At 42.4% G+C, this 144,179-nt stretch overlaps 2 protein-coding genes across 4 annotated transcripts; one reads left to right on the forward strand and one right to left on the reverse strand.

Annotated features, from left to right (window-relative positions):
- Nucleotides 1–42,473: 42,473 nt before the first annotated feature.
- On the forward strand, nt 42,474–64,072 carry FANCL (FA complementation group L). Its single transcript, XM_071582210.1, has 14 exons — nt 42,474–42,592; nt 44,735–44,793; nt 45,741–45,801; nt 46,573–46,629; nt 48,161–48,258; nt 52,049–52,145; nt 54,774–54,842; nt 60,392–60,542; nt 61,431–61,514; nt 61,616–61,661; nt 61,743–61,824; nt 62,581–62,697; nt 62,930–63,001; nt 63,450–64,072. Exons 1-14 carry the CDS (start codon nt 42,500–42,502, stop codon nt 63,483–63,485), a joined length of 1,122 nt encoding a protein of 373 aa, XP_071438311.1. The 5' UTR covers nt 42,474–42,499; the 3' UTR covers nt 63,486–64,072.
- On the reverse strand, nt 63,251–100,035 carry VRK2 (VRK serine/threonine kinase 2). Of its 3 annotated transcripts, XM_071582207.1 has the most exons (17): nt 99,855–100,035; nt 99,601–99,741; nt 89,932–89,987; nt 89,371–89,440; nt 88,947–89,034; nt 88,702–88,810; nt 87,240–87,332; nt 79,929–80,061; nt 75,648–75,733; nt 74,642–74,756; nt 73,070–73,195; nt 71,139–71,259; nt 70,022–70,080; nt 68,761–68,942; nt 65,556–65,711; nt 65,103–65,282; nt 63,251–63,770 (listed from the first exon to the last, which is right to left on the reverse strand). In XM_071582207.1, exons 2-17 carry the CDS (start codon nt 99,734–99,736, stop codon nt 63,531–63,533), a joined length of 1,950 nt encoding a protein of 649 aa, XP_071438308.1. In that variant the 5' UTR covers nt 99,737–99,741; nt 99,855–100,035; the 3' UTR covers nt 63,251–63,530. The 3 variants fall into 3 exon arrangements, with proteins under 3 accessions (XP_071438308.1, XP_071438309.1, XP_071438310.1); XM_071582208.1 differs by lacking the exon at nt 73,070–73,195; XM_071582209.1 differs by lacking the exons at nt 73,070–73,195; nt 74,642–74,756; nt 75,648–75,733.
- Between the last annotated feature and the right edge of the window lie 44,144 nt (nt 100,036–144,179).

The following is a 144,179-nucleotide window of genomic DNA, read 5'->3' on the forward strand; positions in this document are numbered from 1 at the left end:
GCGCCGCTCGCCCCCGCCCCACCCGCCCGGTCCGGCCGCCGCTCGCCCCGCACTTACCCGGGCCGCGGAGAGGTGTCGGCGGGCGGGCTTCGGCGAGCCGCGGCTGCGGGGGCCGGGGCGCCGGTGGGCTTTGGGGGGGGCTCCGTAATCCGACAGGCTTTGGGCTGCCAAATGTAAACACTCCGCCATGATTTCTTTGTTTAGATAATTGAACCTGCCTCCCTCTCCCTCGCCGACTCTCGCTCGCTCTTATTTATTTATTTATTTATTTCCCCCCCTCCCGTCATCATCATCATCATCATCATTATGGCTTGTGTGGGGTGTTTTTCTTTCCTTTTTTTTTATAAGGGTGGTTATTTAGTAGCTGCATTTATCCACTGCTAGTGTTACAAATATTTATGTATATATATATATTTATGTGTAACTATATATACGTATGGCGGGGAGGCGATGGGAGGCTGTATGGAGGGGAGGTTGTTCCCGCAGGCTTGGGGAGTTGCCGTTGTTCCCCCTCCCTGTGCCGGCGGGACCGGGGGCAGCGGCCGCTTCCCGCAGCGCCCGCGCTTCCCGGGAAAAGGCAGCGCTTCCAAACGCATCGCCCGTTCCAGCGGGAAGGGAGAAGCGCGTACTGCGGGAGGAGGATGGAAACTTCCAGACTTGGGTTTCATCACTGCACTTGCTCAAAATTCAAGCTCGACATGAATGCAAGCTTGTTTTATTTCCTGTTATTAGTAGTGTTAGTATTAATAGTATTATGTGGGAATTCCCTATCAGGAAATAGAGTTTTGTTATAGGAAATGTACAGGAAGTGTTAGCATGACTCAAACATCTTCCACCTGCATTCCTGCTTTGGCAGCAAGTTTCTCCATTTGGAAGTACAAACGTATTTCCTGTCAGTACTAGAAAAAGACCTCAATGCACTTCCATCGTTGTCCATAAACCCCTTTTCACAGACCTGGTCCTATCAGATCCCAGCTTCCCGAGAATCTGATGGAAGTGCCCAGGGAGGATGCAGGAGGCTGAGTTGCAGTGCCAAGCATGTCAACCATCCCGGAGGGACCCGGCACCCTACAACTCCCATGGGACATTTCAGGAGTTTTAGGCACAACACCACTCAGGAATTGTGTCAGAGACTGGAAATTGTCCCTAATCTGTATTTCTAGGAGGTGTTCAAACACCACAGAATGGACAGCATTTCCAGAGATACCTTTGCTGCTGCTGTGTAGAAGGAGCACTACTGCAAAGACAATATAAATAAAGGCTCACTGACAGTGTGCCCATCATCAAACAGATTCCCCATCCCCTTTGCCCTCAGACTGTTAGTGCAATAGTGATCACCATTCCCAGATCCCACTGCCTCAGCTCCAAGAATACACTGGTGCACTATTGTACCTTCACTGCTGTGTCTGCCATGGGCAGAGGTCCTTGTTCTGCAGTTTGGACCCCCAAACGTTCCCTAAGTGTCACTAATCCCTTGTAAAACCATTGCTCATTCTTGGGATGGGGAGCTCTCTTTATGGACAGTGAGCACAGAGACAAATCATGAGAAAGGAGTACAAGTATGTATTGCACTGCACTGACTGCTCCAGTCTGTAACAATACAGGGTTGTGCCACAAGTTCCATTTCAGAACTGCACAAGTATTAGTAAACTATTTTTCAATAAAATACTGGGAATTTGATGGGTCAGTCAGAGCAGAACAATTGGCCTTGGGGTTGCTCTCCAGAGTTTGGCAGCTCTCAGGCCATCCCCTACAGTTTGACATCACTTCTGAATTTCAGATACCACCACGAACAGCATCACTTAGTTTTTCACAATGACCCCAGCTCTGCTGTCCTACATTTTTCTAGTTGTTTCAAACAGAAGTTTGAGAATACTTCCCAGTTTCTGCTTTCCTTCTTCCCTCTTTAAGGTTATGCTATTTGCTTATGATGCTATTTTTATTTCCCTGCCAGGATTTCATTGCAATCTCCTCTTCATGGAATTTTTACTTGTGGCCATTTAAATTCATTTCAGGCTAGAACTTGGCATAAAAGTTCGCAGCTTCTCAGCCAGATTTGAATTACTATATTTAATCCATGCTCAGCTCTTAGGCTTTTTTTTAATTCTTTTTTTTTTTTTTGAATGAGAGTGAGGATAGAAATAAATTTGTTGTGGTTCCAAATGGTGGCATCATGCTGTACTGCTTTCAGATCTCGTCTTCATTCCACCAGCTTTTCAAAAGGACATGCCAGAGCATTTGAGACGTGACTTTAGAAACATGTTGCTTTGCAATCCTTTAAAAATGGGCTATTTCAGCATAAAACTTCATGAAAATTAAGCATTGTGGATGCACAAGGGTATTTTTATTGCACTCTTAGATATGGCTCACTGCACAGCAAAGCCAGTTTTCACATGGGCAAAAAGAGGGCAAAAAGTCTTTGTTATGCTTTGAAATACAGTTTTTCAGAATTGTGTTTTTGTTAGTAATTTCTGTGAATATTCAGGCTGTGCTGTGTTGGCCTTTGCAGCTATGAAGAAGAGATAATGACACACAGATTTTTATTAAACTAGATTACATTGGATAGCTTAAATTATTTCCCTTCTCTAGTCACCAATTTAAAAAAACAAATACAGTACTTAATCTAAGATGAATTCTATTGCAGAAGTCCAGCTGAGTAATTGCTTGAGGAATATTCCTACCAAGTCAAACTTTTGTTGGCCTCAGGGTTTTTTATTATTGAGCTTTTTTATTACAGTGCCCAGTATGATAGAACATGGCAGAGCTACTGTAATACCATGAGTAGGATCAAGAGATCTTAAATCAGATCTTAAGGAGGGGGCTAATTACTGGGCCAAGTGAGGACAGAATTAGAGAGATGGGCTGTGACATGAAGGATCATTGGAATAAGCGTGCAAAGATCTGCAATAACATGATTGCACTCGAGTATCTTTATAGTCTGATACTACAATGTATCCCATGCTGGAAATGGGCACTGGAAAAGGCTGATTTTCAAGGAGTGAAAGAATGTTGCAGTTCTCTAAAACTACTGAAAGAAGCTCAGAAAAAGGGAAAATGCACATTTCCCTCCATTCTTCTCGTTTGAGGGTTAAGGATTTACAGTAACTAGTTCCTTTGCAAAGCTCTTTTCTGTATGAGTTTACCTTCCCTGAGACTGCAACTGAAATGTGTGTAGAGAAGCAGTGATGTGTACACTGGGAGTATTTTAATCAGTGCAATATGACAAAGTATCCGCCATCAGAAAATGGTTGCAATGTGGGAGATGTGGAATAAGCTGCTCTGTTGTTCAAGGGAGTAGAAAAAAATCTTAAAGACAGCAATAAAAGTATGTTGCCTAAAAAGATAACATCCAGATCCTAAAATAAGGTGGAGATTAAATCTGTTAGTCTAAGAACATGCATTTACTGGACCAAAAAGAAAAGATCCAAGTGCTAAGTTTCTTTTCCTTTTCCTTTTTTCTTTTTAAAAATTTTTTTTCTGAGCAGATATTTCCACTGTAAATATGGGTAAAAGCAATTATGGAAGAAAATATGAAAAATAAAGTTTCTTTGAGTGCTTAGTGTCGAGTTAACAAATTGCTATTGCACAATAGTAACACTGCATTAATTATGTCACTATTTTTCCTTCGTGATAGATTATTGTTGGTAATTCATCACTGTAACATATTAATAGTTGTATTAGTTTTTAAACAGAACAATCATATTAGTAGCATACTTGTCATATTAGTGAAAATTAACAAAATGATGAAAAATTGCTGCCAAGGATTTGGGGCTCTAACACTGCACAGAAATCACTTTTTTCCCAATCCAGCAGTTTTCCAATGAGCATATATTTCCTTGCAGAGATAAAGAGCCTGTTTTAGAGTGTTCTCTGTCCAACCCCAGGAGCCATTTCAAAATATTTCTGCCATTCTTTTAATGCCAAATGTGTGTATTCTTTCCTGATTCTAATACTGTATGTTCTGCCTTTTAGAAGCCTGAGTGCTGTCACTCCCAACCCCTGGCATGAGGTCTGAGGCCATTAACTCCCTTTTTCCTGGGGATTGGGAGTCTCTGCTGTCTGGTGAACTTCTGGAGCACAGTAAGAGTAACAACCTGAATTAGGCTGAGGGGTTACAGAGTGGATTTCCTGCTCCCTCCCTCAGGAACATCTGGTGCCTCAGAATGGGAAAGAGATAAAATGTTGTCCAAACCCCAAGGATCTAGTTTGGAACTGGAGTCACTGGTTTTACCCACTGCTTTGTGAACCCAGGAGGCAAATCTCCAACCTCCTGTCTATTTACAAGCCAGCAAAACACAACAAATTCCCCATTTCCCCATCTATTTTGGGTTGGCTGCTTTGTCATTTCCAAAGCAGTTTCTTTGGCTTAAATCTGCTAATTTAATGGAAGACATGAATAGCTTTCCTTTGACTAACAACAGAATGCCATACAGGAAAAATAAGTATATATGGATGATCAAGCAATAGGCCACAATAAAATCAAGGGTCAAATTGAACATACCTTGTATTCAATAATCACTTGAGCCCAGTCAGTCAAATGCAAATTAAATGAAAAATGTATTGAGTTTTCAGAATGACCTGAAAGGTGTCTTTATATTCAAGACTTGTCTCTGGGCAAGATTCCTTCCTTTGATCACATGATTCCCCAGAAAGTATTCTGGGGGTTTATAAGCACAGTCAGAAGCACAATTCCCAATATCTGTCTAAGAGTCCTTGGTCTGTTTTTTGCAAACTACCTCTAGACAAAATCCCTCCTGCCATGAGCTGGAGCCACCCTGGGGCAGTCAGACCATCAAACCACTGAACAAGACAGCACCAAGCACAGATGTGACCCATGCACATGTCAGGGTTAATAACAATGACCTTACTGCAAAGATTAATTAATGCTTATGAAAAGCTTCTATTCTCAAAACTGCCCTTGGATTAGCCAGGCCACAGCATCCCTGTGAGCAAAGCGTGTGCAGCTGTGACACCTGGGCTGTGCTTGGCTGCAAAAAGTTCCTCAGGAAACATCCAGGCTGATGTTGGGACCAACTTCAGAGTGACCCCACAGTCCATGTGCACTGCCCCTCTGCCCTGAAAGCCTCCCAGTTCCTCCCTTGGCAGCAAGTGTGTCTAGGGCTGGAGGAGCTTCTGATCTCCCAGCTCTGCCCACCTTTCCCACTCTTGTGTGTGGAACTCACCCCGGCACGGCACAGCTCACGCACAGGGCACAGTGCCAGCCCCAGGGCCCCCTGCCCTGCCGCTCCCTGCTCTGCTAACTCACCTTCTGCTCTGTTTTTCTTAACAGCACACAAGCCATGGGGAGAAGCCAGTGGCTTAGATGACCTTCCCCTGCTATGTGTGTAACAGCAGAGAAGTAAAGTTGGCATTTTACTGTCCCTTTTCTGAATTTAATTTTCCAACTACTAAGCTCTTAGGATGCTGTGCAAAAGGCAGCTGCAAGCAGCTGTAGCACTTCAAAATGAAAATGTTTATAAAGTTGTGCACATTTTATGGCCCCAATTTTAATACAAAACATTAGATTGACACCTGATCTACATGTAACATGCATTTGACTGGCATGGACATTTTTTTATATATTGATGTGACATATGCCAAGCAAAACAACAGCTCTGACTGACAACACAGCAAAAGAGGGCTTGTGTTATCTGTGTTCAATTCAGAATGTTTCCATCCTTCCCTATTTACTGATAATAATTGTGCTACTCATACAAGAAGATATTTTTGGAGTAATACAGCACTGCAAATTGGCCCAAGTGGCACTGAAGTCCACAGCAGAAAGAGCAAGAGGTCTCTTTAGTCTCTAAGCATTTAGAAAAGATAACATAACTAGGGCTCCAGTGAATTGGAGTTGTCAAAATTCACACCTAAGAGAAAGGGGGTGTTGGGCCTGTTGCCAGGAAACAGCATCTGGTATCACATTTCTAACAGGATCCATGCATATGAATGCAAGTGGGAGCTGCAGCGTGATGAATCTATCACAGAGATTGCAGCTCTTCGCTCTGACTTGTGGCTCCCGCCCATACAGACCTCCTTGCCCTCATTCCTGAAGTCCTTCCCTCAGCAGCCACAGACATCCAGGCAGTCACCTCACCTGCAGGACCATCTACAGCTTCATCTCCTGTGTGGCCACGGCCTCAGACCGTGTGCTGGGCCACAGAGCAAGCCTGGCTGCTCTTTGAACATGAACTGCTCACTCAGTGTCTGACCCGCTCCTGACTCACTCCCGAGGCCACGCTGGGATGTGGTTTGAGGGGCGGCAGGTGGACGGAGCCCCTCCCAGAGTGCTGTGTGGGCAGGACTGCACTGAGCTGGCCTCCCACCACTCCTCAGCCCTCTACACTGCCCCACCTCTCCTATTTCCTGTGCCCTGATGCCATTCTCTGTGACATTGGCCACACACTCCCACAGTGCTCCCGTTGGTGTGAGCACAGACACACTCACACACCCATGATGCTGTGAATGACCCTTCCCCCCAAAAACAGGACTTCGAGCCACGTTAGTGTAGGGTAAGATAAAAAGTAAAGGTCCTTTAATAACACAGGGCCTACAGCCCACAGGAATACAGGATGACATGCATGTGTCTCAGTTCTTGTTTCCATGGCTTTTATAATAAGATCCCTCCAATCATTGCTTTACACATTTCTCAGTCCAGCCCCAGTCCCACCCCTGGTCCAACCCCCTCGAATTGGGTCTGGGGGTGTCAAGACCCTCTGTCTTCATCAGCACTTCTTTTTCAGGCACACAAAGGTCTCTTGGAGTTCATCCAATTCGGGCTTTTGGGTCACTCTGACCTATGTTTATGTTTCATTTTGCAGGCCTTCTGATATCCTTCAGCTCTTTACCTTGGAAAGGAGTCTAAACAAGATTAATTAACTAAAGGAATTTGAGCTCCCTGTTCTGGGACAGGGGTAGTGATAGAAAGGCATTAAACTGTTAGAAATATTAACCCTCTAAAAATCTACAACTACAGTGTTCCTAAAATCTACAAAATGTGAAAATCAGAACAAAAACCCTTTCGGCATCACCCACAAGGTAATTCTGTTTTGTGGACATGGGGCCATCACAGAGCTCAGAGAGCCAAGGACAAGAGCCAAGCACTGTGGCCCTGGCCAGCTGACCCACGCTGCCCTGAGGTGCCTGTCCCTTGCTTTATCCAGAGGGGAGAGATACAGCCCTAGAGGGTGGAAGAAAACACGAGAGGAATATTGGAAGTATTACCCATGATCCAGGGCACTGAAATAGCTTGGCAGCAAGATTAAAAATACTCACTCTAATTTTTCCAGGACTGTGGAGGTTCTTTATAGGACAGAATCTCCAGAATGTATGAGGGTAAAGCCAGGCAAAATCTTTACTGGAAAGTGATGGTGTGAGAGACAACCAAGGAATGTGAGAACATCTGGTGTCCTGACAAAGTTCCCAGGATGTTTTATGATGTGATACTGTAGTTGCAAAAATTAACATTGAATGGACCATATATTACTGAGTTTTTGTAAGTTTACAGACACTCAAGTATTTTGCAGTTCACCAAATTATGAAACACACTTATTCAAGAAGTAAAAACTGAATAAATAACAGAATCTTATTCTGTGTCACATCAGCACAGTTTTCGCAGGCCCTACACACATCCAGTGCAGGCCAGAGCTCTTTTTTTAAAACATCATTTCTGTTTGCTCTCAGAATTGGGCCATAATACAGAAAATGAAGACCTGTTCATTACTGTCTTTTTTTTTAATTAATTTCCAACAATATCTGTCTTAGTTATAAATTTTAAATGATTTTCCCAATGAGATGATACATCTTAGGCATGTAAAAATAGAGATGGAAAAGGAGATTTAGGAACTGACAACATAAAGGCCCTTTCCTGAAGAAAGTAAGAATTGCTTTTTTAAAATTCACTGTCCCCCTTCCCTCTCCAGTTAAGAGATTGGCTGTTGAATGGTAAAAGCAGGTCCTGGAAAGTTTTAATTGCCCAGGTAGGTGTTGGTCCAGGGAAAAAGAGAGGAAAGGCTGGCTGAGGGACATATAAGCAAGTTGTGTTACTAATTTTAGTTACATTAACCCTCTATATTTGTGATCTCCTAAACTGTCTTTGCAATAAACCACCTGGGCACTCTTGGGTTGCACAGACATGTTTTCTGAATGGAGAATTCATTGCATATTATGATTATTTACTTCACATCTGAAGTTTATGAGGCTGTTGGGAGTTTTAGGGTCTTACTTGCACTACCATTAACAGGAAGAGTTAAGGACTTCGGAGTGGAGCATCATGCTTTGAGCAGGACAGTATTACATTCCAAGCTGGAATGCAAGGCTTTCCAAGGGTTATCACTACTATTAGATCTCTTTCAAGATATTAATTACTAGAAGTGGAAAACTATACCATAACTTAACAATTTCTTGCATATGGTAAATTGAACTCTGTTCCTGTCACAGAAGAGGTGAGCAAGCAAACAATAATTTGGGGCAAAAAATTCCACCTCGAAAAATGACCTGAATTTCTGCAGAGAGAGGCAAAATTACTTCTGTAAATATTTTTGAGAGGAGAAGCTTTAGCTGAAGGTAAAAGGACAGCAAATACATTTTTATGATAAGACTTCAGTTCATCCTCACAGCAACCCGCTGATTTCTTGGCCAAGAAAATCTAATGTATTCAAAAGGGTTACAGACTAATCAATTTTAGTTTAATTTTATAGTGTTCCCAAGGCAACTTTGCTGTAAAGAATAAATAATACACATTAGGAGCATCATTTTGGATGTGTTTTTGAGCACTTATTCTGTTCCCCCGAAGTCAGTTAAGATATTTTTCAATATTTCTGGGCATAAAAGTTTAAACTGGATCATTCAGAAGACTAAATTTTTTTTAACTTTTAAACTACAGAAGCAAAGTAATTTCTTTGCTTGGTGCTGCTGTTCAGCTGTTTTAGGATTCAGCCCTGTAAGGACTGATTTATTTTCTGTGTTGTTCATTACTTTCTAGGAACAACTGACTTACTGGAAGATTCCTAACACTGATTTGAGAATGCACTTAAAGTAAAAACCTGGGAGGAAATTTTATTGTAGAATTTACCTCCTCAGTGCCATTCATGGAGCTGTTGTCACATGACAATTATCTGTGACTGGGAAATACTTCCTGCTTATTCTGCATATTTATCCACAGGAAACTTCTGCAGATACAAATATCAAAGATCTCTTATCAGCTGAAGGAAATTTTTAGGTTTTCAATTTTCAGAATTCATTGCAAAGTAACAGGTGTATTGCAATTACTAAAAATACCCAATGTTCAGTTTTCATAATGCCTTTAATAAAATATTTGGAAGTAATTAGTAACTGGTATTTTAAATTGTACTGCTTTGTTGGTAATAATCAGCAATGATCTGTATCACTCTGGACAAGCAAGGCAACTAATTTTTAGTGTTTGTGAGAATTGCAAGTTAGAACAGAAGTTATATGTTGTTTTGGTGAGTAAATACATTTCCTTGTAGGCCTGTTAAATGAAACAGTGGTGCAGTGGAGTTTACATATCTTATTCCACTTAGGTGTTTTTGTAGCCTGCTGTGTATTTTTTTAAAAATTGTGCTTACAATAATATTATTTATCAAGAACCTTTTGATTTCCTTTGGAAAACATGCTGAAAAAATCAGTTTTCCAAAGAAACTTCTTAAACTTGTCAACAAGAACTGGCTTCTGGTTAGTATTTTAGGGACTTGAATTGTCACTATAAGTTTGGAATTGAGAACTTAAGTCTCTGGTTTAGTTGCATAAACTTCTTTTTGTTTTAAATTTGTCCAGGGCTCAGTTTAAGTTCAGGTTACTCTCAAAACTCAAATGTGATCTTATTCATGAAGATTAATTAATACTGAAAAAAATGGGCATATAAAGGCAATTTTTTGAATCTCTGTTGCGCAAGATCTCAAGGCCCAGAATCTCCTGCAGGCTGTGACTTCCCTGACCAGAGAGGGGCACATATTAACCAGTTTGTATTAAATACACTCTGGTAATGGACAGCCTGTAACCTTGGCTTTTGCAGCCTGAAATGCAGATTGTTATTTAGAGTCCCACACACAGCTCTCAGCAAACTTCACCCCTTTGCAGTGCTCAGAAGATCCCATGATATGGTTATCCCTGCACTAAACATTGCACATCCTGTGGAAATTCACTGTGGTTGTGATGTGTGTCTGAGTGGGGACTCATCAGGCAATCAGAGTTAATTTAATGTATAACTTCAAGTGGGATTTAGTTTTTCTGTTTGGAAGTCCTAGTTGCTCTAACTTGTATGTTATAGTCAGATAATTAATCAAAAGTACTTTTATATCAGTCACAGACTGCGCAGAGCACACCAGAAACACTGTCCTGTGGTTGGTACTGTCAAATAAATTCAGTCATTTGGAAAAGAGCATTTGGAAGGGTGGTAAACTTTCCAGAAAACAGAAAATAATTTCAGTTAGTCAGCACTACAGACCAGCAGAGATGTTCAGAGAGACCTAATAAGCCTGCACAATGGCAGCCAAATTCAGCATTGACAAATATGAAAATACATATTGGAGGGAACAGATTGAATTGCTCATGCACATTGCTGGGTTCTAAATTAACTGTAACAACTTGGGAAAAGGACCTGAGGGTCACTGCGGGCAGCTCAATTAAACATCTGATCAATGAGCAGTGGAGGTTAAAAAAGCAAACAAAATGTGAGAATGTAGAAAGAATGGGATGGAAAACAAGGATGATATTGTAATTGTGCAATTATACACATTGTTGGCACCCTCTCCCCAAATACTGTATTCATTTCTGGTCATGCCATCTTAAACTACACAGTGGAAATAAAAGAAGCCCACAGTTGGGCAACAGAAGGGAACAGACAAGGAGAAACCTCCATATTAAGAGAGATTTCAAAGATGAGAAGTGTTCAGTTGGAAGAGGAAATTAATAAGTGGGGACACGATAGAGAGATATAAAATAATTAATGGTGTGGAGAAGGTCAAGTGGATGCTCCTATTTACTCTTCCCTATAATGTAAGAACAAAGTGACATCCATTAAATTGAAAAGAAACAAATTTAAAACTGATAAAAAGAAATACTTTTTACACAATGCATAATTAGCCTGTTGAACTCACTGCAACAAGCTATCATTATGCCCAAGAGCTTAGTAGGATTCAAAAAGGATTATACACTTATTTGGATAATGAGAGCGCCCAGGGATACCTTAGATAGGATAAAAATGGTTGGGGGTGGAGATGTGTGAACCCTCATGCTTCAGGGCATAAACCAATCATTAGCTGTCTGGGATTAGGAAGAAACTTCCCCTATGAGCAAATTATTCAATAATTGTTCATTATGGGTTTTCTTGCAAATTCCACTGAAGCATCTGGTCCTGGGCACTGTCTGTAGGGATGGGGCATTGGGCACTGATGGGTACAGTCCCCAAATTGCCATGGCTGGGAAAGCCCCATCTGTGCCAAGAGGGCCAGTGCTCTCTATTCTGTGCCCTCCCTGGTGCCCAGCAGTCCCTGTGCAGTCCTTTGGGTGGTTATGTGGGATCTGTCAGGACAGGAGCCAGTTCCATGTCTCTGGGAGGGCAGGTTTGCCATTTGAAATGCGTCACTCCTGGCTGGGTCTGAGCCAACAAGTGAGAGTGTTTTGTCTTTCAAAGTTCTGAAAGCCTCTTGTGAGATTCCCTGATAGGCAAAAGAGCAGGGGATTCTACTGAAGTGTTATTATCTCTGTTTTGTTTGTTATTTTGTTCCTTTTGATTGTTCACTTGACAGATTTTTTTCTCCTTTTTGCACTTTCTCCATGAGTGGGAGATACATCCTGTAACAATGTCTTAAGACAACAGTGTTCCAGTCTTCTATTGTACTAGTGCTAGGTTAGATTATCCAAGAACCTCAATTTACCTGTCCTGGAAAAATCAGTCAGATACTCAAAGTTACTTTCTGGAGGTGTTTTGCCTATAGCAACGTGAAGTAAAACCTGCCAAACTTTCCTATTGTGTAATATATCAAAAATGAGATGCCATTGAGATACTTTTGCATCTATTTTCATTTTATGGTTTGTTCTCTGCCATTTACCCTGTTTTTAATTCACTCACTGCATCTTATGATCAAGTTTTACTATTACTATCTAATTTTACTATTTTACTATTACCATCTAGAGTTTTTTACTATCATTTTCCCCCCTCTACTGTTACTATGTACTATTTTACTATTACTATATAGTTTTACTATTACTGTTATTTACTATCAAGTTTTACAGGACCATTTTACTACATGAAATTCTGCAACAAAGAGAGTGTCAGATGCAAATAGCATTTCTGCATTAAGCCAACCAGAAGAGTATGTAAAACAAAGCTAGTGCCATCCTTCTGGAATATCCCTTTCCTGCATTTGGGACTTCGCAAATCAACCTCTGGAACTGCTGATAACATCCAGTAGGGTCAAATAATCACCACAACTTCATTGCCAGTTTTCTATGGTACTCTCACTGACAATATTGAAAACAAAAGCATAAAGATGCTTCAAAGACAAACTGTTTGTGGAGAAAGGAGTCAACAGTGCAGAAAATAAAACAAGGCAGATTAATTTGAGGGAGTAAATTCTTAAACTCAACAGAAAAACAACTTTAAGACATGTAATTGTTTCATTATGCTGCATAAAAATCATCCTTCAACCACACAATTATAATACTGCGTTCCACACTAGAACTATGGAAATGTATTTAAATCCAGTTTATAGAAAACAGACACAATGAGTCCTCCTAATGGTGAAATAACTTTTATGTTTTAAATCCAACAGAATGTCTTCAAGTTTTGTAAGCTTGCTTAGAGTTTTGAAAATTTGGAATAAGGTTTTCCTGCAGAAAAAAAATGCTTTTCCCTTATGTAACTCATTAGTGTGTACTATTTGTGTGTGTATTTTAATGATGCATTTTCCTTAAATAATACTAGCACCAATCTGACTTTGAAACTTTAGGAGCCCTTAGGAGATATAGCCAGTGTTTATCAATCTACAAGTAGCAGATGCAATTTGGGATGGAGTGTGATGGAGAAAATGAATGAGGAGGGTAAGTGCAAGGATCAGCACTTCCAGAAAGCCTCACAAATAATGCCAACTAGGTTGGAAGGATAGTTTTAGAAAACTATATCCAGGGAGGCCTGCTGGACTGAGTTAACAAGTACTTTACAAGATTAATATAGAAAGTTCGTAAGTCTGTAGGTTGAATTCAGCCTCATTCAGCAGTGACAACTCTGTCCCTGACAGGGATTAAGTGGGTTTTCCTGGTTTGGTCCAATTCCTGTCACCCCAAAGTGTCCACGCTGCAGGAATTAGCATTTGGAGTGGTCCTTGCTGGGAAGTCTCCCATAGCTATGGATGGACAGGGCATGGAGAATGAAGTGCTGACAGCCCTGTGTGGGCTCCTCTGGGTGGTGCTGGGGGCTCTGCAGAGCCAACAAAGGAGCTGCTCTCTGTGCTCTGTCACTCACAGGTGAATGGGGGTCATCAGTCCCGAGGGATGCCAATCAACACCTTTGTCAGTGTGGATTTCCCATTTACCACTGGGAAAAAAGCCTGGAAAATTTCAGGTATTAATATGAGCAAAATGTTGCACAGAGTTACACAGCCAATAGGGAGTAAGAAAATATTTCTTCTATGTTTCCTTGGAAAAGTCTTTGTAATCCAGTTGATGGGTCTGTGTTGCAATAAGTTTTAGTCAATACATCCTCACAGGGGTTTCTGCTGTGGAAGTCTCAGGTCTGTGCCTGGTACGGGCACAGACGATGCTGGTGTTGGAACTGCTTTTACAGCAAGGATGTGGTGAGTGAATGTCACTTCAATGTAGTTTCAGAACAGTGTTTTTAAAACCTCACCCTTCAGATGAGGCCTCACAGAAGTCCAGGCCCTTCTTTAGTGCACACTTGCACCAGCCCAAGCTACTGATTCTGTTGGCATTGGCAAAGATTTTCCTTGGAGAATCTCCATCACCATCCTGCAGCTCTCCTGTGCCAGCTGAGGATCAGGGCCATTGTTTGGTGGGGGGGGTTTATATTCTTTCCCAACAGCTTTTGTATCAAAAGAAAACACACAATTAAATGTATTAGAATAGATAGAAAGGCACATATAAGGGACTTGAAAATGCACTGCACAAGACTCTATTAAAAAAGTAGTCACATAAAGACTCATTGTTACAGCATATTTTCTTCATTATTTCTGCCTCATTGTATGTGAAACTATATTAGTATAATGAAGTGAAAAATAGTAGGATATTGGATATTATATTTCCTGCCTAGCAGTTTTAGAGAATTTAGCTCAAGGCAAGAGAAAATGCAGCCTTTCTGCCCTGAAGAATAAACAAAAACCTGTTACAGAAATAAAAGTGTCAGGAAGAACTCAGGTGCTCTCTCCACGTGCATCAGTGGATTTCTTACCATGGCTTTGTAGAGACCTGCCTGGAGTTCAGTTTGGTTTAGACACAGTTGCGTTTCTCACACACTTATGTGTAACTTTCCCCTCCATAAAGAGTGGGAACATTTGGGATGTGGAATAATCAAGCTGCCATTATCAAATTTGAATGTTTGAATTTATGTTTTCAGGGAGAGGAGGATCCTAAAGCCACATATACCAACATTTGCATTTAACAGTAGAAAATACAGGTATCCAACCTTAAATTACACCCATTTCATGGTAACAGAACCAGATATCACTTACAGAGGTTTCTGGATGTCCTGATGAGTAAAGCATTCCTATTTTACAGGTTTATTTAAAAGGATTTTCTGATTGTTAAAGGCTTATTCAAGCATTTGGGGATCTACCCCGAGCTGCTGATGTGTGATTTAGTAAACAGACAGAGCTATTTACAGGCAGTTAATGGAACTCTTCAGGCAGTATAACAGAATATACAGAGACCCTTAAACTACATGCACATGGCACCAGATAAAGCACCACAGACCCCAGAGTAGCCATCCACCTGCATCATAACCACGAGAAACCAATCACCAACTGACTCATAATTGCACAACTCTAGAAAATTAAATAGTAAAAAAAATTAAAATTACAAAAATAGCAGAGGATCAGTGCTGCTGGATGATTAGTAGTGGACAGAAGTTCTGCTCCTACCAAAGACATCTTGCATTCTCTTTACAGAAGCTTTTTTTAATGTATAACACTGGTGTGCACTTTGTTCAGCAGACTTATTCACTTAATAGGTTCAGGTCAGAGAGTTACTGTATTTCAGCAGCTGGAGTTCAGAATTTTGTAATGTATGAAGCTTATTAATTTACCAGGTATCTGTTTAAAATGTCACCTTTCCCTTTAGAAGTCCTTAACAACAAAACAAAAATGTCTACTCAAACCAGTGGATCTTTCAGAACTTTGCACATTATTAGGCAAAACCCATAAAATTAGACAAAATTGATTAGACAGAGAAGTTGCTCCTGATCTTGTGCAAAAAGAATTGGAAGGAGCTGATACTGAAACAGCCTTTGAGTGCAGTGTGTCCTAAAGGAGGCAGGAGAGGGAATAGTTCCAATAAGAACTCTGTATCCCTGCCCTGGCCCTGGAGACAGGGCTGCTGCGCTCCTTAGAAAGGTGTGACTCCCATTAGCTCAATGAGCACAGTGGTTTCCATTACAAGGCTCCTGCTTCCCACATTTGCCCCTCAAGGCAAAGCAGCTCCTGCTGTTCCAGCAGATAGGGCTGTACCTCCCAGGAAGGATCTAACACCTCTGCTGTAGCCTTGTAAAGAAGGGTGGTGCTGGACAGAACCTGAATGCTCTTTGTTTTAACCTTCCTTCAGGAAGAATTCAGATTTTCCTACATGTCAGATGCACTTTCTACTGGATCTGGGGTGCAGGCAAGTGAGGGCAGTGCACCTATAAAGGCACACAGGCACAGGTAGCCCTTTCCCTTGAAAGCTGACAGCTATAAATAATAAATATCACTCTCCCCAGGTGAAGGGAACAGAAAATGGTTGCAGCTTAGACAAAACTTCATCCTGGTTTTGTCTCTGGGCCATGATGTCCTCTCAAGCTGCTCTGTGAACCTGAACTTCTTCAAAATTGCCTGCTGATCTCCGAAAGTTCATCCTCTTTCCCTTCCAGCCCTCTTTGCCCTTCAAATAGAGATCCAACAGCTGCTGAAACTGGTTCTCCTCTGCTTCACTTTCCTATTCCTGGGCCCTTGCCCCCTTGTTCCAATTCAGGCTGCTACAGTGAGACAGGAGGGCCAACAAGAGCTGCCATTGCATGGATCTGAGAGCTGCAATCACTGGCATAACTTTGGGCAAACCTCAAATAAATGCTGTTCCTGCAGCTGGAAACACAAAGAATTAGGAGTGTGACATTGCTTTTCCCCTGCCCCTTCCACTGAAGTAATACCAAGATACCCTCACCCAAGGACTTCCCACTTACTGCAGATTGAGGACATGTTTGTGCTATTAGAGAAAAGGAAAATTACCCTAATGAAGGCCAGGTTCTAGCCCTGCACATCTAACTTCATTAATTCACATTGAAACACTACATATCTTACAAACTGTCACTTATTGTCACCCTGTTAGAGTTTCCTCTGCAGTAGTTACTTCACTGCCTGGATCTCTCACTTGGTGACACAACATAGGCTGTACCAAAATAACTTTATCTTATAGTCCAAACTAAATTACTTTTAACCAAGTTTCCCAGTACAGATACTACTCTTTTCTATTTTTCAATGGTGACCAGAGGAGGACATTACTGCAGCAGCTGCCTCCAAAATCCATGCTTTGCATGTATCTCAGGAAGCAAACTTATCCTGGGGGTCAGATGATCAGTTTGCTGAGAAAGAGACTCAGCCTTCAGCTAAGGCTTTCTTTTCTATCAACAGCTCTACTGTGAGCTGAGTTTTCTTTCTGATGACTTTTCAAATTGTTTTATATAACATTTCTTTATGTTCTTCCCAACACAATAATTCTATCTTTGTTTCAGGGATTAAGGGGAGTAATGTATTCTCATGTTTGCCACAGAGCAAGCACAGATTCATCTGAGGTATGACAACCAGCACAGTTTCTTATCTACAGAGAGGGTCATCTGTTGTGCTTAAGAATATGGTGCAAATGATTGTACCAGTATATTGCTAATGTTTAAATCTACATTTCTATGTAAAATTAATTTTCTCTTTTGTCTGTAGTTGCAACTTGGAACACTTTCCTTATATGCACTATAAAATGTTAATAGCAAAATTTAGTGTGACTTTATGACTGTGGTGTCATTTTTCTCAGCTTGATCAGCTCTTTCAAATGGCATCATTATGATCGAAGTTGTTTACAGTAATAAAGCAAGAATAGTTCCAATAAAATAGTAGGTGCCTTTACAGTTAAAGAGTAGCTGGCATTTAAGAACACAGCAGCTACTCATTCTGGGGGTACAGAATCACTCAAGTCCACAATACCACGGAGTTAATGTGTGTAATTACAAGATTGCCTCCCTCAGGATTTGAGGGCATTGAAAGAGGCAACAGGAAATACATTATGGATCTGAAAGGAGGAAAGTAGCAAAATTGTATATATTGACAATAGAAGGAGAAACAACTATGGATTGAAGCTTTGAACTCTCCAAAATTGTGGATTATTCTATTGCAACCTTGTTCTTCACCTGTAATTTGTCACCAGTTATTGGCTTACAAGAATAAAGTGGTGACATTTTAAGGTACATTTATAAGTATTTTACTAATGTTACATGATTAATAGAAATTACTTTAAAACTAAGTTATTGTGGTTATGCTTTAACATGTGGGAACACATATGGATGATGTTTCAAAAGATGTTTAATGAATGATGTTCCAGCTCCCAGCTATAAACATTAATGCTCTGGGACACATGCAATAATGTCTCTATAAAATCTTTAAAGAAAACTTTGTAGCAATAAGAAAATAATCAGTGATGGTGATTTACATGTACTTTACCCCATAGAAAGCATAAAGCTGAGTCAGACCTTCAGCTCTAGGATTCAGTGTCCAGTGTGTAAAATGAGATTTCAGGGCAACTGCTGGGAAAACAGCTCAGCTGGGAGAAAAAGCTGCACGGAGCCTCACAGGGGTTTGAAAGCTGCACCAGGCCAAAAATAGAGTGTTATTTGCTTGGTTAACAGTGATTAGTGGCAAAGTTTGGATCAAGGTTAAACAAGTGAAGCCTCCTGTGGAATGGTCTTACCCCTGGCAATAATTTATCAGCAAAGGTGTTACCCAGAACAGTAACAAGGAAATGCCAGACTGGTCGTTGCTGTCCTACAATGAAATGGGGTAACTGCACTGATTCCTTTGAAGGCTGTACAACAAAACTGCAGTTCCCTGACAGACAACTGAGGGTGTGATTGATTTACATGACAGTGTTTTAACTGAGAGCACCATAAAATAATTCAAAACCCGTTTGACATCTTGGAAGACAACCTTATATTAAGAAATGTCAGGACTGTAGAGCACAGAAGGAGAAGCCCATGATGTATTTTTTCAATGACTACCAGAAGTGGTGGGGATACACACCTATAAAACTCCTGAACAATGTGCTGCAGCACATTGTATCCTTGGAAAGGCCAATCAAGTAGCACATTATGTGGTACTTGTGAAATGTTGCAACTCTTGGAATGAGGAGCAGAAATTTGAAACGGGCATATAAATCTGAGTCACACTGTTAGGGCTGAAGAATTTCCTTTGAGCTGGATTACCCTGCTGCTCTTACTGGATGTGGAAAGGTGTTTATAACGGTTAAACTGGGAATGAAAAATGTAAGCCAAGATAATGTGGTGCCACATTCCCCCAGGAAGAAGGATCATTGAGGAAATCAAAGTTATCTTTGACTCATGGGATGAGAGGAGGAGATCTGTGCCTGGACAGAGGCAGATTTCCATGTTTCTGTTGGTAAACTACATCCTTATTACATAATTGATTTTTGAAAATACACAGGGCTGGATTCTCCTCTTTTAATCTTACAGATGTTTAGTGACTTTCCCTGCCTTTTAAAGCAATTTTAATCACTGGGGATTCATGTCTACAGGGTATGTAACACTGTGGTTATAACACACTATGCCAGACAAACAGCATTATTTTGGCTTCATCCTTCCTGTGCAAAGGGAGAACAAATTCAGTTCTGAGCCTTTAGATGCTCATTATCAGGCAGATTTGTACAAATGATTGTCTGTACACATGGTTGGCAGTTCCTCCAAAATCAAGAGAGTTGCAATGTCAGGAAGTTCAAGCTATGCATAAATCTGTGCAAGATTTGGGTCATAATAATAAACTCATATGTAAGTTTTGCTTTACACAAAAAAAATTGCCTCATTTCATTAGAATAATTTTTTCCACAGAAAAATCCTCCATTTCACCCAGTCTTTGAGAGTGTTTACATGTATTTCCCTTAATTGAGCATTATTTGGAATGGTATTGGGGTAGTATTCTTTCCCCTCGCTGGCTTGCACAAGGGTGGAGCAAAGGGGCATAATCTGATTAATCCTTTTCAGACTGGAGGATTTTGCAATTTTATTCCAGGACCAAATTACTGTGAACAGCTCAACCTAGAAATACTCTTTGATAGGGAGAAAAGTATTTCAAAGTTTGCCTGCAATGCCCGGTGAGGCCAGAGCTGGACTGTTTGAAGGAGCCCTTTGAAGCTTGTGGTTCCTGAGCTCATTGTCATCCAGAGCTGCAGTCCAAGACGACTGGAGCTGCTCCAGGCTTTGCAAACTTATTACAAGCACAGGTGAGTTGCTGTCATCAAATCAGTGTCCATTAAAACTTCAAAGGAGCAGCTTGATCTGAGTTTTCCTTGTCATAATGTGTAATACTTATTACAGAGAGATTTATTAAGCTTTTCTCATTTTAGAGGTTGAGTCTAGTGGAGGGTCATGGAACATATTAAGGTTTTGACCAACAGTAAAGAGCTGAAATTTTCATATTTTGCTATTCATGTCCTTGGGACTCCCTAAAATGTCAGCCACCTTTAAATCAATGGAATTGTGCCTAAGCACATCCGTACTTTCCCCTCTATTGATGTTTCAAGAGACAAAAAACCCATGAAAAGGTGAATGTTGAGTGGATTTAGGAGGCATTTGAAAAGTCAGGCACTATTCTAGGCCAGAAATGAGGGACCCTGCCATGTAAAATAGTCTTACACTCAGCTGGTAATGCTATAAACTGAGGGGGGAAAAATACATAATTTAGTAAATTAAATTTGAGAGCTCTGTCCTGTGCTGAGCTATGTCTGTGTCACTGGTGCACATTAAACATCTCTACTGTGTGCCTGAGAAATCTCTGTTAAAACAGGGAGGGTTTGGACATCCTTTAGTGCTGCTTTTGTGTCTTCTGTGAGTAACATCAGCTGGTGCAGCACCCAGGCTGGGGTGGGGTAGTTAGTTCAGGGTACTCAGAGGAGCCCAGTGACTGTTTCACCTTCAGGAGGATTCTAAAATAGTTCAGTGGCTGTTTTTCTCTGTTAACCTTAAAAGGGAGCTCCTGTCCAGTGTGGATCTCATTGTAGATATTTAATGCAAATATCTGCATAGGAATTACTTTTCAGGAATTTCCAATGCTTGTTTTCACTATTTCTGCTCAACATTTCAGACAAATATTAAAATTCTAGAAAATCTTAAATTGCTAGAAGCCCTGCAATACTGGATCCCAAACAAATAGTTTAGCAGATGGTGTTGTTTACTATGGATTGTATTGTTACAACTAAAAGCAATGTTCATCTATCAAAGTTAACTAAAAAAAAAAAAACTCCAAGCAACACAAAGTGTACCAAGTGGGTTTCCTTCCTTCCTTGGTTCTTTATGGGACCTAACAGAGATCCAGTAACAAGGCTGTTTCTGCTTATATAAACCAAAAATTTGCAAGGGTTGCAAATGCCATCAGGTTTATGGGATAACCCCTCCATTTGTCTTGAGCTGCTCCTTTCAGTGCAGTTCTTACTTATGGCCACAGAAGAGAATTGTTTTTTAAACCAAACTAAATAAGGTCCTAGTAGAGTTACTCTAGATTTACAATGCTGTAACTATGAGCAGAGCGTGAGCACGAGTTTGCATCTCACTCCATTTTTATATGCAGCCTTCACAGTTTGGTTTTTACATTGTTTGCCACACTGGGAGGGCCAATGGTGTGGCTGGGACAGGCAACAGGGAAATAGTCATCCTCCTGATATCTGGCAGCAAACTGAGGATGTTGGCCCAGTGGGAGGGTGGTCTCCCAAAGCTTCCTGTAAAATCCATGCCGGAAGAAAAGCCCCTCCAGAGCGAGCACCTGAATTAGGGTTCTGCTCCGAACTGCTCTGGGGAATGTCTGTCTCTCTCTCCACATACAGGGACATTGCTTTCCCCCCAGTGTGCATCAGGTGCCTGAATGTGTATGGAGGGGAAGGACCTGCCTGGAAAATCTATTTTGTGCACAGATTTTTGTGTACAGGCTACATGACTGGTTGGGAGGAAGCTTTTTTATTTGGGGAAGGGGGGGCGGGGGGTGTTAATTTGGACTGCTGTACAACTGTATTTAAATCTTTTTGCAAAGAACAACCTTTTGCCTACTGTCCTAAAGAATTTATTTGTTTTCATGAGTTTGTCTCAACCTTCAAGTTATTGTAACAGTTTTGTGTATTTAATATACAGTGTGTGTTAATATCACGGACAGTTTTATAACAGCATTATAACTTACACCATTCCCTCCAGCTTTTTATGGACAGCTACGCTCCTGCATTAAACTACTGTAGCTTGTGGAATTTACAGTAGAAATCAAGAATGAAGCCTGATGAAAAGCCTTTTAAATTGTGTTGTAGACACCCACTGCATCCACCTTGCAAAAGGACTCAAATGAAGAGAACTCTGAGGTGGTAATTTCTGGCATCATATCTTAGCAGGAGCACAGGATTACCATCCTGCCAGACACACCATAAAGGAAGAATGATTGGAGTACAGTAGGAAGGCTAACTTCACCTTTTTATTTGAAGTCAAGTTTAATTATTTATGTTTCCTGAGGAAAATAAAAACAGAATGGTAACTGTGCATTCTTAGTTCAATAGAGGTCTCATTTCAGATTCTACAGCATTAAAATACAGCCAGTATGTCCTATCTAGAAAAATAATAGCAGGAGAGACCCAAACAGAGAGATGGAAACACAAACAGACAGAAAAATACACCTCTCCCTACCTCTGCAAAAAATGAATAATGAAGAATTCTATAATTACAAAATGGTCTAATTATTTATTGTACTCAGAAGATAGATTCATTCTTAATTTAAGAATAGCTGTATAATTTTTAATATAATCTATATGCAAGTGATAGAAATTATTATATTATCAGCCCAAAAGACAAGACAAAAAAAGCTGGGCTGTTCTTTTTGTGTTAGAAAGGCTCTGAATTTCTACTGTAAAATATAATAGATGACACAAGTTATACTTCACATTATCAGTAAATACTACCATAACCTCACCATGAGGCAGCACAGGTTGTCATATCTAGTTACTATTTTCTTAGGAAATAAATGACTTCTGGTTATCATGGGCCGATGTGACATGACAGTGTAAAATCATATTCCAGGCTGTGGTGAGCAAGATGATAACATGTGTCACCACTCCACTAAACCTGTGAAAATCCCTTGGAATTCCTATTTATTAAACCTCCTGTTTGCCACTCTGTGCAGTGCAGGGTTTCTTCCCTGGTTACAGTGCAGCACTGCTGACTCTTAACTGCTTCTGCGGATTCCATTTCAATAGCAATCAGCCTTAAACACACTGGTGGGAACTCTGCTTAAAGAAATGCTGAGAGCATTTTGCAGAAGGAAAAGTGCTGCTGAATTACCTCCAGGACAGCTCTTTAGCCACCTGTGTCACCTGCCTGCAGTCCACTAACTCAGCTAAATGCAGCTCACAACTACAGCACAGTGACCCAGGCTAGAAGTCCATTTCCTGCATTTAGGCTCTATTTCCCTAAGAGTTCTTCTCCTGTTATCACTCCATCTCTCAGTTTGGGTCTTCTTTATCTTACTACAGATGTTCCTAATGGGGAATTATCCCAAAGAAACACTTTGAGGAAAATTATGATTAAAGAGCCTCTCTGCAATAGATAGAAACAATTCCTGCACAACTGTCTTTGCAAAGCAAAGCAAAAAGCAGACTGAAAAATCAGATTGCAGAGTTTAGAACCTCTGACTCCATATAAATGCCCAATCCCTTTTTTTTTTTTCACTTTTTCCAAACTAACATCCCACAGCAGCAAGCTCCACAGTGTTTGAGGAGTTTGCATCCTGCTTACAATGTCCCTGGGTGTTCCTGGCAAGCACGACAAGATCCCAACCACCCTTATCAAGGTGTTGTTTCATGGGTTTGTATCGTATCTACTATGTCAAGATACTGTGAATTTGGTGATGCCAATTGCTCCAGTCTTTTCTCCTTATCCTTGGCATTCTTTTGCATGGAGCTGCTTCTACTTTTGCAAGTCTCCTGTTTGCAGTGGGTGCCCAGGATGGCACATGGTGTTTGAAATGCAGAGGACAACCAATTTCATGACATTAAAGAGTTTTTCTTATCATTCTTCCTTCCTGTACCTAAATTTTCTACTATAGCTGCATGCCAAGTGGAGGACTTTATTGCACTCTTGGCAATGCTCTCCAGGTCCTTTTCCTTTGATACAATTAATTTAGAGCTCACCAAGGTGTAAAAATAGCTCTAAAAAACCCCAGCCTTGTAAATTACATTAATTTGTGTATATCAACACAGAACTTAATGTGCCATCAGACTGATCATTCACTTAACTTGTTTATTTTCTTCTGAAGTTTCTTATTACCCTCTCCAGATTTGATTAACCTGAATAATTTTGTGTCACCTGCAAATTTTATCACCTCAGTGCTCATCCCTTTTTCCAGTTCATTAAAATAATATATTAAACTGTGCCAGTCCTGCTGCAGAATAGGATACACTTGATGTCGAATCCTACAGTGGTGGAAACTGAGAATTCATTCCTTCCTCTTTTTTATGGCTCCTGGTTGGACTGATCCATGACAAAAACTAAGTGAAATCTATTTTGACTTACACTGCAGGAAGTTTGTTGGGCATGGAATTTCTGGGTTTGTCTCCAGCTTTGTGACTACTTAATTTCTTTAAATTTTGGGAGGGTTTGACTGGCGAGACTTAAATGATTAAGCAGTTTACCTTTACCCATATTTTTGTGACATATCCAGTGAGTTCCAATAGATAACTTGGTATGGGAATGTCCTGATGTATATGGAAAATCAGAAAGATAATTTTTATTTACCAGGTCAGGTTCATTTAAAAGTAGTGCTTCTATTATCCCAATTTTGGCTGTGTTGTTTTGAGACCTGTGGACATTTCAACATGCATCTTTATTCAGAATATTCTTCTGAAGGGGTTAATTTAATGACATATTTGTCATTTGTGTTTGAGAAAACATTCAGCACACTTGGAGCCCCTTTTATCCCTGCAAGGTTTTGTTTTCAGAAACAAACAACTGAGGGATTTAGTAGAGGGAAGCTAAGGAAGTTTCACAGATGCTTCCCTAACATTGGAAAGTAATTCTCTAAGTTATATTAATATTTAACTACACATCTTGAAGCTCTGTAATTCCTTTAAAAGGAAACTGTGATATTTTCCCAGGAACATGGGTTGCATTGTGTTATACACAGAATTAATATGTCTGTCTGGTGGTTATGTGACATCACATTATGTAACATCTGCAGGTAACCCATTTTACAGAATTTTTTCCATGCAACAGATTTTCAGAGCTCTTTAAATACCAAGAGCTCAGTGTGGAGAATGGAAGTACTTTTTGACAAAGCAGTCCTTTCACAAGAGGGACTCTCTACCTCTTCCCTGGATTATACAAGATCAGTGACAGAAAAATTCTCAGAAAAGGGTCGTACACCCCATTTTGGGGGGGTTCTAAATTCCTTAGAAATGAATATTGTGTTATGCAAATGGTTCCAAGATCAGTACAGTGATTTTTTTGGTGATCTGATGACTTAATGACATCTGTTCATATGAGAGGGTGGAGAAGGCCAGTGGGGAATCTCAGTGTGGGCAAATCTCTGATCAGAGGGAATGAAGAATAAGGAGCCAGACTTTTCTCAGCAGTGCCCACTGACAGGGCAAAAAGAGTAACATTCAATCTGAACACAAGAAAACTTTTGTCCTGTGAGGATGGTCAAACACTGGAACAGGCTGCCCAGAGGGGTTGTGGAGTCCAGTTGTGGAGATGGACTTGACTGGGAACAATCCCAGCCAACCAGCTCTGCTTGAGCCAAGGGCTTGGACTAGATGATCCGAGAGGTCCCTCCCAACCTCACCAGTTCTGTGTGAATGCATGTAGAATATTTAACTATTATTACTGAAAATGAGTTAATGTTAGCTATGACTGCTAATAGACAGTCAAACACAGGAACTAATTAGCAAGTCAAACAGAATCCAAAACCTGCCAAGGAAACACCAGATGGGAGTAGGTGAGTCTTTGGTGAAGCTCTGAATTTCCAAACCATTTAATAACTTGGTTTGAAGACAGACCTTCAAACCTCACAGATGCTTCTACACATTCTCTAAGTTTCTACCTAGTGCCTCTTCTTTGTGCATAGATTTAGTGCAATCATACAGGTCCAGTGAGGAATATGAACTGTCAGAATTTCAAAACCTCATCACATCAACACAATTCTCTCTCCTGAAGAAGTGAGAGAAGTGATAAATCCACTCTTTACTGGTTCAACCAGCAAAAATTCAGTTCCTTGTCTCAGTGTAGTTAAATCCCCAAGACATGATTTTGTGCGTGAGAATGTGAGAAACTCTTTAATAAGAACTAATGTCTCATTCTTTTTCCCAGTAAATTCATAAAGTCCTAATTAAATCATTAAACCCTCGTGCTCTTTTGTACAACCACCTTTTTTTCTAATATAAATGATGAAAATGTTTCAACGATGGGACTTGAAATATTTTTGAAGGCATCTTTCCCCCACTGTTACATGTTGGACAAGCTTTATGAACTATTAGTGTTAGAGTGTGAGGAAGAGACTTCCCACTCCTTCCAAAGAAACATAAGTGACATGTGGAAGCAGGACCCAACAGACAGGAAATGTTTGAGTTGGAGGAGCACGTGCTACCAGCACCAACTTAAGTAAGAGGTATCAGGTATTTCTGGTGATGAAAATCTTTGTGTAAGGTGAAATGGGCTACATTCTGTTCCTTTTGTTCCAAAGATGAGATGGATTTGAAAAACCTACCTGGCTCCTTGATGCAAGGACTCACCACATGAGAGAATCTCCAGCACATTACTACTGGCAAGAAGATCTTTCACCCTTTTTTCTCCATGCATTACAGAAAATATTAAATCAGTTTGGTGTCCATAAAAACTTTTGATCCCAGGAACAGCCTAGGGTATTATCATTATCTTCAGGAGAACCATTTGTAGATCTTCAGTAGGTAGCACTAATTTAATTTCTTTGCTAGACAAAAAGTGGCTGATTTTCTAGATCAATATTTGATTGAATATGTTTGAAATGTCAGCAGATAAAGGCCCCTTTTTCTGGCCCAAAGAGTTTTTGAACCACAGAGGTATACTGTTCTAGCTCCCCTGGGATCTGACTGCAAGGAGGTCTCAAAGATCTGTTAGAAACCTTCCTGCTGTTCCTTGTGTTCTTCCAGCAAGACTTTCTAAAGGTTGAGATGAGAAGAAAGAAGATCAAGAACCAAAATGTCTTTGTATCCATTTTTTAATCTTTCCTGGTGCTTCTCTTAACTAAAAATAATCGTTTATAACATCAGTTTACAAAAAAACTCCTCTAATAGGGTCATGTGAAAGGAAGAAAAAAAGTGAGGGCCAGGCATTCAGATTTGCTTTAAGAAGATGCTCCAACAACTTTTGCAAGCCATTGACATTTGAAAGGCTTTTTCTCTTTCATGACACTAATTAAAGCAGAATATCAATGTATCATTATCTTGAAAGTGATCTATTAAAGAGACATGCTCAAGGCTGGAAAACCAGGGCAATGGACACAGGTTTTAGAACTTCAGAAGAAAAGTTGCCCAGTTATGTTAAATAACCACAGAAAAGCATGAAAGTGAAAAGATATTCTTAAACAATGGTAAGAGATGCTGTTGGAAAAGTGGCATGATGTGAGACCCTGCATCAATGTATTCCATAGGAATTCATGGCAGAGTTGCCCACACAGGCCTCCCCTCCCTCAGCCCCACACAGCAGTGCTCGTGCTCGTGCTGTGCCAGTGGAGAGGGCTCTTTAAATCTCCAGGACCTGCAGGAACGTTTCTCAGAACGAGACAATGAAATATTGTGGATGGAAACTTCTTGTACAATTGAGATAAGAAATGCACCCAAAGAGTAAACCATATTGCCTGTCTTGACTACATGGATAGCTTGATGTTACATGATTAACAGCGTGTGTACCTCTACATAATAAAATCCATTCATCTTAACATTAAAATGTGATTTTTGCTCCATAATATTTTACTTAGAGCTTTGATTTTGTTTTTAAAGTAAGTATGTTTAGCTTGCTAATAATGTGGATGGACTTTTTTAATATACAAATTAGAAAGAAAACTATATCAAAGATACTGAAAGCATGTGGTGCCCCATCAGTCCTGATGATAGAGGTTCTTACTCATCTGCTGCAGAGTCTAATATCAGTTTTCTGCCAGCTCTATAAATATTATATTATTTGCAGGGATCCAAAGTCCCCTGCTTTAAAAATGCCTTTTCAATTACCCAGTATTTGAGCAACATTGAATACTACTTTAATTTATTTCACTGTGCAGTAAAACATATTCCCATAAGTCAAAACTGTGTAAGATACACCAGTAGCTGTTCTGTATGTCATTTCAGTGACCCTGGCAAAGACTTCCAGTCTTTTAATTTTTTTTAGAAGCAGCAAAAACGCACCAACATTTCTGTTATCCTCTGGGGAAATAAAGAAAAAAAATCACTACCACTCTCGTATCTATCCTGTAATTTAGAAAGGTGCTTTAGTAACTCCAGTGCCTTGGATCTAAATAAATTGTTGGTTGCTCATTACTTCATTAAAAAAAAAATTAGCAGCTTTGCCACCCACTATTTCTGCATCAGACCTAAATGAATAGATTATATCAAAAACACCTCATCCAGTTGCTGTACCAGGTTCTGCTAACCGAAACCATAAGCCTCCAGCAGCGAAGTCAGATACTCAATAGTCTCTGCATGGATCAAAGTAAGCCAAACAAAATCTATGTTTTGTACCTGCTCCCAATACGTCTGGGAAGCACTGTTAATGAAAAATGAGGTTGATGTACCTATTGCACACTTTTGGATTATTGTTCACTACCATCAATCTGAAACCTAATGAAACAGAGACCACCTACAGTGGAGGGATATTGTGTCCATCTGACAAACTGCATCCAATTTATGAACTGATGGGATGGCATAAGCTGCCACTGGTCATATGATTTCCAGCTACTGATTGGTCATACATTAAGCATTAGTAATGGGGCAGTGCCATTTCCACTATCATTCTCTGGCAAGAGTAAAAGTATCACACAGTCCCCCATAATTCTGTGATAATGATAGCACGCAATGCGCTGGTTTCTCCCCACTGCGGACACAAAAATTGTAGGAAACTTGGCTTCTCCAGACTGTCTTTATGGAATTAACAAAGAAATATGCTTGCCATGACATATATTGAACCTTTTCAGTGCCTTTCTGGGTAACTTTATGGGCACATGTGTTATGTATGTCACAACCAAACTCTGCAGGAAGAGATAAAATAGTGCACACATCACACAATGGGTATAAGCAATGGGCAACTCAGGCTCCAACCTGCACAGTGCACAGAGGTTTTTCCAAAGAAAAATGCTGACTCTCTAAATGGAAGACGCTTTAGTTCCTGCACCTGTTCTGCTCAGTATCTTGTTAGGCTGCTTCTACTTCTACTATATGTCATACTAATAGGGAGAAGCAAAACAGGGAGAAATTATGATGGATATTAGTTGATCCTCTTGTTATTGCTAGATGTGATTATTGCTTTTTCCTGCTTGGGCTCCCTCAGTGTACTCCTAACAGAGTGCAGCTTATTAAAAAGCTCTGCTGTTTAAGTTTTACTGGCATAATAACCAGCTCTCTCTTTATGGTTGTTCTGAAGTGGTTTCACTGGTCACCTTTCAGTTTGTGAAATAAATGTTAGATTTTCCTAATGACTATTAAGATTTTTCACGGGTTTTTCTCCCATCCTATCTCTCTGAACTTGTCCAGTGCTGTGCTCCTGCTCATGATTTATGCTTAGCAGGTGTTTGTTTGCTATGGGTTTCTAAACGTTGGCTTCCTACTGCAAGAACGGAACGGGAAGGTGGGAATGGGTTTATTATATTCTGTATATTGTTCCACAACTACAAAATGGATTTCCAGCTGACACTCTCTGTACTGCCTCGTATTAAGCCACAAACACCTGTCTGTATCAGCAATATACCAACTAATGCAAGGGAATTCACAGTTAAGACTGAAGCTCCGTTATTAACTCACTATATTGTGCCTGGGTATTGCTGTACAGATTGTTTGGTACATCCCAGGATCACTGCAATAGGTAAACAAAAACAGGTGAGCTCACAATGCAACTCCATCTTCTCCAGGAGATTCTGTACCTGACTGTTTTAACTAGACCTTTTATCTTTTGCAGAATGTTTGAAACCAGAATTTTATCTTTTGCCTTTTCATTTTTTCGGCTTTAAAATGTTTGTCAAGGCTGTGTGATCCAGCACAAAATGTCCTTAGTGATCTCTTGTGCAAATACATAAAATATTTGGCTAACTTGTTTTAAATGACATTATTTGCATAACAGTTTAGGTCCACAATGCTCAAAATCACTGCAATTAGTTAGATTACAGCAAAAATTTAAAAATTACATTACTTATCTGATAAATTGTAAAAATTCTTGCTAGAAACATTACAGTGTTTGTTATAAATACTTTTTGCCCCTAATTCTCACAGACATTATTCACTCCAGAGAGGATAACTACTGCTGTGGTGTTGTGGATTGTTCAGCATTACCACTTGTTTTCAATCCTGTACCTTTGCAAACAGTGGAACACTGTAGAAATCTTACCTTTCCTTAGTCTGCAAAAGCTTCTGAGGCTGATTCTGTCACCTGTGGGATCCTTATGGGAAGCCTCCCAAGTCAGCAGAAACAAATTTTATAGCCTTTGCTGGGTTTTGGATTATTCTGCACTTTAATACACCTTTCCCAGCTGGGGTGATACAGGCACAGCTCCCCTTTTCCCCAGAGACAGGTCCTACTCAGCTGAGGAGTCACCATTTGCTCCTGTCCTCCAGAGGCTCCATTGCATTTTGGTCACCTTTTCCCCCCAAGTTTGGTCTTGGTTTTATTTTTTTGCAGTGCTGCTGACTGAGCATGATTTGTGGGCTCCTTTTATTATTGCATTCTCATGTTACCCCAGCAGTCACTGGCATGACCTGTAGTTGACTCCTACAATTTTATAAAGTTCTGGCTGTTTCCTGGTGACTTGCAGTGCAAACCATTTTATTTACCATGTAACTTACCTTCATATCATTGAGATATACACCAGAGCTTAGATTGGCTGTCATTTACCAGCAAAAGGTTGTTATTTTTGTTGTTAAGTGTCTGCATGCTGTTTTGACAATAACTCTTCTGTTTTCTTGTCTCCTCTGCTTAAACTTCATAGCATTTACTAGATAATTTAGAAGATCTTCTGAGGACTGCTGCTTATCAATATTTGTTAGCTGCATTTTCTAACTCTCATTTGAGGAAGGTGTCATTTGATTTATTTCTTTATTTGGATATTTACTACTCTCTAATAAGAGTACCCAGTCAATGCTCTGGGCTCCACTGACAAGCCTTTAAATATGCACATAAATAAATAGAATTTCCAGTTGTCACAAAATCCATCAGAGTCCAATAACAAAATGGATATAACAAAAATAATTTGTCCCTACAAAGTGACTGATAGTTCCAGTGACCCCATTGGAACAGGAGCTGTGTGTCATTACCATAGAACCACAATGACATCACCAATCCCTTCCACCTGTATTCTGATAGGATAGGGAGAAAGAATGGCAAGAGGGTGACAAAATACAATTTTATAACCTGAGGGAAAGCACCTTGTAACAGTAATAAGAGGGATGGTTCTGTTATCAGTAGGTCAACTTAAGAGAAACAAATCTGGATGCAAGAGACTCTGATTACATCACTTTGATCATTAGTCTTATTGTGGTGCATCAATTTCTGTGGATTTTCCTGTAATTTTATTGGTTAAAAAAAGCACAGCCAAGTTTATAATAGTTGGTGTTATGAGAATAGTTGATATTATAAGAATACTGAAACAAACTACTGCCAGACAGAATCACACAGACATGTGTGGGTTTGTAAAATCTGAGCTCTGGTATTGTAGCCCAGTGGAATCCTCTTTTTGTATTGAGAAGAGGGACTGAACTGAGAGAAGGACTTTTTTATACAGTGTTTGAATCACCTTCCTTTTAAAATGCTGCTAAGTGTGAAATTAGTGTTGTCCCTCAAAGTGCACGAGAATAATTGTCAGTAATTGAACACAGTTTGGGGGCTAATTATATAAAAATTGATATTAAAAGAATACTACAGGATTGATTGAGTTTTGCAGTTCATATTTAGTTTTCAAATTACTAGAGTTGAAAGGCTGTGGTAAGAAACAATAAAAATCCATTCAAAGCTGCTAAAGCAAATTAAGGTTTACTACTCCTTTGAAAGACAAATGATCCAAGTGAGGTAATGTGATAACAGTAAAAATGTTCTTGAAGTTTACCATAGATTTAAATATCAGGTGTTTTAGGATGCTGTATTGTTGAACAGGTTTAATTTCCCCACAAAATTTCTGTTTCAATGGTTGGGATTTTGGTTTTGGGCTGTCTTTGAAATGGGAAGAAATATTTTCTTTAGTTATATCAGCTCCAGAATTTTGTGAGGATCTGTGAGTCAGAATGTGCCAGGATGTGAGAGGAGCCCAGGCAATCATGACCTTGATCTGTGCTTTGGAATGGGAGCAGGAAATCAGTTCTGGGGAGAACTTTTTAAACACCACTTGATCAAATTATAAAGTGTCATTTAAAAAATGGGATTTTGACAAAAATGAACTTACCTCTGTTCCTCACGCTGGAAGGAATTTTGCAACCCCAGGAGCAGTTGAGGCACTTCCCAATTTGTCTGGAAGAAGTCAGAAGCCCAGAGGGTTTCAAGGTCTATTGTGGATTTCGTTGCAAGCAGAAATGGCTGGACAGGAAGGAAAAAAAAAGGTCAAATAAACGTTTATCTACCTCAAAAATTTATTGGGACAGAAACATTTCCTTTTTAAACTAGAAGCCTGGAGAGACTATTATATTCTGAACACACATGTGCCATTGCAGAATGTCTAAGATGTGAGTATCCTACTCATGGAACATTCAAAAGGCTGGACCAAAACAATTTCATTCCGGGGTTTTTTAAGAGCAGCTTGTAAGTATTGTGAAGAAAATACCCTTTACAGATTTGTTTACTTCCTATAAAAATGTCATTTATAAAAAAATCTAGAGAAGGTTTGTAAGAATGAGTGCTGATATTTTTCTCTTAATGAAAAATGGTAACTCCAGGAAAAAAATTACAATAACATTTAAAATAAATGCAGTCTAGATATGTATAATATAAATATTTTCGTAAAATATTTTTAAAATCTGATAAATTTTGTGTTCCGTGTAATTGTTTGGAGGGTGAGTACCTTGCTATAAATTTTACAGGATTATTGCATTAAGTAATTTGGATATTACAAGACTGGTAAATATTTACAATAATAACTGCAATATTTCTAAATGAAATAGTAAGTTCTGGAAAAAATAACTGAAATGGATCTGAGTAAAAAAAAAATTTCTCTCAATAAATACAAAATTCTAGGCTAAACAATTTTAAAAACTTCTGAAGAAAAACAATCCCATCAGGATGAAGAGATATGGGGAAAGACTGCATAATACTTGCAACCTCTAATTAATCATAAGTAAGGAGTCCAGAAATAGTTTGTGATATTGGAAATAAAGGCAACATGCAATAGTTTGCAAGTTGTGTGAAATATGAGTGGTAAATATATGCAGCAAAAATAACAGCCACTCCTTGCTCAGATACAAAAGTACTAAACACTAAGTAAAAGAATACTCAAACTTCTTGCCTAATATCCAAGAAATCAGGATTATTTTAAAATAAAAAATATGCCCCATACAAATGATTGTTCTGATAAATCCCACTGCCCTTGCTGAAACCTTATTTTATATTAACACTTGTGTTTTGTAAAGCTGGTGAGTCACTGGGATAGTTCTATCCCTCAGTGCCACTCTAAAACATGCTTAACCAAGCTCTGAATGTTACACTCCTGGCAGGATCTTCACTGCTGGGAATGTTGCCTTCTCTCCAGCTGCCTGAGGAATATGAATCCAAGGTCAGCCTGAAAACAGATTTTCCTTAATAACAATCCTTCCTTACAGACAGCTCACACAGATCACAGAGTAGTACAACATAACTATAACATTGCACAGTTTCTCCAGAAAAATCTTTCAAGCTTTCAATGGCTTCAAGGCCATGTAGTTTGAAGCAGGAAACTTCAAAGATCAGCCCCAAATCCCAGTCCTTCTATATGACTGCACTCTTAGCAAAGCCCCTCCCTATTTTCTTTGTGGTCTTTCAGGATTTAATTAGAAACATCTTTAAAAAATGCCTCTTTTTTACTGTAGTAGTATAACATCTGCATTTTCAGCAGTATGCTGTTTAATCACATTGGGTTATAAAGTGAAATTCTTAGTACTCAGTGTAATATCTTATAGAACCCAAGTGTCTGGTCTTTTACTGTCCCTGACTCATCATCTTCTATTCTTTCATCAACAGTTTAATAGCCATTCTTAACAGTAATTTGATGGATAATTCTCTAAACCTGTTTCAGTTTTGTTGTTTCTTTCAAGAGTTATGTTTCTGCACATGTTTTCTTTCGGTGATTGCCACACCTGAAAATAATTTCAAGCATAGACTTCAAACCCAGGGCCAGGATGAACACAGAAGGTGGCAGAGCTATGTCAGGTTGTGTTCTGAGTAAGAAAATTTTGTCAGTGCCACAAATTTCCCTTTTAGCTCTAGTTGAAACATGTTTATTTATTATGTAGCTCTATTATTACATATTTAATGCATTGTATGTAGTGTCATTTCAATGTAAACAACTGAAACCTGGTTTAACCCTGTGTTCAGTCCATTGGGCTTTGCTCTTGCTGTCAACAGTTTCTGTCTCTGTTCCTGTCTAGACTCTGAAAATCAACTACCTGCAACTATTTTGCAGCAGATGAACTTGGCAGAGCATTTACTCACTTACTTAAAAACTTTTTTCTAGTTATTTTGATTAAAATAAAAATCCTTGCAGTAGGGTGAGACACCTACGAGTTCTGTATCAGGGGTTCTCTGAGGGTAGCACCTGCTTAAAAGCAGACTTGATCTGATCAGCTCTGAAACAGATATTAATGGTACATATTTACTTAAATGTTTTTCTTGAATTTGAAGGGGTGAATAGTCATGTTAACTGGATTATTTCACATAAGTTACTGATGGCAATATGTAATCTCTAAAGCACTTTGGTCCTTGAAGCACTGTTGGATGGAATATGTGCTTTTGACCCACAAGTGCTAATTATGAAGCCTTGGTTCAAAGGTGGAAGGACCCTGTATTGCAACTTACATTACTAGTTAATTCTTCAAGATAGAAATAATCAGAGCCATTGTCTGAACTCAGTTTCATTACACTTGAGCAAATCTGGAATAAAGCTACTACAGTCAGGTTAAAGTCAATGAACTAGATCAGATCTATATTGACTCAGCTGAGATCATAAATTGGTTCTGTAACTGGGCCTTTAGTTTCAAATAAAGCATTTGCAATTGGCTGTTCTGCCCAGGGAACAGACAAGGGTATCTTGACAGAGTTCTCAACCTATTACAGTGTGTTGGGAGAGTGACAAGATGATGAACCTGGAATTCCATAAAAGAGAGAGAGAAGTAAAACTGGAAATAGAAAAGTGCTGAATTTGAAACAGATCATCCTTAAACTTGCATCTGCATTAGAGGTGTTTATAGACCAGAAACACTGTGAATTTAAAGTAAAATGTGTGTTGAAGGGGGTGTGATGTCCATGTCACATTTTTGTTCTTTTCATTTAAAACAAGCTGTAGTTGGGCTCAATTGACTGAGTGGCCAGTTGCAGCTGGAGTGCATTAGATGCATTTCAGCCTTTTCCACTTCAGTCTAATCCAAAAGGAATTTGGTTCATGTGCTTCAATACAACATCATGATGTGAATCAAAGCCCAGAACATCAGGACAATCAGATTCACTTCAAAAGCACAGTGCTGATCTCAACTAAAATGACACTAAAATGAGAAGAACTCTCAGGTACAGAGAGGTGTTTGGGGGCTTTGTTGAACATTGTTTATCTCTCAGTGGAAACTCTTAGAAAAAGGCCTTGAGTAAATCCTCTGTGTTCTTTAGAAGAAGGCATGGCAAGGTGGCCTCTGAATGTATTGCTTTAAATAAAGAAATAAAATTATCTTGTCAAAATCAAACCATGCTCGCTGGGTTTTGTCCAGCCAATATAAGAATGGTATAGAAAAGATCTCTTAGGACTGAATTTCTCCTAAAGCAGAGCTTGGGGGTTTTTGGTATTTTGTTGTTTTGTTGATTTTTTGTTTTCTTTTTTTTTTTTTTTTTGGAAGGGAACAAGGTCTTACTGAGACACTAACTCTCCTGCTGACCTTGAAGAGAAAACATTAGTTGCAGTGCAGATACTTTTAGCCCAAACCAGCTAACCTGGTTAGGTTAAGGGCTCAAATACAGACTTTTGCTCCCTTTTACAAAACATCTTTCATATGCAGTGCAGATAAAAGCTCTAATGTGTTGCTGATCCTGTTACACCCTTTCCACAGCTCACCTAGGTGGGCCAACAAGTCACCTTGCAGAGGAGTCCCAAGTTGGTTGGTAACAGATCACCTTCAGGGCAAGGCAGGCACTGAGGAACCCTTCAAACAGACAAGGCTTGATAGGATGCTCACACCAGTGACCAGACTGCCTGGCTTGTGCTCCTGCTGCAGGCACCTCAGCTCTGGATTTCTGCTTCCAGAGCTTTTCTGGAAAAGGCAATGTAATCTCTTTTAATTGCTTTCATCGAGTATTTAAGCCAGCCTGGGTGGCTTTGCTGGAAGCAGGAAGATCTAACATGTTCTGAAGAAGGATTTTGGCACAGAAGGAACAGTCGGGCCAAGAGTGTCCTCAGCACTTCCAGCCAGTGCAGCCCTTCCTGAAAGGGGAGTCTGTTTGTCCATGGTCTGACTGGGGGTACAAATCTGGGAGTTAACTGTGCACTGCAGAGACAGCCTAGATGGAATTAGCTCTTTTGTTTAAGAATAAGCTGACTCTAACTGCTGCTTGGGCGTGTGGTTCCTTCAAGACAAAAAGGCAAATAACTCAGTTACATTTAGAAAAATGGCTTTAATGAACAGGAAAATGGCATTTAATCTTTGGGTGCATCCTGCATTTTATGAGTAAATTTCATGGGAAACTGTGTAAATGGAACATAATTATTTTTAAAATAGAATCCTTTGTTATTAGCTACATAACTGTCGTGTGTACATAAAGCACCCTGCTGTACAGACAAAAGACTGGAAAAGTTTCCTGGAGAGTTTCTGCTATTGAAAGAATAAAAATTGAAGCAGTGGGATGAACTTTTGGTTCACAGACTCAAATACTGAATGTTAAACCTGGCTGAGAGAAAATCACTTTATTCTGATAACCGGATTAGTTAGAACAAAAATAGAGAAAATTAAGAACTGAAGAGCAGAAAATTAAGGTGGAATGCAATTTAAAGAGTAAGTAGATGATGTAGGCTTTCATTTTCATCCCCCCTAGTGTCCAGCTAATTAAAATTACAATCAAAATGAAAGTCTAAACTTGTAAATATCTTTAGCTAATGATTTTGTCTTTTTAATCATCTTCACATTCAAAGACTTTATTTTATTCATTTAGAGCTTTACAATAAAATGAAATTGTTTTCCTCTAGTAAAATCCTTTTAATTTTCGTTATCTGTTTCTTTTTTTACATCATACATTATGTATTTTTCTCTCTTTCTAATTTCTGCACAGTATTCTCTGCTCTTATAGTCTGTGCTCCTCTTAGGCATTTACTTAAAACAGTTAAAGCACTTTATTACATTTAACTTTATAATGAAAACTCTTTGCTTAGTGTAAAATCACTGGAGTTGCATCTTCTGGCTTGAAAACTAATCAAGACAAACAGTAACTTCGGGAGGTGCAGATACAGTGAATATTTAAGCCACTCATCACATAATACTTATTGTTCTGTCTAAATTTAAAGTTTCATCTTTGTTTCAAAGATAAATAATGGATTTGCCCCAATTTATCAGTGGCTGTTATTTCTGTGAGTTTTGAGACAACTCTTTAAAGTGGCCCAAGAATTAAAAGTAGTTAAAGATATTCTTAATGGGCTGGGTAGCAAGGATTCACTTTTCTGATCTTGGTGTTCTAAAAATCCTGACCTTAGTGTTCTAAAAAATAGTGTTTGCTGTGAGTATGCTTTACACTTCCCAAAAATTTGGGAATAGGGAGTAATTTTATCATTTAAAGATGCAAAGTGAGGCCCTTTTTGTTTTGCATGCTTATTTCACTGTGAAATTTATAAAAGAACACATTTTGTTTCACTTCAAAATTTGGTTTTGTCATGTAAGTTTTGTAAATTATGGTGAAGAAACCTTGAAAATGGTGCTCAGTTTTTCACCTACCTGAGAAGATTTATACTGTTTATCATAACTGGTATCTGAATTATCTCCAGGTAAAACCTACGAGCAGTACAAAACTCCTCAAAGCTTTTATCAAGTGTCTGGCAAATGTTTTAGGGGTTACCAAATTTCTAGCTGGAAGAAGACATTTCATTCGTTGATCTTTGCTTTGAGTTTCTTGGTAATTAACAGGAAGGCATATTAGCATTATATACTTTTTTGCAAGATAATGATTATTTTTATATTGGTGCACTTCTACACATCTCTCCTGAAACAGTCCCACTTTACACTGGTAAAAGCAAGGCCAGATTTTGGCCCAGCATGTTTTGGAATCTCTAACAACAGACATTCCCTGGTTCTGAAAGGCAACTTTCATCTGGCTGCTTGGAAGATCTCCAAGAGTTTGTGCTCTGCAAGGTTTGAAAGGGATTAACTGCAGACTCTTGTGCCTTTAGAATCAATATAACATATGGATTGGCCTCATCTTCTTGAGTTGCCACTGACTGCAAAGGGAGTATTTGTACAATGGGGAAGATGTAATTGGGCTTAAAGGCTGTGTATTTTATGTGCAGAGTTAATTTATGTGAATGCATTAATGCTCATACATCAGTCATTTCGCTGGGTCATCTGCCAAAAACAGTGCCAAGATTTTGCCTATAGATACAAAGATGAACATGAGCTCTGAGAGCCCTCTGGCCCCAAGACATTTTAAAATAGCCAATGCTTACTTAATCATCTCATGCTGTTAATAGATCAGTCGGTGTTCTTGGGCTGGGCATCCTCATGTTTTCTAATATTAAACTTGTTAAATACAGGAGAAAAATAGAATTGAAAATTATTAGAACAGAGGCATTTGCTGCTTCAGACACTTTTCTGAAGAGCTGCACTGCACAAAGGAAGTGATACCCATGAAACCTGTGCCAGTAAAGGGTGTGGCCTGGGAGGGTGGTGGTTCTCACCTGTGTGCTCCTCCAGCCTCTGATCTGACACCTCCTTGTTTCCAAAAGGGGTGGGTTGGCTGTGGCTGTGCCCTCCTGATGCTTTCTTCATGTCAGCCCTGGTGCTTGTGTGTCAGCTTCAGCAGGACAGGCCAGCCTAAAATGAATTCATAAAAAAAATCCAGTGAGTTTTTAGTCAGGGAACAAACTGTCCTGTTGTACAAGGGTATTGATTGGGAACTGGAGCTGGAATAAGAGAGAAGAGGCTGCAGGGCTGGGAACAGGGTGAAGGGAAGAGCACGACTGTCCTTGCCAGCAGTGAGCCTTTCAGGGGGACCTGAAGTACAATAAAACCTTTTTTAGAAAATAACTACTGGTTTAGTCACAGAAGTTAGTTCCAATGGCTCTTAGTTTGAATGAGCTGGACTTTAAAACAGCAGAAAACTGGGGGCTCATCAGGGAGACACTCCTTAATTATCTGAGGACAAGATATAAGTTCTTGTTTGGTTTTTTGTTTTGGTTTTGGGTGTTTTTCCCCTAAGAACTCAGTTAAATTTCGGTGGTTTTCTGTATGCTCAACATTGGTGTTGCTTTTAGGCACATGAAAGCAAATTTACCTTTAGTAAAACAGGTACAATTGCAAATATACAAAGTAGTATTTTGATATAATTAGTTGTGAATTCTTATGTATGTTTTTAAGAATTACTGAGGGCTGGAGTTCTTAAACTGTGGTCTGTGATGGGTTTTGTAGAGCCCTGTGAAGGAGTTTTGTGTTTTTAGGTTTGTAGAAAAATACTGAGTGTATTTTTGCTTACAAACAACTACTGGTTTTAACCCCAGATTTTGTGATCACTAGGGAGATGAGGAATCACCTCAGAAGAGAGGAGCTGCTCTCTGAAATAGAGATGTCTTGTATTAAAAAATAATCTAAAGTAGGAAAGTTTAAAAACACTTGATCGATGGCTTTCTGCTCTTAGTAACATTGACCTTCAGTAGCTTGAAATACTATTGTAATTTTTCAATTTGCTATTATAAAATCCAGATTTCATAAACATATTATTATCTTTCCATTATGATTACTTATTCCCTCCAAGGTCTACAGTGCTTTTCTCTAACATCTAAATGGAAATGGGATTAGGATGAGATTCTGTCACTCAGGGGAATTGTGGAAAAAGGTGGGGATATGCACACAAAAGGTCATTTCTTAGGGGTGAGATGAATAAAATGACACTGAGTTATGAAAAAGGACAGCAATAACAGTATTAGCCATTTTGCATGGCTTTAAATTGATTGGTTTATGTTGGAGACACTAAATGCTGGAGAACAATGCACTGTTATTTTCTTGCCTTTCATAATATCCTTTAAATAAAGAAAGAAACCCAGCTCTTAAAAAAAATACACATTATTTCAATGTGGTTCCATGTGAATTGTGTCTTCAGTGAATGTACTTGCTGTCTGGTTGTTTGTGGGATAACTTTGCCAACAAAATCTAGCCTAGAAATTGATGTTTTCCACTGTTTGCTCTGCACACTGTTTGTTTTGCCACTCCAGTCATGATTTTATTGATGACTTAACTGGCTGAATGTGATATTTGAATGGACAAATAATTAATAACATACTCCATTACAATTCTTCTGGCAAACAGTAATTGTAATTAAATTGGCAAATGTGGCCTGGGGCTGAAAGATCAGATGAGTGCTGCTTTCCCTTGAGAAGCAGACCCATCCAATCTCTGGCTTTTGTTTTGTTACTTTCCTGCCTTTAAAGTGCTGAAGTCGGTGTGCCTGATCAAAGTAACATCATGTTTCAAGTAATTGCATTTTTACACTAAGTTTAAAAGTGAGCAGTACCTACAGTGTAAGATAATGATTGTTTTCTGGGCCCCAGTACTGAAGCATTTTATGGGTTTGATATTACATTATTTTTATTTAGATTCATTACTCCACAACTGCACTTGGCTAAAGTGACTTGACTTTTTTTAATGTCAGAGACCAAGTTAAACCTGCCCAAAAGAAGAAAAAAACCTCATGTATTAAGCATTGCATTAGATGCAATTAAGAAATAATCAGTGTACCTGGTGAAATACAGAGATACACTAAAAGTTACCTTATTTAATTGTGAAGTAATGCATGCTGAGAGAAAAATGCTTAAGAGAACAAATGTTTTGGTCAAAATTAAATTAATAGCTGACAAGAAGCATTGGAATAACTGCTCATGGTGAGCCATGCGGGGTAGTGAAAGGCACATGAAGAGCTTCAGGGGAGCAAACCATGGGCATAGGAGTTGAACACAGTGGTATTTAAAATCTCTTTGGGCATATATTTAAAAATGTTTCTTGACTTGGTAACAGTCTTGCATTGTTCAAGGTTTTCTGGAGCAACATTGTTGCAAAGAACTGGCCTGCTAAAACGGGTCTTTCTGGAAGTCTGGAAATCACCAGGGACTCTTCCAAGGTGCTAAAAAATAAAGAACAAAAAACAAAGTTATCCAGTGCTGAGGATATAAATCTACTAACATGTATTCCTGAAAATCTTACTATGATGAATTTAAATGGATTAAATTTGGGACCCTTTCACCTATCTTTTGAATCTTCTAAGTGCATTGTGTGCCTGATGCTCGGGCAAATCATCCCTCCCAAGCTAAAGGAACCAGATTTAGCAGCAGATGAAAACTTTTCTGTTGTTTTCTTTTCTAAGTCACCTATCCTTTTGTAAAACAGGTGTTTTCCCTCTCAAAGTTGTCTTAATTAGGCAGAAAGCTGTTTTCTTTCTCTGTTTAGGCAAAAATTGACTCTTAGCAGGTCTTGAGTGTTGCTTAGCCTCAGTGACATGCCAAGGCCTAACGCTTACTGAAAAACATACAACAAAGTGCAAAGTTTAAGTTTTGCTCCTCAGGCTTCTCCAAAGGCAGTGGGTATGAGGTGCTGGCAGCACCCACCCCGAGAAGAGAGGCAGGATTTTATCTCAACGCAGTGTGAGAGGGCACAAGAGTTTTTATGACCCTCAGCGTTCTGTGGTGGGAAACAGTGTATGATTCCTTAAAAAGAACACAAATAGAGGCAGAAGTCACCCCTTGCCTTGGGTGGCACAGCCAGCTGACTGCCACGGGCATTGCCTAATAGTTATCCTTACTTAACGATTACTCCTCACTTAATCCTGGGCGCATGTGCCCCCAGCATGTGCTAAGCTCCGGCCCTGCTCCAGGGAAGCCGCACTCCTCAGCGCTCTGGAAAAGCTGCTTTTTAAAGCAGCAGGAGCATTTTCTCCTGTGGGAGAAGCCGGAGCCACCACCAGGGGTTCTGTGGGGCTACTCCCCCGGGGTTCTGTGGGGAGCTGCTCCCCAGGGATCTGTGGGGCTGACCCTCGGGGTTCTGTGGGGAGCTGCCCCTCGGGGGTTCAGTGGGGCTGGCCCTCAGGGTTCTGTGGGGCTGGCCCTCAACAGCTCTGGAAGACGCTGGGGTGGGTGTGTGTGGGCGGGGATGTCTCTCCCTCACGATCTCCGGCCCGCGCTTCGTCCGCCCTCCCCTCAGGTGCGCTTTTCTCCCCTCAGGTGGTCTTCTCCCTTCTCAGGTGCGCTTCTCTCCCCTCACGGTCTGGCCCCTCGCGCGCTCCTCCCCTCAGGCGCTTCCCGCCTCAGGCGCGCCCCGCCCCTCCCGCCCCGTGCCCTTCCTGCGCATGCGCGGCCACAGCGTAGGCGGGGCCTGGCGTTCGAACGGCGGTGGCGGGCGGGAGAACATGGCGGGGTCTCAGGCTCTGCTGCGGCAATTCCCGCTGCTGCTGCCTCAGAACCGCCGCGGAACCGCCTACGAGGGCTTCGTCACCGCCCAGGTACCGCGGCCCCGGGGCAGGGGTGGGCCGGGGGGCGCTTCCCGCCGGGCCGGGCCTGGTGGCCGCCCGGCCAAACCAGGGGGAGTGTGGGTCTGGGAATGCTTTGAGCCTGTCGTGAGGGAGACCCCGGGCATGGCTCCCCTCAGGTTCCTCCCAGGCTGTTTGTTGTGCTGCCGAAGGTGGGGAATGTGGGTCTGGGAATGCTTTGAGCCTGTCGTGAGGGAGAGACCCCGGGCATGGCTCCCCTCAGGTGCCTCCCAGGCTGTTTGTTGTGCTGCCGAAGGTGGGGAATGTGGGTCTGGGAATGCTTTGAGCCTGTCGTGAGGGAGGGCCCCGGGCATGGCTCCCCTCAGGTGCCTCCCAGGCTGTTTGTTGTGCTGCCGAAGGTGTTTTGGGGGCAGGTTTAACAGTGCCCGCGGCAAAAGGTGACATAAATGACTGGCTGTGGGTGTTTTGCTGTCACTTGTGAGGCTCCAGCTGAAGCCCTTCGAGGTGTGGGAAAGCATCGGGGGAGAGGGAGCTCTGAGCCCGGCTCTGCTGTCACTGAAATATCACACAGACACAGCTCCGAACAGGTGTATTTTAACAGCTGTGAGACTTTCTTCCTCTGAAAATAAGTAGGAGGCAAACGACATGGGGTGTGTCACACTTGCGTTGTAGTTTTGTGGTCAAAATCCGAGAGGGTTTTGGGTGCCTCTCGTATTCGAGTTTGGCCAGAGGTGTGTCAGGGTGTGTTTGTGTTTGCGTTTCCCCAAGAGCTGCAGCTGGGGGAGGGCTCTGTGTGTTACAGTTCATCCTGGAGTCAGTGGGAAGGGTCAGAACAGGTGTGAGGGTCTGTTCTCAGAGGTGATTTTGTGATGAGTGCTAAGGCTGTAATGTCTGAGGGCTTATATTCCTAATTTAGGCTTACAATGAACATCAACTGTGGAAGCAACTGGTGTTGCTGTGAGTGGGCTCTGTTTGGCTCTGAAACAGGGACTTTGTTATTTCTCAGGACCATAACAGAAAAACTGAGGTTGAAAGGAACCTCTGGAGTTCCCTGGAGCTCAAGACCATTTGCAATCAGGTCGTGAATATCTCCAGGCTTGGAGGCTGTGCAACCACTTGGATGGCCTGGTCTAGTCCTTGATCCCCCTCACTCAGGTTTTTCATTGCATTTAGGTGAAATTTACTGTGTTTCAGCTGGTACCCATCACCTTTTATCCTGCCTATGTGTGTCATTCAGATCTGGCTGTACTTTTTTCAATCCTCCATCAGGTATTTACACACTGGCAAGATTCTTTCCTGATCCTTGTTTCTCCAGGCTAACCAGTCCCAGCTCCCTCAGGCTCCCCTGCTATGGGAGGTGCTTTGAGCTCTAAATCACATTTGTAGCTCCTCACAGGATTCCCTCCAGCATGTCCAAACCTTTTCTGGGCAGGGGACCCAGCTTTCCATACCTCAAAGTGTGCTGAGCTGGAACAGGATCTGGAATTAAAGTTTGGAGGTGATTTATCTGCCCTCTTTGCTTCAGGGAGGAGCTAAAGCTGCTGACAAACCTCCTTTATTTCAGTTTTATTTTGGTCATCCCTTAAGAAAGTAGAAGGAGGATCTCAAAAGGGACTGGAAACACAAGTAGGTGGCCTTTAGGAGCTGCCCTGTATGGAAAAAGAATTGCATTTATGTACTTGAGACTGTTTATGTTTAGTTTCTAAAACCTTGCTGAAATGTGCTGTGGATCAGTGCCCAAGGTTCTTTGATGACATGAGTTTATTTTGTCTTTTGATTGAGTTGAAGACACTTTCATGTACTGCAGCATGACTTGGATTAAATTACGTTTTTGTGAGTTTGTCCCATTTGGATAATGTTTATCTTTCTTCTGAAAGGTGTTATTTTTGTTTTATGTGTGAGGTACTGAAGAGTTTTTACTGAAAATCGTGAGTTAACCATCAAGAGAATTTCAACTTCAGAATTAAAGTCAGCATTATTTGTACCTGTCATTCATGCTGCTTTTTATCCCTAAATAAAGAAATTCTGAATAAAATTCCTGAAAACCAGATAAGACAAAATTTCTTTTTTAGAAGCTGATCTGTTGGGGAACACTTCCCACAAACATCTGATATTTTTCTTTGCTGACCTTCCTATTAACTGTTTCTTTTCAAGGGTAGAGACTTCCACCTCAGGGTACTGTTACCAGAGGATTTGCAAATGAAAAATGCAAGGTGAGAAAGTTTTAGGAGAGCAGTTTTTAAGTGTGATGTAACAAAGTTTATTTTGATAGAAGCAACGATGGACATGAATACAAATCAGTCTTTCCTCCAATGTCAGTGTTATTAATTAATTCCTACTGGTTTCAACTTAACTTTGCCACAAAATTGAATGGCATCAGTGTTACTAAATGCTGACAATAAGCATTGCCCGTATCAAAATATTTTGTTGTTAATTAACTTTGAAACCTGTTGTAATTAATTGGTTGTGTTTACATATAAAGCAATCTACTTGGGAAAAATGTTCAAATAAATTATTTATGTCACAATTTGGGAAACAGAAAATTCAGTGCAAAACTGTATTTTTAAGGGATTATTTACTTGGTGGAGTTTTCTCTGTCCTGTTTGTGTGTGTTAATTTACATCACCCACCTTTTCTTTAAAAGCTCTGTTCTTATTACCGTGTTTATCCCAGCAACGTGCAGGAAGTGTGGTGGGAGGGGATAATCCACATGGATGGTTTAGCCTTTGGCTTTGTATTCCAGACCTGTGCCTGGGGCAGCTCCCTCTGCCCTGGGAGCACATGTGGATTCCACAGCTTTATTACAGTCTAGGCTGGGTAATTAAAACTGCATTCCAGGTAACTCTGACATTTTCAGGTTATCACTGTTAAATATTAGTATGTTTTATGAAGGCACAGGAGCTTGCAAGAATTATGTTGTTGTCTTCAGCAAAGAACAGGCTTTTGCAGGAAAATGCTTAATTTTTAATGGGCTTTGGGACAGTGACATTTGGAAGTTTTAAGTGACTTTGAACAAGAAACTCAGAGCAGTTTTGAAGTATTGTTTACTTCTTTTGTTTTTTTTTGAAGAGAACTGTTGTGCTGGCGTGTGTAGAAGGCTTTCTCTCTTTTAAAGTCATGTACTGTGATTTAAAGTGTATCCACACTGCTGTTTGTGTAGGGTAGAGTGCAGCTGGAGGCTGAGGAAGACCCTGGGTGGATATCGGCACATTTTAAAGCAGGTACACGAGTTTGAAACCATTTCTTTCCAATATATATTCTTAAAAACATATTTATAATAATTCTGAAGAGGCTCATACACCTATTCTAAAAGTGTTAAAGAATCCTCCTTTCATTGTGTATCCAAGACTTATTTTCAAGTGCCTGAGGATTTACAGTTAGATCTAAAGGGACATGGATAGAATTTAGTAAATATTTATTTTTATTCAAGCTTTATTCTTTTTTGAAGGTTGAGCTAGATCAATTTTTAATAAATGAATACTGACACTTTACTGGACTTTTCCTTTAATCTCTCAATTAGAAACAGCTTTTGTCTTTTTTATATTTTTTACAAGTTGTTCATTATGCAAAGAAGATAATTCACATTAATTACTGATAGGCCTGAATCATTCTGTGTTGTGGACAGTCAAGGGATCTAAATCAAACCTCTCTATCCAAAAGAAGCTTTGGAGTGAGGACACAAGAGCGCTTCAGTCAGGGGGAATGTTTTGTTTCTAAGAAGGCACCTTTGCCACCTGTGGTGGTTGAGACTGCATCTCATCACATGGTCCTCACAAACTATAAATGTGTTGTCACAGAATGTGACAAAGGGGCTGGTTCATTTTCACTAAAGTTTCCTGTGCTCTGAGACTTCTCTTCTGTAATTGGAACATTTAAACATGGTGTATGGTTGGTCTTTGTTATGTTTGGTTTGACAATCCTACAAAACAGTGGGACTGACCCACTAGAAATTTGGAGCTGAAGAAAATGAACCCATGCTGTGTTTCCTGCAGAGGCTGCACAGCTGCCCAGACCTCGTCAGCTTTATGGTGGAGCTGAAAACTGTCCTGGTGAGTGACAATCCACAGGTGGGAGATGGGATGTTCTAAGAGCTTGGGGATTCACTTTGGTTTTACAGGTTACTGTTCAAGAGATTTATGGCTGGGGTTTTAAGGAAAGATGATTTTGTATATGCTGTTCATGTAATATTTGTATAAATATAATTTAGGATTTAGGTGACACTACTATTGGGAATTTGGAGTTTTCTAGAAAAGTTGAAACCTCAGCAAGGAATCTCAGTATTGAGCCAATCCCTGGTATTGTCCAGCTGGTAGAGCAGGCCTGTAATCACACAAAGGGTTGTACACTCAGTGGTTTGCTGAAAGTGCTTTCACCTCTGGGACAACCAATAAATGCAGAGAGGCTTTTGTTTATTGTTCAGAGGCTGCTGTTGGTTCTATTTTTTAAAAATTTCCCAAGTCTGGGATTGAAGAGTAGCCAAATCCTTAGTTAACAACATGAAACAGACAATTCCTGTCTGTTGGTAAAACATGAACATTCTTGGTCAAGAATTCTTCATCCAACCTGCTTAACTTTGGGCTTAAAACACAGGAAGTATTTTTCAAAATAATCACAGAAGTACCTCTTGGTGCTCTGCTGTACTATGCTTGGAATAGGAATGGGGAGGAATGTTTGTTTTGGAACATTTCACAGTAGTTCTTCCAATCTATTTGCCTGGATACACAAGGACTTAGAAAATGAGAATGCAGTGAAACAATAATTCATGGAAAACCAAAACAGTGAATCCTCAGTGCAGAGTGAAAACACAGTGTGGGAGAACTGGGCAGAAATTATTGTTAAACTTGTTTTATTATAAATTACCTTTTTATTTAAATTTATTTTATTTTATATTATTAATAATTTTATTCTCCATTTCACAAATTTATTTCTCCTGGAAGCAGAATTTTAATTTAAGAACACTTTTAAAGGACAAATAGCACAACACAAGCATGAAACATGATTTGGTTTTATTTTCCTCAGTAACATGGGATTACCTTGGTGATGAAAACTTCTTTTTGAGACATTGCAACTTACTTGATGAGTGTCTGTGCCAAAACTTATTCTTTGGGATCCTGTGATGTTAAAACTGAGAAACTGATTTTGTTTTCTGATTGCTCCATTAAGTTTATATGTGTAATATGTGGGATTTCATAGATGTATCTTCTTTTGTGGCTGTGGAGCCCAGGAGGCAGCTGTGGGCTCAATAGAACCTTCTTTTCAAATGTTCTTTCAGTTGAGATGCTTGACTTCAAATTTATTAGCTGAAAAAGAGGCACATTTGATATTTGCATCTGAAGACTATGCTGTCAACATCTGTGGGGTTTTTTTAATTGCAGATATTTTCCTTACCAGTATCTGAAGTAATTTCCCCAACATTCTCTTTGTCTGCTTTAGCTGGAGGCTGTAACAAAACAAACACAGTGTACAGTTAATTTTACATAAGCTTAATATTTTTGGTTGAATTGCAAAAATCACGTGGCTAAATAGATGCAAAAATATTGAAACCACTCTTAATGGTGTTTTTAATGTTCTTTTTAACAGGAAATTGCTTTGAAGAACAAACCAGACCTGCACATAGCACGTCCACCTGAGTACTACTCCTGTCTTGTCAGAGATCTGGAAATCCTGGGCTGGAACAAGTATGTTTGTGTCATTTCCTAACAAACAGTATCTTCAGAGTATCCTTTCCTCTCCTGTGTTTGTGTGTTGAACTTATCAAATGCACTTGTTCTGTTAATTTACCCTGTTCAGGAATTGATTTTGCTTTAAAAACTCTGCTGCTTTGCTTTTAAATTCAAGTGCCCCACAAACCTGCATCAGCTGAGGGTGTATTTTCTGTCTCAAATAACTGAGCTGAAAGGTGAGATGCTACTGCTAAGAAATCAATTCTTCTTGACCTACAAACTACTGATATAATAAATATATTTACTGTTAGTATTTACAGTTCTTTTTTTTCCTTTTTTTTCCTGCTTTGTAGAGCTTTTTTTTGACTATTCCTACAGGCTGTGGTTGATCATTGTGTACCTTTATTCTTTTGTAAAAACAATTCATGCATTGTTTAAAACTAGAATAATTAAGAAATAGTTCTATCTTGCTCTCCATAACACAAGGATCTCCTTAGACAAAAAAATAACAGAGAAAGGTAAATTAACCAAAAAAACATGAGTGGAGGGGAAAACTTGGAATGCTGAAAATCCAAATCTTCATAGGAATATTCACAGTAACATTTACTCTCAGGTGAGCTCACAGAACAAATACAATTTTAGCCCTCTGCAGAGGTAATAAGGTTTTGTTCTCCTCAGACCTTCTCTAGAATTGTGAAAGAACACACAGTTGTGATCAAGTCCACAAGGTCCTTGTGGAGATTTTTTCAGAACTCTGCAAAGAAATCGTTTTATGGACTTGAAAGGCTTTAACTGCCATCACGTGTGTCACCACTGGCGAGTCCCCTGATCCTGAGTCTTTTACTCCTCCAGCAGAGAGTCTGGAATGGACTCTCTTCTATCCTTCTGGCATCTCCAGGAGACCTCCCATGGGGCTGAAGAAGGGAGTTGTTTCTGTGTAGGGAGGAATTAAGAAAACGTATTTGAAAACATCTTTTAGTAATATGCAATTAATCTCCTTCAAGGATTAAGAAGGAAGATTTTCTAAGGTGTTGAAGAGTTCTGAGTGAGAAGCCACTTTTTTCAGTAAAACAATAGTTAAAACAAAGCCTGTATTTGTGCTTTTCCATGAGACAAATCTGCTTTCACCTTAGTCTTGTGTGGTAATTTAACTTTAACAAGTGTATATTTTGCTAAATGAAGTAAAGAAGCCTTAGGTGTAAGACTAGTTTTGAGTTTTCCCACCTGATTTCTATATAGATAACTAACCTGTGACTAACATGCAGCAGGAATTTTCTTTGTCACTCAAAGACTTAAAACATCCTTGTTAAATCAGCTGCAGTTTTTTCATTGTTGTGTGTAGTTGTGCCAGACTCTACTCAAATTTCACAGACTCAGGCCTGAGAATATTAGTTAAGATTTCTTAAACAAATCTTAACTGGAATGGGAAATAAATTTTCAATTGTGCTTGCTTTCCCAAAATGGAAGAAAACTCCTCTTATAACCCTCATGGGGATCCAAAAAGGTTACCAGAATCTCCTGAGTCCATGATGTGGGCCACAGTCTCTCAATTCTCAAACTTTTCTGCTTCATGTTTTTCCTTTTTTTTTTCTTCATAGAAAATATCTTCTCTTTCTTTCTCTGTTTCCAAGAGAATTCTGTGTGGTCACATGCTCTCACTCATTTGTGTGACCTGCTAAAATACAGAACTTCAGAGATTTTCCTCAGGTTTTCCATTTTTTATGCTCATTCCATTTTTTTGGGTGTGATAAAGTGATGGAACCTACAGAGTCATAGAAGGTTGTGTAACTGAAATATCACATAACTCCTTATGTGTTGATACAATCCTGTGAGGAAGTTTATGGGACACTTCCAGCATTGTCCAGCTTTCTGCAGTACTGTGACACTGGAGTTCTGAAACTATAAATATGTTAAAAATTGGAAAATGGACATAAATAATTGATCAGCAACAATTACTAGTGCTCTTAGCACCTTTCCCAAATGCTTTTTTGAGTTTGTCTACTGTCAATAAAACTGAATTTGAAGGTTATTTACAAATATGATTAAACATTGTCACTATATTTCAATATGTTTTAGATATATATATGTGCATACAGGTCTAGATCTATTTACTCTAGAGGCTGTCAGGTTGCTAATCTAATTAGGAAAGTACTGAACCCTTAAGAATTTCAGAAACACATTTTAGGATATGTCTGTCCCTTGCTAGCTAAGAAATAAAACATATTTTTAATCTGGCTTCCTCCCACCTGATACAGAGTAAAGAACTGCAAAGATGTTTGATTTTAAACTAAAATAATCCATACTTCTCCTATAAGTAAAGAATAGAGTGGGCCAAACAAGATGAGTGTCAGGAGAGATGATTTAAAATCCCAAACCCCTTGAGAGCATCCCTTTAATTTTCCTGTTCTTTGGGGTGGAGCCCCCAGGGCCGGAGGCACCAGCTGGGCCCTGTCTGGGCCCTGCTCTGTGTGTGAGTTCCCTGCAGTGACCATGCCCTGCCCCTCTGCTGGGGTAAAAATTCTTATCTTTCTCCAGCTCTGATTCAGTCTTGAGGTAAAGTTGGAGCAAAGTGGCAGTAATGATTTTTTTTTCCCAATTAGAGGAACAATGTTCCAATTCTTTTTAAATACATCAAGTTTAATTGACTTCAGTTGAATTACACTTCTATCAAGACTTGTCTTTCTTTCAACTCAAACACAGAAATCTGCAGGACTCTTTAATACTGCATTAATCAGCATTAAACATGAAATAATTTCTGTCTTTCCCTTCTTATTACCACTATTGCTTTTTCCATCTGGATTTCTCAGTCCCCTCATTTTGAGGCTGTTTCATTTCTGTACGTGCCTTCTCTTCAGTTCCTTCTAGGGATGTGCTCACCCTTTGCTGTACATCTGCTCTTTCTGTACAGGCTCCTACAGCTCCTTTCCAGTTTCACTTGTGAGAACTGTGTGACATTTATAATATGTAATGGCTTAAAAAAATAAGTGTTACTTAGGCCAGCAAGGGCTGCTCTCTCTGAACTCTCACAGGCCTTTCCATCAGCCTGGGTGATAAGTTGTGCAATTACCTTGGGCTGCTTTTTATCTTTACATGAGAATGACACAGTGAAAATGCCAGAATAGCCACATGCCCAGTTAATGGTAAATATATGGAGAAGTCTGAACTTTTGGGGCAGTTGTTGAGCTACTGAGCAGAATCCATTTCTGGAGAACAATGTATTTTACATTGTCCATCTCCATTGTGGGGGGAGGCACAATCAGTGACATCCTAAGCCAAGTGTCAGGGATTATTTACATTTAGTACCTGCCTGCTGCTTGCTGGGGTGCATGAGCACAATGTAAAGCTGCCATGAAATGAAGGCAAATCATCACAAATCACTCATTTCGTACCTGTTTGGGCACCACTTCCTGAAGAAAATCCCTTTCAGAATATGAACCAGTGCCCACTGAATTCCCCACAATAACAGTACTGATAATAAAGGAGAACTCCATTAAGGAGAAAAGCAAATCAAGAGCATCAAAGTCTCCTAGAGAAGGAATTGCAGAAGTGGATCCAAGATGTGGCAGGAGGTTTAAGGAGGTGACAGGAGCACAGTGTGTGTGGCAGAGGTGCCAGCCCTGCCCCACCCTGTGAGTGACCAGAGGGGTGACTGCATTAAACCCCAGCAGTAACCTGGGCCAGCACCACTGGCTGGGGCTGGCAGGGAGGGCTTCCCCAGGGCAGTATTTGTGACAGACTCACCAGGGCATTGCACACCCTCAAACTGCACGTTCTGCAGGGCCCTGAGGTGTCTTCTCCCTTGCAGAGTTGCATATGTGGACACTGGGCTTACCACAGTCAAGTTACGAGCTGAAGACTCTTGTGGGCGACAGCATCTCATCACTCTCAAGTTCAATGCAAAGGTAAATTTGTGTGGGAGAAACACCTTCAGGCTTCCCTGAAATCAATGGATTTTCTTAATTCTTAAGGATTTTGGAGAGTCGGTTTATTTGTTATGTGTATGTTCTCCAAAGTAAGGGCTGAGAATTTTTTTTGTAGAGAGTTTTCAGACTTTAACTATATTTAAAATTAATGTTGCAGTGGGGTTATCTGTCAGATGCAATTGTGCATCCCATGGAAAACACTTTCTGGTATTGCAATCATTTTGTGGATTACAGACAAAGCCATCTGGGAGGGCTTTCCTTCAGTATCATCCATGCAGAGACTGTGCACAGAACAGGAATTAGAGGATGGTGGGTTGTTTATTGGCAAGTCTTGCTGTTAAAGCTATAGATATAATGATTTATGAAAAACTGACTACAGAATTCAGTCAGGAAAATGATTTCTCTCTAGTCTGAATAATTGTCTAATTTTGACAATTGCAAAGCAAGTCCATGGTGCATGCAGAAACAAAGATTTTAATTCTTCCTGGTACTTAGCACTGCACTGAAATTGCAACATTTCTTCACAGAATGTCTCTTTTCAAGGCATAAATCTCTCATCAGAGACTGTGAAAATCCAGGCTGTGTGGTGACAACTGCATGGCAATAGCTGTTGTCTGTCCTCAGAAAATCAGTCCAGGGGAAAAGGGGAATCCAAAAGTGTCTGAACATTGTTGTCTGTACTATCCCTGGTACATCATCTTGGAGGCACTGTGTCCACTAACACAGTATTGTAAGAGTAATTCACTCTCCCAGGCATCCTGTGTTCCTTTCCAGAGCAGGAGTTTTTAGTCTTACATAAGGTGAGCTAATTTTGCCTTAGAGGGGGGAAAAGGAGCCTATGGAAAAGGTGCTGTTTGGGAATTCAGGGTTGTTCAAGTGGATTTTTAAAAAGGGCAAAATTATCCTGCATGCTCAGAATAATGAATGCATAACTAATTGGCTAGTCAGTCCATTATTAAATACACTGAAGGAAGAAAATCATGGGGAAGTACAATTATGGTTTGTTTAATGTGCAAGGAGAGTAACCAGACTGTGCTGTTTTGTTTGTGGGGGAGCTGCTCTCCCACCCTTGGTGTGGCACTGGGAATGAGGTGCAGCTGCTGCTGCCCCCAAGGTTTGCTTGCTCTTATGACAACAGACGTGAAGTATTTTAACGATTTGGAAGTATAAAAGTGCAGAAAAACGACCGTGCAATGCTCCTGTTTACCACACAGCTGCCATGGCCCAACAGTGGCACCTGTGCTGGTCCTGCTCAGCCTTCCCTTGTCCCTGTCCTCAGGGGGAATGGAGAGTCCCATGTCCTGTCCTTGTAAAAACCTGTGTTTTCTTTAATGTAATGAAATACCTGGATTCTCCTCATAGCAGAAGAAAGCACCATGGAACAACTAAGGATATCTGTAATAGAAAGGCCAGGTTATCTGACTTGTCTGTTTCCACAAGTAATCATCCATCTCTTTTCTCTTGTTTTATTTTTGTTTTGTTTTCAGCTGTTAGGAGGGAGAATCGATTGCTTGTCCTTTTTAAACCACCTCTGGCATTTAAACTTGCCAGAAGAAATTTGTGTGTGAAACGTGGTTTTGGTGGCACAGGGCTTTGATTTTCCTTCATGCACATGTTAACACATTGGAAAAGGCTTTGCTGAAATATTTTTGGAGGGTATTTCTCTTGATCCCCTGCTTTAAGGAAGGTGTGGTTATTTTTGTTGTGCTGTCTCTGATTAAGGTCAGTGTGGGAGCATTTCGGATCCCAAGGGCATCCAAACAGGCCACTGCAAGGATTTGCATGTCATGTAGTAATTAAGACACCCTGGTAATTATCTGACTGATTTGGCAAAGGTTCTGAAAATGCCTTTTCTAGATAAAGTTAGCTGAGTGCTCAAAAACCCAGTATAAGTATTTTGTTTAATAATTGCTTAAATTGTTGTAAAGAACAGTAGGGTGATTTCTGACATGTACATTTAATTGTAACTAATAACCTGATATGTCATTGATATGCTCTGATTGGAGTTATCAAATCTTTTATAACTTCAGGGTTTAAATACAGCTTTTTCCTTTTTTTTCCTCAGATACAATTTAATTTAGACTGAGAGGTTGTTTTAATTTTATGTGTGTGTTCACTGATCTCTTTCTACATAGTTTTGTACTTAGATTATTTCCAGTTTCCATCAAAAACCCCAAACATGTTGTCCATCAGAGGAAATAGTTTAGTTTAAATGGAAATTAGTTGTTGACTCGTGCAAGGGTTGTTTGGGCTTTTTAAATTTTCCTATCCCAGTACAGGTAATTGAGGGCAAATTTTTAAAAAGTATTTGATGTTTTTTGAGTATGTGATTTTGACCACTGAGCACAGAAAACTGGGATTCTCCTGCCTTTGCTGAAAGCTGATATATAAAAACATTTACATGTAGATTCCTTCTTTAAGTGGTAATTAACATTCATAACTATTTCTGAAAATGCTTTACATACTGTTTCTTCTCAGAGCCAAGTCCTCAAGATGCTTGAAGTGCTTGTATTTTGTTATCAAATCTGGCAGCTGAGGATCGGTCTGACTTTAAATCACTGAGAAAAAAAAGGCAAGAAAAACCTGTGTTTTCTTTCCCTCCCTCAGTATCCCACCGAACCACCAGATTGCCTTGTGGATTTTCCTGTGCAGTTTGCCATTTCCTGGATGCCACAGGTAACTGCAGCTCTGGGCAGCCTTTGCCAGAACATGGGTTTGGTTTTATCTCCAGCTTTTCTCCCTGTGTGTGTTTGATTTCCATACATGCTCATGCAAATGGCACAATTCTGAACTCTGTGCTCCTTATTGCAGTCTCTTCAGTCTCTTCCTCTCCCTGCCTTCCTTTGCATGTTGTGTGCTGTGCACTCACACTGGCTGGGCTTTTTTTAGCTCTTCATATGGCTGAGATTTCTTTGGAAATTATATTGGGAAAATGAAATGCATGAAAAGTTATTGTCTGCTGGGAAAGAAGCAGCCTCTAAAGTTGACAGACATTAAAAGTCCCCCAGTTGGTTATCCTGGAGAGTTTTCATAACACAGTAAAACTTTTATAATCAGAACAGGAAAGTATTAAATGGAATTTTGATTTCTTAGTTTAACTGACACTGTTACTGTAAAGAACCATGAGCCATTCTCTTTTTTCAGTCTCACATTATTTCATGTACCTTTTTTCCTGAATAGTTCATGTGTACTTTATTAAATGAATTTAAATGTGACCACTTAGATGTAAGTTAGTTTGAATTATCTCTAGAAAATAGTTGATGTTTAATTTCACTTAATTCAGGAAAACAGCTTTTCCATAACTGGTTGCATCTGCTAATTCCAACTCTCCCAAGGATTTCTCCCCAGCAACAGAGCTTATCTTTGGTGCCAAATTTCCTGGCTGGAGGTTGCAGCAGGATGAGTTTAAGCTGGGCATATAATTTTGCCTGCAAAGCTCAAGGTTCTGTTTGTCCCCCTCTAATACTGAGAGCTTGGACAAATAACTGCCACAATCAACCATTGCACATTAAAGATGTGTTTTGTGTCACAGGTAAATTCAGGGTTTGATTCTCTGGTATGGTTGGGAACAGTTTAAATAGACGTTGGTTTTCCCTTAAATTATACTGGAGTCCATAAACTGTGGGCAGGATTTCAAGTGCTGTGTCTGACCTCAAACTTTATACATACTTTTGGCAATCTTATTAATTGTACAGCCTTGCAATTTATGTTGTCTCAAATTAACAACGTTTCAAATATCCCTGACAGCCACTGCTTCTCCCTGTTTACTGTTAGTAATTTTAAAGCTACTGGCAGGACTTGTAATTTAATAAGATGTTCTTGAAGAACATGACATGGAGCAGCCTTTGACAAGTTAAAAACAGGGGTGGATATATTAATATTGGTGCTACAACCAAGGAAAATCCCACGTTAGAAACACGACATTCCTCTGCTTAAAATCTTTTCATGGTTAGAATTACCTGGGGGCTGTTTGAAAACACCAACAGTGGATGTTTGTGTGTAACTGATGTTTTGAAATGCCGAGATACCAATTGCAGCTGCAGAGCCTGCTCTGATCCTGCATCAAATCCTGTGCTGTGCTGGCAGAAGGGCTGGGGCTGTACAGCACGTTGGGAAAACTGACCTTGTCTGTGTGGGTGACACAAACCCAACAAATGGCTCTGCTAATTGTGTAAATGGTGTTTCTTTTCCAAATGTGAGGCAGTCCTTGCAGTGAGCAGCCCTCACACCTGACACAGCACTGGTTAAACTCCCCTGACAGCAGAATTCAGCAGCTTCTCCAGTGGCTGAACATTTTGGTTCCTAAAAAGGGAAAAGAACTTTCTATACCCGTTCTCTAATAAAGTAACATGATGTTTTGATACCCATAAGTCTTAAATTTACTATTTGCTGGTCATCTTTAATGTATAAACTGACAAGGCTTAACTAAAAGGGTATGATTGCACCACTAGAATATAAACTCCTATGAGAGAAAATAGAAACAGATTTCAGGTAATTGATTTTTCCTCCCCCACCCCCTGCATGTGCTGCTGCCTATTTCAGGCTCATGGACTTCAAACTTGAGGGGTTGTTGGGTGGTTGTTTTTTTTCTTCTTTCCCTTTTTTCCCCCCCCTTCCCTATAATAATAGACATGGCTTTATGGCATCCATATTAAAACTGGGTAATTTTCCTTATGGTCCCTGTCTTCCTGCTGGGTTGATAATGTTTTGATGTATTTTTCTTTTGCGCTGATGAGAGGTCTGCTGCTGCTGCTGCTCTGACATATTCATTTGGATGAATAATTATAACTTGCACAATGTCAAGCTGAAGATGGTGGGGTTTTGTGCGTCATGACAAGCCCAGTAGCCAGTGCAGGTGTCTCACAGCATGAGCAGCAACAGCCAGAGCATTCTGGCTCAGAGGAGACGTTTTAGAGTGGTAAGAAATCAGCACCAAGGGCAATGCTGCTGCTGCTGCTCTAAGTGCCAAATAAATGCAGAGTGCTTCTCAATGACAAGTGCAAGAACATCTACTTATTTCCGTTCTCTGCCTTTTCTGAAGAGCCCCAGCAATGTGCTGTCTGCAGTTTTAGCACGAGCTGCAGGCTCAGGGCCCGTGTCCCGCTGCCCTCCCAGCAGGGATGTGCCTCTGCTGACCACTGCCCACCTGGCTGGCTACATGAAGGGCAGCAGAGTGGGGATTAATGACTAATGAGGTCGTGCAGCAGCCAGCAAGGAAACAGCAATCCAAGGTTCACGAGGTACAGGGGGATGAATGAGATTATTCCTCGGTTATTTTCCTGAAAACACGATAAAACGCATCGTAATTGTGCTTTTTCTTGGCAGAGGAGCTTCCCAGGCACCAGCTGTAAATAGGAGGTGGTTGACAAGACACTTTATAAAGATTGTGGTGTATTGCTTTGATTTGTGTTAAGGAGGGAGGAAATTATTGAACTGCTGTTCATGGGAAACAGTTTCCTAACTGATCTAAAGAATCACAAATTATTTAGGGGATACAGGCGATCCCTTTTCCAGCCAACAACTGTTGGCTTTGTTGGACTGCATTTTATTTATGAGTTCATGAAGGGCAAGCAGGTGACTGCACCTGAGTTTAGGCTACCTCACCTTTTCCATTAGGGGGCTTTGCAGTTGTTTTAATTTTGGATAAGCAGAAAAAAATTTAGCCAAAAAAATCTTAGACTAGAGATCATGTTTATATCTTTTTAAAAAAATATTTTATAATCAATTGTGCTGAATTTACCTTAATTAGAACTTTTTTTACTATTGTTTGGTTTTATACTAAATTCATCCAGGATTTGGAGCAAGGACTGGAAGTTTGGGAGAACAGCACCTGTTCAAAGTTGCTGAAAGGCTGCCTGGGTTTTATGGCTGGAGCAGACTCCAGACTTCTCTTTATTATTCCCAGCCTCTGTGGCTCTAGAAATAACATCCAAGGGTAGACAGACCTTTTTCCCATTCCCTCTTATTCCTTTGACTGGGGGAAATGGTGTGTGGGCAGTAGGGTGGAACTTGAGGAACTCTTTGAACAGGAACAAGGTAGAAGAAGGAAGGGATTGGCACAAGATTTCCTGGTAGAAGAGACGGAGTGTCCAGAGGATCCGATTTTCCCTGGACAAGGTCAGTGCTTCCCCTCCTGCCTGAACTGGGGCAGGGACACCCAGTGACAACACAGAAGTGGCTGTGGGGTCACTGCTGGGTGAGGAGCCACCAAAGCTGATGTTTCTGGAGGAACCAGCTTGGCTTTGTAAGAGCTTTGTGGGTGAGGGTGAGCAGCGCTGATAGTCTGAATGATCAGTGTCTTATTTTCCAAAGAATTTTGACGTATTTCACACAAATTCATACTCATTTGTACAAAGGGGACCATGAAACAAAGAGTTTGTGCTGCCTGACATTATTCACAACATCTTGGTGTAGTTTAGGCCAGAGAAAAGCACAGTCAGGCTGTTCTGGCACTGCTGGGCAACAACCAAAAATTAGTTGGTTAATCAAATAAAAAGGAATGTTGGGGTTTTCATGGCTTGCATGCCAAGCAGGTGATGTATTTAAATAGCTATGGATGCATTTATGTATATAGCAGGAGACAGCTGGCAACATCAATGAAGCATGCAAATAAGATCAAATGAACAGTGTGTAAAAAAAAGATTTAACTACCTTTTTAAGGGACATCATTGAAAAATTACAATTAGTATTAAAATTAATTGGATTTTAAAACTTATCTGTGGGTTATAATCCCTTGATGTTTCTTTTTTCTAGTGAAACCCTTTGAATTCCCAGAAGATAAAGATAAAAATGATTATTAGAGGATTTATCTGTATGTGATATAGAAAAATGTAAAAAATCAAAATGGAAAGCAACTGTTGCAAGTACCAGAAAATTATGCTATTAATTTAAGTGTCATCAGAGCACAAAAGATCACATTTCAGGACTGTGTGAAAATTATTAAAATACTGGAAATAATAGTACTTAAGATGAAGATACCATACTCTAAGATGTGGTTAAGTGACTGACACTATTATATCACTTCAGGTATTATAAAAGTAACAAAATGCTTTTAAAGATAATAAGCGTTACAATTGGAGACTGGCAGTGTTCACACTTTTCTGCTTAGCTGCTTCCCTACTTTAATATAATTTAATAACAGCAGGAAAAATGTAGCATTTTATTTCTAAGCTGTGCTGTTTCTCTCTAAAATATCTGTGCACCAAATATGAAAAGTTATTACAGGGAAAAATCCTATTTCTTCCTCTCAGAACACTCAGAGAATTTGCTTCTCTTTGTCCGGGTGAGAAGGAAGAACACAATCACTGCAGATTAAAGGAAACCATTCTCTCTCTATTTTGTTTTATTTGTAGAAAAATACCTCTCTGAGAGCAGAACATTTAATTTGCTTTTTCTTTTGGACCCCAAGATACCAGAAATCTGTCCCTCTGGGCACCAGCAAAGGGTTTCACTTGGCCACCAAGGGGTTTCTGCACTGGCAGGAGCCTTTCCTTGCAAAACAGTTACTTCTTTTTGGATGATTTAAAGGTTTCTTTTGTGTTGCTATCCCATACATTGTCCTGTCTAACAAAAGGTTTTTCTGATTCCCTGTAATCCACTCTCAAATATTGAAATCCCCCAAGTGTAATCCTCTGATTATTAGGTGGTTTCTTGCCTTATTTACTTGGTTCAAAATCTGATGTTAAGCACCTGTTTTTAAACTGCTTGATTTGGAGGTAATTATGATGGCAGGTGATATTTCTTTAAACACTAAACCAGCTCCTTTAGTTCTGTGGGTATTGCTGTGTATTTTTATTGGGTAACACTGTTGTGGTGCTCAGCTCAAGCAGACAAAATATCAGAATGTCAAAGTTAATAATACAATGATGATATTAAGGATAATGATGATTTTACTTTCATTTGTCAGTAGTTTTTTAAAAGTTACAATGTAAATTACTGGCTGTTCCCAGCTTTTTACAAAGGAGTATAAATCACTACCAAAGCCAGGTACGATGTCTGTACAGCACATGTTTGAGCCACCAGGACAAAGTGCTTGTTTGTGCTCAGGGTGCAGCTTTGCTGGTGCTGTTTCAGGCACAAACCCCGTGAAGTTCCATGATTTCTGCTGCCACGATACTCTGGGACACACACACGGATTTTTACCCTCCTTCAATGACCTGCACTCTGGGTTTAAATGTTCTCTCTGGCCGTAGGTGGAAACTATGAAATGTGGTTTCTTTCCTTAGAACTCCCTGGCAGACATTTACAGCCAGTTCCTGGCAGCGCTGGAGTCTCTGAAGCCGTTCTGGGATGCGCTGGATGAGCTGGATGGGCAGACGTGGGTGCTGGAGCCGGAGCATCCCAGCCGGAGTGCCACGGCCCGGAGGATCGCCATAGGTGGGGAACATGCAGGGAGGCAAAGCTCAGGGTGCTGTTGGTTTTATCTCAGCAGTGCTGCTTGTGGGAGTTTGTTCAAGCAAAGACAGCACTTAAAACCAAACACACAACTTATTTTGTGTGTTAAATCTCTCTGCCCTTTGCTGTTTCCAAGCACACTGTTGTTGGCTTGGGCCAGGGGTGCTGTGCAGGGGCCTGACCTTCACCTTTAGATTTCTCTTTTTGACTATAAAAGATAATGATGCATTAATAACTTAGATCTCTACTACCTTTAAACTTTTGCCAAGATTTCCAATGGGTTTTGTCATCTCCCAGGCACTCAGCAATAGGACAAGGGGGCGTGGGCTCAAGCTCTGCCAGGGGAAATTGAAGTTGGAGATCAGAAAAAACTTCTTTCCAGAGAGAGTGCTCAGGCATTGGAATGGGCTGCCCAGAGAGGGGGTGGATTCCCCATCCCTGGAGGTTTTTAAACTGAGATTGGCCGTGGCACTGAGTGCCATGATCTGGTAAAGGGACTGGAGTTGGACCAAGGGTTGGACTTTATGATCTCGGAGGGCTTTTCCAACCCAATCCATTCTGATTCTGTGATCTAGCTTGAGTCTGATGATCCAGAAAGAAGCCCAAGTGTTAGGACTAGTCTAAAAGAAATGCAAGCCTGGCAGGTTTTTTTAATCAGTTGCTATTTTGAACTACAGTCCATTGAAATGTAAATATTTCATATATACTGATATTTTGTACAATTCATTTGGATACCTCCCAACTTTTTATTATTATCATAATGAAACTCAGCCTCATTTAACCAATTTAAAACTGCTTTTAAAAATTTTTCCATTTCCAAATCCTTGGCTGCAAAGCTTCCCCAGGGCCTCACCTGCTTTTTCGTTGCAGGGAACAATGTCTCTGTGAGTGTGGAGGTAGATCCTCGCCACCCAAACATGCTTCCAGAGTGTTATTTCCTCGGAGCAGATCATGGTAAGGCAGCAAACTCCACTTGTTTCCCCTGCAGTCCAAGCTCTGCCTGAAATCTGGGATGTTCACTGGGATGTTGTAATTGTTCTGCCCCTGCTTTGCAGCCGTGGCCCCTCTGAGAACGAAGCTCAACAACAACATGCACTTGTGGTGAGTACCCTCAGGAAACCAGCCTTGAAACTGAAATGGGATTTGCCATTCCTCACGTGGACTTTTCTCTCCCTCCCACAGGGATCCAGAAATCAGTTTATTACAAAACTTGAAAGACATCTTAGAAATTGATTTTCCATCTCGTGCCATGTTGGAAAAAAGTGTAAGTTGCTTCTCTTTAATGATCAGTCGTTATTTTGGAATAAGGGACATTTAAATGGTCACTTTGTAACAGCCAGGGAAAATAAGGGACTTAGAAGAGGGGTAATTGGATTAATATATTGTCACAAGACTTCTGAACGTGAAGCAACAGTTGTCAGAGCTTGTTAACCTCTGATTAGAGGTGCACACTTCCCTGTGGCCTCCACGGCACAGAGGCCATTAATAACAGGCTCCACTATTAGGAGGGAAAGGGGAAGTTCCAGAGTAGCTAATGAGATGTGGAAAATCCCAACATTCTGTTATGGTTGTTGATGACTTCAGTTCTAATTAGGTAGAGCTGCTTGGAGAGGACAAGAGGCCATCCAAATACTGGTGCATTTCAAACAAACTGGGAATTATTTTTTGACAATGCTTGGACACTGGATTCTGAACTTGGCTTTCACTTGTGAAATTTCTCCATTAGGACCTGAGTGAGGGCTTGTGTCTAATGGTGAAATGTAATGACAAATCATAGTGGTTGGTTAACAAAAATGGACCCAAAAGTATGAAAATGGTTGTTGAACTAGATGTGAAATATAACCCAGTAAAATCATGTGCATCTGGGAACCAATGTGGTCCTGTGTTATTATGGCACAGTTTATATCTTAGAGGCCAGAACAGCGATTGTAGCTAAGCAGAAGTGCAGAGAAGCCCGTGTGGTGTGAGAGCAGCTCCCTGTCAGCTCCCTGCAGGGTCCTTACTGCCTGCTGTGTTGCAGGACTTTGCCCAGGACTGTGGGATCTGCTATGCCTACCGCCTGGAGGGCTGCGCTCCCGACCAGGTGTGCGCCGAGCCGCGCTGCGGGCAGCCCTTCCACCGTGCCTGTCTGCAGGAGGTAATGGCTCTGGGAGGCTCTGGGAAACCACCACTGCCTGCTCCAGTCCCACAGGAAGCACAATCCCATCGGGAATAGTGCCACAGTCACTGTGCTTCCGCTTCTCCTCTCGGCCCCGTAAGCTCTTCCCGCTCGTTCAGTGCACTGTGTCAGATGTTCTCCACTGAGCTCTGGTATAAAAAGATGCTCCTTAAATTTGATGTGCATTTTAACCCCCTTCTTTGTGTTGCAGTGGCTACAAACCCTTCCTACCAGCAGGCAGAGTTTTAATGTCATCTTTGGTGAATGTCCCTACTGTAATAAGGTAAGGAAATCCAAGGAATAGGAGTGAACTAAAGTGTGTGTGGGAGCTCAGGAAAAGGCAAGGCTTTGCTTAAAATAGCAAACACAAATTCTATCTTCTCTCCACACACCGGAGTAAAGTGTAAATTTCTGTATATTTAATGCATCAGTGTTTAACTGAAGGCTTTCTGACACAGTGTAAAGACACTCCCCTCCCCACCACTCACAACACCCCAGTCCCAGAGGAACTAAAGATCACACTCTGTTGTATTTTATGATCCTTTTTAATGTTGCTGGAACAAAGGTCCAGTTTAAAAAAAACACACCAAAAGAATCCCAATATATGTAATAGAAAACAGCACAAATAGTTCAGTGCATCCATAACTACTAGTGCAGATCTGGAAGGTTTAAGAGAATGTGCCTGTACAGGGTGTGTACTGACAGGACTATTTAAAAACTTCTTTTTCAAGCCCCTGACACTGAAATATTCAACAAAGAAACTCTGAGGAAAAGCTGTGTGGTGCACCTACACTGAAGACATCTGAACACCATCACAGGAGGTACAAGGACAGCACAATCAGCAGCAGGAGCACCAGGACAGCTGCAGTGTAGGGGTATGTTTGGTCAGTAAATGCCAACCTAAAAACCACAGCCATGGAAGCACGAGTGGTGTCAGGACCAGCCTGGGGTGGCACTGGATGAACTGCAGTGAGGAGGTGATCGTGTTTCATTCTGGGTGCTGAGAATATCCTGTAGGGGTCAAAGGGTGGCACATCTCTTGAAGTGTCTTTCTGCAGAGGGAAAAAGGTACTAATAATAAAGTTAATATTAAAGTGAGAAGTGATTCAGTAAAAACTTCGATATATTTAAATTATCCTGGAGAAAGCAATACAGTTCTTACAGAGTCTTACCTCTGGCACTTGTGGTGTATGGATGTTGTACAGTAAGTGTGTAACATATGGTTAAGATACATAGTCTGTATTTACTGTTTGAAGTCCACAGCTGAAACTTCCCTCTATGTTTGTTTCCAAAAAGTTTTAATATATTCAGTCATTCCTGTGTTGTGGCTAATAAAGGTTTACCCGAGACATGACTCTGGAGTTGGATTTGCTGCTTTGATTTGTGTAAGTTTTCCATGTCACAGTGAAGCTGAACTCCTGCCCTACCCCAGCCAGCACCAATGTGCCAGCAGGGCTTGTTCCCCCTGGACAGCGTGGTGGCTGTTGGGTTTCAGGTCTCCAGCAGCAATGCCATCCTCGGGCACTCTCCACCCTTCCATTTCTCAGTTACCAAGACCTGACTGTCTATTCCACTGTCCCTTACAACAAGGGACAACCTTCAGCTTTGGTTTCCTGGACAGCTTTCCTTTACCAAGCTCCTGAATTATGTGAGAGGAATTCTGCTAAAGGAAACTAATAGAATCCTGCCTTTTTTTTTTTTATTTCTCCAAGTTTCTCATTTGAATCTGACTTTTCAGACTCTGTCTCCCCTGCTGGCAGCCAGAAAGTCTCCAGAAATGGTTCTGCTCACCACTGTGCTGCCTGGTGCTCTCAGGTACAGCTGTGCTTTTTCTGCTTCCCTCTCCCAGCTTGTACCGGAGTCTCCAGGCAGTGATGGTCAGACTGCTTGAAGCAAAGAATTGGGGATTAATAACAGCTACCTTTCAAGTTTCCCTTTTGTACCTGTTAGAAACTGTCCTCATTTTTATATGGGAGTAAAACAGGGTGGAATCCCTTCCCTATAACACACTGAAGCTCCACAGAAAAGGAGCACAGTGTGTTCACTGAGATATACTTTATTTTGCATTGTTTCTACTAAAACTTTGATTAATTTTTTCATCTCTTTTTTTTTTCCTGTAGAGCTGAAGAGTAAGACTGAAAACATTGTCAGCCCTTTTATGCACTAAATTACCAATATTATTTAAGGTGAGTTAGTTAAGTGCTAAAATCCTCAGATTTAAGAACCTCATTAAGTGCTATGACCTTTGGTGTTTGTTGCAAACACTGAGTTCGCACACACAGTTTAGGCTTTTAGTTTTTTTAACCCCTTATTTTTAGAAGAGCTGCTCTTTCCTTCTCTGGCCCCTGTGGCTGTTTTCAGGTGACAGCAAACCCCTCTCTCACCTTTGGAGGGTGCTCAGGCTCCTGAGCTGCCGTGCAGGACCTCAGTGGCCTCTCCTCCCCGTGGCAGTGCCGGCGCGTGGCCTGTGCGTGGGGCCTGCCCTGCCACCCGGGGCTGTCCTCCTGCCCCCTGCTGTCCCTCGGCTCCACTGCTCTGGGGGCAGGCCTGGCTGAGGGAGCCTGCTGGGGACAGACAGAGCTGCTGTGAGCCTGAAGGAATTCAGAGTTATCCCAGTCCCATTCCAGCAGGTGTGGGGCAGGGGAGGTGCTGCCCCACTTCTCCCTTGGGCTACCACAGGCTGAGGCTCATGTTTGGAATCCTGGAAGCCAGCAAGGATCTGCCAACTCCTGGGGTTTGTGACAGAGCACTTGGCCTTTTTCAAGCCCTTTTCCTCCTTCCCACACCAAAAGCTGGACATGGAGCTAACTGTGAGAGCCCTGCACCCACATCCTCACCTGCTGAGGCCTCCTGTTCAATTTGCTTGGCTTTTCTTCTGGGAGTTGTGCCCCTGCTGCTCCAGCACAGGCTTTGTTCTGACAGGTGTTTTCTCCACCTTCCATCTTCTTTCCCTTGTGCTGAGCTGGTTTTGGTGGAGGCTTTGGTGGGCAGACCTGGCATAGCGAAAAAAGCCTGTATTTCACACCACAGTGTTCTGTGTCCAGTATGAGAACACTGAATCAGACTGAGCTTTTATCCTTCTCAAAAGAGTATTTTCCAGCATTTTAAACATCAAGAAATGTCTTCTTCAAACAGTACCACGTTAGAACTGTGCTGTATTTGGGAAGGGTGCTAGAAAATAAACTCGGGTAAACATTTCCAAACTTACAATCATCTCACCACATACACACACCTTAAATGACTGCATCACTTTCCACACAGGACCTAAAGTGAAACTTTCAGGTTTTCCATTAGAGTTCCAACAGGACTAAAAGTGAAAATATGTAATTTACACCTAAATATGATCATATTTCACACTAATGCAATTACAGGTTGGTATTGATGCCATTGGTTTTGAACCTGGTTTCTACAAGCACAAGTAAGCAGGGAGCTGGTCTCACCACAATTCCTTTGGTCACAACACCAGCACTTTCATCACAGGGGAAAAGCTGAAAATACTTATCCAGGGCCAGAAGATGTGGTAAGCAAGTTGGAGAACTAATGCAATTAATATTTTTTCACCTGTGTTTGGTGTGCAATCAGGATAAAGAACCAGGATGTAGCCACTGCCGTGCTCTTAATGTCACTTCAGGATTAGGTTCAGATACTATACAGGGAGCTGTATCCTAAAATCCACACTCTGGGACAATCCTCTTCAAGGAGCTGCTGCTGCAGGAGTCCCTGACTGGTACTTACAGGTGTTGACTGGTCTTCAGAAGGGAGTTAGCCCCCTGTCACCTTGTTTCCTGTACCAGACTGGTACAGGTGCAATCACAGGTCAGCTGGAGGCAGATCCTGCTCACAAAGCAACGAGGGAGGCCAGAGTGGCTTGTTTGTAGTGGCCTCTTCAGTGGCAGAAGTGTTTGGTGAACAGGAGAGGTGCAAAGGGAATGCTGAGCCGAAGAGCCAGACCTGGGCTGGCTACAGACACGGCCAGGAGGAGATGCAGGGGAAGAGCCTGCCTGTCACCCAACACCTCCCAGGGCTGCAGCACCAACTGCACCAGGCCCCTTAAGCGCCACATTTTCTGAAAACAGCAATACATTTGGAAAGAGTTCACTTTTCTGCCCTCTCCAGTGTTATTTAAGTACTCCTTAAGTCTTTGAACAACCCTAAAACTGCCTTTGTGCAGCTGTTCTGTTAGAGGAACTTGCTCGTGTCAGCAGCAGAACTGGCTGCAGGAACACACTCCAGCAAAACACAGTGATCCTGGCATTGCTGCATTCCAAGGAGACACAGCACTACACATTTCTCTGGAAAAGTGGTGACAGGTACCAACACACAGACATTCTCTCTGCTCTTGCTCCTGGCCCTTAGAACCGATTCCACCTGGCCCTGTGGCATGGGAGGGATGATAAGTGACACTTCATGCAGGGAGCAAATGGCCAACTCTAGCAGCTCCTGCAGGTGGAAGGTCATCCTGCAGACTGTCATTCTTAGGCCAGGCAAGAGGAAGGAAACAAGATTTACTGTTCAGGATCTGACTAAGGAATCAAAGACTCCTGTGAAACAGAGATCCAACAGGATCAGCTGGAGATCAGTTAACAGCTACCTGATGCTTCGGTTCAGTTCAGAGAACAGTACGAACTTTAAAAAAGCTTCTTAAGTGAGAGAGGACAAAGTGCTCACCCCATCGTAGCCAGAGAGGTCCTGCCACCAAAATACCCTTTTGGCTTTGTTAAAATGAAAAAGAAAAGTGATAAACCCAGAAAAGTCAATAAAATCACTAAAATAAGTATCTGTAATTACCAAGATCAAAACCCAGTGCCTTTTCATTAAACATGAACTTTTGTTCTGCCTTCCACAATACGTAAATAGTGCTGACAATTGGTTTGTGAGGCACTTGCTACAATAAAATGTAATTGTATCAAGAGAGAAAGGTGACAATCAGGAGATCATGAAAAAATTACATATTCTCACTGGTGGTTAATTAGCCATGCAAAACCCCCTCAAACAGATATTCTCTTCTATTAGGAATGATTACTATGCAGGCCTACAGATGTCAATACCACAGTCATTCAAATACTTCTTTCCCTACTAATTGAAGGTTGTAAAGCTCCGGTGCCAAGGTTTTGCTTCCAAAGAGCTAATTTATGACTAGAAGGATATTTTATGTCTTCAGTTGCAGCAGCTACAAAACTCAGCAAATCAGAACCATCTGTGCACTGATACTTGACTCACCATTCATCTCACAGCCTATCAGTCACATTAGTTTGCATCCTGCATTCTTGGCTCACGTGCACTTGTGATGGTCCAGAGTTCACCAGGAATATTAAACATGGATGGTGCCCTGCCCCTGCCTTACTGCACACAGGGGCCGCTGCATCCGGGGATTCCGCGCCGCAGGAGCGACGGCGCTGACACTGCCCAGCAGGACTGTCTGATTGCCTCCCCCTCCCTCTGAGTGAGGCTGGGCTTTATTGACTTAACTTACAGCTCAGCCTTCACAGTGCCAAGGGAAAGAGCACAGGGCAGCTGCCACTTCTGAAATCCTGTGGCACTGCATCCCTTGGCCCCACACAGCAGTACCACTTGTGTCCCACAGCAATTCCTGACCATGCTGGGGCTGCAGGAATAGAGGCAAATGGCAAAGAACAGCTTGAAAGTGAGAAAATGAATTAAATGCTTTCACTAATAAAGGTAACTTTGCTTTTCATCTGGGGCGAAGGGAAAACCTGGCATTCAGGCTTGTCCTCAAGATGTTAGTGAACAAAGTCCTTGACTTCCCCATTATCCTGAAAGTAAATCATTCTGCACAGAGCTCCTGCTTTGAAGTGAGAGCCCGTGGGTCAAAAGGACTCATGGCAGTTCTTCCTCCTTGAGGGTTGACATTCCACTTTTTAGCAAAGCCAGGGGAAACAGGAATTAACAAACACGGTGTATTTAAGGCAAAAGAACTGCTGTGTCAGTCTCATTTGGGGATCTTAACCTATTTCCTCCTCTGCAAGAGGAAAGGCAGCGAGCAGGAGATGTCAGAGATAATCCCAGGGTTGTCTCACTTACTTTGGCTCCTTTGGGAGAGCAGTGATTCCCTGTGCACGCGGCCGTGGAGAATTCCAGAGGGCCGTCGTACCGCATCCCTCTGCCCTTCAGCCCATCCAGCAGGATTCTCTTCAGCTCCTGGTACCTGGGCTTCTCATCGTAAGCCAAGCCAGAAACACAGGCCAAAAACTTGGCTATTTCACCTGTAGAGAGGATTGGACTGTTACGTTCCACCTAGAACTTCCAAGGGCTTAATTCCAACACAGATGCCAATCCCGCAGTGCCAAACAAGGCAACACAATTCCAGCTGAAGACACACTCCCAACACAGAACTGACAGTGTCTTGTCTTTCTGAAATGAGGAAAGGAAAAGACAGGCTTGGATAAACCAGCCAGCCCTGAAGTGCTCTATCTCTAACTCCTACAGCACCAAAAGGTATCCAAGGATAAAAATTCAAATAGTGTCAAATATTGACAGTTCTGTGTAAAAGAGAAGTCTTTTGCATTTGATAGATCCTGACACTCCTTTAAATATTAATTACTCTCAACAATATTGTTTTAATCTGCTCAGATATTATACTGGGAATGCTTTGGAAAAATGCACCTATCTTTTAGCAGTTGTTTTTGTGATAGCATCCTAAAACACCACCAGCAGCAATCCTGTACCATCAAGTGCTTCAAAACACAGGGAAACCACTGGCTGGGCAGAAAAATGCAAGCAGGAGAAACATATGGGGGGATCAAACTTTCCTTTCAATGTATCCCAGAATGGAGTGCCACACCAGATATTAGATCTGGTCAAATCCCAGCAGGAAAGATTTATAAGTGTGTATACACACCACCAATATATTCGATACACAACACATTCCAATAATTCCAATACAAAAGTACTAGGAAAATAGTGGAGTAAATCAGAAATAAATATTGGCCTTTGTTTTCCCTGCATGACTTTTAGACTTCAGTGAAGGAATAAACAACAAGACACAAATTGTCCATTCATTTGCTTTTTCAAACTGAACACTGAGCAGCAAACCTTTGGTAGGCAGTTCCTTACTGTTTCCATACTAACAGCTACTCCTGTTTCCAGGATAGTCACTGCTTCCCAACACCTTGGACTGCAGATGGCCAAGATCCCTTATGTCATTCCATGGGATAATCACTGAGCAAGATCACTTGTTTTTGAAGACTTTGTTAAATTTATGTTATTCCCCCCAGAGTGAGACATTTAAGTGTGTTCAGTAACAGGCTGAGGAGCACACAGGGCAAAGGGAGAGTGCACTTACTGCAGCTGCTTCCAGAGGAATCCCACTTCATCACCGAGCCTGGGAGCTCGTCCATGAGTCTGAAACAACACCACAGGGCAACGATTTAATGTGGGTTTGGAGCAGGTGGTTCTTCATTTGGGATTTAGGAAGACAGCAAGTCTCAATTCCAAAGGGAGTGGATCTCCGGGATAGCCCTGCTTTGGAACCCAGACCTGCCCTCCCCGACTGTTTCACCTCCTGGCACTGCTGATTTCACCAAGTTACCTAATTCCAGGCTGACACCTTAAACTGCACTTGAAGGCTTTATTTGCAGATGTTTTAAGGTTTCTAGAAGGAAACAGAGAAGCCAATTGGCTTGTTCCCATTTCAGACTGATGATTCCTGTCTGTATTTTGGAATTTAGGCAGCAGTTCTGCTCTGCCTTCTGGTCATGGAGCATCAGGTTCTTTCTGCCCTGTGCAATGAACTCTCCCAAAGCCCAAGTGAAAGCAGAGGGAGGAAACACCAGCACACTCTGCTGCCTCGGTGAGCTCTGAGTCAGTCATGCTGGGGAAAGAAGGAAAGATTTGCATCAGGTTCCTCAGTGTTTTGGTATTTAATTGTTTGCAATGGCAGTAGGCTTATAGAACATTAAAAACCTACAGAAAAACATCTAAAAATAGTCTCATAGAGAAAGTTAAACAAATTGAATGCACATGTGGAAAAACCTCCAAGAGATGTTTGTGCTACAGAATCTACAAAGCACCCATGAAGCTTAATGGGAACACACAACAACCAACCTTCTGTATGTGCACCAAGGCCTGTGCTAATTTACAAATGTTTTCTTTGGTGGGGGGAGAAAAAAAAAGTATTGAAAAAATACACAGCAGACAAAATGCCTGTGTACTGTGTGTGCACTGGAATCCATCCTCTCTCTGCAGCACTACAGACATAAACATGCAAAGGAGGGAAGACATGCACGTAAAGTTCACATTTTAACTGCTCCCAACTTCTCTCTGAACTAAGGAAAACGGTTTTAGCTTTCTCCTAAGGTGCTCTCCAGCCTAGAGAGCTGTCTTTTCCAGACCTGTGAGGTGCTGGGGATGCTGCAGGGTCACAGGGTGGGGTGTGGTACATGTCGGGGGGCTGGTTTTACTTGGTTTTCGCAGACTGGACGGCCACAGGGTCCTTCAGGTTCTGCTCCCAGGGCAGCTTCCCACAGAGCCACTGCAGCATGCAGTAGCCAAGGATTTCAAGGTCACCTCGTCTGGATGGGGCTAAAATGTGGGAAAGGAGGGGGGGAAGAGAAAAAAAAACACAATTAAGAATAAGAACCTCTTCTTAGGAAATAGAAAAGACTTTGATTGAGCTGGTGTTGATGAAATATGAAAAAGCCAACTGGGCAAAGTGTTGTGTTTATTCAGCTGTAGGAGAACCAAAGTGCCCCAGCTCTTGGCCACAGGCCACAGACAGGCAGGGACTCGTTGCTGCTGCAGGGAGGGTCAGCTGCCTCACCTCCTCCAGCTCCATCCTTCCTCCGTCTGGCCTGTCACAGGGACTTGATCCCCATGGCCTCTGACATGATCCAGACAGCCCATAACCGAGTACCAACACTTTCTCAAAAGAGCCAAGCAGTAAAACAAAGAAATAAATGTCTGCTGCTAAATTGCTAACACATGTTCCAGGAAGTCCATGGGGTCCACATTGGTCATGCAGGGACTCCGTGAGAGCAGACTAAACACTGATGGCCTTTCCTGTTCTCCCGCGGAGCCGTTTGAACTCGGATGCTGGGACAAAAGTGCCATCTAGTGAGCACTGGCTCGCCGAGCTCGCTGCTCCGGCACCGGCGGGGTGGCTGTCTGGGAGCACACCCAAAACACTGACTGCTCAACACGGCGCTGTGGGCACTGCCCACCGCTGCTGCCAGAAGGAAGTTATTTCAGGAACAACCCACTCCCACTCTGCACGCCCCCAGCAGCACACAAATCCAACCAAAATTCACCCCAACAGCATCTAGAGAAAAACAGGTAACTGAAGTTAATCTATGGATTGACTTGTGCAAGAGAAAGGGGTGGAAATAGTGCAAGCCCAATAGAACTGCTGTTGCTTTGCTGCAACTTGAAGGAAAGCAAATGTGACCAAACCAAACATGTAGGATCAGTGCAGGATTTCTTTGCTCAGTTTGCATGTCAAAGCCAGAAACTGTTGGTGTGATTAAAGACAGACACACACAGAAGTTCAGTTCATGCTTTTCCAAAACGACCCTGTGCTTTCCAGGAAGGAAGGAAGAGCTCAGACTGCTTGGTGCTTGCTATGCAGCGTAAAGCCCAGTAGCTGAGCACTGTTCTGTTAATCCAGCTGTAAACAGATATCATATTTTATGGGCCTTCATGAAATAAATTCCAGAAAGTCACTCAGCAAACTTATCTCTGTTTAAGAGTTGTCCGCTCAAAGCTGCGATGCCAACACATCCTACCTGCTCCTTGTTATGCCCTCCTGTTCCTGCAGGAGCACAGGAGTGGCTGTTGCTCACTGCCCATCCAGCTGCTCCCAGGAAGGTTCTGGATCCCACAGAGCCCTCCCTGCCCCTCAGGCGCCCTTTGCTTCCTGCCCTGGGCTCAGCGCCGCCCTCGGGACAGACTTGGCTCCCACAGTGAAACACAAACAGGCTCCAGCACTCGCTGCTCTGCAGTGGTTTCTCCAGCCATAAATCTCCAGTAACTGTGGAACAATTCCATTCATACACATGTGTTCACAGCTCCTTTTTCCATTATGGCAATTCCAGATTATACCCATATAAGCCACAGCGTTTTTGACTGCAGAGCCCCTGAGTTTCACACAAGGCTTTTCTGGCACCTGTCGGGGTAAGAGGGGCTGCAGAAAGTGGCCTTTGGAGGGAAATTGTGAGGATTACAGTGGATGGCTTTTTTCCACAGGGGCATTAATTGCTCTGCATGTCTAAATAACCCCAAGCCAGTCAGATTTCAGAAGGTAACCCAAAATAACTCATTTTCTCACCAAACAGACCCCAGAGACTAAAGCTGATTTCACAGCGAACAGTTTGGCCACGATGAACAACCTCCTCACCTGCAGCTCTTCCTGACCAGCCCCAGGAAAAGCCATCCCACACCAGGAGCTGGGAGGAGGGAAGCCTTGGATAACACCTGCCAAAGCCACAGGATGACAAGGTACGTGGAGCTAAAGCAAACCTCCCTAGAAATAAGAGAGGAATGTTTTACAGAGGCAGAAACTCCCAGATCCCTTGATCTCCCAGGTCACCACCAGAGCTGCTCAATGAAGACATTTACATGTGTTTTTCACAGAACCACATGGAAATGTCAGTGGGTGATCCTTTGGCTGTACCTATTTCTCTCTGCTCCCTCATCAGCTCACTATAAACTGAATTTCTCAACTTTTTAAATAATTTACATTCTTGTTAAAAAGTATTTGACTAATCTTTAATGAATTAATATTGTCTATGAACAATGGAATTATTGGATTTTCACTCCAAATAGATAAATTTCAATGATATGTTTACTTGGAAAAATAAACCTGTTCACACAATGGAAGATTACAGGGATTCTTGATAAACATCAATGGAGAGAAATCAATCTGCCTTCATTTTAAACATGACATCCAGGCAAAAATAAAACAATTCTGCTTGATAACTTGTCACTGTTATGAGTGTACACTCAAAACAGGGCTTATTTAAATCAAATTCTCTTCTCTGTAGACTAAAAAATTGCTGGTTTTTTTTTCTTTTCTTTTTTTAATAGATGTTTGATTTCTGCCTTTCTACTCACAGGAACTTTTGACTATTATTTTAGTCTCATGAAACAGTATTTAATGGGAACATATTGGTGATATTTTATCTCACAATAATTTTATAGTTTAATTTTTTAATTTGAGGAGTTAAGGCCTGATTCTGTCCTCAGTCCTGCCAAGATAAATCAGGACCAACTGCACTGAAGTTAATGAACTCACAACCACCTCAATGAAACCAGTTTTATGTACACCACAAACACACTCAACACGCAGGCACAGGGTTCAAAAATAACTCACAGTAACAAAACTGGAGCACTTCACCTGGAGAAGAAAATACAACTGCATTTGGCAGCATTCTGAGCCCTAATTTATATTCAGATTATTATTTCAAAAGTTTCACCAGCCACAATATGCTCCCAAAACTAAACTGCTCCCAAGAACTCGTCTGAATCCCACATGTAAAAGGAGTTTTCCTCCCTGGCCCCTATTTAGCTGATTTTCTCAAGCCTTTTGTAAAGATCTGGGAGGCCAACAAGTGACAGATGAAATGCTCTGCTCTCATTTTTAATTAGCACTGTAACATTACAATTCCACTATTAGTGATTCTTCCCATTAGAAGCTTCTCATAAAAAGGATCTTTTTGGTTGCTCATGTTTCATCCTGTGCAGAGGCACCTCCAGTTCTCACTGGCATCACAGCGCACGAATTCCTGGTAATTCACAAACAATTGTAACTCACACCATAACCATTAACCCACAAAGGAAAGGAGGGTTAACAGGACCATGGTGAAATATAAATCTGATAAAAATGTATCACCACAAAGTGATATAACCTAACTCAAGGGTGAGGTGATACAAACCCGAGATAAACACAAGGCTTAGCAAAGAGCAGTACCTCTGTTAGGGGCAGGAGGAAGGAAAAGACCAAAAAAGGTGGTAGTGAAGTATCTCTTCCCAAGGGACTGGTCAGCCTGAGGAGCTCCTGGCAGGAAGAGGGACCAGCTGAGGAGCTGGTGGGGGTAAAATGGGAGAAACAGTTACATTTGTGATAAAGTTCAGTGCTGGGAGGCCATTCTGTGGAGGTGTCCAGGCTGAGACAGCTGCCAGCCCCTCCTCTGGTCACCCTCAGCCCTGCACTGCTGCTCAGGAGCCCACTGACAGCACCCACCACCACGGAATGCTGGAGGCAAACTCTGCTCAGGAGCTCAGTGACAGCACCCACCACCACGGAATGCTGGAGGCAAACTCTGCTCAGGAGCTCAGTGACAGCACCCACCACCACGGAATGCTGGAGGCAAACTCTGCTCAGGAGCTCAGTGACAGCACCCACCACCACGGAATGCTGGAGGCAAACTCTGCTCAGGAGCTCAGTGACAGCACCCACCACCACGGAATGCTGGAGGCAAACTCCAAACTCCAGTGCCAGTTGGAGCACCACAGCTGGAGCACAGCTCTGCCAGAGAGCTCTGTGGGACACAGCAAGGAGGGGCTTCTCCCATGGCAGCCTCTCCTAAGCTGGGATCCTGCAGCCCCACACTGGATGGATCCAAGTGCTCATGGCCATGGAACACAGAGCAGAGCTGTCAGGAGGGGATGATCAGGACTGAGGGAATGGGATAGGCTGGAGGGAAGGGGCCTGGTGCAGTGGGGAGGGTGGAAGGTGCAAGGGAATGGGATGGGCTGGAGGGAAGGGCCTGGTGCAGTGGGGAGGGTGGAAGGTGCAAGGGAATGGGATGGGCTGGAGGGAAGGGCCTGGTGCAGTGGGGAGGGTGGAAGGTGCAAGGGAATGGGATGGGCTGGAGGGAAGGGCCTGGTGCAGTGGGGAGGGTGGAAAGTGCAAGGCAGGCTGAGCAGGAGCTGTGGGTGGGAGGTGAAACGGTGGCAGCAGGAGGTGCAGGTACCTGGTCGGAAGCAAAGGGTTCCAAGCTGGCAGTAAGGAGAACGTGTGGCAGGAGAGGGGACAGGGAGCTTTGCTCTTCTTGCACATCTGTGTGGCAGAAAAAGAGTCACAAAGGTCAGGGCCTGGCAAGGAGGGCTGAGGGAGCAGCTGTGAGATTCACCACCTCCCTGAATTCCTGGCGTGGAGAACAGCCAGAATTACACAGCCCATTCCCAGACACACTCCTCAGCCCTGACAGAAAGCTGTAATGCTCATCATCTTATTTCTGCTGCTCCTGGATGTTCCTGGCAGGACAGAATATGCTTAGAGAGCTGGTTGTAGGAACCTATCCAATCTTCTCCTCACTAAAACTTGACTCTTCTTTCCCTCACAACCAACTTCTGCTCCTGCTGGGCACACATTTCTAATCCAACTCTTAGGAACTAAACTGTCTTTTTATTTATTTCACACTGTAAAGTTCCACCCCTTTTTCACCAGACCAGTTATATTTTCCTTTTATTATTTAGAATTTACAGTTTGTCCTGCACACAGTCTTTGGGAAACACATATCAAACAGCAGGAAATCAATAATTCATTTGACCAACAACAAAAAAAATCCTGCAGGCTCCCTCTGCATCGTAACTGTGCATGGACAGGTGCCAAACAAACCTCTTGATCCAGAGCCATTTAGAGCTCTGTTCCCTGGAATCAGGCTCAGAGGGAACGTATTTCCATAGGTCTTTATACTCCTGCACATCCTTCCTCACAAATGAACCCTGAGTATATTCCAGTCAACCCCTGTGTGTAATGGAACAGGACAAATGGCCAAGCACTGAGCTGTGTTTTAACACCAAGAGCAGCAGCTCTGTCAGAGCAGTGGGGGAAGAAGAACTGCAGAGCTGTCCCTGCAATCCCCCAGTGCCAGCCCTGCCCAGGACAAACAGTGTCCAAGTGTTCTGATGGACCCTGAGGAGCACAGGTTGGAATAACCCATGTGAGGGGCAAAGAGGCAGCTTTTACTACTCCAGATGGAGACACAAGTCCTGCACAGGTTTTGGTGGAGATGGCAACACTGCTCAGTCACTGTGCAACACTGAGGAGGAGGAGGAGGAGGAGAATCATCTCCAAATCGATGGCAAACACAAATATCTGCTGGAGGGAATTCAGCACAGACAGTTCATACTCTTATGTTCATCAATGACAGCAAATTAAAACTGGTCTTAGGCACTCAATGCCCAGGCCTGGAGTATTTAAAAGCCCTCAATATGTTAAGCATGGTGCATCTCCAGAGAAATTAGGTATTGACTGCACGCCTCGGTGAGCAGGGAGCCTGCAAAAATCCATAGCAGCCATTGATCCAAATATTACTTTTTAGCACTAACTATGTAACAATTTTTTAAACGTACACTGGCTACAGATATAATTCTCTTTAATTATCAATCAACAAGCTAAAATGGAACACTGTTTATACAGCGTGGTCTTTAAAAATGAATACAGTGAATACACTCAAGTGTGATGGTAAAACTACCAACACAGCTGGGCTACAGCAAATTGGCATCAAAATTAAAATTTAACACACCCACACTGTGGTTGTGAAGGGATCCTGCCACCAGGTACTGGCCTTATGCAAGGAGGTTGTATCAGCTTCAAGCATTGCCAAGAGGCACTTTTGAAAGCAACAAATTCATAATTTTGTTAAAGTTTGAGCATGTACCTGAGATTTCTGTATATATTCAAGAAGCTGCTTCATGAGCAAGTCAAAATGTTCTCATTTGTCTGGCTCAGTGCTGTTCAGGGGAGTTGAGATATTTATGTTGCCACGTACATTTGGGAAATGCCCTCTGGAAAGGATCTCATTGATATAAAATAACATTTAAAAATTAGAGCTACAATCCTGGAGCATCGAAATAAGAAGCCACTCCGCTCTGAAAAGCTGGGTACCACCACGAGGAGGGCTCTCTGTGCAGCTCTCATTTGCCAACAGTCTTTAAACACTTTGCAGAACAACACCTGAATGTCCTGAAACATCTCCACAACTCCAAACCTCAGCAGGGATGAAGGAACCCAGTGGCTGTGTTGTGCCCTCAGACCTGTGTGACCTCCAGAAGTGGCTGCAGGGCCCTTGTTCCCTGGGATGCTGAGAGGAGCTGCACGTGGGCAACTCTGGTCATCTGCCCTTCATGGGTTCAGATTGTTTGCCTGGCTCAGCCCCAGGCAGAGGAGGAGCACCACAGAGCCAGGAGGATCAGGGAAAAAAGGTAAAGCTGAGGGATTGAGAGAGGTACAGCTTAATGCTTGAAATAAAATTTGAAACATAATAATGAAAAGGGAGACAACAAAGAGGGGAATAAAACCCAGGAAAGACAAGAGCTGCATGATACAGTTGCTCCCCCCCTACCTGAGCAGCAATCAGCCCCTCCCAGCCAATCCCCCCCAGTTTATCCACTGCCCATGTTGTCCTGTGTCTGGAACATCCCCTTGGCCCCTCAGCTGTCCTGGCCTCGCTGCCTCCCAGCTCCCTGTGCAGCTCCTCACCTGCAGAGTGTGGGAAACTCAACAGTCCTTGAGCCAGGGTAGGCACTGCCCAGTGACAACCAAAATATCCCGGTGGTATCCAGGTTATTCTCATCCTAAACCCAAACCACAGCACTGCACCAGCTAGTGGGGTGAAAATTAACTCCATTTTGGTTGCTGGAGTTCACTTTTCACCAATTCCATCCTGGCTTTAGCCACTTGAGAGGGTTATCCAAGCCACAGACTGCAAAACGTACCTTACACTTCCACCTGCACACCTTTGGCCTCCCAAGTCGGTAAAATTCCCCTGCACTTCCAAACAAAAGGAATCATCTGTCCTATAATGACATACCATGAACAGACACCACCAAACTAGATGTTAGAACTATCCAACTGCCAAATCCAAATCCTCCAGCTTTCACCTACCCTTCAAACAGCATCCACACCAAACACCAGTGCACAGCCAGTGCCCACACCAGCAGGCAAAGCAGCCAGTGCTCCAGGAAACACCCAGAACAGATGCCCTCCTCACCACAAAACACTTTGTAGCAGGTGAAATGGTGCAATTGTCTTAGCAGGAAGTACTTGACAGTCTCATTTCATTTTTCCTAATGACCAGAGTTAAACGACTGCAGGTTTTAACAGCTCTGGCAAATTATCAGGCCCCTCTACATTACATGGTCAATGGTCCTTTTAATAGAAAAGGCAATAATATACAGTTGTTTGTGCCAACTAAAACTCGTTAGAAAGTATTAGTTTAAGGTAACAGTTCAGCAGCTATTAACAAGCACCAGTTCCTGTAGGTCTCCCTCATGCCAAGCTGGCAGCAGCAAACCAGTCCTTTCTGGAAGATCTTGGGGATGGAGGGGGGACAGGGAAAGAAAAGTTACCAAAAACACACTTCCATAGCAGGAGTCAAAGTTTTTCAATAATCACCATTTTTTTCACTAGCATAACATTAGAATTGACTTTTTGTCTTGCTGACATAGCAACTAAGAAAGTTGTGTTGCATTGACCATATTGATTGTGAACAATGCAGCCATCAGTGGGACTTTACACCATATATTTTCAATATTGACCTCCCAGTCCCTTTTCCGTGGCTCCATGGGTCTGCTATTGGATTTGGACTGCAGTGTAATAAACAGCTAAGGTTTAATTAATGGTAAATGAATACAAGACATAGGTTATGACTTTAACTAATTAGGGAATTGTTGAATTAAGTCTGCCTTGGAATGCAAGGCAGTACAATCAATATCCAATAAAAGGACTATGTATGTAATTTACCTGCAAATGTGTTTCCAATACCATCAAAGTGAGTTTAAATAAGTAAGATATATGAAAGGCTACTGGAAAAAGATTTCCAAAAGTTAACGCTTTATGGCTTCAAAAAAGGTTTTTCTCCTTGCACAAGGAATGTCATCTTGAAATACCCTCCCACAACACAGATGGTGACACTCAGGCACAGCTCTCCCTAAAGGACAGTGCAGCCTCCAAATGTTTCCCTTCCCAAGGCCACAGTACAAACAGTGCAGCAAACACCACCCGTGCTCCCAGCAGGAACCAATGAGCTTTCACGGCGAGCTCTTCTCAGGGTGTCCTGGTCTGCAGGGCCCTTCAGGTGCCACAGAGCCCCCTTCCCTCCCAGCCCTGGAGAGACATTCTCAGAACAAGGGGAGGTCAGCACTCGAGGGGAGAGCAATCCCAGCCTGCTCCTCCTGTGTGCATCAGCTCCCACGGCCTGATCACTCATTCTGTAACCACTCAGCTGAAATAAAAGAAAGGAACCTACCTACTCCCTTGTGGGCATCTATGCTGGTAAACTCTATTGTCCCATTATGGCCCTTCCTAGGATTTTCCTGATACTGTTTGTGGTTCCCATTGGGACAATATCTGTAGGCAAGTCCATAATCTGCAAGATAAACCTGGAAGACATGAACAGACAAATGAATAATGCTTTTGTCCTTTGAAAGTATAACCTTTATAATTAAGTCTTAAGAAACTGATAGGTTAAGGACAGCCTTAGATCTAAATTTTATTAAACCAAATGGTGCCTCAGGATAAAATATGTACAACTGGGGGCTATAACAGCTGCCCTCCCCATTTAAATCCTTCCACTACTACTCTCTTCTCGTATTCCAGAATGGAGCAGAATTTCAGTCATTTTATTTTGTTCCTAAGCTCTCTACTCTCCAGGTGGGCAATATGCCTTTTATGCAGCCTCACGTTGCTTGTGGGCCCCCTTGCTGTCCTTACCCAGCAGGCACAGACTCACAGCCCTGCTCAGCCTCTCCAGCCCTGAGACTGCACAAACCCAACTCTGCTCTGGCTCTGGGCAGCTCCAAAGCCAGAGGGAGAGGCAGCAGCTTCCCCAGCTGGACTGGGCATGGGGCTCCAGCCTGACAAGGACCATGGCACATCCTGGGCATGGGGCTCCAGCCTCAGGGACCATGGCACATCCTGGGCGTGGGGCTCCAGCCTGACAAGGACCATGGCACATCCTGGGCATGGGGCTCCAGCCTGACAAGGACCATGGCACATCCTGGGCATGGGGCTCCAGCCTCAGGGACCATGGCACATCCTGGGCGTGGGGCTCCAGCCTGACAAGGACCATGGCACATCCTGGGCATGGGGCTCCAGTCTCAGGGACCATGGCACATCCTGGGCATGGGGCTCCAGCCTCACTGGGACCATTGCACATCCTAGGCATGGGGCTCCAGCCTGACAGGGACCATGGCACATCCTGGGCATGGGGCTCCAGTCTCAGGGACCATGGCACATCCTGGGCATGGGGCTCCAGCCTCACTGGGACCATGGCACATCCTTGGGACTCAACTCTGGAAGCAGTAACTGACTTTACACTTCCTCTTGCTCATTTTCAGGGCATTTGAAGTTGAAACCAGAACAGCTCAGGAGAGCTGAACTTTACTTTGTGTTCTGCTGCTGCCTGTGAAGGCAAACCAGAATGTGCCTCTATTTGCCTGTGAGCACAGGGCACTGCACCCATTCTTCCACTCACAGAACTTACAGGAAGGGCATAAACCCACCCTGTGAAGTTCCCATTAACATGTTCCACCCCCAACAGGGCTGCACTCGATACATGCACATGGTCAATCACTGCAGCACAGCTGACAAGCAGGAACTTGTTGGAAGCAGCAGGAATTTAATCACAGTCTGTTCCCCCCCACAATATTCCACAGGTTATTTTCTCACTGTCATTTCCACACTCCCACCTGGCCTTTGCCCCTTACATTGACCAGTTCTCACAATAGGTAATTGCTTTTTTTAATAAATACCCAAGGATGGTATTTTCCCTTAAAAAATATGCTACAAACTCCTATATTGCCAATGGTACTGATTTTGGGGGGCAAAAGCTGAATCATCCAAAGGCACATTGAGATCACTTCTACTAAATCTTAATAGATGATAAAGAAAAACTTTTTCTTATTTGAACCTTAGTTTTATCTTTACCTAAAAAACAGTTTATCCTATAAAAGTCTAAAATAAAACTCTTCTGTCACTCACTTATAATTTAATGATGACACTCCTGGTAGAGGCAAAACAAACCAACAAACATCCTCAAGAAAACTCAACACGTTCTTTTGTAGCACATTCTGGTGAGCTGCTGATTCCCGTTGGTGCTGCAGCCCCTCCCAGTGCTGGGATTGCTGCTCCCTTGGCCTGCCTGTTCCTGCTGCAGGAGCTGAGCTGCTGTGGAGCGTAAGCCTGGAGGGAGGCAGCTCCACCTCCTGCAGGGGCAGGGCTTTTAACACTACCAGGGTGTGTTTCACCGGAGAGGCTGCACAACACAAGACTAAAGACCAGAGGCACCTTTAGAACATCTGGGGCAAGGCAGAAGCTTTGCTGGGTTGCCTGATTTGATTGTCTCCTGCATCTGTTCCCAGTGTGTTCCTGATGCTCTGGTACCTGTCCTAGTGCTGACAACGGCCCCTTCAGCAGAGAACTCACTGAAACTGCCGTAACATCAAGGTTTGTGAGTCTTCTGCATCTTCCGTGGGTTGGGAAGGAGAGAGGAGCCCAGAAGGGATATTCTACTCAGGCTAAGTGGTACATTTTGCATTTCACTTGACTATAGATTTCTGATGTGTACAATTAGATAAAATACCTTTAAAAATGAAGGCTATGCCTTATATTAAAACAAGAGCTAAAACTACACCCAAAACACCTCTGGCAGCTCCCTGGTTTGGGTTTATGTGACAGACACTCCCAGGTGACAGCTCAGCCCTGGTGGTCTTTCAAACTACCTCAACAACAGGTCACCTAGAAAGTAGCCACAAATATTGCTAGTCAGGCTTGAAGCATGTAAAAATAAAACAACCTTATAGAATCATATAGATAAATCACAGTAACTATGTACTCTCTTTTTTAAGCACCTCCACTACTGCACTCCATTTTTAAGCAATGGACTTGCTTAAAATACCTTCAGTGGTAGTATCTGCAGAGCAGTTTGCAATTTATCCTGAAAATGGAAGTGAGAAGAGGTTTTTGCACAAACATGTGACCCATGGCAGCTTCTCCAGGCAGAGCCTCCTGGCCACCAACAGAAATCAATGCCCCTCAGCTTGTACAAAACCAGCACTGCACCATTACAATCTGCCACCACCATTATCAGCATGACTATGTTATTTTAAATTACCATTAATTCCATTTCATCAATTCTCATTATAACCCCTTCATCATTAAAGAGATATATAGTTCCTTATAGCTGGTTGTCACTTTTTGATAATGTAACACTGTGCCCTTCCCAATTTGCTCAGAACACCGTAGAGGTAGCTCAGGAATTTACAGTTGCAGATTTTTTTAGGGTATAGGGATGGGGGAAAGCAGATAAATAATGAAGAATATGGAGAGAAATTAAGCCAGTGTTAGTTTGTGTTTCAATACCATAAATATTTTTCATCTGCATGCTTTTTATAAGAACAACAAACCAAGAACAAAAAGAGAACAAAGCAGAGCAGAGCCAGGTGAACAAGACCCTGGAATCAGGAATGGGACTGTGGATGAGGCAGGTGCAGCAGGACAGGACAGCTGGCTCTGGCTGTTACACTGGACACTCCTTCCCACTCACTCCTTATTTTAAGTCCTCTTTTTGATCAAGTGTCTCTCCTTCCACATCTCAGTCTGCACCAGATTCTGGCCTGTTATTAACAGATTTTGTTGCAGACCAGGAGCCAGATTTCTGAAGTCTTTGCTCTTAATTTCAAGCCAACATGAACATGCCTGTCTTATCCAAAAGAACAACCACACAGGAACAGGTCATTCCTTATGGGCACAGGTAACTATTTATGGGCACAGGCAATTCTTTATGGGCACAGGCAGCAGCCACAGCTGCCCCCTTGCTTTGCTGTCCGTGGCTCCCTCACAGGAGGCACATCTGAAGTGCCAAACATCTGCTAACCATGTAAAATTCTCACAACTTGTCTACATTATGAGACACAACTGCACTGAGCTGGGCAGTGATCAGCCTAGCCCTTTGGATTCTCGTGCTGTTCTCTTCTTCTTGAAGTCCCCAGAGCACATTTATTGCTGAAAGGATGACAGTACAGTGATTTTCTTTGTACACTTTCTTTCAAGTGGTTCCATTACCAGGCTTGTGTCATGTCTGTAAATAATTAAGTAGACACCTACTAATAAGAGGCAGATTGGTTGCTAATGGCCACAGTGCTGCCAAGGGCAGCTGGACATCAGACTGCAAAAAGGGGAAAGGCAGACAGAGGTCCATTTGGGGACAGGAAGTGTGAGCTTTTGTGTCTGGGACAGAAATGGCATCTCTCACAAAGCAGAAGCCAAGGAGGGAGGAAAGCAGGTTAACCGAGGAGGAAGAAGAAGAGGTACACCTTATCTCTGCACACTTCCTAAAAACACCTGAAGGAGAGCAGAAAATACTTTCATTTTTCTCATTTCAGCTGCTCTTGTCATAGTGGGATAAAGAGCAGGAATCACAGTGATACTTCTCACAATGAAAAACAGCTCAAAGTTGCAATTGTTTTCCTGCAGGTTTTTCACACATGATCAATGTGTGACCTCTGTATCTGCTGTGCTGGAGCACTGAAAGCTGGTCTTAAAAGTTATATTTTGAAATATTTTTGTATTCTATCTGTGATAATCAAGCCTAAGAGTTCTATTCTGTAACTACTTTGTCTATGAAAAAAAATCAGAACTGAGGTGCAAATACAATTAAAACTTACAGCTTAAAAACCCAAATAGGCAACTTCAGGAACAGACAGGAGTCTGCAACACTGCAGGATGTCTGCCCATATATTCCATGGAGCAAAAATACACCAGGTGCTGGTTTGGAAGAGATGTTCTCCCAAATTTTATTGCATTTATTCAAAACTCTCATTTTAAGCTCTTGTCTAATGTCCACTTGTCCCTTGTAATAGCATGACCATTTAAATGAGCTTAATGGGTTTGAATTACTTAGAGAGTCCGTATCAATAATACTTATTTCTGCTTCTTCACACCCACAGTCCCTGCTCCAGCCCAGCCCTCCTTTACCTGAGCCCAGCCCTGCGCTGGTGCTTGCCCTGTGCTGTGATTTATGGGTGTGCTCCCTGCAGGTTTCCTTCCAGGCCTCGCTGAGATTCACGGCTGTGCTGCTGCCTCAGTCCATCACGAGCTCTGCCCCTGCCTGTGCTCACACACACACTGACTGCAGAGCTGCTCCTCTGACCTGTAACTCACGGAGCGGCCCCGCTCCCTCCTGCTCAGGGACCTGCACGAGCTGCTCTTTGAGGCCACTCCATTCTGATCTTCCAACCATTTCTAGCCATCATTTGGAGGTCACAGAGTGACAGGACCTTTGCTTTATTTGTTTCTGTGCCTTGCCACAGGAGGCAGGGATGGCAGTATAGATTTCTGAAAGGGGCTGTGTTATTTATTGGCTGTGGTGTAAATTCACCAGGTTAATTTACAGAGCAGAGAGAGACCAGCAGCACAAGGGCTGAAATAGAAAAATTATCTTTTTTGGAACTGCAGGAAGCCAGTGACAAATTCACACATAAGAATACACATCAACAGCCACTAAATGACAGAAAAATGCAAAGTTGAGTATAAAGGTACATGTGCTTTTCTACACAGAGATTTATGTCTCTTCACCAGAACATGGAAATACATTTTGGATATATTATTTTTAAGAGATAATTTATGGGTTTCTTTTAAAAACAAATTCCTAGAATTAAAGAACACTTACAATTTATTTTCTCTTAAAACCCTAGTCCCTAAAAGAGCAAGAACCAACTAGCACAAAATTCTTTCAACAAACCTCACCACAGAAATTATTAGGTAGAACTTTTATGATGCCATCCCACTGGAGCTACAGCCTTGTATTCCTGACCTGGACCTGCCCACTGCCTGATGCTCCCACTCCCTATTTATGACGTTGACCAAGGCAATCTGGTTATCCACTCTTTGATTCATACCATAGAAATACAACAAAATATTAGAAATCGTCTCCTGTCAGCTCTTCTGAATTAGAATATGAGCTTTCTGAAATGTTTTATAGAATAGTTTCAGTGGAAAATACTTTTGCTGAAACAAAACTCTACCCCAAACCTCCCAGCAGTAACGCACACTTTGTACACGTCGAGATAGAAGCTACTCAGACTGGAATGCCTTCTGATTTCTTTAACAAAACCTAAAAAATAAACCCTAAAACCTCTGTCCAGTAACTCCCAAGTACCTCATTTTTAAGCTGCCAATGACTTTACTACTCATTAAAACAAATTACTAGCACAGCACAATCTTCATACAGATAAGACGAGAAACAAATCAGACAATCACCCACACTGTGGCCCATTCAAAGGCAGCTACAAGTCTTAAAATTTCATGATTATGGTAAAGGGACACTTCCAGAGTGATTTCAGTGTGAAAAACAGCAGCATATCTTGCTGTCATAAAAAGACCCAATAGCCAAGACAAAACAAGAGTAACTGGAGTGCTGTTAATGGGTAGCAGATCGTTTTGCCTCTAAAGAGCCTCCTCCTTTGGATTCAGCAGGCTGGAAAACACCATAAACTGAGAATATGGACTGGCTGCTGCCACTGTGTGAAACCAGGGCTGCCTGAAACCACCCTGCCAGCCTTCAAGAGATGTGCTTTTGTAAAACCAGGGCTGTCTGAAACTGCCCTGCCAGCCTTCAAGAGATGTGCTTTTGTAAAACCAGGGCTGTCTGAAACTGCCCTGCCAGCCTCCAAGAGATGTGCTTTTGTAAAACCAGGGCTGTCTGAAACTGCCCTGCCAGCCTCCAAGAGATGTGCTTTTGTAAAACCAGGGCTGTCTGAAATCATCCTGCAAACCTCCAAGGGATGTGCTTTTCAAGGCTGGGAGTGACTCTGGACTCAGCCATTCAACTTGACACTGTTAAAGAGCAGATACCCTTGAAGGGCTCAGCCCCCAGTAGCAGTGACTGTTGGCAAGATCTGTTTCTTTGGCACTGCAGCAGAGAAACAAAAACTGGAGTACTGCTCACAGCTAATTGTGTTTAAGTGAAGAGAGAGATGTCCTTTTTCCTAATTTTTTTTCCCAATAAAAAAGCATACTTAAGTTTCATTAATGGAAGAAAAAAAAAAGACATCATAAGAGTATGTGGGGTATGACAGGACCAAAATGTTTTTTTCAAGTTTCACCAAAACACTTGAATTTCAAGGCAATTTTTAGGCTTTAGAGTGTCAGAGAACAGCAACTTTCATCCTACTTACCTGTTATATCCACTACAATGAGCAGGACAGAAGAGTTAGATCATGGAAACCCAATTCATGGGAATATTAGAAAGCTAGAACTTCCCAGGAATGAAAATACAATGGGCCACACCCTGAAGCTCTTCTGATACCCTCAGACTGGCGTAACTGGAGCAGCAGGCAGGCCCTACAACTCACCCATCTGCACCAGCATCCCAGGCAGCAGAACACAAAGCTTCTTGCTCAGGCCTGAAGCTCCACAGATGTGTCAGATTTGTCATGGGATGTGAACGTTCATGCATAAACTCCTTTTAATACATGAATTGTCAATGCAGAACACACATAACTTAAAACTTTTAAATGGTTATAGAAACACTAAAGTGTAGATGAGTAAACATGCTTACCTCATGTGGATTGGTGTAGCCCAAAAGCAGATTTGCTGCTTTAATGTCACCATGGACATACTCATTTTCATGTATGTATTCCAAAGTATCCAGCTAGGAAAGAATTTGGAACAGAGAAGAAAACATCATCATCTTTTCCACTTGTCCCCAACCCTACCACCAAATATTGCTCCCTTATGCAGTGAAATCAAGGGCCACACGGACTGAGCTGACCAATTTGGTTGGAGCTGCAGCACATCCCGTCTGTCCCAGGATCTGTTCCCACCAGGAACAATCACAAACAAGGCATGAGACATCCCTGTGTAACTGCCTACAAGTAGCAGCTTCTAAGATCACAAAGCAAGAATGAAACCAGTACTTTATAAACACCTGCAAATGCTGAGAACACCAAGCTCTTAAAAAGAACATACTCCGTCAGTTCTGAAGGTTTGGAATCAATTTGATCCTGCCAGTTATTGTATGACTTGCATTTCGTGTCACAACCTCCTGCATCATCATCAGCTACTTGCTGAGGTACAACAGCTCTAATTAATATAAAAGCCACATTTGCACTTTGCAGCTCATACAAAGGACAATCTAATCCTGACTTTTGGAAGTACTGAGTGTTACAAGTCAATTGTAACTAAGAGTTACAAGTTTGTTAATTATGTGACTATGAAAACTGTCCACTTCTTAAAAAATATTTATTGTAAGTTAATGTAAAGGAAGTTTTGGATGTGTCCAGCCCAAACCCCATGCTTCAAGCAGGAGTAATGTACATTAGATCAGGTTGTACAAGAGCCTGGATAGCCAAATGGATGAATGGATGTTTCACAGCCTCTGGGAAGCACATGCCACTGCTAAGACACTGCAAAACTTCTCCTTTATACACAGAGTTGCTCTCCCTGGAACTCATGGCCACTGCCTGTGCTCCATCTCCTGTGCAGCTGTGCTCAGGAAGAGCAATGTTTCACACAAACACAACACAACCATGTTCAAAGGAGCACATCTATAACCTTCCCTTAGAACGTGCCAGTCCTCACACACTGGCAAACCAACCTGGTGTTTGCAGTCCAGCCCAACCCTGGCCTGGCCCATCAGCCTGTGCAGCACACACAGTGACTGTGGCACCCAGGCATGCAGGGGGGGCTCTGACAAGTGTGGGTGTCAAACAATGCCCTTCAGACACTGGGATCAATAATACATGAGAACAGGCCTTCACATCTCACTCTGGTGCTTTGAAGTGTATGAGCTATGTTTGAACCTATTAGAAAAGAAATTTGGGTTCAGCCCATCCAATTCCTGTCTGTAGGAGGTCTTGATTTTCTACTTAATACTCATTTTATTTTAAAAAATATGAAAAATAAGAACACACATAGTGTTTGCACATATTTAGTTCTAAACTCAAGAGCTACCTATAGGAACTCCATTAGAAAGCTAATTTTTCTAGTTGAATCCAGAAATTCCCTCTCCCTGTACATACCATTCGTGCCCCAAGCTGCAGAACAGTCTCCTTCTTAAATCTGCTCCCACAATTCTGAAAGATTCTCTGAAGGTCTTCCCCCAGTCTCTCCATGACCATGAATCTGTAGCTACAGGAAATACATCAAAGGGAGGAATCCTTTAGGACAAGACTGCAATTTTGTGCCAGATTAAAGGGACTTAATCTCCATTTTTGAAAATGGATCTTCAGTAAATTTGAGGCTTAATTACAATTTGTCTTATTACCTTTTTCCTTTGTACTCAGCCAAGCCTGATCCCCAAAACACTGGAATTCCTAAACATCTTATTTTTTTGAGATTCATCCATTTTCTTACTGTAATAATAAGATAACATGGGGTTAAAGGTAGCTAGGGAGCTTCAGGTTTGGTGTGTTTTGTCTTGTTCCAAGGCTGGGCTGTCTCTGGAGTCCATTCATTGTTGTGCACAAAATAAACTTGGCTCCTGTTCTCCCTTCAGATCAGAAAGAACAAGAATAACACCCAAGTAACAAAAGTAGAGCAATCCAGAATTACTGCAGCACCAGCAGGATTAGTTCAGGGTGTATGGAAGGAGTTGGCTGTGAAGCTCTAAAGCAGCAGTTCCTTTTAGAAGTAGTTAAACCCAAACTTGTTCTTGAATCCACCCAAATCAGAACTGATACACTACTTACTGTGCTCTTGTTTAGCAGCCCTCTGGTAAAATTTCAGTTCAGAAAATAAGGGGCCGTTTTCAAGATACTCCTGTTGAGAAATAAATAAACTTGGTATCACAAAAGGCATTAGAGAGACAACAATTTCTGAGGAGAAGCATATAAGAAATTCCAAGAGGATGAAAACCTTTTTTTACCCACATCCATGACATCTGAAATGTAATTTTAATAGGTAGCTAAAAAGAAAAGTTGTTTGGCAACATATTTTCATAAACAACACAGATTCTTTCAGGCATTATTTAATACAGTGTTTTCAGAACTATTGTAGATCAGGTATGTTTAAGATCATAGTCTAATTTTCCTTATTAAACTGTTGAGGGCCATGATCAAGGAAAGGAAAGAATCAAGTCCAGAAAATACTGTGTGTCATGGAAGGGCCAAATATATCCCCAGGCCGGGATAGTGTATTAAAAAAAAGGCCACAAGTATGGAATACAGACCCATTGGTGAAAATAAGGATAGATAATTAAGAGAAAGAACTGCATGCAAGTTAATAATTCAGAAATGAGAGCTAAACATTACCACTTTAATCACATGCACTGCATCATCTTGTACGGGAACATGAGTCTGAGAGGATGCTGCAAAGGAAGAAAGAGACGGAGATCAAACTGTGTGCAACAAAATATCACTGCAAACAGACTGTGCTAACACTAAGGCAACCAGAAAGATACACAACATTTTGTCTGAATTCCTGCTTTTAAAGGTCAGAGCTTTGCCAAGCTGAAAGAAAACTAAAACTAAAGTAACACGCAGAGAGAAGTTTAAACCAACAAGTAGAGGAGCGATTTGAAGGCACTTCCAGAAGCCTCTCCCTGGCTGTTAATTAAGGAGTAGGCAGATGCCCTTCCTCACTGCACCACAATGAGCTGTTCCATTATAACAGGCTCTGTCTGAGTGCTCCAGTCAATAGGAAAACCTCTGTATTTGGTTGCTGTCAATCCACTGTCGTGACAAAGACACCACTTAGAAGCTCTGACCTACATTCTGCCTCCAGCCAGGATTGTCTGCTTCCCCCTTACAGACTCCTCTGGCCCTCGAGCCCTGATTTCAGTGCTGACATCACTCAGACACTGGCCAAGGCTGGGGACAGCACAGCCACCCCCTGCCTGAGGGGAGCTGAGGGATTGGCTCTCAGTGCAAGTGGCGATTGCAAAACAATAATTGACCACAAGTGCCAATTACAGCCCAGGAGACACAACCTCTGTGCACACACAATGCAATCCTATTTTCTTCTGACCCTGAGAACTATCAGCTCTCTCTGATACTATTGAAGCTACATGGGGCTACACTGGGATTAAAATTTAATGAGACTAAATCATCTTTTAGAATCATCACTGAAGGAAAACTAAAAAGAATACAGTTCCTAGGAAATAAGTGTCCCTTTCAAACTCCTTGTAATGATCAAATACCAGCAACAGGCCAGGTGTGAAACACTTCAGCTGTGAGCACACACAAAAATAGACCACTTTTATCCACATAATAAAAATGAAGTCAACTTGGATCTAACCAAACCACCAAGCTTACTTTTTTTTGATGGTCAGGGCATAAAAATATTTTTACAAAGATCAGATTCCTTCAGCTGTCATCTCCCTTCCATTCTATTCAGCATCTGGGTTGAATTTGGCAGTGTACACACCCCACACACACCCAGAGTCCCCACTCCCTTCTGCTTCACACCTGGCCACCTGAACGTTTCTGTGCTAATAACTCTTCTAAATAAGATGAAAACATCCCAAAACTGTAGCTCTGGAAGGTGTGAACTATCTATAGACTCAGACAAGGAGCAGGCACATTCAGAACACAAATTAAAACTACACCCAGGAAAGAAGTTTTGGTAAACTTTGCTCTTACCATGTTGTTGTACCGAACTGGGAATAAGGAACAGGCACTTGTGTCTTTATCTTTCCCTCCACATTAGACTGTGTGCTAAGAGCTGAAGACATTAATTTCAAGGAGCACATCCCATGTGTTTTCACTGCATACAGCAGTGTCACATTACCCAACCAGAGCCAGACGTGCTCCCTTACTGACACAGACCAGAGAAGAACCTGTGCATAACTGTGGTTTAGTACCAAGTTACTTAGCAGGGCTCTGATACGTACAGAGAAGTATCAAATCTAAATGTATTTGAAAAAGAGTCTGATCTAACTTCCCAGTAGACTTCCTGACATTTTATATAGAGAGGCCTCATTGCTGTAATCTGGAACAGGCAGTAGCAGCTGTCAGGGTAATGAAGAAGAGCAATTAACGGGAGGTAGCCCAGCAAAGGGGCCTGACCCCCATGGTGGATGCTTTTTGGAGTCACACTGAAAGAACACCCTGAGGAAACCAGAAAACCAAAAGTATCTGGCAATTGTTAAAATGTGAAAAGAGGGAAAGTCAGACAAAGCTCAACAGGACACCAGAACAGGTGCCCCACAAAAGGAGTTACACAACATTCAGACCTGCAAGAGGAGAAATGATATTTCACTGCACATATGTGAAACAAAGCACAAGATTCCCCAAGAACAACACTCTAAACTTCTCACACAGATACTGCTCAGCCAACCCATCACAAACACACAGAAGCAGAAGTGCTGTGCACACCTTTGTTACATCATTAGAATTAACCATTCAGATATCAGGCAGCAAACAGCTCAGGAAACAGACAATTTTTTGTCTGTAAATAAACACAAATGGGTTTTTTAAAAAATGTCTCATTACTATGTATAGTTACTTAACAGACTGGAAAGGCTCCCAAGGTTTAACACACAGTCTGATTACATACCTCACAGCCCAGCACCACAGACTCTCCTGCGAGCTTAGCTCGTTGTTAATTACTGCACACCCGTAATTAGCCATGTGCTCGCCTCGTTCTGTGTGGGAGCACATGGCTATTTATAATACACAATCAGTTCAGTGCTGGGCTGCAGGACAGTGGGAAGGGGCTCTGCAGGAGGGCTGTGCCCACAGGCAGGAGGGCCCTCATGGCATACCGTGCTCACAGAGCACCAGCAGCACTACATGGGATGATCATGTCTGCAAAACCCCTAAAACAGCATAACCAGTGTGAGAGCACCCAGGGAATGTTGCTGTTGTCAACACAATCCCACACATTTGGGCAGAGGGATGTTGGTGTGGGCACCCAATCAAACCCTCTGTCTGCAGAACTGTTAACTGGGAGCACTGGGACAGGATGAAGCTGTGCAGGAGGCTGTGGCTGTTTCCACCTCATGCCAAGGGGAGTCTCACAAAACATTTGCAAAGGGCACAGCTCTCCTATGCCTTCCTCCCCTCCATCCCCAAATCACAGCCAGCTACACAAATTTAAAGTGCCCCCTGAAATAAAGCAGTAAAGTTTCACATCCTTGGCCATAATTTCCAGCTGCTGAGCCCATACCACACAGCAAATAACTTACCCCGAGTTATCCCATGGCCAGAACCCCCTGCTCTCACCCAGGCACAGCAGTTGTGGTTTATCATGCACTTTAATTGTGATTTTCATCCATTTTGTTGCTGAGTGCCACCATCTTAATTAATGTGGCTTTCTAGATGTTAATAAGACATGGTACCAAAAGGGCTGAACTGCATTTCTACAGCCACACAGCACAACTGCAGCCTGAGAGAAGAACGTGCCAGCTCTGTTTGCCAGTTCAAACGTGCTTGTTGCAGCTTTAGCAGTTCATTTGTGGCAGTCACAGTTGGAATATGGGGAAATATTTTCAATGGCTCTCACTGAACCAGTTTTATTGACAAAGTTTACACAGTGGAAAAGAGAACAGCATTGATTTGGCAGTTTGGAAGAACATCCCTGCTCCTGTCCACAGCTGGTGTCTGTGCCACTGCTGGATATTTTGAGGATATATCTGTTTGGGAAACATGAACAAAACTATTTTCATGAGGTTTTGGGTTGCTAGTATTTTATTTTTGCTTTGTTTCTTTCATCAGCTAATGCTGAAGAGTGATACATCAGCTTAGTTTTTGTAGAAATAGAAACTAATCTCAAAAATACCACACTTTGGAGTTACAGGAGACCTATAAAAAAGCTGGGAAAATTCTGGCCCCATTCAAGTCAAGCCAAGAACTGTTAAATCCAATGGCTATCAAACAGGGTGGGAATGTTGCTAACAATAAAATAGATAAAATAGAGTGTTATCTGACAATACAAAAGGATCCAAGTTGCAGCAATAGAATTCCTAAGAACAGAAGGCACACAAGTAAATAAAAAGTAGCATTTGCTATTTAACACATCACTATTTCCTACATGAGGAGGGTACTAAGATTAAATATTTAAAGACAAGCAAAGCACATTGTTTCCCCCTCTCTGACACTGCAATATCCAATATTTCCCAAGAACTGAAACATTCAGTCCTTGAAGGGTGTTTAAACTCCACTTTTAATGTAGCCTAAGAAGGGCTGCTCCTCTGCTACTTTATAGCTGCATCATCGTTTCCTGGACAGGCTCTTTTCTGAGCAGTGTTTCTGACCAGCTTTTGTTCTGAATTCTTCTCCCAGGTAGCTCTATGAATGTAGAGTTTTACTGTACAAATTGCATATACAGAGCCCTCCATACCCTCTCACAAGCCCTAACCAAACTCATCTGGGGAGAAAATAGAGTTCAGCTGCTAAAGTGGCTTGCAGATTACTCCAAATGCCTCCAAGTTAAGAGCATTCAGTGCTGGTAGGAAACTTCACTGCATTTCTGACTTATGTTTCTGTGAAACCTCAGTCTTGACTCAGCAAAGCCAAAGTTTTGTATTCCCCAGCAATGGAAGGCACTGTTTGACTTTCAAAGTTAATTACTCTAAGCTGGAATAGGTGTGACATATCCTTTTCTTCCAAGCAGAAAAGCTCTGCATGGTCTGCTCTTACAGCACTCTCAGATGGGAGTTCAGGCCTCTAATATTTAAACCTTGATGCACAAACTGTTTCCTGGCAGGATTTTGCTGCAGCCCATCTGCCTGTCTGACATGGTGCCCGCTCAGAAGGTGCTGTGCCAGTTACAGCAGGGTCCAGGTGCAGCCAAAGGAGTGCCCTCCACAAGGCAACAGGTTCCCCATCTCTCCTCCTGAGCTCTTCCTGCTCAGAAATACACCCCCCCCCCGGAATAAATGAGTAAATAAATTAAGTAAGTCAAACCTGCCCTCTTGACTTTCTAGTAATACTCAGCATGGCAGAGTTCGAATCCCTCCCACAGCTCTCCAAGGTGGACTAAGAAGAGCACAACAGCTCCCGAATCACAGGGCCATTCATATGGAAAACCCCACACTGAAGTGTAGCAGCGATGATCTCTGCAGAGTGTAACAGCCTTCAGAGTACTGTGCAAAAAGGAGTCACACTTTCAAAGTTAAGGCTTGCAGCTTACAGAGGACCCTCACTGAAGAAAGGCCAAAGATTCAAGAAGAAACTGTCACCACCAGTTGTAGTAAAGAGTGTTTTGTCTTTAACAGATGGTGCAGGCTGGTCCTTACCATGCGTTCAGCCCTAAGTAACCTCTGAGTAGCAAAATCAGGTTAAATTTATAATTAGCTGACCTACAGACAGTGTGAAAAATTAGGTAATCTGCTTGCAATATCTATATTTGTAGTTTCCTGTTAGTGACTAGGCAAAACCACTCTTTCCTGAAGTGGCATTTCTCTGCTAATGAAGTTATTTTCACACTCAGGTTCACAGTGAGAGCTTTGCTGAAATGCATTTTAACATCTGAAGGTTAAGAAAAATCCATCTCTAACCTGAGTTACCTGACAGTGCTTTTAATTACAGGGCTTTGCTATTAATAGTCTTCTTTCCATTGAGCTAATAAAAACCATGCTGAATTTATATCTTTTGGTATCATTTTAACAGCATTAATTCATTTGCTGCACTCTAATAAATATTTTCAGTGAAGTTAACTCAAGCAACTGCTGAAGGACTTTGTTTCTCTACAAGCAATTGCTAAGCCAACTTCCCAAGCACAGCAAGGAATGACCAGTGTGACAGGGACAGAGCGTGCTCCCATCAGTGTTCCTCTTCCTCTACACAGGCACTCCCTTGCTCAAAACTGTACAAACTATCCAGGGAAATGAGTGTTTCTGAAATGGAAACAAACTGTCCCTCAGTGTCTCAGGCAGCATGTACTGTAATCCAAGATTAAAAGCAGAAGAGGCCACAACCAGACCTTCTCCCAAGGTCCACCAGCAGCAGAGCTCACTGTGCTGCTTGTATGAAAAGACAATATTCACACATTTTATCACTGCTTCCTGCTCAAGCAGATACTCTTTGTCTCTTCTTAGGAAATGTGGGGGAAAAAACCTGAAAAGGAAAGGACAGTGTGCTGGCTATACTGGGGACAGATCTCAGAGCAGGGCAGAATTCAATAACTTCATCCACATGTACTTTCCTGAGCTTCATACAATTAAAACACATTTACAGTGTAGTAATTTCTATCATAAGAGACACCATCTAACAAACATGTGTGGATATAAATATAAAAACTACAATTTCTGTAGAAGCATCAGTTTCCATGAGAAGCAAGCCTGCAAGCAGATAGTGCTGGATACAGCACGTTTCACTGGGGCAGAGGAATCTTAACAAAACATTGTGTGACCTTTCTGCATTTAAATTTTCAGTCCAAATTGTGCATTAATAGAGTGCTTGCAGCAGGACTAGAGAATGATTTATATAAAGACTGATGTTAATTACTGACTGTGACCAGAAAGACAAATGAGAGAACACAAGGCTCCTCAACTCTTGGTTCATTTTCCACCGTGCTGTCACTGCTCTCCACAGGGCTACACACCAGGTGTGAGGCCACCAGCCCGGCACAATCCTCCTCTGCTTCTCCTCACTCTGCTCCCCCTGATCCATGGGATAACAGTTCTGAGGTGCCTGAGAGCAAATCAGCACCAGTAACAAAGATAAAATAAAACTTATAATGTAAAACAGCATAGTTACTGCCTGTTAATCACCCATGTTGTTCTTGCTATGGCAAAAGCAAGGCTTGAGAGAACACCTCTGACAGGACTTCTGTTGCTTCTGGCAGCAAAGGGGAGGAACCAGGACCTGTACTCCTTCTGCTGCTGGATTTGCTCCGGCTGAGATGAAAATGCAAAGGGAAACCAAGGGAAGGAACAAGTCAACAAAGAAACAGACAACTTTGCAAAGGCTGGAAAGAGCAAGAATGATCAGAAACCATTTGTGAGGCAGGACAACTCGTAGACAGTGGTACCTTTCATGCACATGGAACTATGTGCATCCTCGGGGTCAGCAGAGGGCTTTGAGCAGCTTTGATTCAGTGCACAGAACCTTCCTCCATGGAATGCACCCCTTGTAAATATATTTTGCAGAGATATTGTAAAATTTCTCAGGAACATTGTTATGGATTAATGGAGTATGGAATAGCCTTAATGGGAAATTAAGCTATAACAACTCACATCAAAATCTTTACACTGCTCCTGTAAAAATACTTATTAAAAGATATAGCTGGCAAAGTTAACCTTTACTTTCATGAAAGGGCTGTGCTCTTCATTTCTGGCAGGCAATCGAACCTGTCTGCACTCTCCTGTCTGCCTGACCCTCCACAGCTCTTTCTGGGTTAGCTTACCCCTGGAAGTTGGTGCTGCTCACAACCTGCACTGAAAATTAGTCTAAACAGCACAGAGAAAGGTGTCTCTCAGCACCAAGCAACAATCTTACTCTGAGTTTTGTCATCTGCTTCACATCCCTTGGCTTTCACGGGCAGCTAAAGTATTTTGTAGCATCAAGCCCCCAAAAAGGGTATAATTCACACACTATAAACGCGTATCAGAGACCAAGAGGTGGGCAAAGAAAGAAAACTTCAGTCAGTGTCAATACTTAGGGATAAATGTTGGCCATTTCCTCTTTAATTGTAGGATGAGCTACAAGGGAAATTGAGCCTTCAGTGGAGTTCTACAGGTGACATTCACTATCCCTTCTGAACAATTAACTGAACACCAATACCATTAGAGAAGTGGCAGCTGCATTTCCTCAGCCATTCTGTCACTTATGGAAATACAGAATACCAAAGGTCCCAGATTGTATCCTTATTCTAAACTAATCCACTGACTGCTTTCCACCTCAGTTCAGTGGGAGCCAAACTGCAACAAACACCGCAATATATGAAATCACCTCAGTGGTCTGTGTGATCAGGCAGAAGACTATTCACACCTGCATGGACCTGACTAAATCCCATGTGCTAAACCACCCTCGAGGTCCAGTGAGCTCTGAGTGCAGTAGAAAATGTCAGAGCTGTATTCTGAGTGATTCAGGAACGCAGCATTTTCTGTTTTATTGCTCTTGGAGAGCTACACCCACTACAACCTTGCTTTCTGCACAGCACCCCCAGTTCCCTCAGGCCCTTCTGTCCGTGGGAGACTTCTGCAAGTTGCCAACTTCCTTTGTTTTATCCTTTAGTGGGAATGTCCAGAGACACTTTTTAACTTCACTCCTTATCTCATGCTAAGGTGTAACTTCTTATGGTAACATCTCATAACGGCTCTATGCACAGCATCTCTCAAATGTGACCAACTTATGTTTTAAAGAAGGTCATAAGATAACAGATACACCAAAAGGAAAATGAATGTAAATATTCTGATAGCGCCTTATCTTTTGACTGCTCTGTATCTGCAATCAGTTGAAATCCCCATCAATTCCACTGATTCCATCTGCAGAGCAGTGAGGTGTGTGTGAGATACAGGAATTCCAGAGGAAACCTCACCAGAAATTTCACTACAGGAACTCTCAGAGCTACTCTAACTACTAACAGCAACATCAGGGCTCAAACCAATTCCTTCAGCCTCAAACCATGCCCTTGGGGAGGAAAATCAGTGCAGCAACCAGACCAAACCTAGTTCAAAGTAAAACAAACCCTGGATTTCAGTAAAGGGGAGATGTAGGGCCTTCCCACTGATTGTTGCTATTTTCTAGTTCTTCTCTGTTACCCCAAACTACTCACAAACACATTCGCAGCCTTTTCAATGCCTGTGTTTACTTTGCAGAAAAGAAGCAGTGGAATTTGGGTCATTACTGAAACTGCTTTGCTCTGTTTACACCAGCATGGATGGAACAAACTCCTTTTTGAGCCCCTTCTCTGGAACCTGAAGTCCAGATGCACCTTCAGTCCAGATGCACAGGTAAAATGGTTCACTCTCCTGTAGTTTCCAGCCACATGGGAACAGCTGGAAGGACAGTACAACTGGGCAACCACCTTAGAGAAGCAGCATCTGGGAAACAATCAAAACTGTATTTTCCATGGCAGAAACACAAAAAGGAGAAGCTTAAATAAAGAGGGTATAGCTGATTGATGCATAAAAGTAAGTTGGTTTGTGTATAGAAGCAACTTTCTTATGAAGTATTAAGTATTAATATTCCCAGTAGCATTAATATTACTCTAACTTGAAAAGATCATGTTTGGCCCCAGGGACAATGTTCTGAACTGCTTCTAGGTAATTCTTTACTGCTGTCTGAATACAAGCTCAATTTATTTCAAGTTCAATTTGACAAGTTCAAGGCCTGAACAGTCACTGTGGCCTAGTTTGTATATGCAATGAAACAAGAAAAACCAAATTACCGAACTCATGGCATTGCCTTGAACACACGAGCTGCTCTTTCACAGAGCCCAGCAACAGTAACATGCATTACACACCCTCCAGTGACTCAGAGTGCTTTACTAACTGCCTTTCAGAACTATTCGCTCCTCATAAAGCACAAACTCACTGAAATGCAGCGGCTTCTTCTGAAGAAAACACAGAAACGCACCTAGGCCGGAGCAAATAAGGGACAGCATTTCCACCTCTGCTGAAAAGGTTTGAATGCTGAGGCAGCACCCAGCTAACTACTGTTCCTGTTATGAATCTTACATGAAAACTGATTTAGTTTTGGCCAGAAAAAAAACATTTCCAATAACCACAAAGAGTGCTACAGTGCATTAGACTGGATTAAGTCCAAAGCTGTGCCCAACAAAAGCAACCTGTACTTTGGGAAGCATCTCCTGGCAGTGCTGTTTGGCAGCAGCACCTTGATTGTCCCACCCAAGATGGGCAGCAAAGGGCACCAGAGCCAGGCGGGTTCGCTGGGCAGCCCGTAGAGAGAGAACACCAGGAGGGACACCTCGGACAGCTGCACCTCAGCAACTCTGAAACCCCGTCCTGCTTTATCCAGCCCAGAGAGACACACACACAGAAGTCACCCTTTTAATTAGCACCGCTTTTTTACCTAAATAGATCAAGCCGAATCCTCCCTGGCCGATCTGGCTGCCCAGCCTCCAGGCCTTGCCCTCGGTGTCTTTGAGGATCATGTCCCTGGGCAGCGGCACGGGCAGCTTCCCTCTGCCCGCTCCCTTGGGCGGCATCACGCCTTCACAGGGGGAGAAACGAAAGAGAAACTTTGTTGGGAGAAGTTGGCACCAGAAAGGAGAAGATACATCACCCGCGGCGGGCCGTGCCCGCAGCCCGCGCTCCCTCACGCACCTCCGCAGCGCGCCCTCGGCCTCCCGCCGCCCGCACAGCGCCCGCCCTGCCGGAGCTTCCGCGGTGGCAGCAGGAGGAGCAGCGGGCGGCGGGATGCCGTGATCCGGCAGGGAATCCCCGGGCGGGCAGCGGGGCAGGGCCGGCACAGCCCCGGCCAGAACGGGATTGGGACGGGACGGCCCCCTCGCCTCAGGCCCTCAGGGGCGGGGCGCCATTTCCCGCCTCCCTTCGGCCCGCCCCTCAGGAGCCGCCGCCACCGCCTCCCCTCAGCGGCGCGGAGCGGGACAGGGAGCCGGGACATCGCGACAGGGAGAGGGGACACACGGCGACAGGGGCATGGAGAGGGGAGACACAGCACAGGAGGATGGAAAGGGGAGATACGACGACAGGGGGGCGCAGGACGGGGCAGGGAGATGAGATGGCGGCCTCGAAGCCCCCTCAGCACCAGGCACTCGGGCCGCTCCCCTCAGGGAGGTGATGGAGGAGGGACATGGGAACCAGAGCAACAGTGGGATGGAGAGGGGAGCTGGGAGACACAGCGACAGGGGGTCGTGGGACGGGGCAAGGAGATGGCGACCTCGAAGTTCCCTCAGCGCCAGGCGCTCGGGCCGCTCCCCTCAGGGAGGTGATGGAGGAGGGACATGGCACCCGCCTCAGCGCCAGGCGTTCCGGCCCCTCACCTCAGGGCTGGGGAAGAGGGGGGTGGAGGAGCAGGGAGATGGAGGTTGGAGATGAAGGAGCAGGGCCTGAGGTGCTCCAGCTCTCCCGCTTTTTAGGCCACAGTTTGAAAGTTAACTTTTTTTTCTTTTTTCTTTTAAGTTGTTAGGTGCATAGAGAAGGAGGTGATCAAGCTGTTTCCCGCCTCAGGTAAAAAATTTTAAAACCCGCAAAACTTCGGCTGGCAGAGGGTTTGGGTACAGCAAATCCCCTCAGCAGGGCAGTGCAGGGGCTGTCGCGGGGCTGCCCCTCAGGATCTTCCCGGCAAAGGACAAGGAGCACTATTAATACACAGAAACAGAGGTACTCAGCCCAAAACAGCCCCTTGGAATTCAACAGTAAAGCACACAGTGAGGTGGGTTTCATTCCCCAGGGTCACAGGGAACAAGCCACCACTTTGTGCCGCTTTGCTTCGGTTCCCCAAGGTACAACAGACCTGGGCACAGCTCACTGGGGACCTCCACAGCATGACTACAAGACCTTTTTTAAAAAAGCTTTAAAATTTAAACTTTTAAATCTTTTAAAAAAGAAAAAAAGTCTTAACAAAAGTTCCAAGAATAATCAAAATCCAGAACATCTTCAGCAACCACATAATTTGCAAGTGAGCTTAAAAGTAGTGACACAGATTATGACTGTGAAGTCTATATTGCCATCAGTAAATTAAGCCTTAATGTAACAACCCTTTCTGCTTCATCAGTCTTGCAGGCTTTGTGGTTTTATCATTACTGGAAGGACCAGCTGAAGAGTTGCCAGCAGAAAACTCACCCATAAAGGGAACAAATTCAAGATTATCATAAAGGAAGCAAGTTCGAGAGTGCCACAATGCATTGCATAGGGTTTCCTCCCTTTGCAGCAGCTGTCAAAACTGGCTGTAAGAGGGTGGTGTTGGGGTTGTTTTGTTTAAATAAACACACAATCACAGATGCCCAGTACAGCATCAAGGAAACCATCACCACTTACTGGAAAGAAATGGCACCTTTATTCAGTTTGGACAATGCTCAGTGTTAGGTATTACCTTGGGTGAAACCACTACTGTAGCACAGGTGAAAAACCTTTTCAGAAGTAAATTGTCTCTAATACTTACCTGGAATCAGAGGACAAGCCCCTGTTTAAAGAAAAAGCCTTTTTTGTCAGCTGTTGCAAAGAGATATCCACATGATTACATTGAAACCAAATGTACTAGAGACCTTCCTGCTTCCAAGCTCTTACCCTGCCCACAAAATTTCATTGGAATAAGAAAGTGAAACAAATTTAGATGTAGTTTATTCTGTCATCTAGACAGTTAGGTATCAGTGATTACATTTTTATATAGTTCAAGGTGAAGTTTTTTTAGATCCAGGAAAAACATCACAAATTAAAAGCCTCAAATTTTGTGTGTCAAAGAACCCTCAAAACAAACCAGATTAAATATGAACAAATAGTAAGACATGTGATCCTAAAGAAACAAAACTGATCAGAGGTTCCTATTTTTGTTTTATTTTTAAGTATGTAGGAACTGCCTTCCTTTTGTCCCCATAAAACCACTGAGAATGCTTTAACATCAGGAAGTTGGTGGGATACATTAATTTAATGAAAGGTTGGGGTTTGATATGAAACTTCTCAGCTTATAAATATGAGTTTGGAGCTCATTTAGCCCCTTCTATTCCTGAGCAAGATCACAAAAAAGAAAACAAGTTCACACAGTTCTGAGGTTAATGAAGTAATCAAAAAAAAAGACCATTTCAAGAATATCCAGTAAAAGCTAATAGCCAAATTAAACATAAAAATAGGTGCACAAAGGTCTCTTTAATTGCTAATGAAGACAGTAACATAATGCAATCTGTTACTGGCTTTGAAAACTGAAGTCAGGCCACCCGAAGCCCCCTGACTCCTACAACACACACCTGCAGAGGGAGTTAAGGTTTTTAAATAAAAGTTTCCTTGTACTACTAAAAGAAAACAAACTGCAAGTTTATGCCTTCAACTTTATCCAAATACAAGAGTATCTGAAGTGTTTAGGGTGTGTATCCTACAAGTCCTGGAAAATACTGTGAGGTTGGTTGGTTGTTTTGTTGCTTGGTTTTGGGGTTTATTTTTTTGAAAGGGAATAGGTAGGAAGTTATATATTTTCCAGCTTTTATCATTCATTACAAGAGTTTAAAACCCTCAAAGACAACTGTTTAGGAATGTAATAGGGACTAATTACATGACTCATAAAAAAAACAAACGAAAAAACCCCAAAACAAACCCAAAAAGAAAACTTTCCTGCACATACCAGGTCAGTCCTGAACAATGAGTTTGTTATTTAAATCCAGATTTTGTTAATAAATAACAATAGCTAGTAGGCCTACCAAAAAAGTATACAATGTTAGTAGCAAATTTTTTACAGTTCTGCTTCATGCACTGCAAAATATAAACTCCCACATACAGATTTCTTAAAAAAATCAACAAAGACCAAAGACTTTACCTGAAAAACTTCTAACCAGACTAGAAGTTGATACCAGGCCCTCTGGCCCTATAAATGGCACATCCCTGTGTTTGTGGGTGGGACTAAAGGATCTTTTCCTGTTGGGCTCAGCTGGAGACAAGGCTTTTTTCTTTTGCCCTGCTTATCAGCAGCTAATTAGCAATGCTCCCAGAGAAGGTGAGCTTTGTTGGGGACTGGTACAGCCTCCTTGCCCCTTCAGAGTTCCTAAAAATTGGCAGTTTGGGGAAGTGCTGTGAGAGGGGCCAAAATAATTATAGATATGAGGATGGTTTGGTTTTTTTCAGGAAAGCCTAAGGATGACAGAAGCAACTTCCCTTCAAGGTGATAGAGCCACTACTACTGCCAAATTTGAGAATCCTTATAGGAAGAAGGTGTGCATGCTAATAAGAGTCAAAATGTAGAAATCCTACCACTATCAACCAAAAATGCTGTCAAATTGCTGTCATTTTCCTTCCAATTGCAACATTGCTGCAAACGGGTGAAGGCCACAGGCCCTGCTTATGAAGGATTTATCCTGTGTGCAGTTTGTTTGTTTCTGTCTTTGTTTTAAAGCACTGTGTATTAAACATTCAGTCCACCTTTTATTTTATCCTCTTTTTCTTCTCACTGCTGAAACCCACGCTGGAATACAGAATATTGCAGTCAATTACATGAAATCTTGCAGTATCACACACACAAAGCCCCTTAAATTTGCTGCAGAAGGTGAGCACTTGTAGCTTCTCTCACTTTTGCATTGTGATGCTTTTGTGGTATTTAACACTGACATTTTAGCCCTTCCACATTTAATTTCCAGACCTCACTGTTGCTTAAAATACCACAGCTAAATTTACTCCAGAGATGTAACATCTCTGTATTAAGACCACTGACAGCAAGGCATCAAGTTTCCCAGTTTCTGCTGAGAACTGTTTGTGTTGGTGCATCTGCCCAGGGCTCTGAGCTCTTGCTGTGCTGGTTCTGCTGTCACTGCACTCGCTGCCACTTCCTCAGAACTTCCAGAGTAATTACTTTCTGCAGTATCAAGGGATCTCCAGCATCCGGGGGGCACGTTGCTCAACTCAGTCACTGTCTGGGTGCACTGACACCCATTTCAGAGCCTCCTGACTCCATTTTGTGAGACTGGCCCCCTGACTGAGATCAGGTAATTACAATAATTAGGCAGCTCACCTCAGGATATTACCAGAGCAACCCACCCAAACCTAAGTCCATATGGTTTGAAGTAGCTAATGAGTCAGTTAATGTGCTATGTCCAGGAGTAATGGACACTCAATATGGATGGCATGGAGACATCATTTACCAACTTCCTGACTGATTAAGGTTTTTCATGTAGACAGTTTTTGTATTTTGCATCTCATGGTAGGTTGAAAGTATTAAAGGCTTTTGCATGTTAAACAGCAGAGGAAAACAGCTGAGACTTCTAAAAGGCAGGCAAGAAAATACTCTTCTCTTTAAAGAAAATATGAAATATTTGAGATCTTGTGAATTTCATCTGAAATATAATACTGCAAATTACTTGAAAAGTGCTGGTAAATACAGGAGATGACAGTGGCAATAGGTGACATCTGCTACAGTGTAAAGTAGCCTGAATGAATGACCCTCACACTTCTAGAGAGGCCACTTTAGCCCCTGGAATTTGTCTCCCCAGTCTCCTCTAACACGCACTGTGCTACCACTGCCACGGAATTGTGCAGCCAGTTGTACACCGTGAACTAACCTAACAGGGGATCAGTACAACAAGGGCAAATCTTCTGGCAGCAAAAGCCCTGAAAGAGGTGAGAAGGGATGTCTGGCTTTTGAATGAGCTACAGAATGTGCCTGTCCAGGCAGGGTCGGGGTTGCTCTCCCTGAGCCTGTTCCTGCTCTCTCTGAATGGCTGTTGGGATGAGATATTTGTTCCTCTCTGTTCTGCTCAGCACTGGGGCTGAAAAGAGTCAGGCCTGGGGTGTGTTCCTTACCAGCTGCATGTCAGAGGTGCTCTTGCTCATGCCTTTAGAAAACAATTATTTCTGAGCACTGAAGGAAAAATATTTTCTTGTCCATGTTTACTTTCTTTCAGAAATGTGCAAAGAGGTAATCTGAGTTTATTGCTGTTGTGGGAATGGCTTGTATTTGCAGGGAGAGCGGGATGTCTGGTGGCTGGAGCAGAGAAGGGATCAGGAATGATTTCCCTTATGGGAGTAATTCCTGGAATCCTAATCCTGGCTCTGCTACTGACTGACCTTATAGGAATAATTTCATTTTTGTTTCATTTTATCCATTTGAAGCAGTCAGGGTGGCTTGTTTTGAGGCACTGAGGCTCTTAGGAAGGGAGTAAAGAAATCACAGGAATATTAGCAGAAGCACACCAGTGTTCTTGGTCAGCAGGGACTTCTTTGGCAGTGCATGTGGAAAGGTTTGGAGAAAACAAGAGGAATTTGGCAAAGCACTCAGGGATAAGGTGCATATAATCACTTCAGTCTTTCCATTTCTGAGATTGCCCACATAAAGTTGTTCGAGAAGAGAAACTCATCTGTCATAGCATTCATTATTCACATATCAATGCTACTTTTTATGTATAAACTTAATTATGATGAGAGGATATATTAAATATGGCTCGTTTTACTGCAAGATTGATTTTTTCCCTCTGACCTCAGAATAAATATTGATCTTCGTGATCTTTAAATGTAGTGCAAAGGTTATTATATTAATGGCATATTAATAGAAAGTAGCCCTGACCATGCAATATTAATATATTTGCATTGTTATTTCTCAGATGCCATCCAGAAGGAAAGAGGCAGGGTGCCAGTGCCTTTTTCCCAGGAGAGATCAGGAAGCTGTTGATTGGAATGACTGTTAAGACTCCCTTCAATTTGTTGTTGAGTTTTGGTTTTTTGGTTTTGGGATGTGTTTGGGAGGTTTTTTTAATTAAAACAGCGATGAAGTGACAAATACAGTGTATAATATGTCCAATAAAATAGTGGTGTGCCGTGTTTGCAGCATTCCCAGGAAAGCAGGGCACTGTCCCACCCTGATGGTGCTCCACTACTCACTGCCATGCAGACAATTCCATGAGCAGAATCACAGCTGAGAGAGGACATGGGGTAATTTGGAGGTTTGGGACTCCGTGTCTGGGGCTCCGATTTCTTCAATAACTGGGCTAGTAATTTTCTTAACTGCTTCTAAAAATCAGCTGTTATCTCAGTCAAGTGAGATTTTCCTTCAATTTATTTATTTTTCTCTTTTGCATTTATAGTGACTCTTCAAAATCCAGGCTTGGAATTTTTGCTCTATGGCTGACTGAACCAAGGCAGGTATGTTGGTTTTAAATCCTCCTCAAAGAGAAATTGTAGGTGATTTTTTAAAAATAAAATCTACTCTATAAAGAGCAGGGATAAGAGATCACACATTGAAATAACCTTTAAATAATACTGTATAGTTCCTATGGGTTCTGAGAAAGCAGTGTCCACTTAGCCAAAAGAGGAATACTTGTGTGCCTTTTATAAACCCTGTTTTATCAGCAGTCTTTCTGTTTAACACATATTTTGAGTCATTTGTGCCAGGTGATATAAGGCAAGAGGGGAAATGACAACTTCTGTTCCACAGTTGATAGACACCAAAGGAAATAAATATGTCCAGTAAGACACACATTGCCATGCAGGAAATACTTACAGTTAAAAAGGACAGTGATTTTAGCCATCAAAAAATCTGGTAGCCTGATTTCAGCAGTTTCAGGTTTAGAACTCATTTTGGAAAGAAAAGAGTAGTAACAGTCCATTGTGGTAACTGGAAATGGAATAAAAGGCACTATTTCTTTGCATTGTGCCAAACTAACTTATCTTTGCTCAGAAAACTGATTTGCCAGACATGAGAAGTGTGACAGAAACAATTCATTTGGACTTCAAGGCATGTAATGCAGAATCAAATGGGAAATAATTAAATACGCTGAGGAATGTGTGAGTGAGTGCAAAAGGTATGAAGCAGTGGGCAAGGAGTGCTAAACTGAAAGGGGAAATTCCAGCTGGCAAAGAGATTGCCAGTTCCCAAGGCATCTACCCCAGGACCTGCTTCAGTAAGTATCACTGATTTCATGAGCAGTAAAACCAGAGAATAGAAGTGTGTGTGCTTAAGCAATTTGGTGAAGAACATGAAGTTGTGAGGCACTGGAGTACTGCTGTGAGAGAAACAACACAGAATTTCATCATGCAAAGTTTGAAGTTGTGCTTCCTGAAACTGCTGGTTCAGAGAAAAAGGAGGAGAATCCCAGCATGACCATGGGCTGGTAGAAGGACTTCAGAAGTGAAGAAATTCAGGTCTGATTCTAAGTTGTAACAAATCAGGTAATTTTATTATGAAATTCAGAATATGTGCTTGGTAGTCTTTCATTGAGAATTCACCTTTACTGTCCTGTATATTGTTTAAGTGTTAAATCATGGAATTTATCTCAATGCAGAGGGCAATGATCACATCCAGTTTTTCTATGAAAAGCAGGGCTAGATTGTGACTGACTTGAGTGGAAGAGAAACTCTTCTGCTGGAAAGCAGTTCTTGTAAGAAGCAAGTTTGAAAAGAAGTTGTGGAGAAATTTCTTGCCCACTGCAGAGTAAGCAAAATTCTGTGGATTTTCAGGTGTTAGGGGTGTTGTGGGTAAAAACACACAGAAAGTTCTTTGCATAAACAGCAAGTGGTAGGGAATTAATTAACTTGATAGTTGAATGAAGAGCAGGGCAGAGGAGAGAAACAGAATATTTGTTTTGTACCTTCAGAAATAACATCAGAAACGCCATGAAAGGTAGTAATGAGGTTGAAGGTATTATAATGTGAATTATTTTAGGCTATGCAGGGCTAGATTTTGCAATCAACCTATTTTAGTCTGCTTCATTATGTGAAGACCTATTACTTGCAAATACTTTCATCCCTTGCACTGGGAAAAAAGGCAAGAACTGATGAGTTTTGAGATAATTTTGTTTTTTCCCCATAGAATTTTCAAGGAAAAGGAGTGATTTCAGCTCATTTAAGCACTGATATTAGTTTGGTGCTTCCAAAGTGTAGAGATACAATAATGGCTATTCCAGTAAATTAAGACAGTGACATTTAAATAGTGCTTCAGTAACAGCCTGGGCTCACTTTGTCCCAGAAGTTTTCAAGGGAAAATTGGACTTGCTTACTTGTTGGCTTAATACTTTGATGAAAATACAACTTTTTTTCACTTTTTCTGTGACTTCAAAATTGAGTGGCTACATTTATGTATTAGGGACATCAACAGAAACAGTTACTGTGTGTTCCTGCACGTGGTGCTCTGAATTGGCTTGTTTGTGTGTCTGCCTGCTCCTTGTCTGCTTCTGTGTGTGAGATTTTATGGGAGTTCATGATTTGAAGGAGCTGACTGCCTGCTGTGGTATTTATCCTATATAAATTCTACATTAAATGACAAATTTTAGACCCATCAGAGACAGAAGACTAAGTCCATCCACTGAAATCCTATTTGTATTATTACTTTCTAATGAATTCGTTCCTACAGCAGGTGTCAAATCATATCTGTTGTTTTGCAATCGAGTATGAATAGAAGATGTATTGCTATTGCAAATGAATCTAATATGGATCTAATGAGCAGTAATGAGCAACTGTTTTGTCATTATTGAGGCAACCACTGTGATGCTAATAAACTCTCATTTCTGCTCTTTAGAAAAAAGCACTGACCAGGATTTATAACGTGGCCTTAATGTCCCAAAAGCCTGAGGCAAAAGAGAAGAGTGGAACCCCTAAACTGAGCATAATTTAGTCATTTTCTGTGTGGCAGGCTTCTTATTTTCTCTTATTAAAGGAAACCTGTTTTAAGTCTTTCAAGCTTTCTTACATTTGAAAGGAAAAAGATGAAGAATGAGTGTCTATCAAAGGAGCATAAAGTGAAGGAGATGGGCATTCTGCCTTAATTTTCTTTAATATAAGTGCACTAATTCCATACTTCTACACTTGGCTGTGCTTTTGTAATGACAAAGGCAACTGTGTGCAACTGTTTTAAAAGCAGTCACTTTACAAGTAACAGGCCATTAAATCAATATAGAACTATATTTGGGGGAAATATCACAACCCTCTTATAATTGAAACTTCATTTCTAAATTTTTTAAAAATTTATTTTCACTCTTTGTGGATCATATAAAAGTGTTGAACAAACAAAAATATCTCTGCCACAGTAGCATCAATAGCTTCACTCCATAGCTGGAATGTAAACGAGTTCTGACTCCTGTGTGGCTCTGCCTTTCCCAAGTATAAATAATACATAGACTGATACATAAAGCCGTGTGGAAGGGACAGCTGGGTACATGGTGCTTACAAGTGGAGCACAGGAACACCAGTCAGCACTGCTCCCCTCAAAGCTAAGTACTGTACTTCCATCAAAAAATAATGCTTCTGTGTATATGGTCTTCCTGCAATAAAGCTGGATGCACTGTGGAGATTCACTCCAGTATTTCATCTGGAGCTCCCAACTGTGTAGGGTGCAGCTGTTTGCTTTACTGCAGCACACTCGTGCCTGCTCTAACTGCTCAGTGGGGACCGCAGCGCCGATATTTGGGGTATTGTACAGGCACAGCGGTGGGACTGTGAATTCCTGAGCGAGCCGGGGGTGGGCGTGAGGGCAAATGACAGCAGCCATCTCTCCGAGGTGCGAACAGGGCGGCAGAGGCGTGGGAAAGCCACAACTGTTCCCTCCGTGCTGGGGCGTTCAGAGGAGTTTTGGGGCTCTGAGCAGGAGCTGCAACAGTTCTCGTTTGCTGCCGTTTGGGTTCCACCTGAGTGCCTGAGGAGGGAGCAGAGCAGAGTGCGGCTGTCCCTCAGCTGCCCTGCCCAAGCTGTGCTGTTACCGTCGCGTTCAGCCTCTCCTCCCGGCACCAGCAGCAGATGGATCAGGGTTACCCACCCTTTAGGGACATCACAGCTCTGGCTTTTAGTAGCGCTTGCTGTGCAGAGTTGGAAAAGGCAACTCAGCCTAACAGCGTCTGTGTTCTAGAACTCACCTTTCTGGATACATCCATGCTCACTCCAAAATCCACGTGGCTCCTTTCACTCCAAAAGCAGTAAGTTCTCATACCCCCCAGCTGTTTTGTACCACTAACCAGGGCATGGTAAGAGACAATCAGAAGCTTTGCTTTGAAAGTATAAAACTATCTGAACTAAAACTGTGGTGGAGATGCATCCATAGTTCGGAAAAAAAAAGTAAAGCAAGAGCAGGTCGAAGTCCAAGCATTACTGTTAAACAACAACCTTTAGTCAGGAGAGTCTGTGAGTTGCACATGATGATAAAAGGACTGTGGTTATAAAGTTTTTGTATCAAATATCTGATTTCTTTGTGCATTATGGTGTACTGTACTGTACTGTAGTAATTCCTTTATGGGGGATTTGAATCCTTAGATGATACATAAATTTTTGTGACACAGAACGTCAAATGAGGGTTCTTACGTTGCTCATGGAATGAATTGTACCATACATACAGTTTGAAGGTGCAAATTAATATTGCATACAAGTTCAAGGCTATTTATATTTCACTTTGGTATCTACAATTTCACAAAATCATATAATTTAAGCCAAAAAAGACCTCGTGGTGTCATCTGGTCCAATGCCAGAACACAAGGCAGGACCAGGTTATGCATTAAGCATAAATCACAGGAGGCATCGTCATGAGGATGCAGATTACAAGAGTCTCTCTTTGGCAGGGCATGAGAGCAGATGTTGAAGGCTTTGTGTTCTCCTCACTCACAGCCACTGTCCTGGAGTGGCCTGTGGGCAGAGTGGGTTGGGTATGAAGGGAATTGCTGCTGGCTTTGGGAACAGGCAGGTTTGGGAGGCAGATGTTGTTTAGAACACCTTTGAATTCTTTAGTTACACAGAGAACTTCCCAGCAGCTCTACCAGTGGTACACACAAGTCGTGCTGGCTGGAGTTTGCAAACTGTGTCAAGCCCCACTTGGAAAAATTGCACCTAGGGGATAAAAGCAACTCCAAAATAAAGCACTCTAGCTGAAATAACTAGAAATTCAGCTGAGATTGCTACAACTTTTCTGCTTGTATGAGATGAAACTGCCTTGTGTGAGAGTCTGTCCCTGACACTGTCATTACATCCCTCCAATGACCTGCTGTAATTGAGTGGTTCATCAGATCGAGCCTTTATGGAAAGCAGATTGGCATGGGAAGGCATTTGAGGAAATCCCTTAAGGATATAAGTATCACTTGCAGGAATCCAGAAGCATGTCTTTAGGAAAAGAAAAAAGATTTCCTTCCAAGAATCCCAGCCTTCATATGCTACTACTTTTTACATAAATAATGAAACAGCTGTTTAGCATAACCACTGAAAGCATTGAAAACACCAAACCCCAGACAGTCTCCAGAGACGTCCTTCCCTTTGCTTATGGTTCTCTTCTCTGTTCTGCTGCCTCCTGTGAGTAAATGTCAGCAACAAATTAATCTAGGGGTCATTAAGCTCTAATAACCTATCCCAGTCCATCCTCTTGTTCACACAGAATAGAATCACAGAATCATTTAAGTTGGACAAGACCCTTAAGATCAAGTCCAACTGTTAACCCAGCACTGCTGGGGCCACATTGAACCATGTCCCTGACCTCCACATTTACAGGGTCTTTTAAGTCCCTCCAGGGATGGTGAATCCACCACTTCCCTGGGCAGCCTGTTCCAGTGCTTGACCATCCTTTTGGTGAAGAAACTTTTCCTAATATCCAATCTAAACATCCTGAGGTGCAATTTGAGGCTATTTCCTCTCATCCTATCGCTTGTTACCTGGGTAAAAAAGGACCTCCCCACACTCTCTTCCTGTCTTTGTCGGGCTGGAGCAGGGAGAAAACACCCCTTCCAGTGTCCCCTGGTACACCACTGCCTGTGTGCATGCACAGGAAATCCATGGAGCTTCTCTGTTGTATCCTTTGTGTTAATGTGGCTCAATTCAGCACCTGATGGAGTTAATTCCTGGGGAAAGGGAGCTAGAAACCAGCTCACATCCTGTGAGTTTTGGGGAGAGGTTTTGGTAGGCCTGTGGCTAAATTTCTGACAGAGCTGGGCAAGAAACATTGTAAGGATAAAGAAGCAGATTTAGCTATACAAGAGTTGTGTGCTACTTGGCTTTATAAAGTTGTATGGAATTGTATTTGCATTGCTGTGAAAGCATTATAAGCTCTACAAGGGCCATTTGTAATCCAGCAAGGATGACCACCTGGATCACATCCTGTTTGGATTGGGAAGTACAGTCTTGCACTTTTCCTCTGTGAAAGAGCTGACCCTGCTCTTTAGGAGTGAAGGGCACCTGAATCCAAATGAGAAACAATATGCATAAAGAAAATGGAGTTACATCCCCTATCCTAATAGGTGGCAGAAAATCTATAAGGAAGCTCTGTGTAAATTTGCTCCCAGGGCAGGTAAAGAACAATAATGCAGCCAAGGCAAATGTTCCCCACACAGCAGAGCAGCACTGACAGTGGGGAAGGGCCATGTGTAAGAACTTTTGCATGGGGAGCTCCACAACCAAGGGCGGGCCATTCCAGGTGAATTTCAAGGCACAGGACTGGGAGACAGAAGCAAATCTATACCTCAGCTTTCCAAAACTGGGGTGACTTTAAAATGGCTGCAAACCATTTTGGTTTGCTTTGTGTAGTGACTGCAAACTGTGAGTTACAGAAAAGGAGAAAGATTTGCAGGGGTCTTGTGAAATGAATTTCTTGCTTACAGGCTATAAAGGTCATCTTTGTTTCAAGCAAATTTCAATCAGCTCTTCTACCAAGTTATGACAGGCCATAAATTTGGCCCCATTAGCTAAGTTGGGTGTGGAAATTACTGGGTGAAGTTTCATAGCTTGTGAGTATTAGAATAGGTGATCACAGAGGCTGTCACAGCCTTCACTCTCTGGGCTTTCTAGGCCTTTCAACTGTACACTGTATTGTTAATCAGATACAGGCATTATTTTTAGTTTCATAGCAGTTGTGCTCAGTAGTTTAACATAATTTTGTAATCCAAAAAAGAACCCAGTTCAGTCTGTATCTGCAGAAGGTACTTGTTCCCTACAATTACATGAATTAGAATTGCTTAATTTTCACAACATTTTCTTTCTCTTTCTGAGTTCTCAAAGTTTCCCTCAAGCTATCAATGATCTTGTCATTCTCTAGCACTCATGTGCTTTGTTCCTTGACTCTATAGTGGAGTTTCACTGTGGCTTTTAAATCTCTTTTTTTAATAGATAAATGCACAAGGGAGTGAGGTTCATTTCTAGTTCTTGCAAGTTAGTTATTGTCCCCAACTCTTCTGTAAGTTGGTTGCTGTCCCCAGCTCTTCTGTAAGTTGGTTGCTGTCCCCAGCTCTTCTGTAAGTTAATTGTCCCCAGCTCTTCTCTAAGTTAGTTACTGTCCCCAGCTCTCCCGTACTGATACAGGCTTATTTTTGGGCAGAAGGAGGAGTGAGGTGACTCCAAGCACACTCTCTGTATTTGACTCCTCAATACTGTGATGCTTCTGTATCTGCCTAATGCAAGGCTTTAATTTCATCAGTGTTCTTACTTATTGTTATTACTGCCATAGTAACAGCTTTAATAAACAAAGAACATTTAAGGGGAGAGAGAGTTTTATGGATTACACAAAGAGGTCATTTCTAAACAGAGAAAGCAAAAAAGCCACCTTCCTATTGAACACTCTAGCTGGGGACAGAAAGCCTAATGGGATTCCTGCAAGAATAATCCCTGGGATAAAGACACAGGCTGAGCCCCTGCAGAAGGTTCTGGTGACAGCCACCAGCTCCTGATTCCTGCAGTGAGATCCAGGGAGCAGGAGCGAAAGGACACCCGGTGTAGTTAAGTGGAAAAAGGGTAACAGACATTTTGCATCCCATGTTTATAGAGATTGTGGAAAGAGAAGTAAAAGAGAATCAGGAAAGAACATATTTTCTTTTTCATTTGGGCAGGAATGTTGGAGGCTTCTGTAACTTCAGGGAACTTTGCTTTCAATGCCTGGGATGATTTTTCATTTGTTTTCCTGAGGGCTCCCCAAGATGTGCTTTTAATGTGCAATGGATAAACAAAATCTTATTTGCAGTTTCTCTTTCCAGCTTTACAGTGAAAACATTGTAATAAATGCAGAATCCATGCAAAACATCTGCCAGAACCTGACATTATTTCCTCTTTATAGCTCAGAGTGGGCTTTCATTAATTGGTTGTAAAATGAAAATATCAAAAAGCTCCTTCAAAATGCACAGTAAACCCCACAAATGCTTAGAGGACCATGTTTCTAAGTGTGATTTTCATGCTGGCATTTGCATGAGTCAAGAAACACAAGCAGATGAGACAGAACAGTAGACAAAGTATTGCAAAGTCCAAGAGTTCATGCATTGTTGTTCTGCTGTTCTTCACAGTTTTATTCTGCTGTTAAAACATGCAAGTTTTTGCATATTTGGAGTTTTTTTAAAGCAGCTCCTATGTTATAATGTGCTGTGAGCTGGCACGGGCTGGACTGTCCCCAGTGACACTCAGTGCTCATATGTGAGGTCATTGGAGGATTGGGCAGTTTTGCAGAAACCCCAAAGACTTTGCAGATTGTGCATCCAGCTGCTCCCAAGTCTTGTCTCCACCAGGCTGAGGACTATGGATTATCATAACAAGGAGGGGAAAAACCTGTTGAAGAACTTGTGCTGCTTTGAAAGGGGAAGCAGATGAAAGCAGAGCACAAGCACGTGCTTTCACTGGAGTGGTCACAGTGCTGGAGTCACTCCCAGGATTTCAGTGGAATCCAAGCAAACCTCAGGTCTCTGCCTCACTGAGGTGCCAGAGACAATTGCTCTGGTGACACAGTTCATGAATATTTGGCAGGGGGAGGTACCAAAGAGAGCCAAACACACTCACCTTTAGCAGTATTTTGATTTTCATGAAACTTGCATTTGCTTTGCAGGTGCCTGTCCAAGGTGTGCAACAACCAGGCATAGGAATTTGGATTTTTTTCACAGGGCATCTTCATCTATGTGGAGTTTTGTTTGTTGTGGTTGTGATTTTGTTGGTTTTTTGGTTTTTTTTAATTAAAACATTGATTTCCAAGTAAAGCTCAGGAACATGGTGACATACCAGATGATTTCTAGATGCCAAGGAATGTGTTCAAAATGTATTTAAATATTATATTGTAACATTTTATTCCATAGAATTGTACCTTGTGTGAGAGGTGTGTAATATTTCAACCCAGTACCAAAATAGCTTTTCACTGATACACTTCCATTTAATTTAATTTCAGTTTAATTTCAATTTAATTTAATTTCAATTTAATTTTTTTATCAAGTGAATATTCTTACAACTATTTTGCTTTCTCCCCTGGTTTTAACCCCTTGTTAAAACTGTGGTTTAAGTATTATAATTTGAATTTAGTCAAGGTTTGTATAACATTCAAAAGTCTTTTTCCATATGGTGTTGTGAAAATCTAGTTTGTTAAAGGGAAGGTTTCCTGCACAGCTTATTCTTGCGGGTTTTCAAAGATCTTTCCAAGCAGTTCTATCAACAATACCTTTGTCATTACATTTAAACACCACAAAATATGGGCTATATCTCTTGTTAGAGTGTTTGGCTCTTCAGTTCAGAGGGAACCTCATCTGAGATTTGGACACAGTTTTTCCAGCAGAATTATCCTCCCTGGGACAGGTGTATTTTCAGTCTGATTCAGTTTTTCTTTGACGCTCTGCAAGATGCCAGAATTTTCATTCTTGGAATCTGCTGTGGTGATGGACCTGTTGTGTGTAATGGCATCTAAAAACTGCACCCAAATTCTCTCTATTTCAGCTGGCTGTAGCCAGATTACTGGGAACTTTGCTTAGAGCATCCTCTTTACCTTTATTTCAAAAGTTGTGTTTGTGGGCAGTTTTGTTTGGGGTTTGGTGGTGGTTTATTTCTTTGTTTGGGCTTTCTTTGCTTTAAAGAAAAGTTATTTTTTGAGAGCCATGTATCCTTTAGTAGTTGTTAGCGTTTCACATGACAGACAGTGACCCACAGCTGCAGGTTTGAAGGTCAGAACTTCCAAATTCTAATCCTGACAGAAGTGTGGGCTGAAGAAAACCACAGCCTCTTGCCATGTTCAGGTATCTCATTGTATTTGTGAGTCTAAAGATCTTCTATAAGGAGCATGTGTAAAATTTATTACCTATGTTATGGACTTAGGGAATTTGAGCCAAAAAAGGGCTTTTTGTTGAGTCCTGCCATCCTCAGGGGCTTTGTGTGCTCTTTGCAGGTGAACAGGATGGGCTGGAGGGGTTACACAGCTCCAGGGTCAGGAAAGTGGGGCTCAGGCTTAGCAGGTGTGGCACTGCAGCCTGGAGGCTGGAGATGTGCAGACAGCAAGAGCATGACTGAGTTTGGGGCTTTTGTGAAATTAGAAAGCAAAACACAAATATAAACTCAGCTGAACCAAAGCTGAGCATATAGAAGTGTCTTAGTTCCAGGTTCTGTAAAAAGAAGCTGCTTTGGAGTAAATGTGACCTGGCAGTGACCTTTGGAACAGACTGATCTTCCCAAAGGAGCCTCCTAATTTGTACCTGTAATGAACACATCACCCATACAGCCCATCCCTGCGTTTGAACTGCGCCATGTTTGTTCCATTATGTGATGAAATACAGATGGATTTCCAGACACACCAGGAAGCTATTTCTAAATCATCCTTTGCCCCACTGCTGACTAAATAAAGTGATTCCAGGCTTTCAAGATTTAAACCAGGTTCCTCTCTAAGCAGTTGCTGAGGGTTGCTTTATAGTCCCTGTGACCGCAGAGAGAGTCCTGCTATTTCCCAGGATCCTTGCCCAGCACATGGAGAAAATTACAGAGTTAATAGCTTACACTAACCATTTTCTCCCACAGTTTTCAGAAGCTTTATTCTGCACTGTACTGCGCACAGTCCTCATGCTGACAAAAAAGCCAAAGCCTGTCCCTTTCCAACCATATGGTCCTTGTGTTCTTTCTAGCAAGGCAAAAAACCCTCTTCCGTATGCTTGTTTCCCAGGGCTGGCCTTTAAAAATTTCAGAGAGTGGAGCCACAACACCTCTGAAGGGAAAACTGGGACTAACTTCACCTGGAGCAACACCTTTCTGTGTTAGCAGAGGCTTCTGGCCTTGTGAGCTGTTCTGTCTGTGCAGAAATGGGGTGGTGACCTCCCTGGCCATCACAGCAGGGCCTGACTGTTGATCAGCCAGTTACCATTATTTTCACTTCCTTCATTCTGCAGACAGACACTGCCTGAGCCACCCAGTTGCAATGAAGTAATGCCTGATGAGAATTGCTTTTTGTTAAAATTAGAGATAAAATAGTTTTTGGTATTTTTAGTATTTAACTAATATTTAGGTGTCACACCAGTGCTGACAGAAGTGCATGGAGTCCCACCCATGTGGCTGCACAGCAGCCTCTCCTCCTTTCCCATCATTTAGATCCTGCTTTTATCAGCACTGTTGCAAGATTACCTAGACAGATCTTCTGTTTACAACTCTGACTCTGTGCATTTGAATGGGGCTTGTTTCTGAAGTCCTTGCCTCCATCCCCCTTCAGTGACAACATTTCTTATGGAAAAATCTCCTTGCTGCCTGTGAGGTGACCAACCCTTCCTGTTCTCAAGAGTGTGGCTGGGCACTGGTGTGTGTTGGCCAAACTTGGAACAAACGAGTTCTCCTGGGATTTTCAGGCCAATGCTCCTGAACTGCTGCAAGGGCAGTTGCTCCTTTCAGCAGCAGCAACACTCCCCTCTCTGTGTCTCTGGAAGCAATAGGAGCAGCAGGGGAATTTTCCAGACCCGGACCTGTGTCTGTCCTGTGCCCTTCCTCTGTGCCTCCACATTCTGGGATCAGCAATAGCTCAGTTGTCATGGCCCTGGTGATCTTCCTGATGCCTTTTGGCCTCCCAAAACCAGTTGGCCTTATGTGGATTATAATGATGAAAGGTTAGAAGAGTTAAGTCACTGAACTTAAAAAAAGATAAAATTTAAAAGGAATTAATTTACGGCTTGATAATCTTTTATGTTGCATGATTTTTATGTGATCCATCAGGGAAATACATGAATGAAATATTAAAAAATCTAATTAGAACAAATCCAAAAGGTTATATTATGATTTTCAAAGCCTGTTCTCTAAAACAGTGACAGAAAAAGTCACACTTACAATAAGTGATACCCCTATCAAGAGCTCTTAGACTAAATATTATTGTACAAGCACACCCTCAACTGACCCATTTTTGGTGCTAGCAAAGTTTCCTCTTGGAAAATTCCTAGTGGGGTACTTTCTCTTCAAGTACTCTTTTCACCTGAACTTCTGAGTTCATCCAGCCTGACTACCCTGACGGGTTGGGGATCTTTAAACCACATTTATGATTGAGACAATTACTATTCAGAACGTTTTACTGATTAAAGCACATACATAGATGTCCTATTTCACACATATAAGAGTGTACAAACTGTTTTTGAGGTTTTCCTTTTTTGTGGTAACATTGTCCCCCAAAAATTACAGGCATGGAAAAGTGGGAAAGGAGGAGCCCTTGGACTGTTTATGACTCTGGTGCTGGACTGTTTATGGCTCTCTCAAACTCCCAGTTCCAAAGCTCCCAGTAAATACAAACAGATCACGTTGCATGGAGCACAAATGAAGTCTTCCTTTTAGACAGTCAGGGACAGACAGGAGTTTAAGACTTTTTGAGCTTAACCAGCATTAGAGCTCCAGTTTCCTTTCTGCTGCTGAGCTGTCCCCACACGCCCCAAGCTGAGACAGCCCCCCAGCAAATGGTTGCAGGCAAATAACTCAGCGTCTGGTCATCAGCTCCCACCAGATTTTCCTCCCAACACCATCAGCAAGCAGATGCTTTGTGTAATCAGGAATTCCTGCTTACTAACAGAGAAATCACAAATATGACACATTGCCCAACATTTGGGCTTTTTTTTAATTGTGGGATGGCTACAGGAATTTTAAATACTCAATATAAAACTAGTGAGAGAGTCTGTCTTCTGTAATTTTCTTAAAAACATGGAGTCTCCCCAATCACCATTTCCAGGCCCTTTCTCATGTCTCATTAAGCCAATATCTCTTTCGAAATAAGGTATTAAATTCCTTTTTTATGGTATCCTGATGACTTCTTAGCCCAGTGCTGTGGCCTTGTTCCCTGTGCCTCTCTGCACATCCTCTGGGAGGTCTGGCCACCCCACCCTAGACAGAAAATGCAACCATCTGATTTTGGATGTCCTGGTTTTCACAGATTTTAGTTCTATTCCTTGCATGTGGATAGGAGACACTTTTGGACACTCATCCTTTCTTTCCAGAGGAACAGGGTTTGCCCAGGGCCTGAACCAACTGTGGAGGAGCCTCTGAAACACCAGTAAGAGGGGAGGAAAGGAGCGTGAGAGTCACTCATCCCCTTCCTCCTTTGTCTCCTCGAGTTCTTTGCAGTCTTGTGACCTTCCCTCATTAGTTTCCCTGTCCTTCAAAGCAAGAATTCACGTGTATAACTTGCTTTTTAAAAACATTTCAAATGTATTTACCCCACATGATAAAATATGTCTTTGTCCAAGGTTTTTGCATTACTAATAATACCAACCCACTTGGTTTTCAGAGTTCCTTTGGGGGATCAGATGAAAACTGCCACCAGGCATGGAGTGGGTTCATTTTATACATCCCCTTGTTCCATCCAGCTCATTTTAAAGTTGGTCACTAAGGTGGAAACCATTCCTGATTTCAGAATCTTGTTATGTTCTATTATGTCTCAGAACTGGGAATTTAGACACTGACCTACTGAGGCTGCCAAATGTCGAATGTTAAGAACATTTAAACATTGTATAAAGCTGTGGTTTGATCCACTAAGGATATGCAAGAATAGAAAAAAGTTTATCAGAATTTTATCCCTTAGGAAAAGCTGTTTTTTTTCAGGCATATCTTGAAAAGCCCTGGCAAACCTGACCCTAAGCTTGTGACTCCCACCTTGCCTTGCATCCCATAAGGCACACCAAATTTCAAGGCAATTTGAACAAGTGTGTGGATTTCAGAGCACTTAAAGTGTCGACCTTTAAACAGAAATAGGTACTCAACCTTGGAGAGCCTGCACTCCCCCATAATTAACAAGAGGATTTAGTTCTTAAATTGTATTGTGGGAATGTAAAAGCTCTCTGTTGATACTATTAAAATGGAATTTTTGAGGTATGTTAGATTTAGATTTTGCTCTTACAGATTCTAATAATAACCCCGCTTGGAATATGTCAGAGCAGAGCTCTCCTTGAGGATCTTTACCTCCTGTATCAGCACAAAAGGATATTGAGGCATTAACTACAAATTCTGTGGTTGTTCTCACACCCCCAGCTGTCAGATGCTGCTGGGTTGTGGCACCAAGTGGTTCCAGTAGAGATCAGGTCCTTACAGGGGTAAATATTGCACGATAACCTCACCTTCAAAACAGTAAAAACTAAAGTAGAAGTGCAGATAAAGATAAAAAGACACAGTGACAGGACAAACAGAAACAGAGGTAGAAAGAGAATGCAGCTCTTTTCATACCTGAGCACATCAGCACCTTTCCATGGACATACACGTGCACTCAGGAGTCAAAAATGTTCAGCTATTTCCTATTTCAACAGTAATCATAAATCTTTTTTTCACATATTTCAGTCCATTTTCAAGCTTTCCTAAGAGCTGGGACAACACGTTTAGCAATGCTTCTTTTATCCTTCTTGCTCTCACAAATCTTAGATAACCAGCTGGATTCTGTGGTCTTTTCAAACGTGTTCTGGTTGGAGTCCAAAGTGGAAGGAAAGACTTCTAAAAGAGTAGGATGTTTTCTCGAGTTCTGGAGACAGACTTACAGTTGGTGTAAGTGGCCATGAAACTTCCTTGCTGTCACCTACTCATGTCTAGGTTTGTTGCCAATTCATCTGCAAATCCCTCTTCTCATGGAGAGTGCAGAGTGCTGTATTTACCGTGGGTTTGCTCATGTGAAACTGCCCTTTCCATGGGCAAATCTGAGTTCTCCATCCACAATGTATCTTCTGGATTTGCACACTTATGGTTTTTGTGTGCCTTTTTTGTGAGGGTGTTAATACAAGAATAATGAACATAGTCTGGCCTGCTTCTCCTTTTTCGGAATCCTCATTGCTTATTGTTCAGCATTTTCATAATAAATTCCTATGGTTTTACTGGTTATTGAAGATGAAAATGTGGATTCAAAGCTGCCCAGTTAATGTCACAAGTCTTCAAATGTGTGTGATGAACCATGTGCAGACACAAGAAAAAAATCACATTCTAGTTTGATTTTATCTCCTTAATGTTACTCAATTTGTCACCAGAAACAGTAACACACCAGTGGAAAAGAGGTGGTGCCCACTTGGCTTCCTCCAGGGAGAGTTCCCTGTGCCCAAACAGAAGGGTTAGGTTTGCATTCATTAAAGGAAGTAAATATAAACTGAACAAAATACATTTGCAGGATTTCATTGAACTTGTACACATTAGAAACACAACTAATGGGAGTGTAGTTAATATTTTAAAATAGTTAGTAGTATACATAATTTAGCTGAATTCACAGGCAGATTTCTATGTGAAAATTGCCAAGCCTCAGTGACTCGGATATTTTTTCTTTCTTAGTTGTTCTATGCATGTCTTAGAAGGTTTCCTTAGCTTGAAAAGAGCTGTGGAAGGAAAAACCCTTCAGCCTATTGGCTTGACATTGGAGACACAAATTTGAATATCACATCAGACAAGTTCACTTCTTACTGGTCTGTCACCCCTGGCAAGTTCTTTGTCTTCTAAAATGCAGGTGTTTTGGGATGTGGAAAATTACCTTGTCTGTACTTTTCATGGCCACGTGGTATTAAAAGACAGTAAAAGTAGACAACTAACAAGGGAGCATCTTTACAAGAGGGCAAAGAAGCATTTAGACCTCTGGGAGATGACTCTCTCCCCCTCTCTTTTTTTCTTATACACACACAGACACACGGCCCAGGATGTGAGTGATCAGTGCTCCTGCTGCACTGACCAGCCAGTTCTGCCAGAGCAGCTGGCTCTGTGGCCTCTGGAGCATCCTCAGGACGGGGCAGACACTTCTGCACCCAGGGTTTGTTTGCATCCCGCCTGGAACGGCACCAGAGGGGGAAATGGGAATTCAGAGCTGCCAGCTACACTATCTCGGCTATCAGTTCCCCAGTAAGGCCCAGCACAGACCCACAGAGCCTCTGGATAAATTGTATTTTCCAAGGGTTAATTAAGCTGTCTTGAGCTTCTGCATGAAGGGGAACAAACTGGCACTTGCAGTGTTTTGTGAAACCTGCTGTCGACATTGCAGTCCCTGCTGCTTTTAGCTGTATCGATCCGCTGCCTGACCTGTGAAATCCTTGATGGCTGCTAACACTGGGAGCTCACTGCAGCTTTCCCGGGGAGCTGCAGGACAGCTTGTGTAGTCAAGTACAATTACCTGTCCCTCCAGGAGAGCCAATTAGTTCACAAAGAGCTGGAGCAGAACAAATGTTTTGTGTGTGATTTAGAATCTTTAAAAAAAGAGCTTTGTTCTGTCTCATTCTTTTGTTTCTAATTTTATGATTATTGCTCCACTCGTGACAATCCTCACCGCGTTTCCTTACGTGTCTCATCAAGGACTGCTTGGGCATGAGAAAACAGATTTACAGTTATTATTTTTTGAGCAGAAGAAAGCCTCATATGCAATGCAAAAACCAGCCTTAGCCATTTTAAATATCACAGACCTAAAAATGGAATGCTCACATATTGGATATTTTCAGAGCCGTAGATTAATGTGTTTAAAACACACAGCATATGCAGATATTTGTGCTGTAGTTTTTATAGCACAGATATACATATATGTATATATAGTTACACACAGGTCTCACTTTAAATCCTGGGCCTTGATTTGCTGGAAGTGAAAAGGCAGCAACTGTTGTACCAAAAAAACCAGACAATAAAAAAGAGTGGAAATTGAAGAGATAACCATCTATATTATAACCCAGTTAATGCAATATTTATGACTTTTAAAAACAAAAATTAAAGACAGTGAACCAAAATTTCATCTCTGTTATTCTGAACAACCTTAATATTTGGCTCTGGGGCTGAAAGAGCAGCACTGGCTTGGGAACAAACCTCTTCAGTTAATCCAAACTAATAATTCAAATAAATAAGGACCCAGTAATTTAAGTGGTCAGCTACAGTGGACCAATTCCAAAATCTGCAGTGTCCTAATTATAAATCAGAATATTGCACAGGTGGTTGCCACAGGAAAATGTTGGATGTCCTCAGCTGGTAGTGAGAGGTGCCCTGAGGTCAGTGGTCAGGAGTGTTGTAGGTACTGCATAGCTCAGCCTGGTGCTGAAAATGAAACCGTCGGGGGGTTGATTTTTTGGGGAGGTTGTTTGTTTGTTTGTTTGTAATCTTCCTTTAGAGGAGTGGTAGAGAGCAGCTCTCATTGGCTCCCAGTTTAGAGCTCAGGGTTCAATGACACACCCTTTCCTTTTGGATTCCTTCCAAGCCGAAGGACTGGTGGCGTTCTGCCTGAGGAATGGGAGGAAGGGGAGGGGGCTGCAGACCTTTTCCTTCCAAGGTCACCGGTTTGATGAGTGTGAGTTAGCAGTGACCCAAAGTTATTGCTGCATGATGACTGCTGTGGTTCCCCGTGCGGAATGAGCCGCTGGCCTTGCAGGCCAGTTGCAGGTGAGGGATGTCCGCGGTGCAGACGCTGTTCCTGTGACACTAATGGGCACTGCTGAGCAGAGATAGCAGAGAGAGCAGCCACGGAATGGGCCCTGCACAGGATTTATGCTCCACTCCCTGGGCTTGTCCTTCCAGAGGAGCTTGGCACACCGTGCTACAGCAGTGGAGACACAGAACCTGCTCTTTCATTTACTGTACAACTGTGTCTTGCAGCAGATTTAGACTTCCACACTATCAAGGAGGCAGTTTACACATGTAGGAGCAAAAAAAGAGCTGATTGATTGGGCAGATAATTGTAACTTTTTTTTTTTTTACCAGAGCAAATGATAAAGAATCCTTGCCCTTTTTTAACCAGAGTAAATGATAATGTAATTTATGTTAGAAAATTGGTAGCAACCAAATTCCCAGCTGAAGAAAATTCTGAGTCAGTCCATATGCAATAATAACGGCTTTCATGCTCATGTACTGGTGAGGACTTGGTGAAAGCTGAACTTTACAAACCTTTCCCTAAAACATGAGCTTATGCAAGAGGTGGCTTTTGTTTACTCACTTCCAGAGTTTGTTTTTAGTGTTACCCTGAATATCACCACATCACAGGCTCAGTTTAGGAGAAGATGTAAGTTTGGCTTAAGTGTTTGTGTCAGCTCCTTTTCATCAGCTTTGGGAACTTGTCTTAATTGTGGGATTGGATGTTTTATGGTACAATAGGACATGAAGAGCCATTAGGAGATAAATCCACCAGAGGACAATTTGGTGGCCAGGAAAAACAATTATTTCACTGAGATGCTTGTAGCCCCTGAAGCTCATTAGCACATGCAGGTGAGCACATGGGCCTTGTTTTTGGGTGCCCCTGGGTACATGAATCCCTACATCCGTGTATCCACACCCATGGGCACACAGGGAGGAGCAGTGGCACATCTGACAGCCTCCTGCCTGGCTGAGATGGAGCATCCTGACAAGGGAGTGTCTCATGCTGAGGAACACTCTGCTCACAGTGGGAAATAGGAATTCGTGGGTTGGATTGACTGAGTGACTTTGCATAAAATCTGGAGGGGTAAGATTTATAAATGTGACTGATTCACCTTCAGCTGAGACAGGGCGTTCTCCATTCTAAGGGACATCCACTGATTTCTACAGATTTCCAAGAATTCTACTCACAGTGATAGTTCCCACCACTTCATTCAGCCTCTGATCTGATCAAATGGTTGGTGAGAGAGGAAACCACATGAACAAATCTTGTCTGGCTTCCACTGAATTACCAACACACAGCACTGAGTGCCAGCAAGTGCCTGGTCCTCCCTGCTTTATGTGCTCTTGTAGTAACACTGCTGAGCTATAAAATGATCAATTATTTATTTGGGAAGCATAGCAAGTGTGAGTGGCATTTCTGTCACCTGGAGCTTCACAATTAAGAAACAGAGCAATTTCTTCTCGTGTCAGTGGCCTGTGTCCCTGCTTGCTGAGCTGCATGCTGGGCAGCCAGGGGAGGAATTGTAGGGGCACAATGCCATATATTTGCTTTGCTGCTGTAATTACTTGGCAACATTGTCAATATTATCTACCTCGCTTAGAAGAAAAGGGATATTACTGTGAAAATCTCAACAATTATATTAAATGAACCCTTACTCAGGAGGCATCATAAATTGTACTCAGAACAATTCCTTTACTTGGATCTCTCCCTGTCTTCCTTGTTGCTTTATCCTGGGTCCAGACAAGCTCCATGATGTGGTGGGCAGAAGTGGAACAAGTGTCTGCCAGCACAAAAGCTGGTGGTTGTCCTTTGGGTCAGGGTTAAGCCCAGCACAGCAGCATTTCCAACTGCTTTGCAGTGTGAGGAGCTGCAGAGGAGCTGGTCTTTTGAGGGGCAGCAAAAGCACAGTGATGAGGTGTAGTTGTGTGTGGGAGGGAAATGTTTCATCTGTGGTGGTACCAAGTGAAATATTCTCCAAAAAAACAATCAGGGCCCAGTTCTGGAGGTTCATCTGTGCCTCCTTTAGCCTTCTGGTTCACATCTTCCTCAGAGAAGGGCAACTTGTTAAGGAAAAATAAGAAGCAATTCTTACCATCAAAATTTTGCAAATATTCACTGATTAGGTTTTGCCCCTTGCTGCCTTTCTGCAGAGCAGTCTCAGATGTCTGGTTCAGGAATATTCAGGCACTCTTCCATGGCCTGGCTGTATGCAGGGAGCGAGAAGAGCTGGCAGTGGGCTGGGAGAGGTGTCAGCAATGATTTCTGTGGCTTCCAGGTGCTGAGTCCTTTTCTCCTGTGTTGATCCTTTGCTTGCTTGGCTGCACCCTGGAATTGAAGGATTCTTGTACTGAGAGGTGCAAGAAGTCAGATATGGGTGGGGTGAGTGATAGAGGCCTCTTGGTAAATGCTCATCCCCACACCAAGGCATTGGAAATCATCATCAGAGTGGCCTGGAGGCTGAGCACTCCGTCTCTTGGTCTCTTTTTCACTCCTTTTTGCCTCAGATTGGGTTTCTACCTGCAGGTCATACTTTCTTTTTCTAACATTTAAGCAGTTCAGTCATCTCTTTATTCTTTTACTACAAGAAAGACACAGAGAAAAACAACCAACCTCAAACTTCTGTTTTTCTGTAATTGCAGCAGCAACTTTCGTTTGAATATTTCAGCTGACTGAAGGAATTTGACGTGGTGCTGAATAGCTCTTGCGGAAGAAAAGTCTCTGTGCTCCACAGTTGAGTGAGCCACTAGAACTGGTACCTGGGGGATGTCCTGTCCACTTGGGACAGGCTGGCATGGAATTTGTAGAGCCTGGCACTGTGGATCCATGTGCTGCCAGGTTGGAAAGAAAAAGCCCAGTTAAGGTGTAAGTGTAATATAAACTGAGATGTTTATTAGTTAAACATACTTGTTCACCCATGGGCATGAAAATAGTTGGGGCTTTTCAAGTGCAGGGACTGCTTCATTCCACTTATCCACAGTAATCATGTGCTCCATGTCCAGAGAGGTGGTGACAAACCCCCTCAATTTAATGTGAAGCTGCAGTGTCCCTCCCCACTGCTGCAGCTCTCCAGTGGTCTTCATAAAACCAGGGATTTGGGCAGATTGTAACCCTCCCTCAAACATCTGTGAAATACCACTGTCCCCAAAACACTTGGGCTTTGTTTGCAATGCCTGCCTTTAAATGAACCTTCTAAAAGTGAGTCTGAGCTTTTCCTTTTCAGTGTAAGCAACATTTTTATGCTCTAAAGGAAAAACCTCCTCCAGCGTTGTGAGAAGTGCCGTGTTCCACTTTATGAGCCCTGAAGTGATGGCTCTGCTCGAGTGTGTGCACGAGCCTGGGAGTGCTGTGGAGGCATTTGGTACCCACTGACTGCCAACTAAAGCATCGTTTTCCCTCATCCCAGCACCAGGAGAATATTCCACTGCAACCTCTGCTTTGATTGATACCTCTCAGCAGCAGGACACTTAGACTTTTATGTCAGAAAATGAAAATGAAATATTTTCTGCCACTGAACACAACAGCCTGGCACGCAGTAGTTAAAATCCAATGAAGTTCCAATCAATCCTGTAGTTATTAAAATACCTTGAATGTTGCATTTTTGTTCTTCCAGGAAAATGCCATAAAGTTAAAATGGTGACTAGTCAGGACTCAGTCTTTCAAGGCTCTAAAATTTCCCAGCCTGCACAGCTGCTAAATATAGACAAGCAGTTGCATAAAAAGCAGCTTGGAATACACAATATCCAACTCACCCTTTCTTCCAACTGCAAACTGTATTTTACCATCATATTTGACCTACTGATGCTCAGGCAAATAAATTCTGCCCCTTGCTCAACTAGGGCATCTAATTTTAAAAAGCCTTTTCTAAAAATTCTATTAATCTAGAAAATATTTCCCTTAAATAAATTCTCTCAGCATTGGGGTAATCTTGGAATTTTTTTTTTAAGCAAAAAAAAAAAAGTAAAGGTTGTTTCAACTTTTTGTATGAACTGCCTGTCTTGACAAGTTCTTAACTTCATTATATTGTGCCTCATTAGTACTTTAAAACCTGCTGAAGCTAAACTGCATCTTACTTGCCTATTAGTTCAACCTTAGGCCCATCAGCAGAGCATTACCCAATGTCTTGGGAACAATTAAGGCTTGCCTTCCCTACCAAACAGTTCCTAAGTGGACAAAACATATTTAACAGTAGAGTTTGTGGCACACGGAATGGAAATGCAGTGAAAACCACTGGGAATATGCATTAATCCTAATGCTGAACAAGTTCCTAATAACTCACTTGAAACTCCTGGGGATATAGTATCAAGTATGTACTCTCTAAATGCTACTAATGAAACATTTACAGTCTGCAGTGATAAAAGGGAAATAGAGGAGTCTGTGGCCAGTTAAAGGGCTTCTGGAACAACACCCAGAATGCAAACGTAAGATGTATGTGATTATTGATCTTTTCAGCAAAAAGACTTTATGAATAATATTCATGCCATACCATTAGAAGCTAAAGTAGCCTGGGAATGAAGCATCAGCAGGAGAGCAATTGATGGATTTAGACAGGTCAGACAATGTCATTCTAAAAGCAGCTAATCAATATGGACAAATGTGTCAGAAAGGTGATTTGAAAAATGACTTTATAATAAGGGAAGGAAAAAAAAGCCGGGTTCCTTAGGTCCCCAATTTTTCCTCCCTCAGAATTGCATATTATTGAAACAAGGGTGTTAACTGTTTCACATTTCCACAAGCAGCAGACAGAAATTAAACTGAAAATACCCACAAGGACAAAGCTGCAGTTTCACCCACTGCCTGAGAGTCCCTGGGCTGACACCAGGGCAGCTTTGCCCAGTGATGTCCCTGCTGCCCAGTTCTACAGCTGGGCTGGACGTTATCCCACCTCCTTCTGGGTCCTCTGGGAAGTGCAAACTTAACTCCAGGACCTGGGTAGCATTTTGTTGGAAAGGGTTGTTCCAGCACTTCTCAGGAGGCCAAAGCTTTCTGAGCTGGGTTCTTTTTGGTCTGATGGCTTTACCTGGCTGGCTTGGGTGGTGCAACGTGGTCAGAGAGGTGTCACTTGGTTTCCAGTTGGACTTTTTCAGGACTCAACTGCCAGCCTTGGATATTGTTAAGCTTTTGTCTTTCAAATTAAGAGGTGCCATCCCATGGCAGTGTGATGTCATTTGCTCCTGCAGTTCCCCATGGCCCCTCAGCTGCCTGAACAGCTTGTGCTTATCAGGGCTTGTTTAATTCCAGACTCACTTGGCCAAACCTCCCCACTGGCACCTCTTGTCTCCAAACCACAAAGAACACCTAGTGAGATATGCTGAGGCCTCCAGGTTAATGCTGAGTGACTGTGTGTGACCTGTTGGACACATAACCCAACCTGTCCTTTGCCGCAATTTCCACATCAGTAAAATAAGCAGAAATTGTACTTCACCACTTGAGAAGTTCATGCTTAGGAACTCCCCTGAGACATTCCAATGAACAGAACACACTAAAAGGTTTATAAGTACTTAGAGGATTGTTATTACTTCTGCTTTTGTCAAAGACAAAATTATTTAAATCTCAAAAGCAGGAGAAACAGATCATTGAAAAACAAGGGATGTGGAAGTTTGGAACCAATTCCTTTTTCCTTTTAGCCCCTGCTGTCTCAGAAAGCACTGTTAACTGCTTCAGCCCCTTGGAAATTCTTCTTTATCATCTTTCCCTGTGTCACTCCCCCCACTTTGATCCAGTAGTTAAATGTGTCAGCTGAGGGATGATGTTTTCTTCCCCAAAATGGCCTTTTTTCTGAGGCCCATCTGTGTCATGTCACCTGAGCAGGAGTTTTGGTTTCAATATCCTGAAATTATTGTATCACCTCCAAGATGACTCTCCCCATGTCCCTGGAAGAAGGAATACTGACTTGGGTGTCATCAGGAACTTGTGGGCAGGTTTTCTATTACCCTGTGAAAACATTCCCATGTCAGGCCTGGGGATGGATGAATGTGCTCAGGATGAAGGTGGGCCCTTCCCTGCCTGCAGGAAGGAGGGCCCTGGGGGCAGGTTGTCCATTGCCACCCCCTGGGCGTTCCAGGCAGGAATGAATGGAGCCATTGTCACGGTGCCATCTGGAAGCCATCCAGGCAGGGGATGATGAGGAGCAGTGCAGGCTCATCCAGTGTGCTCTGGCTCCTGCAGCTCCTGGGGCAGTAGATGGCAATATAAAAAATAACACAGGGCCCAGAAGTGCAGTCAGGGGTTATTCACTAACCAGGACATTTACTCAGCACAGTGATGGTGAGAAGGGTTTGCAGGTTGCACTGGGGCAGTAAATAAAGCTCAGCCAAGACCTAATGCATGGCAGTGCTGGTGCTGCTGCACTTAAAGGAAGGGAGATCTGCTCAAAGCTTTCCTTTTGCTGCTGGTTACATGTTTGTTACACATGCACTTGCTTGCTCAGTGCTGAGTCTTGGTTTGATGACTGAACAGATTTACCTGTGGTGAGGTGCAGCTTATTCATGGCCTTGATTTCCCCCTGGAGAACAGACCTTTCAGCTGTGGAGCTAAACCTCAGGGACAGTCACAGAGCTCATAACCAAACCTGATCCTTCCTCTCTGCTTCTGCTCTCATTCCTCCCTGATGAGAGAGTTCAAAGAGCTTTGGCATCAAGGTTCCTATTTCTCCTGTTACTGTTGGTAATTATTTAAATAACAGGAAATCCCCAGAACGTGAGTTATGAGAACTTCAGTTGTTAGCTCTGTGATCAGGTTCAGAGGAAAAGCCTTTAGGAGTATCAGTTTTTCCTTCCCTCCACAGTCCTGCCTCTTTGGCTTGGGTGCTCACAGCAATTCCCACTGGTGGCAGTAGGTATTGAATAGGGGGTTTTCCCTCCCCTTAATGCTGCTCCAGCAGCTCAAGGTCAACGCTGCTTTCCCTCTGGTGTTCCCACCTCAGGAGAATAACACTGTTGAACAGCAATCCCCAGTGTTTAGAGCCACCAAGTCCCCAGTGCTGAAGCTCCTCTGTGCTCCTGAGAACAAACCCATGTTCTCCCCAGTGTGCTGTGCCCGTGATATTAACCCTGGGCCCCGCTGCCCCCCCGTGCCCACCTGCCCAAGCACACCCAGAGCCTGGTGACAAACCACAGTGCTACTCCCAGGAACGCTGCGCTGTAAAACAACAGTTTGCCTTGAGTGTATTTTGATTTTTGCAAACAGTTTTATCTTGAAAGCAATCCTGTAAGCCTTATCAAGCATAGCCCTGGTTCCACTGCAGCCGTTTGCTGACTTAAACAGCGCCAAACATTTAACATTCTAAATGAATTAGGCTGGGAGATGTGAAGAAAGCTGAGCTTTAAGATGAAATGTAGGACAAACTCAAAAGGATGTTTTGCCTGTTTCATTCAGCATTAGTATCTTGCCTATAGGCCTTCCTTTGAAATAATCTGTGAACACTGTTCCCATATAATTAGCTGAGCAGTGAGTTAGGTGTTTAAAAATATTTTTTCAGGTGCTTTTTTGTATTCATGATAGCTTCTCAACACCAAAAATCAATCTCAATCAAAGCTGCTACCGAGTTTATCATAAATTATCATGAAAAGGTTTTCTACTGAGTAGATGGTTAATTACTATCTAATTTGAATAATTTTGCATATTAATGAGAAATGAATGAAAATCATTTTTAGATTTTTAACTTCAGCTGAGAAACCCATGGAGATAATGGCCCCCTTTTAAGATGCATGTGATCCTCTTACTAAAGGAGACTGAGCATTTTTTTTCATTTACCAACTTGTTTTAAATTGATTAATGGATTAGTGTTTTTGTCATTAATAAACTATATCCAAATGAAAGACAAGTTCATTATTTGACTGTGTGGCCTTATATCTGCTGCCAGGAAAAAAAAAAGTGACTGACTGAAAACAGATTAAGGCTTTGCTTCGGGAGGGTGTAACCAGGCACAATCCTTTGTAAATCCCAGAAGGCTGGAAAATGGTGGTTACCCAGAGCTGGTTGGAGGTGGGGAGCAATTCCTGTGCTCTGGTATGTGAAACATGGAAAGGTATCCTAAATATGGAAAGGTATCCCAAACATGGAAAGGTATCCCAAATACAACCTCCTTTCTTCTCCTCGGCCCCGACACCTGTGAGTGGGCGAGGGCCCTGCCCCTGGCAAAGGGGGGTGCAGCCTTGGTGCTGCCAGGGGGCAGGAGCAGAGCAGCCTTGATGGGAGCTCATCATGAATTCCTCTGCCTTCAGGCTCCCTTGCACACCGGTTTGCAGGGAAATTACCTGAATCACTGTTGCCTCCCTGAGTGAAACCAGCTCAGCATCTGCACTGAGAGACGTGAGACTCAGAGTACGAGTTCACACAGCAATGGCAGTATAAGGGCACTGGGAACTGTAATGACACCTGGAAAACCTCCTGGATTTTATGTTGTCCTTCACTAAGGCCTTCAGGGAGGTGACAGGCTCTTTGCAGCGTGCCTGGAACATCATTGCCCTGACTCACAGTTGTGTGGTTCTCTGCATGCTGCAGCCACATAAAAAGTTAATAAGGATAAAATGCACCACTGTATGAAACCACACACTTGTTCAGGGATGTTAATATTGCATCTATCAGGATTTGGGTTTCTGGGATTCTTCCCCACTGATTTTCAACCACGCAGTGTTTATAATATGAGCAAAAGGAGCTTGCAATGAAAGTGAAGGGTTGTGTGTTAAAAACGAGTATACAGTGAGCTCTTAGAATAAATAATTCATTGCCACAAGATATCACTGAAGTCTAAGGAGTGGCATTTATATAAATATAACAAGACTATCCAGATTTCTAATGGCAAATGTTTAAAGACAGGAGGAAAAGGTTTTTTAGGGAAATAAAGCATCCTGCTTCAAAGCACGTGCCAGACCTTACCTGGGTGAGCTGAGGAGGAGCTGCATGTGCTCCTTCCAGGAGGTGTCTCACTGCTCCTCTGCCTGCAGCAACTGGGGAGAGCCTTTGTTCATAACACATTAGCAAAGATTAAGTACACCAGACCTGTAAGCTGCACAGTCATAGATATTTTTAAATTATTTTCTTTACTGTGATAAATCGAAAGGAAAAATTACAAACCACAGAATCCTTTAGGTTGGGAAAGATCTCTGAGATCATCAAGTCCAACCTTTGGCTGATCACCTCCTTGTCAACTAGACCAGAGCACTGAGTGCCACATCCTGATGTTCCTTGAACACAAGGACCTTATGCATTTATTTATATTCTTTCTATAAACCCTGGGACTTCTTAGGGCTGTGATTCTTACTCCTGATTGCAAGACAAGTGGTGGGGAATCAACTTTTCTGGGAAGAGGCACCTTAAAATACAATGTTGTGATTGCTGAATTCACACTAAATAAGAGGTTGGAATTCTCCAAGTGGAACAGGGTATTTAGCACCCATTTTTCATTTTTGATAATGATAAATATACAGGTAAATCTACTTAAAGGTTTGGAAGGTATAGATTAATGTGAAATACACTCAAAACTGTTGAGAGGGAATAGACTATTTTGAAGTTCTGATCTCTGCTATGATCCTTTCCTTAACCCCATCTGAACTTCTGCAGCACTTTTAGCTGTTGCTTCCAACATATTAAATGTTTGGGGGATTGGCATTTTTCTGTGTTGGCAAAGACTTCCTCACCTCCATTCCCCTTCATTGTCTTTAACTCCTGGGAAGAGCTACCATGGCTCTGATTTCAATATTCCTACTCCAAAGAAATTCTGCCTACACTCTGCCTGCCAGTTTGAGTCAGTGATTTCCTCCCCAGGAACACTGTCCACAGACGCAGGCTCAGTCTGCAGAGGATCTGCAGGGGTGGTTTGTGAGCCACATCAACGGGTGGGATCAATGAGGCACAGAAATAATGAAGCTGAGAGTCAGAAGATGCTTTAGCACCTTGAAGTCTCCATGCCCAGAGCCAGGGCCTGCCTCTGACACTGCAGGATCTCAGAAACCATTATGTTCAGGTTTTCTGGCTTCTCACATGCTAGAGGAGACTCTACAGCTTGTACATTTTCTGGTGAATAAAGTGTTTACCATCATCAGAAGCATCTGCAGAAGGTCACACTGACTGCATGAGATGGTGTGAATGTTTTTGCAGCTTTCATTAGCAAAATTATTTTAATTAGTGAAGACCAAAGTAATTGAAGGAGAAGGTCATTTTATTTATTTGGGATCAATGCCTCCAGCACCAGCCTGGTAGAACAGATTTTTCCAGTGGTGAGGACTAATTCTAACCTGGTGTAAATCAGAATAACTCCACTGAGGTAAAATAGAGCCCCTCCACTGTAACACTGAGTCCTAAGCCCTGCTTTAGTGGTGAAGAATGAAGCTGAGTGTCTGTTTACATTTGATCCCTTCCAGCAGTACTTTGTCTCTCAAATAGTCTTTGGACTATTCAGACCTTTAGGATCATCTACAAAAGTACTATAAGACTTTTAAATACAAACCACTGAGAAATGTCTCTCCATTACATCCAAGATATTCCATGAAGGCAGCAGGGCACTGACCTTGCTCCAGGTGGGAGTTGCTCACCCTGTAACCATGAGCTGGCAAGTCATCCTAACAGGCTGTAGTAAGGGAGAAAGTATTGTAGGTTCTCTCAGGCTGCAGCCAAAAGTAAATATTTGCTCATCCATTTTTCAGACACCTGATTCTTTTTCCAAGAAGACCACACACAGGTAGACTGAGAGGAGTAAAGGCAGCCAAAAGTTAAGAGCTCTGTTGGCATTACATTTTCATTAATTTTGTGCGTTGGTTCATGCACAAATTTCCAGTGCACCTTTTTCTGAACTCCTCTCTTGAATGGCACAGCTCTAATGTCAGAATCAGTCAGAGGAAAGGTGATATTCCTAGAAGGCAGTGAGAATTTTAAGATCCAAATACTTCAAACACCATTTGAAATGATCAAGGGCAGGGACCACTCATGGAAATTGCCATGCTCCAAGAAGCCAGGCATTTAAAATAAAAACACCACAAATAATTGCTGGGCTTGTTCTGTAGCACAGGAATTCCTGGAGTAATGACCACACTGTGGCACAGCTCCACTGCCACTTACACTGAGTGTAAATTCATAGTAGTTGCACTGAAGTCAATAACATTTCTTTGGACTTAGAAAGGTTGCTGAATGTCAAGTTCTGCTTTCAGGCTGGGAACAAAATAATTCTAAACATATACAGAGAGCATGATCCTAACTTGCTTCAGCAGCCTTTGGCCTCTTTGTCATATAGAAAGGCAGGAAATTACAGAAACTTCAGGTCTGGGTTCCTACCAGAGCCTGGGTGAGTTTTCCAGGGCCACCTGAGGAAGCAGCCTGTGCACCAGTTGGGCACTGGCCTGGTTTTGGAGGCCTGGTGGATGTGTGTGCCCTCAGCTGGAACGGGGTGATCTTCATTCCTTGACTAGAGCTGCCAACCTCAGGGCAGACAAAATCCTCCCTCTGCCTCCTGCTGTGCCCTGGAGAGCACAGGCTTGACATACTTTAAAATGATAAAAACTTCCTGCCCTCCAAACACAGCTCAGCCCAGGGCGAGGAGCCGTTGAGGAGCCGTGGAACGTTCCGCCTCATTTCAACAATTAGTGCATTCGCCTTTGCTGTTTGATTATCTTGGTTATAGCCTTGTGTGTGCTACTGAAGTCTAATTCCCACTGATTTCAACAGGGAAGATGCACTTCTGGTTTTAATGATAACTCTTTTTGGTTTTAATGGTACCTCTGGCCTCTGGAATCAATGGTGCCAAGTGAGGTTGCACCTGGAGGTCCGAGTTAATTCCTGTTTAGCAGCAATAAATACAGGTGACTGTCCCTGGGGCAAGCAGGGTCTGCAAGGTCCTCTGGCTCTCTGAGCTTTTGTGCCAAGCCTGAATGGGGGGCACAACTGGAGGAGTTTCAGAAGGGCATTTTGGATTTGCTTATGTGCAGATCAGATGGCCCAGAACAAAGTGTGGTGAACAAGGAGGGGAATGTAACTCTCATGTTAGATCATTCCTAGGACAGCTGGGGCAAACCCAAGGTAACCCACACTCTGTTCTGCTTTTTGTGGCAATGCAGTGACCAATAACACGGCTCTGTGGGATGAATTATGTCTTGACACGGATCCAGGTGAAGCAGCAGAGATGACAGGGAGTTTGGCAGGAGGGATGCAGGCAGCATATGAGAGCAGAGCTATAACATATGGGCATCAGGATATATTTGTGGATTAATACATAGCTACTCTCCTGAAAAATAGCTTTTAAAATTGTCCTTTCTGCTTAAAATGTCAATGAAGATTTAATTATAAACCCAAACATGCCTAATACATATGTAAGAGAGATCCTGGGAAAAAAATGTTAGAGGACACAGAGAGAAATTAAAGCCAAAGCTTGTCAGTGTAACCATTAACTACAATGGAGCAGTGCCAGTTTACACCACGCGAGAATCTGGCCATAACTTCTATTTAGAACACACTGTCCTACATCTCCTGTGATATTTATTTTTAGTCATTAGGATACCTTTGGCAAAATGAGCTCCTGCTTTGTTCCAGGGGCAAGTCTTGAACAAACTCTGTTGCTTAATGTTCTTTTTAGGTTTCTTGTATTTGTGTATGTAGAATAATCCAGCTATACACAGTAGTTTAGAAACACGGTATTTCCATGGGTTATAGATTTTCTTATGTATTTATAGTCTAATTATATAAGTAGTTTTGTAAACTTGTACTTCTTAGGTAAGATATTCCAGAAATCAAAATAGTCAACATTAAACACCACAAGTACAGCTGCAGTTTTAAATATTTTATAATCCAATCAAATTGTTTGAGTAGTAATGCATTTAAATGTTGTTATGGAATCCCCTCTAGACTTTTTAAAATGGTTACTCTGTTCTTGGCTTTGCTATTTATGAAATTCATATGGGATGACATTTTTAATAATAGAGCATTTGACTTACAGAGTAGCAATTCCTGGAGTGTCTCAGTATAATCTATAATTTTCTGACTGAACTTTCAGAGGGACACAAACACATATCACACTTTTATTAATGAACATATACATCTGTTGATGTTCCCATAATTGAAATGACCTTAAGTGAGAAGACCTACATAAGTCATTTAGCATTTTTTATGATGCTTGGGTGAAGATGCTGTACAGATGCAGCTTTAGGATGCTAAAGCAGGAGCACAAAAGCTGTGCTGAAATGAGGAGGGGAGGTTTAATTTGGGAAGAGGCACAAAGCAAAGCACAGCCCACATTAATTAGGCAGCATCCGGTGCTCCAGAGTGGGACAGAGGAAAGCCATCAGGGGTCTAAATTCCCTCTGCTCCCTGGAGAGGGTGGCACCCTCAGGTCAGGGCTGTGCTACCCCCTGGGTAACCCCATGGAGGGTGATTGCAGCTGCTTTCACTGGGCAGAGATTGGGGATAAACTGAGGGCATCGTTTCTGAGGGGCAGAAGTTCCCTGACCTCCTCAAGCTCAAGTGTGTGTCAGGAGGGTGTTTATAAAAACAGCTGCCAGGGCTTAGGAAGGGGAAAAACAACCCAGGAAAGTGGCAAACACTCATTCCTTTGCAGTCCCCCTCGCTGAAAGGCATGGACAGAAGCTGAAAAACTGCGTGAAACTGGGGCAAAAACTTGCAAAAAGCCTGGTGGGAGGCAGGAATCCTGTGGGCCCCAGCCAGCAGTGCCCAGTTCACCTGGAAACCTGTGCTGGTGCCAGGAGTAAAGGAGGGGTGCAGGCAGGGAGCCCTCAGTGTCCCCCTTCTCTGCCTGTAAAGCCTGTGGTTTCAGCTTCTCCTTCCCTAAAGCCTGGGAATTCTCCTTGCTGTCTCTCCTGGTGTCTCCTGCATGAGAGGATGTGCTGTGAAATCCCAAATTTTGGGCTGCAGCACTTCCAGCCCTGTGCCAAGGGAAGGGTGATCCAGGCCATCCACACAAGCCTACTGGAGGAACATCCTGAGATGCCCCAGGGTCCCTGAGGTGGCCTTCTTTTGTTTGGGGAGCATTTCCTCTGCCCTCCCTGCACATTTGTGCCTCTGCTTTAGCATGTGGAATGATTTCCTAATGGCTGTGGCCATTCACACAGTGAAGATCAGCCCATGCAGCACCACAGGCTTCAGAAATGTAAGCTAAGATAGTGCTGCTGCTGGTTTTAATTGCCTCAGTACTGAGGGAGGATTTGATTAGGAATTCAGAGCAGAAAAACTTGCAAGGAAGAGCCTACAGGAGAAGGGATAGATCCTGCTCCCCTCTGAGTTGTAGATTTGCTACATCAAAACTCTGGAGCTACTCCAGATTAACTGCACTGAAAATGAGCCCGGGATCAGGCCCTGTGGAGCCTGAGTTACCTCAGACTGTTATTAATTTGAAGGGAGAAAATGAATTCTTGTTAAGGGGAAATAAGCAGTCTTTATTAATAATAATTAGAGAGGGAAGACATTAGTTTTGATATATTGGCTTAATTTCATAAATAGATCAGTAAAACCTGGAATTAATAATTTTACAAACTGGTAAACATTTTCTGTAGTTTAATATTAATTGTGTTTAAATGTTCCCTTAAATTCCACCAGAAGCCATCCACTAATGTCCCAGGATTATTGTGTTCTTCAGAGTCAGAAGGATCGTATGTAATTTTACATGTAATGTTTTCGAACATATGGTTCATAACATAAAACCCCCTTCATTTTAATTGACACAATAGGCTGGAATGGCTTTTTTTTCCCTTGCCAAAGTACTTGTTATGGTCTGTATCACCTATAATGTGCATTCTGGAAAGCTCCTAACTAGGTATTTGGATGCTGGAATGCAAAAGATTGCTATTTATGAGACCATGAGACCACCTAGTGGGTCAATGATTTGCATTTTAAAAGTTCATTAATATGTACTAAGATTATAATAATGCCAGTGTTTCATCAGATCAAGCTTCATCACATTCAAGTAATAAATATATTTTTAAAATGTCTTTTAACATAAAACACAGCAGACAAACGTGTATTTTTGTGACCCTCAAGTTGCTCTAATTGAAAGTTTAGAAGGCACTGGGCAAAGCATTTTTCTCCCAACAGTGGATAAAATAATCTTTTCCTTCAGTTGTTTTTAAGAATCCACCAGAGGCTTGAAAGTGAAATCTATTTTTTATCTATTCCCTTTTTCTTTCTTCATGGACACATATTGGTTTACCATTGTAGGCTGCTTATGAGTGCACATCTGCCTGGCATTGATTTTCTTTTCTTATATAGGAATAGCACTACTGTGTGTATTTGTTTAGGAGAAAATACAAATATAAAGAATTACGAGAGTTTTTACACATATTACAAAGAAATATGAACTTTCTTGTGACAACTGTGTACCAGCTCTTGTTCTCTGTGCCCCATCCAGATTTCACATCAGGTTGTTTTCTGTCTCTGTACCTGCCTTCAGTTGAAGTCGCCTTTATTAAGCACAACCAGAAACACCTTTTCCTCTCAGCTGTGTTCATTCTGATCCATAGTCTTCTGTCTTTCACGGAGAAAATTCAGAATAATAATAATAATAATTCACCTGACAAGTATTATGTTTTGATTTTTTGTGTGTCTGTTTCAGAACCACAGCATGGAGGAATTTACTTTAGTCTCCCTTTCATTAAAGTTTAATCACAAAGGCATATACAGTGTTAGGTGAACGCCTGCATGACTTGTCTGAAATATAGGTTAATTAAGCAAGCTAAATATACTTTACAGAACAGAACAATAGAGCAAACCGTTGTGCGATTGAATTGAGGCGGCTCGGAGACAAAAGTGCTCATCCCACCGCTCGTGCCGAGTTTCCCGCAGCCGGTTCCAACTTTATCCAACAGCATAGACTAGTGGCCGCGGGCAGGATTGGCACCGGGGACAGGCAGGATTGGCACCGGGGCTGTGACACAGGCAGGATTGATTGGCACCGGGGCTGTGACACAGGCAGGATTGGCACAGGCAGGATTGGCGCCGGGGACAGGCAGGATTGGCACCGGGGCTGTGGCACAGGCAGGATTGGCACCGGGGCTGTGACACAGGCAGGATTGGCACCGGGGACAGGCAGGATTGACAGCAGGGCTGTGGCACAGGCAGGATTGGCACCGGGGCTGTGCTGCGCTGACCCCTCGGGGCTGAGCCACCCCCAAGGGGACAGGACCTGCAGGTTCTTACAGAGAGGCCAAAGCAAAGTGGTGACTCCCTGCATTGTCTAAAGCTGCTTTAGGTGAGTGGGAAAAGGAGTACCTCCAGTGAATTAACTGTTGTGGGGGCAGTTACAGGAACTCAAATCAGAAGCAGGTGGGGGCAGTTCCTTCCCCTTTGTCTGATCGTGGAACGATCAGTTTTGTGCAGTTCAACATATTCTCTCACTCTTTATTCCAATGTGGTGCTTTCCTGGTTATACTGGCGTGGCTGTCCTTGTGTGGGGTCTGACACGTGAGGTGAGGAGCTGACAGTAAACATTTTATCCCTTAGTTCAGTTTGATTTCACTTACCTCCATTTATTTCCATTCCTCAGTGGGTTCCCTTTGTCGGTGCCTCCAAACCCCCATGATGAGCAGACTGCAGAGAGAAGGCATTTGCCTGGTGTGCATGGGACTGGCTGCCTTTTCCCTTGCCCAAAAGGCTTATGCTATTTACCTGTATTTAATTCAATGGATTTGCTTCTAAATACCTGCCTAGGAACAAGTCCCACAGGCCTCTAAAAAGCAGATCTCCCACTGATTTTAGAGGGAACCTGCTCAGTGACTGAAGCATCATCTGGCCACAGAAACTGTAGTGCAGTGGAGATCCCAGTCAGCTTTCCCCTGGAATCAGGAGCCAGTGTCCTTAGCACTCTGTTTTGCAGAACTCTGCTTTATGGACTTGGGCATTTTGCTTATCCACCACTGTCTGCCTTGTCCAGTCAGTCACACTTGCACAGGGGGGATGTAAAACATGAGGGAAAACTGACAGTCCTTTTCCACACCTTTGCTGCTATTACTGATGACTAAACAAGGTGCAAAACAATGAAAACCCTCAGTGTCAGAAAAGACCAACCTATCTGACCTTAAATAACATGAGGACAGATTTTGAGTAAATCTGCTGGACTTTCCTCCTGCTCCTTAGCTGAACCAGGCAGTTTCACACAAAGACCTGATGTTGTTGCCTGCTCCACCTTGGGACTTCAGAAGAATTTGTCCCAGCCCTTAGTAAAATGGGTCCTGTCCTCTGTTGGTCCTGCCAAGGTGTTGGAGTCAGCCTTTCTAAGCTGTGAGGGCCAGACATCCAGTTCTGGTGTCTGTGTGCCCAGGCTGTTCCCAAACAGGCAGTTGTGTCTGCAAAGAAAAGGGGCAGCACTGGCCTAAACACCTCTCTTGAATGGTCTGAAAGCTGCATGTGATACAAGAGGCCATCTCCCTCCTCACTATTTAAAATATCACAAGGAGTTTGAGAGAGATCTTTTCTCATAATTTGCTTTTTTATCCACTCTGATGCTTTGGGGTATGGCCTGTAAATGCTGTTTGCAGAAAATAAATTTGTGGTTAAGAGTTTTTTGAAAGTGAGTAAGAGCTATGTATTGACATGATCAAATGCATATAGTGGAGCATAGTAGTATTCTTTTCTGCAAAAAGATAACTCAGAAAAAAATTACAAAGAGAGAAAAAGTGTGAAGAAAATGGAGGGCAGAAGGACCACACAGGCTGGCATTTTGCCATTTGCCACTGCCAGAACTGGCCTGTCACTCTGGATTGTACAAGATACTTGAATGGAAGACAAAAAATGGTGTTTGACTATTTAAGGATGACTTTAAAGTGAGATTTGCAGCAATGCTTTTGATTAAGCTAATATTTTCCCTCCTAGTGTCAGGGACCTTGTCAGACTTTCGCTGCCTGTGCTGAGCACTGCTGGCTGTGCCATGGCACAGCTGTGTAACCTTGGACACGGCTGCTGTGAGAGGAGCTGCAGGAACTCTGGGCTTGGGCTTCCTCCACTCTGCTCAGGAGCTGGAAAGAGCTCTGTGGAAGGTGGTGGTGGGGCTTCCTCCACTCTGCTCAGGAGCTGGAAAGAGCTCAGGCACTTCCCTGGCTCTGCCTGTGCTTGGCTGAGCCTGGTCTGGCCCCTGACCTGCTGACTGCACTCCTGGATTCACCGAAGTGCCCCTCCATGAGCTGCTCTGGCAATCACTGAGCTCTTGGCTGATGCCAGTTGCTGTCACAGGACCTTCTTTGGGTACTGTGGTGAGGGCACTGCCCTGCCCACTTCGCCCTCACCCTCCTCTCCTTTGAGTAGCAACCCACCCTTGTTCCTCCCTGGCACTCAGATCCCTTGGTGCCCAGGATCCTTACCTGTGGCAGCAGCACTCTTAATGTCACCTGCTGCAGGGACAGAGCCATGGAACTCCTAAAATATTCCTTCCTGAGGCAGAACCCCCTTCCTGCAGTGCTGAGAGCAGGAGGTCCCAGCATTCCTGTGGCAGACACACCTGCCTCCATCCAGTCCATGGCATCCAGACTCCTAGAAGGTGTCCTCAGGAGGGCAGTTTGAGGGGAAGAGTCTCCCCTTCTAACCCCAGGAATAGTCTGCTCACGCCTAGAAATAAGGAAACAGCCAGAGGGAAAAAAAGAAAGCATGTAAAAATGTAGAAAGCAGAAGTAAGATAAGGACTGCAGGGTTCATGAAAGGGATATAGGAGAAAAAACTGCCGTATTTGCTGCCCTTATATCTTTATTTCTACTCTCTTATCGCTCCTAGTTTTGCACATTCTTTTTTCTTGCCTCTTCTATATCCTTCTCTTCTCGTGCTCCTTCCCTGGCATGATGTGATACAGTGTAGCTTAAAATCTTGGCACTCTTTTGAACTGCCAAGTTTAAAATTCTTTGAGTGGCTTTGAGTGGTAATAGCTGAAATATTTCATTTTAGTGAAAGGTTAAAGCTGGGTCACCAGTTCCCAAGTACAGCTGGAGAGAAAATTAAAAATGCTCAGATTTGCTTATTTCTTAGTCCTCCAACTTCAGCAAACATGGGGAGTCAGTCTCTGGAGCTTCTCTCAGAAGAAAGAGGGCAGTGAGGGGGGCTTTAAGTGCCTCTTTGCAACCCTCCCTTTCCAGGGTAGGAAGACTTGTGTGGGCCTTCTGTCCTTGGGCGTAGAGTGCTTTTTTCATGAGCCCAGTGGTGGCAAACAAGGTGGGTTTTATGTGTGACCCAGTGAGTTCTGATCAGAGCGAGCACTGTAGGTTTGGGGTTTCCTCCCTCCTTGGGTTGGCTGTGTGTGCCTTTATTGGGTCTGGAAGGTGAGTGGAATCATCTGCATGGGAATTCTTTCACAAGTCACAAAATGTCTTCATGACGATGTCATTTTTTGTCAGGACCAAGGGTGTCTCCACAGTAGCTTATGGAATGTGACTGTTCCTCCTCTTCTGAGGAATTTGGGAGCAGTCTTTTCATTTTGGGATAGTTTTCCATAGTTTGGTGGAAGAGAATAGTCATACTGCTCTCTGAGTCACTGGATTGTGTCAGTCCAGTTTAGCAGAAGGTTAAGGGTGGGGGTTTTGGCTCCCTTTATTTATTTACCCACATGTCAACTCATTTTCTCCCGACTCAGGTGTCAGCCAGGGAGTCACAAATCAATATGAGACCATGTAACTTTTTGGTGTAGGAAGTAAGGCAGGTTTAGGGGGCACAGGAAGGGAATGACACAAAGGGCACATTTTCCAGCGAAGTTAACGCTCTGGAACTGGACAGATTGACATCAATCAATAAAGCACAAGGAGCTGGTGCTTAAGCCTCTTCTAGAATGACCATTTACAAGGGAAGGTCATTCCATTGGTGTGCAGTTGTGTGTCCCACCCCTGCCTCCTGATACAGGCAAACACTTCCCTGTGCCCCTTCCCTGGCTCTCCAATTAACTATTAATGAAATGGCTATTGGATTGCAGTGGTGTTTATGACTGCTGTGCTTCCCAGTTACTAGAACCTTGGAAATGATCCTTCCCATACTATCATCCAAGTCATTACTGTGAGTAATTAGAAAGCTGGGCTGTACCCTACTGGTAACCTCTTTCCACCTTGAAATAATCCCATTTACTTCCACTGTTTGTTTCTTGCCCTTCAGCCAATTTTCAGTCAATGGAGCCTGCCAGTTTTCCTCCTATTGTGTGAGCCTGCACCTTAGGCACTGGTCTCCCATATGGAAATGTTTTCAGAAAATAGCAACTGCATTTCTCGTAGCCAGTCTCCCTTTAATCATCCCGTGTTGCACTCTCCTGCCTGTACATTCAGCATTGCTCTCCTTTCCCTGCTGCCAAGCTTTGCCAAACTGTGTCACTGCTGGGGCCTTTCTTGGGGGGTGTCTCTCCATCTCCACCTCCCCGTCATACTTCCAAATCACATTCCTGACCAGGGACTCCAAGTGCTTTCTCTAATTGTCCCTGTGGATCCATAGCTGAGAATTCCATGGGTAGAGCACAAGGCCTCTGGTCTCCATCTTGGTGCAGATCTCAGAAGGGGCACTGGTGTTGCACCATCAGTGTTTTTGTGGCATAAATGGGGGGATTTTGATTGTACAGGAAATTTAATTAG

This window comes from Pithys albifrons, chromosome 2, assembly GCF_047495875.1.
Source record: "Pithys albifrons albifrons isolate INPA30051 chromosome 2, PitAlb_v1, whole genome shotgun sequence".
NCBI lineage: Eukaryota > Metazoa > Chordata > Aves > Passeriformes > Thamnophilidae > Pithys > Pithys albifrons.

Coding starts and splice junctions, on each gene's coding strand:
- FANCL (XM_071582210.1), top strand. CDS start 42,500: ATGGCGGGGTCTCAGGCTCTGCTGCGGCAATTCCCGCTGCTGCTGCCT. Junction 60,543..61,430: donor GGCCCGGAGGATCGCCATAG/GTGGGGAACATG, acceptor TTTTCGTTGCAG/GGAACAATGTCTCTGTGAGT. Junction 61,662..61,742: donor AACAACAACATGCACTTGTG/GTGAGTACCCTC, acceptor TCCCTCCCACAG/GGATCCAGAAATCAGTTTAT.
- VRK2 (XM_071582207.1), bottom strand. CDS start 99,736: ATGCCGCCCAAGGGAGCGGGCAGAGGGAAGCTGCCCGTGCCGCTGCCC. Junction 89,988..99,600: donor ATTCGGCTTGATCTATTTAG/GTAAAAAAGCGG, acceptor CTTCCTTTGCAG/CATCCTCTCAGACTCATGTT. Junction 65,283..65,555: donor TGAACAGGAGGCCTCAGCAG/GTGAGGATGTGG, acceptor GTCTGTCCCCAG/CAGGCTCCCTCAGCCAGGCC.